Genomic DNA, 121,896 nt, shown 5'->3' on the forward strand with positions numbered 1-121,896 from the left:
ATTTTCAATCTCCTCTCCCGCTCGTTGCTTCGTACCATCGTACGTACACATATTCGTTGCTTCTTTCAAAAGGAAACAAAAAAACGCACACACACACACACAAAGCACCAAAATGCGCTTCGTTCAACCTTTCAACCGCCACTAAGTCGAGATGGATAGAGCGCGCGGGTATCAGCTTACCAGTTTGTCGGATATATAACATGGCGAGCGGTTGAACCCGCTCACCCGACCCTTCCATCGTCCTTCTCCTTCCGGGGTTCGCCGGATTCAAGTGGGGACCTGAAACGGAGCCTTTCGGAGCGTTGGTAGCGCAGCGTATTAAAATGCTTACACATTCACAAAACGTTTTATTACAATTTTAATAATGTTGTTAGGGGATGCCCCGATCCGTTCCCTGGACGCGCTCTCTGTCAAGGCATGGCGCACCATCCGACTAGCCGGTTTTGGAGCGACCCGATGGAGGGGCTGGATGACGGGACAATCCCACCCCGCTTAGCGGAAGGAGTGAGTGTCCTTTCAAAATAGATTTTGCTTTTCTTGTCCCTGTGCGCGCTCAGTTTCTTGCATTTTGTTGCCCCACCCGCCCGTCTTGCCTTGCGTGGGTGTTGTTGTGTACACGCTTATCTGGTTTCACTTTGTTTATCTTGTATTATATCCGTTTTTGGAGGAGATTCTGTTCCACTTCCTGCTTGATTTATCAATTTACGTCGGTGAGGCTTAGCAGGGGATGATTCTCGCTTGCGAAGTGCCCGGCAAAGCTATTAGGACGATACTGTACAGCAGATTGCATGCCTTCAGGCGTGTGGTTGGTTTAAAAGCGCCTTAATGTATGGAGCACGGTTTACAGGTATAACTTAAGCCGTCGCATCACAAGCTAAGATTATGTATGGCTTTGTAGTTAAAGTAATCACTGATCACTTATACCATCGCTAACAGGACACCCGTAGATGAAGCGATGGCTAGAGCATTAGTTAAAGTTTTTTTTTATAGTTTTTGTAGTAAAATTAAAAGTAAAATTAAAGTAAAAGAGCAAATAAATCAGTCGTCTTCTAACTCGCAACTGGGAGAATCAAATTTTAGATCAATTGTGTAGTTTTCCATTTTTATAAGGTGTATCAAACAAATGTTTTGAGGAGAAAACATTCAATTATCTTGTGTTGCGCTTGGCAGGCTGCACTTGCTTGAATTGTAGGCTTCAAATTAAAAAATATTAAAACAGCAAATTTTGTGTCAGTACGCTTATTTACGAAATCGTTGCAAACAGATTACAAGCCTAGGACAACAACAAAGTTATGCAGTTTAAGAGTTAGATTTCTCAGATTATTCGCTATAAAATTCAGAGTTGGAGTTGGCATCCGCGCTTTGGCATGTATGACGTTTTTTCCTGCTTTCACTCTGGCAGAGTACCCAAACATAATAGATACAATAGAACATCAATTACCCGGCGATTAGCGGAACTGTGCGCCTCAATTTGACACCTGTTCAATCGTGGCAAACATTTTCCGCGGTGATTAGGTTGGCAAAAGCTTTGTTTGTACAGTTATCTGATATTTCGTGTATTGTTAGGTAAATATGATTCAGATTCAAGAATCGAAATGAATCTTTGCAATAATTTAATCAATCTGAATCTCGGTTGGAAAGATTAATGCATTAAAAAAACATGAATCTTGATAGATCAAATAATCTATATGAATAATAAATACATTAAGATTCATAAATCTTCAGGAATTCATGAACCTTTAGAGATGTTTTCAATAGTTTTCATAGTTTCAGTGTTTTCATAGTTTTAAAAAAATACTGAATTTGACCCATCCCGCATATAGGGTTTCACACTTTATCTCAAGATCGCGGGACACTTTCCAGAATCTTTCTGAAACAATGCTAAGAGCGGGGTATGATGCTGCAATACGTTGATGATATCTGAATTCATTGCATGCAATGCTGAATTTGCGGTACATTACTCGAACTCCTTGGAGATTCACTTATCTTTTGAGATTCGCTTGGAATCACTATTAGCTGAAGATTCGTTTGAATGAACCTCAATGAAAGATTCATGAAACCCAACACTAGGCTAGAGATATTTTGGAACTTAGTTGTGATTTAATGAATTCAATTCAATTCTTGTTTATATCAGTTTGTCATATAACTATATAACAATTCCTAAACCTAACTAATTCCTAATTTACCTATCTCCTAAACGTAACAAAATCCTACGTTAGATGAAAAAAACAGAAGAAAACAAAAAACGCACAAGCTCGATTATACAGAACCAGAGATTAGAAGAAGTCAAGACTAAACACGATTTTAAACAAAATAGACTAGACCAGGGGTCTCCAAACTTTTCAATTCGCGGGCCGCATTGCTTCACAATCAATCTTGTTGAGGGCCATTTTGACGCTACCTTGATGATGATGATGATGATGGTCCCTCCACTTTCCCCTTCAAAGGTTCGAGAAGGACGAAATTATCTTAAAGATATTTAGGTATAAAAAATGAAAATAAAATTTCTACATAACACTCGAGTGGATGATTGAGTGTTTTCGACCCACTAATGAATCCGATAAGGTGCCGCTAAGTCCTATCATCTTACAATCAGTGGGTCTAAACCCCAAAGTCCACTATACGCGCGCGTGTCTCGAATCTTTGAAGACTCTCTTTTTTTTTTTTAATTTATTTTAAATTATCTTATTTTTTTTCATAAAAGCTATTAAACAAAAACAAATTAAAAAATACACCATCATCATCAAGTAGATAAATGCGGTTAAATACTTTTACATAATACAAACTAGCAAGCACTTCTAGAAGTATACATTCAACATTACACTATACTACTATACTAAAACACTTTAGAATACACACCTTTAGAATGAGTGGAAGTTTAAATCTCGTTTTAATAAGAAAATATTATTGAAATATATAAAATTTCTGCAGCTTTCTTTTATTGAATCTTGATTTTCATCTTTCAGAAGTAAAGAAAATAATCTGTTAGAAAAGAAAGCTATTTAATTTAACCTTAACCCAGTCCTCGCGGGCCGCATTAAAGGCGCTTGAGGGCCGCATGCGGCCCGCGGGCCGTAGTTTGGAGACCCCTGGACTAGACGAATTAGAAAGTAAAATTAAAGAAAAAAGAAGAAGTAGAATATGACGTATCGGAATAATTGGAAGAAGGAAAATAAGAATAGAAATAATAACAAGAAAACAGAACTGAGAAAATGAAGCTGTGGAAGAAGAATAAGAGAGGAAGACATGTGAAGTAGGGAAAAGAGACAGGATATATCACCCCCAGCGATATCGAGGCGAGCGCCGATTGGGCGAAAGAAGGAATTAAAGCGGCACGCGCTGCTAGGTCAGGAGGTTACTTGAACATGAAATGTCGAAGGTCAAGGACGTGTGATTTTCGAGCAAAAATAAAGAAGTGAACTAAATTCACCCATCTTCTTCCTTCGTGTACAACTAATTCTCACGGACATGTAAGCTGGGATGGGGAGTATCTATGCTGTTATTAGATGCGCGTATACACTGCAGCAGCTCATAGAAACCAAACGTTGTACGACGAGATACAAAGTTATGTGCGCTACCTTAAATTTCGCGATGGGGCGTATAGATCGATCTGCGCAAGGTGTGTTGGAGCATCGATAAGACCTTCTAGCATGCGTATAATTAATATAACGCTCGCTTGAGTGCAACTTCAATGGATCGAAGGCCTAACCAATTACATCGTGATTCGTCGTTAGACAAAGGAGTATTGGGGCCAGCCATTCGAAGCGAAAGCGAAGCTCGTGAATCGCTTTTGGATTTTTTACAAATTTTAAAATCCATCCGCATCGGTTTGGACCGACGACAACAGAAGCGTATTCGTGTGTGGATCTAATTAAAGAGCAAAATAGTGCTTGGAGGTAGAGTGAATTCTGAAAATCGCTGGTAAGTCTGGATATTAGCCCCATCGTTCTAGTAGCACTTCTAAATGTTCTAGTAGCGACAACCGATTCTAAATGTTCACTTAGTGATCATCCATAGGACACCAATATCTTGGACATCTACCTCGTCCACAAGACAGCACAGAATTAGAAAGCAAGTACTCTTGGCTATGATTGTGAGAGAAGGATTTTACAGAAATTGATCTTAATGTTTCGAAAATATTCTGCTAATAACGAATTGATGAGTATAAAGTTAAAGCCATGGAAGTTTAAGACTGTACCACGAGACCGATATTTGCGACCAAGCATCTGTTCCGGTTCCATGTTAATAGATAAACCGGTTGCCTTCCGGTCCCCAACTCCAAGCACAATCAACGTCAATCACTGTAATTGATTTAATTTGTTTCACTCATTTTATAAAATTAATGTTTATTTTTTTAAATAAAATTCAACATTGAGTAAAAATAAATCAAACAACATAAATTTGAAGCCTACAAGAATAACCCCAGACGAACATTTCCACAATTCGAGTCACCGGCAGATTATCAACTATCAGAAATGGCCCTTACAAAAAAACACGCCTAAAGTTAGGCAACGCGCATTACAAACTCTCTTCTTTAAGATTTACTTAAACTGATTATTTTAAACAGTTTTTTAGACCGTTTATAGTTCTTTGCTAAAATGAACCCCCTTTTCTGATACTTTACGTCTAAAGCCTCGCTTCTCTTCATGAATTTATCGCATTCATTGCAGCCTGACTTGTGTGTGGCAAAGGAAATATGAAACGATTCAGCACCCCTTCCCACAGCTCATCGACCGTCCCACGGAAATAAATGTTAAAAGCCTAGCCGACGAAAAACTGTGCACACTGTGCGTCTGTGGCAGCCGTACTGTAGCCGGCTCGTGCGGCCTTTGCTAGGCAAGAGCGCCCTCCCCACCCATCCCCCTGTTTCCCCCTCTCCCTTGAAAGGGAATAATAAACGCAAGATTAAGAAACACAGCCGCTGCTCGCTAAATATTCTTCGGTGTTTTAGCAAACGCAAAGCCTACCGCTGCACACTGTCTGCCCTTACCCTTGGGTCCGTCGGGTAACAGCTGGCAGATACCGACCAAACCGAACTCCCCTAGCTCCCCCCTGTACCTTCGCCATCAAAGCAAAACGTCACCCAGTGGTCATGTCTCATAATTTAAGTCGCATCGTGCCGGCGCACGACCGGGCGGTTACTTTTGAATAAATCATCATCAATCCGCCACATCCTCCAGCTGCTCCAACGAGCTGAGCCCTCTCGACCCGTGGCAAACCCTTTTTTAACGCCGGTTGGCAAATCCACCGGAACACAACAACACCACCAACAGAACCGACCGCTCACGCCCACTGACATGGGTTATGACAGGGCAAGGTCAGCCTCCTTCCCCTTCCCCCTGCTGGTGCTGGCCTGAAAGATTTATATCCCTTCAACTATTCCGATCTCATCTAATGTCTCAGTGTGTATGTGTGTACGTAAGGCGAAGGTTTTGAAGGCAAACCCCGTAAGGCCAAGCTTCGTTCCAAGAAACGGAAGAATGCTGAAGAATTGCCTTTCCCATTGCCCATTTTTTTCTGCAGAGTGTAACACAAATCCAAAGGAAAACGTGAAATGCCAGAGCCGAAGTAGGACAGTGGGGAAGTGGGTGAGGTAGATAATTCAATTCCGATTTGCATGATGGTTGTATCAACAATAGCTTCCCGCTGCAGCAAAATACACCTTTTGCCTCCCCTTGCTTGGCACGCAGCAATATTCCTTTACAGTTGGCGTGAATTAATTTTCCGGCCGTGACGCCAACAACTCAACAACTCAACAACAACAACAAAAACACACGAAGGGAAAGGATATTTGCTGCAAGCGAGCAAAAGCACCAAGCAGGCGACCGAAATCTGTCACAATTTGCCATCACCTTTCCCTGGGTGTCAGCTGTCTCGTGCGGCTGAAGCGGGCGGAATGGGAGAATATTCGAGCTCGTGAAAATGAAATTAGCCTACCCTCGAGCCCGCCAAGCTTTTTGAGGGAGTGAAATGCGAGGAAGCATTTTCCCTTCTCAAGAAAAACAGACTGTCCTCCCTTCCACCCGGTGGAACGGTGCCAATATGGTGCAGGCATATTGTGCCGTGCGGGCGAATAATTACCTTTCGGCAGGGAAAAGGCGGCTTTTTTGTGTGTCGATTTTTCCTTCCTTTTTTAAGGAACAAACAAACTCCTCACACACACACACGGGCGCGCGCGTCTCGCACGAATGCGGCGCTGGGTGTGAAAAAGGTGTGATAAAATCATAACGCGGCCCCACCGCCGCCTGGATGGCTCGCGTTGACACCTTTCTCGGTGTTTGGCGCGCTCATCACACCGGCCCGGGGAAAAACACGAAGAAAATGGAAACAATCCGTCATCTCCAGCGCCGCTCGCCTCCCCTTGTTCGTTTCCCACTGCTCGTCTCGTTCGTGAGAAAATTAGCGCCCTTTTTTTTGTTTTACCCCTCCACGACCGGTGCTGCCACACAAAATCCTTCTTTTCGCGTTTTACCCCTCCAAGCGTCAACCACAAGCTGGTCAGAGCAGCACCCTGTTTGATGCCTCCCCTCCCCAAGCGCGCACACGAGCGAGAAATGCAAAAATAAGGCTCACGGCTCGGGGTAACTGCTGCCGCTGCGGCGTACGATGTGATAATGATGTTACTTTTAATTTTGTTTATTTAATTCGTATTCAAGATACGGTACCACCGTCCCCGTTTTTTTTGCAGGGACGGGTGGCAGGGAGTGAAATGATTTTCCATTTTCATTACCGCTCTCCCACATCGCCCTTCCCTTGGCGTGTGCTCGCGAAAGGGAAGCGTCAACCCCTTGTGTTTTTATTATATATTTTTTACCACTCGTTACTCCCTTCCCCGTTGGTTGAGGGGTGGTATTGTTGGCTTTTCATCTTGCTCGCCGTCATTTTCCACCCAAACGAAACAAAAAATCAGAACTAAGGGGACAGAGAGAGAGAGAGGGCAGAAGGGAAAATAAAACGTGCTCCCTGCGCGTGCGACGACGAGGGGGTTGGCCGGATTTACGGCTATATTCATCCTTTTCGGTGGTTGGCGAAATTGGCAAACCGACGGGTTTGAACCGCGCCCGAAGTCAAGACTCAAAAATTAAACCCTTTCCCCTGCTCATCCGTTCTTTGGGCGGAATGGGGGGGGGGTGAGTGACGCGCACCACCCGCTCGAAATAGGATTAATTTTCGGTCCCCCCCCCCCCCCCAACCACCACCAACGCCGAGCACACGAAGCGCTGGCAGTGCTGCTGCTGCTGCTGCGTGACACTGATTTCCATTCCGGGATGGGCAGACCCCGGCCATAAGCCAGTTTGTTTTTGGCAATGGCGCGAGGTCACGACTGTGCTGCTGACTGCTTGCGTTGTACCATAAATTAAAGCGTGCTCTGTGTGCAACTGTGTGCGTGTGTGTATTTGTGTGTCACTTTTGCAGCCGTGTGCAACCGTCCCAATGATGAGAATGCAGCTTTTCACACAAAGGTTACAGCACTTGGTTTGCGTTGAAAATGCACTTTTGTGAAAAGGGTTGCCTAACTTAAGGCGCTTACTTCACTATACAGGGTTCACTGTACAGGGTTTACCTAGCCAATCCAGCATCGTAAAAGCGTTATCGGTCGCCGTAAATACTTATTCGGGCGACGTAAACCCTCAATTTGGCTCTGTTGTTCCTATTCTGGCTTTATAAAGTATGAATCGAGTATAGTAAACAACGAAAGCGGCCTACCCTGGATTTTCTATTTAAATCGCAGTAAAACAAAGCTTCTATTATACGGTTTAACTGATCTGTAATGATATTTAAAGTATGTAAGCTAAATGCCAATTCAAATGATACAACTTTGAGAGCAAAATTTGTACGACCATGAACGTTGTTACTACATTCTTTTGCGACAAAGAATTTTGCGACAAAGAATTTTGCGACCAAGAAGTTTGAGGTGCAAAATTCTTGGTCGCAAACATCTTGGTCGCAAAATTCTAGGTCGCAAACATCTTGGTCGCAAAATTCTTGGTCGCAAGGTTCTTGGTCGCAAAATTCTTGGTCGCAAAATTCTTGGTCGCAAGGTTCTTGGCAAAAGTTATGCGAATTGTTAATTAATTTTTACGTTCCTGTTTTCAGTTTAAAATAGGTTGTAGTATTTTTAATTAATTTTAAAATATCGATATACCTTTTAAAATTTCAAGACAAATTAAATTATACTTTTTCTACAAAAAACTATTCTTCATGAGCTAAAGTTTGCTCAAACTTGTCCGATCCAGAGGCGAATCGGCGTTTGTTGACGTATTTCTGAGACTGAAATAATATTCACTACAAACATGTGGCTTAGTTTGGCGTGTAGTTTTGTATGCAATGTTGACGTGATTTCAGCCGCCACCTGTCTGTCACCTGTTTCAGCAGTTCACCTGTGATCTGTATAAAAAAACTGTCCGGTATCGTAAACCATCAACCCGCCTATGGGGCCCTTCACGATTCTAGTCAGTTTTTTGTATGGAGTTTAACAGTTGGAGGTTGAAATCATGTAAACACTCCATACAAAACCACACAAAAAACTAGCCTGCAATTTTCAGTCTAGATTATTTTAGCCTTAAAGCTAGAATTAGATTCGAGTACCTGCTCGAAAACATGGTGTTGTTTACATTTACCCCAAGGTGCATTAAAGAGATCACGTGGTGGAATCTAGAATCAAAGTGTATGTAGTCCAGGGAGTCTCATAGTATGTTTTTCAATCCAAATTTGAATATCACTTTTTGACAGGATGGATGAAAATTTTTATTCAAACAAACTTTCTTGAGGCTTGACGAATACTCAAAACACTTTTAAAATCTTCATTCAGAAGCAGAAGCGATAAAAATCAGCCTTCTAAATTCATACCCCTTTGGATAAGCCCACCTGTACTCATTTAGATAGCTGCTCGAAAACTGCTATACAATGCAAACAGCTGACAGGCTGAAATTTCAGCCTACGAGCTTACAATGGAAAGGGCCCCTATATCAGAATGTCGTCATTACGTGAACTGCAACCCATTCTGCAGCACTTAGTCATCGATTGGCGCCCTACAGTATGCTATACGAATGACAATTTGTCTCTTTTAGTCCGCTAGCGCTAGCAGATATGTCTTGACTAACATCAACGACCTATAAGCGCACCGTACCGGACTAGCATCAAACAACGGTTATGACTGTAAGCTTTGCGACCCCTTCCCTCCCTTTCGCCCTCCTGTCCTGCCCTCTTCGACTGAAACGCAAATAAATATTTCGTTCAAGCATCGACAGACGCAACTAACAAAAACAAAACGAAACCCCCAAAAACACAAAACAAGAAACCCCGGAAGTGCAGCCAACCGGTGCGCCCAGTGTGCAGACCGCATCCGCCGCAAGGGCGAATTGTGGAAAGTGTGCGGAAAAGCACAAACAAACTACACTCCTCATACGGACGACGGGCAAGTCTTTGCACTTGTTCCTCTCCTCTTCAGGAGTGGGCTCTCTTCACATTCTTTTCCCCTTGAACTTGCTGTTGTTGTTGTTGTTTTCGAAGATATGATTCGCTTTTCCTTGATGAAATTGGAATCTCTCCCGCAAAAGAAAACTTACTCACACACACACACACACAGTGGGAACCTTGTTCCTCTTCCGCCCTTGCCCGTACTCGCACGCCGCCCAGCGCATCGGTGTGCTTGCCTTACATTTTTACACAATAAAGGATGCTTATCTCATCGCAAACGTGAGCGGAATACGGTTCAAGTGCGCCCCGAAAAACTCGCCACGGCGGGCACATTTTGTTTTAGCTCTCGTGGTGGCGTTCATCCCACACTCCCCCAGAAGAATAAGAAGACGAAACTTACAAAGGGTAGGATAGGTAGAAGGTGGCGGGAGTTAAACAACAGCAGCAATACACATACAGATTGCTGCCGCTTTCTACTGTCCTGGTACATCACTCTCTCTCTCTCCCTCATCGGTACATCCTTTTTCGGACTGGCGTGGTGCACAAAAACTTTCCCACATACCCCGCCACCGGTGGGGCAGGGGGGGGGGGACTAGGAAAGGCTTGCCGGCGTAAGAGTAACAAACGGGTGTGGGGAAGAAAGCAGACGGGTGTTTTTTTTTTTTCTTTGCTGGAATGAGGCGGGTGGAGAAACCGTTAGATGAACTAACAAGGTTCAAGTTGTCAGGAGCGATGGGTGGGAGGAAATAACATACGCCAGCAGTTCACTTACGCCATGTAAAGCTGAATGCAATCTTCTCGAGCCCCCAGAAGCAGCAGCAGCAACAGCAGCGGTAAAAAAAAAATGTTGCCCAATTTTTCGCGCCACAGCCCGACAGGACGGTGAGTGTAAGTGTCGAAAGCCAGACTACGATTTGTCAACGCTTCACACAGCCTTGAGGAAGGAGACGGTGCAACGCTAGAAGGGGATATGCGGCAGCACAGCTGGAAGATGTTTTGTTTTATTTGAAGCGATAGGCGTGAAGCGGACTAATTTAAACAGCTTATGAAGTAGTAGTTCGCCTTTTGTAAAAGACGCAATGGGAAACGATATTATAACCAGGAAATATGCGTACTTTTGTTTTAATGGCACTCTTTTTTATGATAAATATTACAAAATTTGAAAAACAACCTGAAAAAGGCCATATTGATGCTTTTTTGGACATAAAATTCTTTAAAAGCCACTTTTGTCTAGTGAATTGCATAATTTAAGGCGTTTTTTCCTGAAGCGCGAAAGTACAATCGAATCACCAAGGTTTTTTTGTTGTTGCAATAATTGCGAAGTCAACATACCGATAAGTTTTCAGTTCAGAATGATAAACCTGTTTTACACCTTTCAAGCACATTATTTTCATATATTGATGGGATATTTTTAAATATGTTTGAATTGTACTCGAATACTTCTCTAGACAAGTGTGACATTATAATTGCTCCAGTTGGACTTTTGATAATTTTTGTTTTATTGTAGTATATCAAACATATTTTTTAAATACACAATGAACATTCTAGAAATGATAACACACGTCATTGGTACAAAGTAGTTAAATAAATGGCTAATTTGTAGGCAAACATATACACTACAGCGAGTGATATTCGATCAGTTAAAATTGTTCACAAATAAGGAATTTGTGCATGCCTAGACGGTCTGTTTTTATACATTTTTCATTTTAAAGCATCCTGATCGTTGCAAAAAGATTGTTAAAAATCTAGCCTCAAGTAATCCAATGCATGCTTTTATACCAACATTTATATACTTCCAAAACATTTCAAAGCTTGTTTGTATGTCAAACTGTTTCATCTATATTATTTCAAGTATTTTGGTTCATTTTCCGACATTTTATGCGTTTAGATACACTTCAAAGGCAGAAGCTTCCCTAATGAAAAGTGCAAGTAATGAGTGTATCTACTTAGAATCTGGTGTTTACGTTTATCGCATCGGTAGTGTTGCCACAGTTGGTAATCATCAAGTTTGAACTAAATTTCATCCACGAAGAGAATATTATTACAGACTTTCTACATAGAAAAATACTTTACAAAAAATTAACACGATTTAAATCACAATAGGAATAGATTCCGTTGGTATTTACGCTATTGTATAAATCAATTTGTTGCACTGTAGGTAGGAGGCAGCAGTTTATATCAATTATCATTATACAGCCGACACATGTATCTGTTTAAAAGATTACCTACGTTGCCGCTTACGATTACGCGTTAATGGAGTGAAAAAATTTGGCATGTATTTTCAAGTGTAAACTATGGTTTTAGAATTTATCAAATTTGATTTTTTTTCTCAAAAACAATCAAATTACACGGTTTTTGTATTGTTTATGTGATGTTAAAAATGAAATTGTCAGAAATATGCTCATTAAAAAATACCTTCTAAAATTATCATGATTCCTTCAAGAATCCAAAAATTGATGGCTTGCAGACAATAATAGGTGCGTTAGAATCAAAAATGATGCGCACTGTCAAAAATGGTTGCTTTAGAGCCAACATTTGGTGGGAGCGACTGTAATTTAATACGTCAAAGTCACGTAGTTGTGTAAGCACACTTTCAATCTCAAATCAAACTGTGACATGTTGAAAATCGTGTGAAAGAACCGATAAATGACGATGTTGTATGAAAATCTGGTCAACTAGCACGACGTAACATCATGTCCGCTGTGGGTTCACTAGAATGGACCGTTCCACTGTTTCAAAAGCCTATGTAATAAGCCAGCATGGCCGCGAAGGACGTTACGCTAAATAGAAGAAGGTTAAACTATAAGACAGATGTAGAAAAATGCTGTCTATACATTGTAGTGACACCATTGAAACCTACGGGTGGTAGCTTATTAATTAGCCGCATATCCGGCTGCGTTCCAGAGTTTCTCAAGATTTGTTTTATTTGTTTCTGGTATTTGTTTGCGCTCGTCTGATGATGTATTCACCGCTTTTGTTTATTTGCATCATCCAACAATAAAAAATCTAAAAAAACCCAAAAATCTAAGAACAAGCTCAATAAAACGTGTAACAAATCTAAAGATAGGTAGGCAACTTCCAAAACTACTTGGGAAATAATCAAAAAACCATGAGAAACCCTATACTACATTTAATCAATAAGATTTTTAAAAAATACCACATTTTATCATGCAAATGGCATAACTGTCGGCGCTTTGCTTGTGAAATTGCACATTTTCTCACGTTGTTATGCATTATATTTTGTTATCTTTTTCTTATCCAAGGTTGCACTCCCCACACTGCTTGTACCTTCCAGTGAAAAAAAGCTCTATGTATACTTTTTTATGTCGAAAACTATTAAACGATTGCTTCGATTCAATCGCACCCATCTCTATTCTGTCAATCTCCCCTAACCCACTTGACAGTGTGCAGGCTACAGATTGCTCCAGCAACTCAAAGCCAAAAAAAGGGAGTAGGAAGCTTCCCCCTTTCTATAATGGAGTCACTTCACGGACTGAAGCGAAAGCCGTGGTTCGACTCCACTCGAGATGCTTTTAGTGAATTGAGTCCAATTAAGCGTCTCTGCGGCCGGCAGGATTCACCGACACACACGCCCCAAAACCTCGAGTGGCGCTTGTGCCGCCAGATGGGCCGGTTTTAGATAAAGCCTACGCGCACGGAAGCCCGGCCGCACGGAAGATTGATTACACTCCACGCCTCCGTTCAGGCGGAACCTGGTGGGCTTTTCCTTTTGCCTCACGCTCGCACGGACAAGTGCCACCCCTTCGCCGCACGCTTCAAACCGTTTCTTCGCCTCAACGTTGCCAAGGGATCAAAGGGCATTAGCGAAAAGCGAACCGCGAAAGAATATCTTGGAGTTGAAGGGAGAGGGAGCCGTTTTCACAACTGCAAACAGCAACACAAAAAATCGCTCTTCAAATTAACTTCCATCCATTCACACACAAACACACACACACACACACATTCACTCTCTTAAAAAGGATCAATTTAAAATCGGACCAGAATGGCACGCGGCATTACCTCACCTACTCTTCTTCTAGGGCGCGCCCGCAAGTGCACCGCCAACTCCGCAAGTGGAGTGGATCATTCCTCCAAAGTACGAGATATAAAGCGTGCCAAACCAGCCCGCTCCACACCGTGATGAAGTAAAAACAATCACTTAGCCGGGATAATCGGTACTCATCTGTTAAATTGGCGCGGCACAAGCGGGTGAAGCTTCTGCTAAGCTCGACCCCAGTCCCTGGTGAGGCACCAGTGAGCCAGATTTGCCCGACGACCTCTCCGTCAAGTCGTCCGCATATCCCACCGATTTGTTATGCTCTGAGTACAATTGAGGCGAGAAGCGGCAGGCGTTGTGTGTGTATGTGGCTCTCTTTCTGTATGCTCTGTAGATCCAAGGTTACAGCAAGACTTTTCCAAAAGCGATTTTTTTTTGCTTCTGGTTGTCTATGTTATTTTTGCTTGGAGGAGGGAGTCGCTCCTGCGGGACCGCTTCTCTTGACACGGGTGAGTCTGTGTTTACTCGAGATTTTTCCCTTGCGAGTAGGAACGTGAGAAGCAGGGAACAATAACACAGCCCCGGGGAATGTAATGACAGTCCAGGATTAGGTGCTCGGGATTGGGCTCCAAGAGCTAGGATCCGGGATGGTGGCGCAAGTTATCCTGCAACTGGAGATTACATTCTCTCACCAGTCGGTTCTGCTGCATAAGATGACATTCTAGCATCTTCGCCAATTACTCAACACCTCCCGAATTGAATGATCGGCACCGGAGCACCTCCAATCGATCGGAGACATTACCTACACGGCTCTTTGCCCACGACACTGCCGGATATTAAAGCTTTACAGCAAGCGCTTCACCGCGTGACGTTCGGCAGCTCAGGCCAAAGCATTCCTGAACCCATTCGGCCAAAAAGTAGCTCCAGCAGGCTCCAGCAGAAATAGAAGACCAACCCAATCATTGCTCCTCATAGTACGGGCGAGGCGCGCAAAGATATCTTTGCTCCCGCTAGCAGCCGAGAAGAACCGTGGCAATAATCCTGGCCGCGCGCCAACTTCAAAGCAGTTGCCACGGGTCTGGAAGGATGTAAAAATTAATTGCATTAATATTTCATGAAAGCAGCGCGGCACGCGGGCGTGCCTTTGGACATGGTACGGTGTTTTCGCTGCCGGTGTAGAACTATCCAATCTCTAGCCAAGGACCGCCTGGAACGCCGGGGCCAAGGTAGTCAGAGACAGAGGTTTGCTGCAAAGGAAGAGACAGGAAAAACTGAGTCTCCGATTCTAATTCTAAGCGCCGCCGGGCGCAATTTACAAACCAATCGACACGGCCGCGTGAGCATTGGAAATGGAGTGCTTGCGTGGAGTGATGTAATTTTGCACTCTGGCTTGTTGGTGATTTCTTTTTTTTTTCTAAGTTTGTTTTCAAAATCATCAAAAGTAATGAACCGAGATGGTTCCTCCCAGGTTTCCCAGGCCCTGCAGGGCCACCATACCTGGCCAAGATTGTTTCCTTCCGTCCATTTCTGCTGGAGTAGAAGGCGAGGGAGGAACTATTTTGGGGAAGAATTTCGCCCCGGAAGACGCTAGATTAGAAGCACAAAATGATGTCATTGGAGTTATTGGATATTGCGTGGACGAACGTGGCACATTGGAGAAGAACCCAATTACCGAAACACCAAATGCTGGCCTGTGGAACTTTTTTTTTTGCTTTTTGTTTTCCAAACAAGGTACCTAAGGCACAATTTTTCCGCCTGAACTATGGCGAAAATAATTAGCTGCTGAAGCAGGGCACTGGTTCCGTTCCGGCAAACTCTGGTTGTGTACATCCACAACGCACATACACAGTCTGATTAACTGCGATTAAAAGTTGTTCTGTCTGTCTGTGTTGATTTGTGAGCGGTTCGGTTTCAACAACTTACATCAATCTACCAGGACGACGCCCCAACTGGTGCCAACTTCAAAGGCAACAACATTCACCAACAACGCACGGCAGAGTCAGCCATATTGAGCCTTAATTACATCACTTCATCTTTCCAGCGCCTTGGATAATCGAGACAACTATCTTATTTATTCGAACTTCCGGGCTGGGATGGGGCGGTGGAAGGTCTGGTGCTTGGTGAGAACTCTGTGAACTCCCGGTGAGCTCCGACAGTGCCCTGCAGCTGCTGAAATGCTGAAGCGCAGCGCCAAAAATACCGAACACAAAACCGCAAGTTGCCGCACAGAGTTGCTCTACGTGCATGGGTGGCTTGGTTTTTTTTTCGCCCAAGACTCCCACACCGTGAACGCAAGCGTTGCAGCAGCAGCAGCAGCAGCCAGCCCTTCCTGTTCCAGGCGTTACAGGCCACCGGCTGGAATCATATTTACCCAGGAGCAGGTAATAAATGCGGCACCACGCAGGGGCCGGGGCAGACGAAGCCATTCGTCAGGAAAGTTCCTCCACCTGGGCCCTGGGCAAACAATCTTCAAACAGCGCAGCAGAATCTGACGCAGGCCACAGAGCGTGGTCCTGTGTCTGTCTCGACGATGGAGAAACCTTTTGGAGCAGCCGGCAGCAGACAGACAGGTGGTAGTGCCGTGCGAATTGTTTGTGGACGCTGTCTGGAGCTGTCCTGCCTGCAAAGGGGGGAAGAGCATAAGGGGTGATGGGGGGAGGGGGTAGTCTTTGAAATGAATTTTGAATTGAAATTTAATTTGTTGCCATAGCGCGCGAGCTGCCGGGAAAGGGCCACGGTGCACATGCAGGGGAGGGGGGGGCGGAGAGGGAAGCCCGTGCAAAAGATATCTCCTCTATTAGCGTGCCGGAGACGCGCAACGGAACCTGCTCGGAAAGGTAGGCACTCCAGCGCTCATTTCTTTCTTCGCTCGCAAAACCCACTACCAGCCGAAACTTGGGCCTGCCGCTGCAACCCGGCGCCAAAGCGCTCGACGGCATCTACAAGTCGACAAGTTTGGGCTGTGCTGTGGCTGCCACCCGTCCCGTGGTTGGGGCGCTGGTTGAGGCGATGGGGCGCAAAACTTCAATCATCATCACCCGGAACCACAGCACAACCATGACTTCTTGATCCACGGAAGGGTGTCTGTGTGCTCGCGAGCACATCTTCTCGGCGGAGTACGTGCGGATGACTGTGGTGAGAAGATAATCTGATCAACGAATTCCGTTGCATTTGTTCCGTTCAAACCGTTTCCGCCCTTGGCAAGCATGCTTAGAGAGAGAGATAGAGTGATAAGGAGAAGGAAAAAGAGATAGAGAGAGGAAGACTGCTGCCAAAATTAGCAGCTCTAGTTTTGCGTATAGTTTTGCGTGTTGCAAGTCGTACGAGTCTGGGGAAAAGTTTTTGGGCCAAACAGACTCCCTCCCTCCACACACATACACACACACACCCAGCGAGGCGAAATTTATATCAACTCTAATTACAGTTTGATTGGTGCCGATCCGTAACACACCACACCCCATCCCTCTTGCTGCGCACACCCACTTCCAAACCAAGGCAACCTGTTGATGAGCGAAACCTGCGTGCGTGTTGATGTCCGCCCCCCCCCCCCCCCCCATGTTCGAAACGACAGCAGAAAGCAAAACAAAAAACCAGGCCCTAAAATCGATTCAACCCGCCACACGCTCCGTGTATCGATTAGCGTAATTCAGAGATGTCAAACTGATGGCCCGCGATCGCTTGAGCCAAAATATATTGCGCATTTCTGCTTCTACAGTACATGTTAGCCATTTTCGGACATCTGAAATATGAAGAGATTTTCCACTTTGCAGATCACTCTGCCAATTGTCTGATCATCCATCGTCATAAAACCTACCTTCTATCTTTGCATGTAAGAACAAAGAAGATTAGAGTTGCAAAAACTGTTCGAGTTGTAGAAGAAAACCAAAACTGTGCATGTTGCTTAGATCGAGCAGTACCTGGCACTAAGTTTTTGGTTCATCATATGTGTTTTAAAGTAATGAAAATTATTTTTAACTCATAATAAATCCTTTCCGATGAATAATACAAAAAAGTTAATGAGGCCTTCACGATTCTAGTTAGTTTTTTGTATGGAGTTTGACAGTTGGAGGTTGAAATCATGTAAACACTCCATACAAAACCACACATAAAACTAGCCTGCAATTTTCAGTCTACATAATTCTAGCCTCAAAGCTAGAATTAGATTCGAATATCTGCTCGAAAAATGGCAAAACAAGGTGGTGTTCACATTTATCCCAAGGTGCATTAAAGAGATCTGGTGATGGAATCCAAAATCAAAGTGTATGTAGTCCAGGTGGTCTCATAGCATGTTTTTTTATAACCAAATTTAAATATCACTTTTTGACAGGATGGGTGAAAACTTTTGTTCAAACAAGCTTTCTGGAGGCTTGACGAATACTCAAAAAACTCTTACAATTTTAATTCAGAAACAGAAGCGATAAAAATCAGCCTTCTAAATTCATACAGCTTGGGATAAGCCCAGCTGTATATTATAACCACTTAGATAGCTGCTTTAAAACTGCTATACAATGCAAACAGCTGTCAGGCTGAAATTTCATCCTACGAACTTAAAACGGAAAGGGCCCCAATGACAGGAATGAACTGACACATACTGTAAGTGGTTATGGATCACTACTTTTTTCATGATTTTGAAACAATCAATCAGGGAGCCCAAAAGTGCAATTTCTGTAAGAAAGAGACTTTTAAAAGTTAATAACAACCCTGAACCAATCCGACCTAAAAATATACAACACATACTTTATGGCATATTGTTTTGGTATTAGGTATCAGGTTGAACCCTTCTTTATGCATGGTTGCAGCCAAGACCATTTTTTTTATTTTTTTATTTATTTTCATTGTTTACTATTTTTAATTACAATATAATGGAGCTCTAATTGATATTAGACCTTTGTGCCTTTTACACAATATACAGGATAAATTTAACAGTTTACACGTCATGATAGGATCATGTTTCAGCCATCGCATTAGAGTGGAGTTCTTCTGCAGGGAAACGTTTTTTGAAAAAAACCCTGGTCACATTAAGGACTTATAGTCTAAGAAAAAATAATAACGAAGGAGAATCTAGCCTTAGCCTTATCTACACTAATCTTTCCTCTATTACATAAATTTATAATCTACATACATTAATTACATTAATATAGGTTATTTACTGATCGCCACTGGCTGGACGTGCAATTGGTTTTATACTTTTCTAATAGTGGATCAGCATATTGTATTATTTTTATCATATTTGTTCTTAGGTGAATGTCATTATTACTATGCCAAAGTGGTAAATTAAGGATTTGTAGCGGGTTCACTGAGCTTAGTCTCGCGGCTGTTTCGTTACCAAAAGAAAGGCTTTATTATCACTTTCTTCTATTCTTATAAACTATCATAATCCTCTATCCTAATCTATAAACCTAACCGAGCTATAATAATTCCCAATTATTATGGGATCAAGGTTGCTACAGATTCGTTTAAGAAATTTGTTTTGGAACACTTGGATTTTCTTTAAGTGTGTAGCGGCACTTTTTCCCCAAACTGGGTATGCATATAATAATAAAGGCCGTAGGATTTCTTTATAAATCAAAAGCTTATCTTTTAAGTTTAATTTTGACTTCGTGGTAGTAAAGCAATATAGAGATAATGAGGGTTTTGTTGCAGAGAGTATTCTATTTTCAATACGTTTTTTGACTTGTTAACCTTTTAACCTTTTGTTGAGTGTAACCCCCAAATATTTGATTTCATTTTTCAATTCCACTTCATTATTATTAATGTATAGTTTTCTATCTGGCAATTTTGTTGGTTTAATTAATTCTTTATCTAAGATAGCTGGTAAGGAGTGAAAGTTGTTGAATTCATCGAGTGTTTTTTTTTACTGAGCGCTCCTGAGAGCTTTTTGTTTGTATTGTGGTATTGTTAGCGTTTTCAAACTGAGCTTTTAAGGCTTCACATTTCTCGGGGTTTGTTAGTAAGAAATTTCCATGTTCTTTGATGGGGGGGTATAGTTTTACTGTCTCCATTCATGATCCGAACAAATCTGCATAGCCTAGGATTATTACGTGCTTTGTTCATTTTTTCTAAGTTAGTAGACGAAGCATTGTTTCTGATCGGGGACATTTCCTCTTCAACTTGTTTTGCTAATGTTTTGTACACATTTTTTAAAGCATGGTTCCACCTATTTCTTTGCCATCGGCGTCTTAATTGGTTTCTTTGCTTCATTTTATTTAGTGTAGCCTCAGGGATTATTAATTTATATTGGTCTATTTTAGTTAGTGGTACAAATTTGCTATGTGCAGTGCTTATTAGTTTATAAAAATAGGCTACCACGAGATCAATTTGTTTTTCATTGTTAATTTTAGCTAAATCCCAGTTTGACAGCTGTATGTGTTGGGAAATGTATTTTTGATACCCTATCTAATTTGCTTTGGAGTAGTTTGGAATACTGTTGCCACATGGTTTAAAACTATTGGTAAAGAAAATTTCAAAGATCACAGGAAGATGGTTGGATGTAAATTCGGTTATTGTTCGTGGTGATGTTATCTGGTGTAAATTGTTTGTGAGAACGAGATCAATAGTGGATGGGTTTCGATTTTCATCACTGGGAAAGTATGTAGGGTTTTGTGGATGGTGAATCGAAAAATGTCCTCTTTGTAAAGTTTCAAAAAGGGTTTTCCCCATCCGATTTGCAGCTTGGCAATTCCATAGCCTGTGTCTAGCGTTGAAGTCGCCACAAAGGAAATAACTGTTTGGGATAGCACTCAATAGGTTAACGTCTGCTTTAAAACTCTCACAATCTCTGTTATCTTATTTTTCCTCTATCAGTTTGTAACTGTATGCCTATGGCTTCTAGTGATTTTAATTTGAATGAAGGAAGTAATTTATGGGTGATATTTTTACTGACTACTATAGCTACACCACGTTTTGTTGTAGTTTCTCTATCTAGTCTATGTATAATATAATTGCAATGTGAAAAACGCATATTACATTTGAGGAATGTTTCATTCAGAGCTGCTATTTGTATCTTATTTGAATCCATGAAATTTAAAAATTCATATTGTTTGCTGGGAATGCCATTGGCATTCCAATACATGATTTTTAAAGCCTTTTTATTTGCCATTGGAGAAACAATATTTAGCTGTTATCTGTACTATTACGGAAATTAAATATTTTTTGTTGCGACATTCGCTTAAATGTGTAAATACGTCTTCGACAATTTGGCCTATTTCTTCAAATTTTATGTCGAAATCTCCTGTAGAAGTGTTTTTCTTTGAATTGAACACATTTGAATAGTTAATCGGCACTTGGCTTGGCTTGGGCGGATTTCCTATTGAGGGGAAACTGTTTTCGTTGTACTTGAATTCTTTCACCTTAGGTGGCGCTTTATTTGCTTTAGTTGCGTTTACACGTGTAGGACAGCCTGAATAATTGGCTGTGTGGTGATCATTGGCCCGCTTGTAGATGTATAATATTCAAAAAAATACGCGATGATGATTCACTGCTCGAATATTTTTGAGTTCGCTAAAGGTTATTCAAACCTTCACAAAATGGAATAGATACATCATCTGATCGTCGAATTTGTTTCTACGAATCTGCAATTTTTTTATCGCCGTTGGTTTTACATGCACCTATTGCAGTGCTATTTGGATTTCTTCCAAAGGATAATCTGGGAGGCCAAAGATGACAATTTTTGTTTTGTCCAGTTCTTTCTTTTAATTCATTTTTTACTACTTCATTAACAATATTTTTTTCTAAATGCTCACAGTTTTTGTCTCGTTGTCTTTTGCACAATGTCATTCGGAATCTCGAGTCTGATTGCGTAAGCTTTATGGTCGCTGAAAGAGACACTAATAGTGTCTGCACTTCGCACGTTATTTTTTTTTATTTATTTTTTATATGTAATATCTTATCTATGCGTGAGGCTGAGTATAGTAGATATAGTATCTATGAGTATAGTAGGTATACTCTGTTGTGGTTTTTAATAGATCCCACCTATCATCCATTTTCAGATGCTGGATCGCGTTTTTCAGTACTGAGCTAAAATTTGAACTTCCAGTAGCGTCTTTGTCATGAATAATGCAGTTAAACTCACCATCGATAATAAGAAATTGATATAGTTTTTTTTAAAATAGTAAGTTAACGTGTACCGGAACAAAATTCTCTGCTTTGCTCTTGTTGTGTACCGGACAAAGCATATACATTTACTATTTTGAACTCATCGTTAATACACAATGACATCAAACTCGCTATCTATTCTCTTTTCTAAATCAGAGTATTTTAACCCACGTAGAGGTATAGCCGTTCCTCTCTTATGGTGAACAATGTAAGTGATTCTAATTCATAGATTATTCTGATACACTACTTGCATGGATACCATGTCTGCATCTATTCTGTTTATAAATGATTGTATGCTTTCTCGTTTGCTCGTATAGCAGTTTTCGAGCAGCTATCTCAGTGAGTAGAATATATAGGTGTGCTTATCCCAAGGAGTATGAATTTAGAAGGCTGATTTTTATTTTATTTGATTTAAAATTTGAAAATATCAGACGCCTATGGCTAAATCAAAATAATCGCCTACAAACGTTCTTTACTAATACGTTTCTTAGATGGAATAACATTTATTTTCCAATTTAGTATTTACTGTTGTGGCGTATTTGTTATTCCAATATGAAATGAAAAGATACTGCTGGTCCAATGAGTTTGACATCGCTGGCGTAATTAAAGCGTAACCGTCGATTGATGCGCGTGCCTGCCTGCCTTGCCACGGATGATGGCGTCTTGCGATCGGGAAAATTGTTACTTTTGGTCTCTTAGCTCTCCGTTTGGCCCGTCTGTCGTCCCAAATGTCGCGCGATCTAGCGCGGCATCAATCGCACCAGGTGACTGCCCAAACCCCAGTCGTAAAGCACGCATTATAAACGATTTGAGAGGTGTAGATTACGGGCTTCCGGAAGGCGGGCACGCCATCAAGTTGACATTAATGAAGCGTCCGGCTGCGGACGGCTTTGGTCCTGCGGGACACTCCTTCACGGGGCCGATTTTCTTACCTTGTCTGCAGCGATGGTGTGTGTGTGTGTGGGTGTGTTGCCAGGGAGGAGTGATTTGTCATCCGCAGGACACCGGCACACAGCATGCTTCCACGTGCAACATGAAAAACCCTCCCGAGCGGAAAGAATGCAATGTGGCGCAACGAACGAACTTTGGGCGGGCGCTCGCTCGCTCGCTCGGCGCAAACCTGTCACTTTGCTAAGCACTTAAAATAATAGCGAAAAATGAAAATAAATTGCACCTTTTTCGCCCCGCGGCGCACACGACGACGATGCGCCACTACACCGAGCAGCGATGCAGTAAATGTGCCCAGCAGCATGCCGCTAGTCCGTTAGTTTGTGTTTGTGCCTTTTCCACTAGTTTCGGGTTTCGAGAGGCTACCTGGATGGGGAGGAAACGCAGCACGGATATTTTCACGATGTATTTTGCCCATTTGGCTGGGTTGATTTTTCGCGTTTCACTTTTTTTTATCTTTTATTTGAAAAATGAGCAGGAAGGTGATAGAGAAGTTTTTGATTCTTCCTTTGTTTGTTTGTTGTTGCTTTTTTTTTGTCTGCGCCCTTCAATTGGCAAATGCCCCAGCAGTGCAGCACACGGAGACAAGTGGAGGCAAAAGACACTTTCGTTCGGCTGAACCAAATAAACATCTTCCGGTTGTGAGTGTGTGTGTGTGTTTGTTTTTTGTTCCTTTCTCTTCCCGAGCGAGTTTGAAGGGTTTGTGGTTGGAAGGTTTGCGAAACAATCGCAAACGGGGTGGAAAAATCTGGCTCCCGCGTGCACCACCCCTCCAGCACCCACCATCACTACTCCACCTGGTGAGCGGGTCGACCGTGGGGCCATTATTATCATTTAACAGCTGAAGTACGTCAAAGATGGCACTTCCCGAAAAAGGGCGGACGAGGCGAACAAAATGGGAAGCGTGTACTTGAAATGAACGAAAAATAAAATGAGGAAGAAAAGGGAGAGAGTGAGACGGTCAGAGTGTAAATTCTTACCTCCTGGCCCTTGCTCTCCTCCTTCCCCCCCCCCCCCTCCCTTCCAGCCATTTTTTTCCCCCAAGGGGCGAAGAAAAGTGCATCAAAATCTAATAAAACTTTGCCACTTTTTGGCGCGCGGCTTCCGGTCGAGTGTGTGTCTCTGCCTCTTTTGCTCTCCCTCTCTGTCTACCCTTTCTCTCGCACCTGCCCGGCAAGGAAGTGTCTTTGTTGAAGAATGAGGATGCCACATGGCACCACAAGCACAACCTCCGGAGTTTTTTTTCCTTCCATTTGGTCTTTTCCCCAACTTGGTTTGTCGTCACTTCCGATTTGTTTGTATGTGCGGCAGACGGCAGACGACAAACTCATCAATAGGTAGGTAGGAAGGTTTTGCCGACAAGTGTGTGACAGCACAATGGGCCCAATGAGCTACGATTTGACAGCCGGGACAGAGCCGCACAATAGTGAGGCCACCGCTAAGGTAAGACTTTAAACGAGCTGTTATTTATAGAAGGATTTGGTCGTGCTGGTAGAAATTTAAATGACAAGCACCGGTTTCACTCCGGGCATTCAAGAGTCGAGATGTTATGGCCACAACGGTGCGAGTGGAGTAACAAAACCGTCCCACCGTATTTCCGCATGGACCGGCGGGGGTATCTCTTGGAAACAGTGATTTTCTAATAAGAATACAGAGAACTTCCTCCTGGGGGCAGGCCTTCTGGAACTTTGCGTGATTGTGTGCGAATCTAAGGTTACAGGTCTAATGGATAGAGTTCTACCGATGATACCCAATGCGCTCCGTGGCAAGGGAACTATCCCCCCAACAGCTCTCTAATCTCTCCCGTGACTTGGACATCAATATTGATGTTGACGTTTGACTTGGAAGTTTTTGGGGAGTGACTTCAAGAATAATAATGTGCCAAACTGCTGCCAGCCCGATTGCCCGTGGGGATATCTGCTTGCGTCTCAATGTCCCACAGCTGGTAAATGAGTTAAATCGTGAGCGGTGAATCATCTCTGGTACTATCGGAGATTGTTGAGTGCTTCAATATCTCCCTCCAAACACTCTGGGGCAGCCTTTTGCGCTAAACATAGTCGTGCATTCGAAACTGATACCTCTCTGCAAAGCCTTTTAGGACATCTCAAAAGAATAGTCATCTTTATCGTACTAACTTCTTGGCTCAGATGCTGAGATGTTTGTCAGCAACAAATACTCCATAAACACAATACGCTGTACTTTGTTGTTGGGTCATATCTTTGACTTGCATCTAAACAATTGATTTGAGGCATTCAGAACTGGAGCCAACCAACAGTTTGTCATAATCTTCACCTTAAATCTTTCCAAAAAACCTTCCCCGTTTACCTTCCCGCAAAGAACACACTCTCCGAAAGCAGCCGCAAAAACTCCGCAAGATATCGACGGTGCCCTTCATCGAAGTAGGCCTGCATGTCCAAAACCGACCACGGCACCGAGTGACTCGGATTGACATCGAACCAATTGACTTGATTAAATTCCTGCACGCAAACCCACCCACCCACTCCCAGGACTCAAACCCAACTGTGTGTGAATCAGAGGTTCTGGGTGCTCCCTTGCTATAGGGTTGCGCGTGGGTGTGTGTTTGTTTCGTTTCTTTTTTCCGCCCCACTTATGTGAGGATGAGTGCGCTACCATTGTGTTTGGAATTGTGAGAAGAATTGTGCGGGGAAGGTGAGGTGCCGGTAACGGGGGTGAATTGTTGAAATGCCAACACGAGGGAATAGATAGCATACCGGACTCTGGGAGTGGATTGATTGAGATTGAATAATTGGTTCGATTTGCAGCCGAATTCCTGCCCAACGATCTATGCCGGGATTGGTTCAACAGAGCCTGAAGCAGGATATGGGAGCAGTCACCACAGCTCACGCATCTAACTGATATGTGGAAGTGTGTGTGTATGGGACTATGCTGTCGCGTACAAAGTGGTAATGTTCATATTAAACTCCCATTCGTGACTGAACGAGCTCCACCCCCCCTATGGTATGTGCCCATCACACCGCACCAACAAGTGTTACAACAACAAGCGTTTCGGGATTGTGTGCAATAAAGGGAGGCCACATTCCAGCATACTGGTGGCGCACACACACGCACAAAAAAATATTACTCTACCATAAAAAAGGCACTGCAAACGCATCAATCCTCCCAATCCACTGGCTGGTGTGAAATTGGTCCTATCCTTTTATATATTTCAATTGCAGATAAAACTCATCTCCGGGAGCGAGTGGCAATCAAAAAGGCGAAAGGTCAAGCTGTTTCGTATGCATAACATATTGCAGCTCCCCTGCCCTCATTCCTAGACCATCCACCAGCTTAGGGTACTTCAATTGTATTTCCACGAAAACATAACGACCCCCCTCTCGAAACCAGTGGTGACAATGTGGGTGCACAAACCCACCCAGTTTTGGTCCTTCGAACAGGTTCATCTTTGCCCATTACCTAACCCGGCATTTGATTGCCTACACACGTCAATGGGAGCAATTTGTCAACTGACTGTATTTTTTTTTCTTGCTCCCCATATCTCTCCATTTTATTATACTACACGCTGCCGCCACCGTCCCCTATCACTACCTACGCGGTTCCCTTATTCGTCAAGAGCACGTGCGGCGAAGGAAATCGGTGCGGAGTGGTATGGGGACAGGGGACACGGGTTGCATGCAACGACCGACCGTCCGACCGGCGTGTCGTGCCAGCACTGAAGTGCCCGCGCGACTGTGCACGTAACCGAAGGCACCAAACTGCTCGAATGTACCCTTCGGTTCGTTTGCTATAAAATCGATTTAGCGCTTTCCCCTCGTTACGCTGCCGACCGGCATTGTGCAGGGGAAGTTTCACGATGCTAGCGCGAACCAATCAGAATCCAACCGACCGAAGGGTTGGGAGGTTGGAGGCCCAAGCGTAAGATAGTTGAACCACTCTGGGCCACCGGACGGTACAGCTTGCCGTCCCGGTTTTGCTCGAAAGGATTCGTCTTGTTGGAGCCTGTCTAAAACCCGTGGAGCCGTACGCGATCCCATCGAGATCGGAACCAGAACCAGGGGCGGGTTAAAGGTACACACACACAGAGTGAGACACAGACACACATATATACACATCAGACAAAGACGAAGATGTAGGTCACTGCGCCTTGGCACCATTCGAGTAGGCTTTTCAAAAGTTATCGTCTCCATCTTGATTGCACTCACGAATTATTACCAACGAAAGGGCACTTGCGCGCGTGTGTGTATTTGTGTGCGTTTTTGTCCGTTATTAATGTTTTCCAATTAATTAAGGATCTCTAGAGCGGACCAACCACATGCTACAACATGAAATCCGTCAGAACGTGGAGAACTACAGACAACTGAAGAAACAGCAAACGCTGCTCTTCCGGGCCAAGCAATGCCGTTTTGAGATAAAAAGCTATTGGAGCAGCTAGCCCAGTCGGAGGACAGCCGCTTGTTTTACAGAGGATACGGAGCGGGTTTGCTCCTAAAGCCGCAATGTGCCGGGAAGCGGAAGGAAATCTCCTGAGCTCCTGAGATGAACGGGAGGTGTTTGAAAGGTGAAAGTGCTACTTCGAAGGACACCTGAATCGAGCAGAGGCAGGAGAGGCTGGCGAAAGTGATAGAACAAGGCAACCACCACAGCAGTAGCACAGCAGTAGCAACATCAACAGCATTGGTGTAGACGACGAGGTGCCCCCGCCGTCTCTGGATGAGATTGCCAGCACCATCAAGCAGCTTAACAGCAATAAGTCTGCTGGCAGCGATGGGCTGGCTGAGCGACCGGAGAGGCTTACCGTCGAAATGCACTAGTTAACCGTGAAAATCTGGGAGCAGGACGTACTACCGCAGGAGTAGAAGCTGGGTGTCATTCACTCAGTCTACAAAAATACAGGCTGGAACTCTCGAATTTTCGATTGCACTCCTCAATACTGCCAACAAGATCCTGTCCGAGATCTTGTTCTGAGCTGAGCTCCTGTCCGAGATCCTGACTTGAGCCACTTGCTAAAAATTTCGTCGGCAGCTACCAAGTTTTGTTTGTTGGAGGCAAATCCACCACCTACAAAATTTCTACTCTTCGGCAGATACTCCAGGAGTGCCGAAAGCGCTAGATTCCTACACATCACCTGTTCATCATCTTTAAGGCGGCCTACGACAACATAGACCGGAATAAGCTATGGAACATCATGCAGCGGTACCACTTTCCTGGGAAGTTGATCCGGCTGTTTGAAGCCACCACGAACATGGTGCAGTGCAAGGTGAGAGTATCGAAATCGATGTCGGAATCGTTCGTATCTCACAGAGATCTAGGCACTGGGGACCGACTCTCCTGTCTGCTCCTCAACATCGCACTGGAAAGTGTCATTCGAAGCGTGGGGCTAGACAGCGACATCCATGGCACGATCCTCTATCGATCTCTCCAATTTCTTGACTTGGCGAATGACATCGACATCATCGGCAGGACAGCAGCGAAGGTGTGTGAGGCGTTCACCCGACTCAAATGCGAAGCAGCAAGTATTGGATTGAGAATCAAGGCGACGCAGCCGAAGTACCTACTTGCCGGAAACTCATACCATCTGGGAAGCATTATATTAGTCGACGGCGACAACCTCGAGAGTTCTGCTATCTTGGGACGGTCGTTACTTCGGACAACGACATCAGCAACGAAATCCGGAGACGCATTGTGCAGGATAATCGATCATACTACGGCCTTCGCCGACTGCTTAGATCCAGAAGACGTCGAGACCCCACAAAACGTGAGAGATATCGCACATGGATTCGCATGGATGACCCTCTATGGATACGAATCTTGGACCATATGAGCGGAGGATGCAACCAAAGGAGCACGGAGCGTGGAGGAGAAGGATGAACCACGAGCTTGCTGAGCTGTACGGCGAACCGAGCATCCTGACGATGGCGAAGGCTGGTAGGATACGATAGCTAGGGACATGTTATGAGGATACCAGACTCATGTCCCACGAAGAAGGTGTTAGACAACGATCCCCAGTTCGGCATAAGTCGCAGGGGAGCCCAGCGAACTCGATGACTAGATCAGGTGAAGCGAGACCTGTCGGAGATCAGGTGTCTACATGGATGGGAAGCTGCAGCTAGGGACCGAACATCCTAGAGAATGACTGTTCACCGAGCCATGTCACATCGACGTGCTCTTTCGTGAGCAGGCCAACAAAAGAGAGAGAGAGAGAGAGAGAGAGAGAGAGAAAGAGAAAGAGAAAGAGAGAGAGAGAGCGGACCAAGCCGAACCAAAGATATCGAAATTCGTTGCTGTTAGTGTGACTTTTCGTGAATCAGGTCGAGTTTTTCGGTCAAGTCTTCTGCCACTACTGCTAGAGGTGGTTTGCTTTATTTCCTAAATACGATTGGCAATTGCACCAGGTAGGCCGGGGTTTCGAAAAAAAGAGATGACATATCAAGGCCACTGCCCTGTTCCGCATTCCTAACACCGCTCGCTTTTCCTTCTATTCGACCAGTTTGTATTTGAAGCTTCCTCTTTTTTTTTTTTTTGAAACCTCACCGGCAATGTACAATCGCTTTGCTCGATTGGAAAACGGCTCTAGTTTGATGTCCGTCCCGTGCATGCAACTTACAATAAAATCACCCTTTTCGAGGCTGTGTGGTTGGTCTGCTTGCTGCTTACTCGCTAAAACAAACACGTGTCTGCGCCTAATACTGTGCTGTTGGACGCTTTTCTTTTTTGCTCTCCCCTCCTCCCCTGTCGTTAAAACGCACTCAGTAAGTACTCGCTAGTACCTTTGTCCGATAGTAAGAGGTTTTCGGTAGAAACTTTGGATTCCGCACCTTCGCTCATTATTAAATCCTTCCGTGCCTAGGCCCTTACTCGGTTGTATTTTGCTACTAATTTTCATCCTACCCAGCTATATAGCGTACCCTAGTATCGCAGTCTTCGGAATTAAGATACGATCAAACGATGACCGGCACACTTGCGCCAAACATTCTTACTAATTACATTATTACACACGCACGCATTCATTCAAACACACACACACTCACACACACACTCTCCGCTTACATCCACGCACGCGCTCTATACGGTCGGGTTCGCCTCGACGATTTTCTTCGTGCGGCAGCGCTTCACCAGCAGCTCAATCGACCAGGCGGTCACGCACAGAAAGATGCAGAACGACTGCGAGTGGATGCAGATCGCGTAGCTGTCCGTCCAGTCGCGGATCGCACCGATCAGTGGCCCGAACGCGATCACAAACAGCGCCTTGCCGACCATGTGCCAGCCGAACGCGGCCGGCAGCTTCTCGAGCGATGAGTACTCCGACACGCATAGCGTAAAGTTGGCGAGGGCGACACCGCGGAAGAACCCGGTCACCGACAGCCAGATCATCACGTCCGTGTACGTGCGCTGGTGGGCAACAACTGGTATTGAGGGGGGGGAGGAATTAAAAGAAGAAACAAAAAAACGGAGAAAGAGTACTATTAACATCTAGTGAAGCGGGCATAACCGATCCCATGACACTTACTCGACCGGCTGATCGCGACGAACACGAGCGACACCATGAAGATGTAGCGTTTGCGCAGCTTCAACCGATCGCCTATCGGCGGCACGATGATACGGGCCGCAATGTCGGTCAGCGCCGACACGGACAGCACGAACGCGGTGTCGCTCTTGTCGAACCCGAGGCTGGCCATGAAGAACGGCGTCACCATCTTGAAGTTCATCTCCGCGACGTAGAAGATGGACAGGCCGAACAGGATGTTCAGGTAGATGCCGTCGCGCAGCAGCCCGACGTCCATCAGTGCGGTGAAGCGCTGCAGGAAGGACACCTTCGGCTTTACCATCTCCAGCCCGAGCTCCGACTTGACCGTTTCCAGCCGCTTGGTGCGGGACGGGACGCGAGCGAACGAGCCGACGTGCGTGTTGACCCGCCGTATGATCTGGTAGTCAACGTCCTCGGCGTCGGCGTCACCGGTCTGTCGGTCGAAAGGAACAGAAAGTTTCAAAATAGAGTTTGCTCGTTGCATCTTACGAGAAGATGATGACAGCTTTCAAGCACGAACCGAATCAATTGAATTTGAATCTCAAAATTTACGAATCTTTTAACTTTTGTAGAGATATTTACAGTGAAATCTCTCTAAGATGTAGTCTCTTCAAGATTAATTGTTTCTTTAAAATGAACTTTGCAACGGTTCCGTAATATTCCATACATTTTTATGTCTATTCAGGACTATTGGTGGGAGCTCAGAGTTTCCAGGATCGATTCCGGAAACTGAATCGGCTCCGGAATCGGAAACGACCTGAGAATGGCGATCTGCTCCGGTAACGGAATCAGAATTGACTCCAGAATTGGAATTAACTCTGGGATGAGAATAAGCTCTTGAATTGAAATAAAACGTTTCAGAAGCGAAATCAGTCCGGGAATCTCCATGAGAATGGATCGTTTACTAGTAAATTTTGATTCTTTACGGCTATCCATACGTAGCTTTATAGGATCCAAACGTTTCTTCTCATGAGGATGCCGAAACAGACTCCCCGCCGATTCTGATTTCGGAGCAAACTCCGATTCCGGAGCCAATTCCGGAACCGATTCTGATTCCGAGACCAATTCCGGAATCGATTCCGGTAACTGATTCCGGGCCTACTAACAGGACCTAATCGATTCTAGAAAACATTGGAGCAAGCCGGAGTCAATTCCGACGAAAAATTCATTTTTCCCATCACTATTTAGGACGCGATTTGGCGATATGCGATTTGGCAGCCGAAATTCTCTAAGATCATGGTCAATAGATGCCATGTCATTCCTGTGGTTTCTTGGATACCTTATAGCAACACCTTCATTAGGTTTCCTTAATCTCTTGCAGCTGACCGTTCCTTGAAGATTCACCTTAGAGAGATTTCACTGTATGATATCATTTGAGTCTAGAGGTTTAGAAATCATAGATGATTAATTTTTGATTCTGAAGAGTCACATCTGTATGAAATCATCATCAATCATCAACTCCATGTGCTTCATTATACCAATTATTTGATTCTGTAACTAACTCGTGATAAATTATTCATTCTTCACTATATGTTTCAAAGATTCAAATATCTTCGAAGACTGAGATTCTCTTTCTGATTGGTTCATTAGGTGACTTGATTTTGGAACCATGATACTGAATTCGAATTGTCCCAACGCTGCACATCATCTTCAATCATCTCCTACGCCCGTGTCCTACTTACATCCACGTGCACGTGCATGCAACTGCCGCTGCCGGTAAAGTCAAGCGTGGACAGCTGCGACACGACCGACTCGCGCCGCTTCCGCAGCGCCAGGCTCATGCTGGCGGTGGACGCAATCCGCGGGAAGGATGGACGCGTGCGCATCCCAACGCCACCCTGGTTCTGCACGCTAACCGACGACGTGATGCGGGGAAAGGTGGGCCGCTTGGGCAGTACGCCCGGTGTGCCCGGACCGGTACCGTTCGCTGGCGCTCCACCGGCCCCAGCAGTCACTCCACCGCCACCACCCGCTGTCACCGCCGGTGCCGTATCCGACTGCTTCCGTTCGCTGCCGACGCGGCGCGGAAACAGGAGCGATTTGATCTCCGGCAGCGAATCGTTATCGTCGTCCTCCTGCTCGAGTATGATGCCCATCGGTGGCGCCGCCTCGACCAGCTCGATGTCTACCTCCTCCTCCTTCAGGTGCCACTTGATCGGCTGCAGCAGCATCGCGCCGACGGTCGCGTGTAGGGCCAGCCCGCTCAGCACCAGCACCGCACCGCGGAACCCGTACAGTTCGAGCAGGATGCGGACGAGCTGCGGCATGATCAGCATGCCGAGCGCCGTCCCCGCCATCGAGAGGCCAACCGCTTGGCCGCGCTTTTTCGCAAAGTAATGGTTCAGTGCTACGAACGCGGCCGATGTTGCCAGCCCAACGCCCACACCTGCGAACAAAACAAAACCAAAAACCAACCAAAAAGACGCGTTAGTGTGAGTCCACAAAGCGAAGCGACCAGTTCGCACACTTACCATTGATCACGCTGTACGTGGCCAGGATGTGCGCCATGCTGGTGGCGGGTGACGTCAGGGCAAGCCCGATGCAGCACAGCAGCGAGCCGGCGACGGCCACCTTCCGGTAGGAGAACTCCTTCAGCAGCGGCCCCACGAACAGGCCGGAAAAGTTCATCATCACGTCGAGCATGCTGATGATGATGGCGGCACCGGTCGTGCCGACCTGCATGTCCTTCAGCAGATCACCGAACAGCAGCCCGAACGACGGCTCGATCGAGCGCGTTGCCAACTGCCGCGCGCGTTGCCAGCAACGCGCGGTTTCGCGGAACAAGCGGAACAGAAGCAACGCAACGAAAAGCGCAATCGGCCAAACGGAAGGTAACAGCAAACGAAATCCGAAAAAGAAGGAAAAGAAAAGATCGGAGGGAAGAAAATAGGAGAAAGGGGGGAGCAAAGATAAAACAAATGGAAACTTAAAAACAAATCAACGAGGGTAAATAATAATGTGAAGGATTTGTTTTTCCTGCGGTGGGCGGCCTAACGGACCACTCCGCAAGCGTTTTGATTGAGATGTTGTGGCGGTGTTGGAACGCTGTGTCTTGTGTTTGCTTGTGACTCCCAGGCTAGCTAACAAGCCGTGCTAATCAAGCGAGTAAGCACACGTGGGTTGGAGACGATCGATAACACATCTGCAACAACAACCGCGTCCGCCATCGCGGGCTATCAATTTGTTTGTCCGGGTACAGTTCAAATACGCACTCGCTGGCGCGCAATGTTGGGGGGATTGTTGAGAGATATATCCAAATCTCGCAAGTAGATGTTGGAGTGACATTTGCGGTACATTCTAACGTTCGGCCAATGTTTTGATGCTGTCCAGACATGCCTATGCTCCAAGGTTTTATCAGGTTCTTGTCATTTTTTTTCCACTCCGGAAATGACTTATAGATGTTAGGGGTCTTCGTTCTCCACAGTTTTTTTTGTGTTGGGTATACTCACGTTCACCATGCTCACGCCGAACGTTGCCATCCAACCCCAGCCCCCGTCCGGGGCGACCTTTTTGGCGGCCCTCAGCTTTTCCATCCCGTCTGTTTGCCGGCAACTTTTCTCTGAACTTTAGACTCTCCAATTCTTTATGTTTTTTTTTCTTGCTATTTCCGTTGATTCCTAAAAATAGAAGCATTAAAACAAATAACAATTAATAAGCATCGTGTTTGCTCATTTCATCACGACAAGGTTGGACGACAGCAAAACATCCCCACTGTGGGGTACTTGTGGAGATGGCAGGTCGACACTAGGCTATCTAATGACAACACGTTGCATACGGCGGTACCTTTCTTCTAACAAAACACACCATTGGACACCCTTAGGCACGGTCGTTTCTCAAGTTTTGCACGGTCATCTCTCATTTTTTTGTCTACCCTCTCGTACCTTTTCCCTCGAAATCTCCAAGTCACTGGCACCCGGTGCGGTGTAAGCACTCTGACTAGTGCCAACTCCCGATCGAGACTGTCGCGAGCGCCTCGCCTGGGAGCGTCGCAACTATTCACGAAGCGCAGTGCGGTGTCCCCTGGTCCCCACAGCACCAATGTTCTATTATTTATTTATGATCGTTTTTTCCTCTTCTTGCTCCTCCTCTTCCACCTGCTGCTCCTTCCTTCCTTCACTCCGGCACTGCTGCTGGCATTAAATCCAATGACGCACGCACCGAGCGAAACCCACAAAACCGCAAACTGATACTGCTGGCTTGTTAATAGCCCGCGCAATGAGGCCAGAATTGATCTTGATCGAGGTACCAGACGGGGAAAAAGGGGAAGATCTGCACCCGATCATCACCCAATAAACGCGCCGGTCGGTAACAGTACACCGTGGTGTCTGGGTTGCGCCGGCGAACCTACGGCCACCAGCGAACGATAATTGATCAAACAAGCAAGCGTATCATCCCGCAAACGATCAACAACTTCCCCGGCGACGTGATACTACGTTGCGCTAATGCTTGATAGCGCAGTAACCATCAACACAAATCACTCACTTCCCTTTATTTATTTTTCTTTTCTTCTGCTCGGCAGATAGCGACAAAATGGACAATCGATACGCGATAAAAACCAAACCCCGATGCTAAACATGCTGGCACGCACCGAATGTTAACTGGTAAATTGATTTGTGACCTCCAGTGAGGTTCCGCTTCAACAACCACAAAAAAAATGGAACCGATACAGACCGGCAGCTGGTGGCCGATGGTGGTTTGATTACGAGAATGTCTCGAGACACTATATACGTCTTGACGATAGCGGCGAAAACTTCCCGGGCCACAGATAAAACACAGCCTCCGAGCCGGCCCACTGCCAAGCGATTTTTGTAAACTTGCTCGATGAGTCAACAATTACCGGCCACCATCATCGCGCTACCCCAATTAGCGTGCCTGCTCTTAATACGCTGCTAATTGGGGACACACTGCCGCCGATCTACATCGGGGCCTGGAGCTGCGGATCATTATCGCGAAAGGTTACACGCGATGCTGACAGCAAACTACCTTCAGCTGGATCAGCAACTACCTTAAGAATTCTGAGAATTTGTTCGCGAATCACATGATCTCGTTTGGAGACTGCCGCGATCCAAGATGCGGTGCGCCGGCAGAAAGGCACCGAAATGCATCACACAAGCCCCTCGGCACAATCGAACGCATCAATCAACTCCTCCACGGGCCGGCCGGAGGAGGTCCAACCTTGAAGTCGATCAGATCAGAAAACCTCAACCTCGGTTCCGATCGATACGCGACAGTACAATCGAGCTGGCTGTCAGAGGCAGTGTCGCGTTGAGCGCGTGCCACCCTTGTGTGTACCGTTCTGGAGTGCTTATTTACCGTATCGGTAACACGTGACACAGACCCTAGCCGTACGCGTCCTCAACCGGACCTGAAGTGATGTCTTCATCCCGGATCTAATCTCTACTGTGCTGTCGCTGTAGACTCTGTTTTCAAGTTCATGTCCCGGATCGGGCAAGCGGGCCCGAAACTGTGCCCGCCCTACTTGTTCTGCGGCTGCCGACCTTGCCACCATGCGCCATGCGTGCGCAGCGTGATAAGTGTAGGACGTCTGGCACCAACTATTCCCCAACGACCACATCCACGGTCGTAAGAACCCTACATCAGCAATACTTTTACTACTACCCCACTTCTTCGCTCCGGCCGCTTATCAAGGCCTTAGGCAGAGTGGTCGCTGTGTGGATTTTTGTGGCACAGCCATTGGAGAGGGTAAAAGGGTGTTAAAGCCATCCCAAGCTGCTTGATAGGTCTGCCACACTGTCGATAGTGTCGCCGCACTCTGCAAAGATTATCGCATCGCGGCTTATCGTACTTTCAAAACTCCCTCCCCCGGCGTCAATCGGGAATGGAACTTCAGGAATCGGTCAAGGTTCTTCTCGAGCGATATCTCGGAGGGCCGTTGCGATACTGTGCGTGGGACCCCCGCAGTTTGCGAATTGATTGGCAAACTGCATATGCTGTTTTTTTTGGGTGAGCCAGTGAACTCTCGCTCTTTCTCTCTCGCTCTCTCTCTCTCTCTCTCTCTATCTTAACGGCAGGATGTGCGAAAGTGCTTATCGCTTGGATGTTCGCAAAGATCGCACGACAATGTGGGTCGCATTACTCACCGAACGGCAGCGCACACTCTAGGCGACAGGGTTGACGCACACGCGCTCAGCTGTAATAACACGCCGGGCAGGCCGGGCACGAGGGTTTGATGGACGAACGCAACTACGCAGACGGCGGTTGACTGTTGACTGGGCGGTTGATTTTGGTGCATTTGAGCGATGTCGGGTCGAAGGGGCTACACGGTGGACGGTGTGGAATAAATTGCTGAACCTCCAATGCACCGGTACCAACGGCTTGGGGGCAGTGTTACGTACGGTGCAGTCTTAATGCTTCTAATCAATCGGCAGCACGTGTTTGTTTTTCAAATCTAAGCGCGAGGAGAGAGAGAGAGAGAGAAAGAGAGAAGAAACCATTTGCACACATTAATTTCAGCATTGAAATTAGAAAAAATAAAACCCCTGTCAAGCAATGGCTACAAAGCTGCGCTAACGCTGCACAAAACTGCTGCCGTGACCGGAACGGAAAGAGAAAAGCATCCACCAGCAGCAGCAACAAAAAAATGTGCATCGATAAAATAAAAACAAATATCTTCCGCTGCGCGTGTCCGAGGCGCATTCGGCGCACGTGGAAGCAAACGCAGCGAAGCAAAAACGGCACACAAATACTATTTCTTCTCTTTTTTTTTCGTTCGCTGGAAGGGTCAGTTGGAGGAGAGACCGGGGCACGGCAACAAAATATGCTCCAACACACACACACACACACACACACACACACACACACACACACACACACACGCGAACCGCTTGTTTATTTTATGACAGCGCAGCGAAAAGCAAAAAAACACATTGCCAAACTTCAAATAGGCGCATTAAACCCCCCCCCCCCCCCCCCCCCAAACTCATATTGCAAAGAGAATTAACCATTTTTGCACCACGTTTGCAATCGACTCGATCTCATGCGTGTTCTCTGGTGCGTTCCATGGGAGCATACAACAGACGCACCATAAGAATGCATACGAAAAAAGTCTACCTCAGCGGGTGACATCCCATACCGTATGGCTGGAACGGCTCTTCTACACACCCTGGGAAGAGCCGAAAATAGCTGCAAGTGCGTCTTCGGCTGCGATGGGGGGACAGGAATACTTCACGCGATTTTGCTCTCCAGCGTCAATGTTGCATCAGCTGGCTGGTGGTGAAGATGTATTTCTGGACGTGCTGTTTTCAGTGTACCATGTGCCGGAGTAGGAGATAAAGAGTAAATAAACAACGCAACCTTATCCCCGGAACTTCCCGAAACGATGGCAATAAACGTGGAGTCGCGCAAAACCCACTCAATCGAATAGAACACGAGAATGGGTGTCTCAAAGGCGTGCTCAAAGACTTCTGGGTGTTACAGTTTTATAATCCCAGATCGCTCGTAACTGCTCGGAACTATCAAACCAGATGGGCCGTTGTAGTGGTTGTATTCTCGGGCTCAGAATATATTATCGTTCCAAAGTCCACCCCTTGCTCGGAACGGACGGCAAAACAGAAAACCCGCTGTCGCGAAGATTCAACCATGCCCGCAACAGGTGATGATCATCGGGTCCGCCCCTCTTCAACCAATTTCCCTTCTGAAGACAGATTTCGACTTTTTTTTTGCGATGCCGTTTTGATATCTAACCTCAATTTACGATACGCATACACGCTCGGTGTTCTAAATTTAAAAGCCACGGGGCAAATAGTGCGGCCGCTTGGCACACATGGGCACATCGGGCGATGCGAACCCGCCTTGCTTCGCCCACAACAGCGCGCTGTCCTGTCCGCACACACACACACACGCTGTGCACACTAGCCGCTTGCCAAGGAATGTGGAAGGTGAAGGGTGCACAGCAATCGATGAAGAGACGCCCGTTTCCGCCCGGCCCTTTGAGTTCGTGTGTATTGATGTTCGCTCCGCGCACGTGGCAGCAGTGCAGAATACACACAAGGGCAGTGGCCGTCGCGACCAGTGCGAGCCGGAGGTTGAAATATGTTGACGATTTGTTGGGGAATTAGAATGAATGAAAGATAAATATTGGAAGGGAGAAAGAGAGAGAGAGAGAGAGAGAGAGAGAGAGAGAGAGAGAGAGAGAGAAGAGATAACGCTCCAAAGTGTTGAGTGTGAAGATGATGTCGAATTCTGTTACCATCTATCACAAAAAACTGCTGACCGACGCTAATGTAGACGCCTGGTTAAAATAAGATGTACGCAAGGGACCCAAGTGGAGTAGAGGTTTTCCTCCATGGGAAGCGATGAACTTGGAGCAGCAGCCATGTGTCAAAGTGCGTTGACTCGTGATCGTGAAACGAGAACGATCGAGCCAGAGCAAACAGCCAAGAACGGTCTCGAAGGCGGAGAAGAGAGCACTCAAACAACCGAAACTAAGTCCTCCAATAGTAGTTTAAGGTACTAAACAACCAAGTCGTAAGGCTAGACCACTCCGATATGTGCATAGTGAGTCAATTGGTTCTAATTCTCGGTGCTGCGGAACGTAAAACAATCGCTTCCGGATCAAGAAATTGATTTCTTCCACATTTTCCGCCCCAAAGTTACGCGGGCTCCACGTAACTACCGGCAGAACGGAGAGTCCAGCTGATTTATGTTTCTTCTCACTTTCTTTCTACCCTCAGCAACTGCCTGACACACTCACACACACACACCTACACACTACTTCCGAAAACATATGCTTTTACCACCTTCTTCGTAGCCGCGTCGAGTGACGTTTTGACGGCGATAGTTTTCTACCCTTCGCACACGCGGCCGTGACACGCTTCGTCGGAGCGCAACCGGCGAATCCGCGAAACATGAACTCCGCACCCAGCACACACACACACACACACACTCACACGCACAATCCTTCCCAATGGCAGCAACAAGAAAAGAAAAACCGATACGAAATGAAACAAGCGTGTGCAGGGCAAGTCTCCTGTCGTTACAAGAAAACGCCACCACACACTATTGCCTAAGGAGCTACGAAGACAGCGGTAGACTCACCGAGCGTTGATGAGCACGGACAGGGCACGGCAAACGGATAAGCACTACACCCCCGACCATGCGGACGTTCGCTCACTCACTGGCGCGCGCCTGCCGACGATAAAACCGTTCGCGCGACAGTTGGCACGGTTTAGCGGCGGCACTGTACGAGCGCACCAGGCCTGTCAAACCACGCCCGGGTGAGTGAGAGATAAGGCAGTGGAGAACTAATGGCTGGGCAACGATCGCCTGAGAGCAACCCATTGGAACACGCGGACCGCCTGATGGCACACTTAATAGACGGAAATCGTGTTATTGTTTGGATAGCCCGTTTTGATGGTAATAGCATAAATAACCGTTTTCGGGCCTTCTTCTGATCTTCTGATTGTGAAAATTATTGTTTGCATATGTACAGCTATATTTATTTATTTATGTATTAATTTTTATTTTATTAATTGCTCGGCTACGTTGGGTTACAGCAATAGTGCTTACTGACTATAGTATACAATTATTCACGAAGGAGTTGGAAGGAGTTTATGGTACGGAAAAGGAGCGAAGACGGGATCGGTAGACAGGATAGGATATGTTGAAATCGAACAGATCAGAAGTACTATTAAAAGACGACATAGCTCTAACAAAAGGCTCATTGCGAGCAAAACGTGTACGACATATAGGTAACTGGAGACGAAAACGATAACGTAAGGTGCGACAAGGTGCATACAAATGTAAGCGCGACAGAAGTGAAGGAGTATCAATCGTATTGAGCAATATGCCAGCGACGAAAGAAGCCTGAGCGACCGAGAGGCGATGCTCCAACTTGGCAAGGCCTAATAGAGTGCATCTATCGTCATACGAAGGAAGCGGAATAGAGTGATGACCCAGCGACCTACGAAATACGATCCTTGTAAAACGTCTCTGGATCCTCTCAATCCTTTGGAGCAGAGATAGTTGGACAGGAGACCAGATGACACAGGCATATTCCAGTACGGAACGGACCCAACAACAATAAAGGGACTTAAGACAAAAGGGATCACGAATTTCAGTGGACATGCGACAAATATAACCAAGACTTTTGTTGGCCTTGTTGATGACATAGTCCGTGTGCTCCTTGAAAGAAAGACTCGGGGCAAAGAAGACGCCAAGATCCTTAGACAAGGACGCACGGGGAATAGGGGCATCACAGACACTATAAGCATGAGTTATACTTGTAGAAGATCGGAAGAAAGACAAGACGGAACATTTTTCAGGACACAGGACTAAACCGTTAGAAGCACACCATGTAGAGAATTTACAGAGCCAGGATTGAAGGACTAGACAATCAGCTGTAGAAGATACAGGAAGAAAAATGTTAACGTCATCCGCATATAGCAAGAAGCCGTTAGGAGGAAGGATCGAAGTACAGTCATTGAGGAAGAGAATGAACAGTAAGGGACTAAGGACACTACCTTGAGGGACACCCGAAGAACTAAGAAAGCATTCAGAGAAAGAGCCACAGATTTTAACTGCATAAGAACGATTCTCAAGATAGGAGTTGAACCACGGCAATATAGAGCCACCGAAACCTAGTTTTCGAAGCTTAGCAACAAGTAATGATAGAGGTATACTGTCAAATGCCGCTTTGAAATCGGTATAGATAGTGTCTACTTGCTTACCACTAGACAGATAGTGATATAGAGAAGACAAAAAACACATTAGGTGTTCTTCTGAAAAACGTGTTCTTTCTATCCGTTTGTACGTGTATTATGAGTAACTGTTCCATATGTTTAGCATCAAGAAAGAGAATGACACATTGATGCTGATAAGCTTTTTTAGTTTCATAACTCACATGTGGGTGATGTGGCCCATTGGGAAATATTACTATCACTTGAATGTCGGTGATGTGGTTGGTGATTTGGCGCGTCCATCTCAGTGGATGTTCTATATCAGATTAATAAAAAAACAAGCATATTTCAAAGCATATGGGGAAAAAACATCGACATTTTGCTTCACAGCTTTTAGATAATTGTATTGTAAAATTGATTATACTAACTTACACTTAAACAGACATCATCTGATTACAGTTGTACCTCACTTTAAAAAAAACCTCAATTTCATTCCTATTCAACCGTTGAATTTGTGCATTTAGTGTGTTTTTAGTTTAGTCCTAGCTAATATTCACCTTGTTGTCGGTACATATCGATTGCAAGAATAGAAGTAGCCTGTTTCTCCCACGATAGATTGAAAAAATCTATAAAAAAACAGTATCGTTTTCTGTCATTGCATCGTGGGCGAAGCGTGTATTTGAATTCTCATCATTTTTCTCTTAAAATTATCCGCAGTTTGACATGCCTGACCAAAGGCACACGAAAGAGACACAAACACAAAGAGATTAACGAAGCGAGCGAGCGAAATGTATCGGCACCCGGCAGAGCGCGCGTACCAACAGAGAAACAACACTGCTGCGAGCATTTAGCAGATAATCGAAAGGCATCTACCCCTGCTCAACCTGGAGCCCATAATAGTGCTCTCTGTCAGAAGTAGAACCGACCGTGCTAGCCTGCCATCCTGCTTTATCGCTCGCACACACACTGTGTCGGCCCGTATCGGTCTTGATTAGCTAATAATGGTTCGATGCGTTGCGTAGGTGTTAAGAGCTGAGCGCGTTTGTGTTTGCGAAAACAATAAAACCAGCGTTGATGGCTCGTCATAATTTCAGCTGACATTTCGAGCTGGCATAGGCGCACGGGGAAAGATGAAGCCCCGGACTGAAACCGTCATACACATTAGCGTAATCCCGCCTGAGGTTCACGCAAATAATTGCAGATAGATATTGATGATAGGTTATCTACGATATCGAAATGTTTAGAAACTCTTATCTTCCTGCAAAGCCCTGCTAGACAGCTGTGCTGGGCAACGCTCTGGGAACTCGACCCAGCGAAAGGCTGTAATGTAGGTCAACAAGATTCAGTTTAAAAACAACAACTGATCTACACTAACTAACGCTAACTTTATCGCTAACGATGGTACGGGTAGGCATTGCAAAGCCCCGTTTTCGGCACCATCATTCTCTTTGCTTTTGTCTAGCTACGACGCACAGTTTTTTGACAACCACGATAAGGGCCGAACTGCTGACGGATCGATAAATGCTGGCTGGTCAATAAAGTAAGCGACCCTTATCAAACCCTTTATCCCGAGACAAACGAAAGCGAGACGCGCTGATGGTTCCCAATCAGAAGAATGCAAAGATGCGATCAACGACGCGGAACAGGAACGGTGTGCAATTTTGCCGGCCACAGTCGACCGGGATACGTCCTCCGGTTGAGAGACGTCTTGCTAGGTCCTGGTAGAAGTGTGCCCTCGGGATCAGACCCGCCAAGTTGTAGATTTTTGCGTGCGTGTTGTTTAAAGCAAATTTTCAGCAAAAGTGTATATCTGGGAGAGTTTACAAAAGGTAGGTATTGTAAATGTAGGACCTCATTCCTCTGTAAATGTAGGACCTCAGCTATTGAACCAAAAGCTAGCTCGCTTGGATTAGGACCAAGAATACAACAATCAACACTCTGTAACAGTTTCGGGAACTGGTTTTCTACAACCAAACTATACATGGCAATGTCACGTTCTAAGCGGCTGATCGGGCAACGACTATTGATTCCACCGGCACGTATCAGTGGCGCGCCGGTTGACATTAACAACCGCACTTATTGCCATATTGTGAAGCGAGATGAATATGGAGAAGATATCGCAGGTGTGAAACAATATTGCCGAGAGGGGAAGTAAGGTGTAGCAGACAAAAGTCGTTGAGACTGCACGAGATGTGATTACAAACTACTAGCCGGCCTCCGATAGCGCTGTGGTCGCTAAACATGTGGAGCTAGAACTACTTAAATTCCGCCAATACCACTTGTTAATAGTGCTGATGCGACTCCCGGGCAGGGGTTTTGTTTTTATTGCTTCTCCTCAATCAAAGCTATCAAAGTAGCTTGCCGGTGCCTAACGTGACACATTGTCGGCACCGATTGTTATAGAACGGAACTCCCAGCGCGTGGGACAGGTTTAAGCTGGACAGGTAGTCATGTGTGGCAGTTACAAAGTGTGTGGGTGATGTGCTTGATAAGCCGGATTGGCTGGCACATCGGTAGCTGCGCTCTTTCCAACACACTTTCACTGCTCATGGCAGTGATCGAGTTGTCAGGAAGAGCGACCGTAAAGACCACACGCGCATCGGCTATGCATTGTAGTCGCCCGGCTACTCCATAGAGATAAGACATGGCAATTCACTTCCTATCAAACATCTCCTGCGCGGGTCGGAGCGAGTTGGGACGATAATTTAATCGATTGATAGAGAGTCCCTGCGCACACGAAACGACAGAAATTGTGTAATTAATAGTATCAATCGATTCCGCCATGATCTAGCGGCAGTGTCGGTAGGACACGGTATCACGTTTGTGCGGACAGTAAAAGTGCGCAGCCGTATCGTCCGACCACTACAGCAGACGTACATTGGACATTGCAAGACGAACCCGACATGAAGTCTGACAGGATACGGCAGCGTTCGGATGAGGATGAGGACCACGAGTACACGAATCAGATGACGATGCGTATCGGCGAGCTAAACAGTGCGCCAAAGCAGGCAGGTTTGCAGAAAAATGGCACCAGCAAACGGCCCAAGCTGCCCAAGAACCGGTCGCAGCTGGGCAGTGACTTTGTGCCGCCCGATGGTGGCTGGGGCTGGATGGTAGTACTGGCTGCCGGCTGTTCAAATGTAAGTATGGGGGAAGTAGCAGCTCCGCTATGTCTGCAAACTCTAGTTATGTGTTGCTTTCCCTCCTCCGAATCAGCTCTGTACCTTCCCGGTGTTGCAACAGTTCGGGCTACTGTTCCGCGACCGGATGACGGAACTATCCATCAGTGCGTCCGAAGTGACAACCATCATCAACACACACTCCGCACTAACATCGATCGTGGGGCTTGCAAATGGGCCCATGTTTCGTCGGTTCACCTACCGGCAGGTGGCGTTTGCCGGCGCCCTGCTAGTAGGCATTGCCGTCAGCCTGACCTCCCTGGCAGACAGCTTCCTCCTGTACATGGTCACGTTCGCGGTGCTGTACGGTGCGGGCGTGGGCATCAACACCTCCGCCAACTCGCTCGCCCTCAACACGTACTTCAAGCAGAAGCGACGCATCGCCACCGGATTCGCCTGGACACTGACCGGGCTCGGGCCGATCGTGGCGCCGCACATCGTCACACTGCTGCACCGCCACTTCACCATCAACGGTACGGTTCTGCTCTTCGGCGGGTTTGCCATGAATGCCGTCGCCTTCGCCCTGCTCTACCAGCCCGTCCAGTGGCACTCGAAATCCTCCCGCCAATCAAAGACCGACCCGGAGGATGGTAGAGTGCCGGCCACACCTGCCCCCAGCACACGCTGCAGTTACTGCCAGTCGGCCCAGGACCCGGAGGCCGTCCCGTTCAACACGCTGCCGTTCGAGCGGACGCCACTCGATCAGCTCGCGTACGATGCCGTCGTCGATACCGGCACGCCGATGCTGTCCCGCGCCAACGACGGTTGGTACTCGCGCAGCTCCCTCCGCTCCCTGTACAGCTCGCGGCACAGTCTCAACGCGTCCCGGTACCACTCCCAGCGTGCCTCCATCAATCTGGGCGACGCGAAAGCGTACATCACCCTCCCGGCCAAGGATACGATCGACGAGTGCCACACGGAGGACTGCCCCAACGTGCAGGCGGAGCATGAGCCACTGCGACGACCCACCGATCCAATGCTACAGCCGCTCAGCAAATCTCCGCCGGAAGGCAAAGCCCCCGGCCCAGTTCCGGAGGTCCCGCAGCTCACAAACGGCAGCACTGTCGCACAGGGCGAGAAGGATGTGCTGAAGCAGGCATCGAAAAGACTCGCCCAGCTGGTGGAGGGCTCGAAGCCGACCGGGTGTACCTGCTCGGCCGCACTCGAGGCACTGCTGGCGGACTCGCCGGTGCCGGAGCCGCCGCTCACCCTCGCCCAGCGCATCATCATCTTCTTCGATCTCGACCTGCTGCGCGACCACATCTACGTCAACATCATGATCGGCATCACGATCGCCAACTTTGCCGAGCTGAACTTCTCCATCCTGACACCCTTCGTGCTGGCGGACTTTGGCTGCACGCGGGACCAGATCGCGGTCGCCATGTCCGTGCTCGGCATGACCGACATCTGCTGCCGGTGTCTGGTGCCGCTGATCGCGGACCGCATCAAGTGGCAGAACCGCACCTTCTTTCTTGTCGGCGTGATCAACATGGCGCTGGGACGCGTGGGTACGTGTGTTAGACGCCGTGGCACTTAGGCTGGTTCAACATTGTTATAACATTTAATGGTTTGTGTTTCGCGCACAGTTTTAGCACACTTCCACAGCTACGGCGTGGTGTTGGCCATTGCTTGCTGGATCGGTTTCAACAAGGGTCTGCGGACGGTGTTTATGGCACTGGCCATACCGTCGCACGTCCCGCTGGATCGTCTGCCGGGAGCAACGGGGATACATCTGCTGTTTGCTGGGTTCTTTTACCTGTTTGTCGGTCCCATTGTCGGTGAGTATCTACAGCGAGTTTGTATTCTACGTCTATTCACTAGTGAGCTATTCCAAGGAAAAAAAAAACACACACACACTAGCACACATTTACACACACCTGTAACAATCCTGTCACTGCTGAGAGCGCGTATACTAGCACTCTACCGGTGCTTTGTTGTCTACTGTTGCCACGCAAAAACGCACGAGGGCGGTGCGTCAACCGGGCAAAAGTACTATGTGTTTGCCTGTGTGAAGCGATGCAGCTGGGCTTGGGATGCTATGATGCGGAGTGAGTTCAGTGAACGAGCCCGAAACAAAGGAAGCGACGCCGAAACTGTGAAGCCGGTTCGTATCCGATTGGTAGCGATCGATCGACAGTGAATGTCAAAGTTGAGTGAACGAATCGAGTGAAACAAGCGTGAGCGTAAGAGCGGAATAGAAGGAAATGCCCTACAGTGCAGCTCCCCACCCAGCATTGGGGCATTGTGCTTTGTGCGGGGAAAACTTATTTGCTGCGTCCGGGCGCATTGCATCACCAACACGCAATGAATTCTCCCCTTGTTTCTATTTCTTCTTTTGTGGCGATTTTATTTTTTGCACTGCCCTGCTCGTCGTGAATCATACGGCTGGCACTGTACCGGAACAGCTGGTTCGCATTTTAATGTGCTCATCTGTGCTGCTCGCTGCTCATCTCATTATCATCGTAATCGTGCTGCTGCCCCGTTGCGTGCGTGGTTGTTGGCGGGGCCGTGTAGCAGCAAAGCTCGGCCATGCGTACAGTGGGTGGTAATTCCTTAAGTGCGTTTTTCTTTAAAATGTTATGTTTTAATCAGCTATACCATTTTTTTTTATTTTTGAAATAGGACAAGAAGCCTTGCCAAAATGAATTTTCAATTGATCATTATCTCAGAGAGATATACATCTTAGAGACAATAAAGTATTGCTATGGAGTACCCAAAGCAGCTCCTTTGATCGCTAAATAGAGGAAAATCAAACTGGTGGCTGATGTTTCAGGGGTTTACAAGACTTTTTGCAATGTGTGCTGAATATTTTGTCGCTCACGAATCTTATGTTGACAGTTAGTACGTATTTGGACGGATCCAATGTTAATTTTCAGCCCAAGCTTAATTTCAACAGCGGTAGGTAGGTGCAGCTTTTGTTTTTCTCCATTATTGTTCACATTTTTACACATTTAATTCACAAAAACGGAAAGGGGAGGGCTTAAGCTTTACAATGATGTGTCGTTTGACCCATACCTCGTTTTATTCACTAAATAAGCAGCATTTGAGTCGGTATCGTTAAGTCCATTTCGTATCCTTCTGATGCTTTCTGTAGTCAGTTGTTACGTGAGACTGGGTGACTGGCCCTGCGCACACGTGGCCGTTTTATTTAGCGTCGGGTTGCCCCCCCGACGTTCAGGCACCCAGTTTCCCGGGATACCCACCCCCCTCCTGGTTCGCCATATGCCACCATCCTCCCAAGGGGTTGGATCTAGCCCGTGTACCCAAGCTAGGATATATGGAGGCACATGTTACCACTCTGCACGACGAGGACGTGTCGGAATAGGAGTTGGATGGGAGAGCCTATGTTATCCCTCGGAGGGCTTCGGATCCCATCCCATTACAGAGCAAAGCACTCCTGAGGCAGGCCAAGACCGCAAAGCGGTTGTAGCGCCGGATAAGTAAGTAAGTAAGCAGCATTTGAAAATTAATTCCCAAATTTTGGAGTGCATTTTCAAATGCTGATTATTTAGTGAATAAAACAAGTTTTGGGTCAAACGACACATAATTGTAAAGCCTAAGTCCTCCCCGTTCCGTTTTTGTGCATTAAATGTGTAAAAATGTGAACAATAATGCAGAAAACATGTGCAAACCTGTACATCCCCAGCGCTGTCAAAATTAAGCTTGGGCGAGTGAAAATTAACGTTGAATCCGTCCAAATATCTACTAGGTGTCAACGAAAGATTCGTGAGTGACAAAATATGCAGCACACATAGCAAATGACTTGTAACTAATATACGAGTTCAGTTCATCATCGCCATTCACAAAATTCTTCAGAATTCTTCATCAATTCCGTACTGCTATCATACATTTTGCGTTCGCGCGGCTTCGACCTATGCAGCTTTTCCGTATCATTCGCATACCAGAATCGCTTCTTATCCTCGCATGGTTTTTTGAAACCTTCTCTATCGTATAAGACTTGAAATTCAACATCACAAATCATACTAACCGCAAATTTCCAGTCAGGAATGGTACGATCATAACGTTCACTCGATCACCATCGTCGGTAACAATCAATATGATCGTTCCACTTCCGGTTGGCTCGATGGATCTCTGGTTTTCAACACATTCTTGTTGCTCGTGACATGTGAGATCACATCCAAAATCCAGATAACACCAGGTCGCTTCTCATGCTTTTCAAGCACACCTCTTTCAGATTTGCTTTACCAATTTCTTGTATTTTTTTTTTCGTCAAAAAATCGTTTCGATTTCCAACTATCAGTGGACAGTCAGGACCAAATTGTCCCTCTTCTTGACGAGGGTTGCAAACGCCACATTTCTTCATTATTGCCTTTCTAACATTAACAACTCAATCCTGTTTAACCGAGTAAATACAACTTAATTCATCTGTTAAAACTTAATTCAATAACTGCTTCAACTTCTGTGTCTCTACCTGTGGGTGAGTTACACTTTTAAATATACTTCGTGTTATAATTGCTAAATAGTGCCATTTTTACCTGATTGTTGTTCAATGAATTTTCTGGTTTTACTCGAATTACAAAGCTCTTCTACTATTTCACAGAATAGCTCGGAATAGCTTTAATCGGTATTGTTGCACAAGACAAAAACAGTCTAGTTAGTGTAGCCTGGCATATTAATGCATATACAAATGAGTAAATTAATGCACATAAGCTAAATGGCACCTCTAAAGTCAAAACCGAAACCGTCGTATCGACGAATCGTTCAGAACTAAACCATCTTCTTTGTACGATCCAAATTGACAAGAATTGTTATTAACTTGGTTATACAGTCCAATAAACAATTGTCAAGATGCTTAAAATAATGCCTGATTTGAAATGCGTAGTTGTCTACCACTTGTAAATACCTCAACCCATATTTTGTACACTATCCACATGATTTAAATAATTCTCGACTTCGATTGAATAGCTGTCAGATCCGGCATGGTTTGGTTTGCAACCCGTAATCGATTAAATCGATCGAAATTAAAAAAAAAAGCATAATTCTTGTATTGAAACATTCTTAAAACAAGTGTTGAAATAGAAATCACAATTCAATTTTACCAGAGTTATCTGAGTTAATTTACCTGTGCATTATACAGCAAATAAATGTGCTAAAAAAATGGCCCACGCTTACAATAATTTCGCCCACTGTAGCCGCCGGCGTTCAATCACCACGCACTAGCGCCCCGCCGCGCACACACTTTCACTTCCATCGAATTTTGCTAGTGTTAAGCGGGCCTCGCAGGGAAAATTCCTTGAACGTTTCCTGAAGGTACGCGGCGCGCGTCGTCCAGGAATTGATTTTCCTCCCGTGGTTGGCTAGGGGGTTTGAGAAACTCGACCCTCCACCTATTATTTTTGCTGGTGTGCGTTGCGTGGCAGTAGCAGTCGGAACGAGAACACGCAGCCCCGATTGGCCGATGGACGGTGCCGGAGGGAAAGCTCGGAGAGGAGAAATCGAAATTGCGAAAAAAAAGGTACCGCGAGGAACTCGTGAAAGAAGAAACACAAAGCCCTCGCAGACCAGCTGATTTCGATTCCGCTACTCAGCTACGGTAGGGTGGTGAAAGAGAAGCGGAGGGCCCTTTTAATTTTGGAACTTTTTTTGTGGACACAAACGCATCTCTCGGTTACAACTTTAAGTCTAATCACATCCTTCTTTATGATGGAAAGATACTTACACAAGCGCACATCCAGTTTGTGTCCAAAATTGTTGGGACGTTGACCACGACGAGTGTCTGTGTGTGTTGTTGTTTTATATATTATTTTTTTTATGAAAGTTGGTTTGATTGCAGATCGTGTATGATGATGGTGTAATGTCGGATATCCAGAAAAAGGGACACACACACAATATTTTCAACACAAAACATTAACAGATACACACACACACACTCACTCACTACCGCAGTATAACAGGGGTTGAAAATGCCGGAAACGTGGTTGGAGAGTTTCCCTTTCGCAACTAGCCGCGGTAACGCACACGACGCTCGCTGCCCGGTCGGAGGAACTTTTACGCTAAACAATGGCACCGCACCGGGAATATGGCGCGCGTGTGGTTCTGCAGAAAGCCTACATTTGCATACGTTTGACACATGCACACACGCACAGACACACTTGCGGGGAGAAAAGTGTATGGCCGCCGGTATGTAAACAAAAACAGAACGACGAGCCGCACCGTGTGTGGCTCTCCTTTTGTGTGTGTCTTCTTACAAGCGGCGATGTGCTTCCTTCAACCGAACACACACCAACACACACACACACTGGGAGTCACTAACTCGCGCACAGCGCGCTCCTAATGCAAACGGCTAACTGGCAACAGCTGCTGAAGTGAAACTGGTTTTCGGTTGTTTCTTTTTTTTTTTTTGTTTTCTTGCTAGGAGGTTTGCGCCCTTCGCTTAGGCCGCTGCGTGCGAATCTTTCGTTCTCGCCAGGCACTTCTTTACCATGCACCCTTTTTGCTCGCTTGCTCTACCGTACTCGCTCGCACTCGTTCTAACTCAGCAGTGCGTTGCGTCCCCCTCGTGCTATGGCGGTGTTGTGTGTGGTGGAATCTTTTACAAAACGATGCGCACAACACGCACACACACACACACCTGGAAAGACACGCACACACGTGTTCGCTCGATGTGTAAGATCAAGTGCGCCCTTCTACCTGAGGGCAAATCAATCGCATTAGGAGAACAAAGGGAGAAAGCGAAACCGACTGAGAGAGAGAGAGAGAGAGAGAGAGAGAGAGAGAGAGAGAGAGAGAGAGAGAGAGAGAGAGAGAGAGTTTTAGAATGATATAATATTATTATTTTGAGTAATAATTTTGAGAGAAAAATTTAAAATTTGATATTTGATTTGAATTTGATTTTTTTAGGTAGTGCGAATGTAACTATATCAAGCTTCAATTACTACAGAATAATTTCACTCTCTTTTCTGAAATGAAATACAGTAGCAATTTATAGTAAAGTACTCGTCACGGAAAAATGTTGTTCTTCAATTGTAGAACAATTGCGTATGCGAGCGAAACCCATCCGTATGGGAATCGATCCATGTCCGACCTTTTTGGAAGGCGGTGCGCATCTACCTGTTGGACCAAGGGGGTCCCCAAACTGTGGCTAGCGGGCCGCATAGGGGTATAATGCGACCCGGCATGATTTTATCAGGCTTCAATTATAGCAAGCTGAAGAAATTGTATATATTAATTTAGTATTTTCCTGAAAACGAGATTTTAACGTTCTCGAGAAGACGAGAAATGTTTAGCCATCTAGAAAATGTCGCTTGTATATCGCTTTTAATGTTGGAACTGTTAGAAACCATTATTAGAATTAAAATTAAGGTGAACTAGAACAAAGCATCACCCAAACCTTAAACAACTCCTTAGTTGATTACAGTCTTTCCCCAAGTTACGCGAATAATGCGTTCCGGACAAATTCGCGTAAGTCGAATATCACGTTTTACAGCCAAAATATACTTAATTAATAATTAATAATAATTTTTGATTGAATTTAGTTTATTTATGTAATTTATTACTTATTTAATGCAATTCGTGTAGAAAATAAGGTTATTTCTGTCTTTTTAGTGATATAAAGGCTTTGCAATAATTGCAAATTATTTTCCATTTGACAATTGATGAAGATTATTGTATTGATTAAACATATGAACTGTCAAAAATAAAAATTCGCGTAACTCGAATTCGCGTAACTCGGGGAAAGACTGTAATCGTCATCTAAATCAACTGTAATCAACTTCATGCTCTAGAGCAGGGATCTCCTAACATTTCAATTCGTGGGCCGTATTGCTTCGTAAATAACGTTGTTGAGGGCCGTTTTGACATTACTCTTGGTAATGAGAACATTTAATTTCTCGTTTTAATTTGAAAATGCTCAATGAATATTTTAAAATTCTGCATTTTTCTTTTATAGTAACTTAATTTTTGTCTTGGTCTTATCTTGAAATTTGATGAAAATTGTCAAACTACTATAATATTTACATTATTCTTTGCAACATCGCCGCGGGCCGCATTATAGGCTCTCGAGGGCTGCATGCGGCCCGCGGGCCGTAGTTTGGAGACACCTGCTCTAGAGCGTTATATATGTGTCCATCGTTTGTACTGGGTCGCTGGAACAATATAGAGTGATCCAGAAATATGGTCGTTAAAGATGCCTAGGTCTTAAAACTCTGCTGCCTGGAGCTAAGAAGTTAATGTGCCTTAGAATAGACGGGGCGTCAATAATCCCTGTTATTATCTTGTGAAGGAAAATACACTGTGCCGTCATTCTTCGGCGCTGGAAAGATCAGCTAGAAGGATCAGCTAGAAAACGGCCCTTAACAATATTATTTGCGAAGCAATGTAGCCCGTGAACTGAAATGTTTGGAGATCCCTGCCATAAACCATCAAGTTCAAGCCATACTACCGAATCGTTGAAAACAATTGCTCAATCATCTTGTTATGACATGCCGAGACATGTAATGAGATAACACAAAGAGCTGTTACGTTTTTTTCTGTTATTTAGGGTACATTATGAAGAGATTTCAAACTCCAAAACGAATACCTAGAATCCCTTCCAATCTCCTTGTACAGATTAGAACCAATCCTGGAGTAAGATTAGAGTGGCAGCAAGTAATGTACGATGGTACGCACTCGGCTATCAGACATGAACCAAACTCGCAACCCAAATGTGTTCTCATGTGCCACATAGCATCGCCAGTGAGCTGCAACTACTCTTCTAGGTTTGGCTATTGAAATCTTTTGAATTTTATGGAATTTAGGCATTATCTTTTTTATGCTAACATCTTATTAGTTCCTGAACTCGAGTTCCTGAGTTCTTCTCTAGAATTGAAGTTCCAAATTCTAATATTGCATCAACAAAAATCTGATTGAATCTCCCATTCTCCATCTCAGGATATGTGAGGGATACGACTAACTACGCCACGACGCTACACTTCCTCAATCTCGCCACCTACACGATGGCCATCTCCTGGGCACTGGAGATGTACTACTTTACACCCCGCCAGCAGCGCAGGGAGAAGGTCAAAGATGCGACCGGAAGGTGAGTTTCGCCAACTCAATCTTACAAACGCAAGCGTTAGAGCATGGTCGTTCCATACTAATAATTCCTAGACCGTACAAAATAAAGCAGAGGAAAGATAGTATCTTTGACTTTGACGAGGTTATTTATGCGTTGCAAGCAGTTGTGAATGCAAATATCGCCGTGAAAGAAAGCGTAGCGCAAGATATCACATTACGAAGAGAAGTATTTGCGTTGACCCTTGATAACTTGGTAGTCTTCTTGGTCTTATGCTTTGACTAGATTCCTCTAGAGGATCTTTTTCTTAGCCAATGGCTCCAATGTTATCTTTTACCTTGTTCTTTTGTAAAGCAAATGCAGGAGTACAATAGAACATTGAAGAATCGCGTCACAACTGCGGACAGATGAGTTGTTGAAATTCTGATTCTCCATAGAATTTACAAACGAGTTAACGATTTAAACACAGCTACAGGCAATATATCTTAAACGTATTCTGCTATTTTAAGGTATGCCATCGAAGTTCACGGGGAAGAAACTTTAGCACTGTCACCGCGAACTCCAGTTCCTAGATATTGGGGACCACTAGCTTCAACCGTTTCTCAAACCGGCGGCGCTTGCTCTCTCAATCTGATACGCTTTACATGTTTGTTTTTATTAAAACGTGATGTGCTTCACACCATAATTTTTCCCTCTCCCCTTCCCTCGCACTTTTCCCCTCTTTTGCCAAACCCGGGCCGGGCACGGTCCGACGCGCTTAGTAGCGGTAGTGTTCCGGTTTGTATGGGCCCTCGGCCGGCAGGTTCAGGTACTCGGCCTGCCGCGCGCTCAGCTTCGTCAGCTTCACGCCCAGCTTGTCCAGGTGCAGAGCGGCCACCTCCTCGTCCAGCTTCTTCGGCAGCACGTGCACGCCGATCGCGTACTGCTCCCGGTTCGTCCACAGCTCGATCTGTGCCAGCACCTGGTTGGTGAACGAGTTCGACATGACGAAGCTGGAGTGGCCCATCGCGCAGCCCAGATTCACCAGCCGGCCCTCCGCCAGCAGGATGATGTGGTTGCCGTTCGCCAGCCGGTACCGGTCGACCTGCGGCTTGATGTTCACCTTCTCGACCGCATTCTCCTGCAGCCAGGTCACGTTGATCTCGCAGTCAAAGTGCCCGATATTGCACACGATCGAGTCGTCCTTCATGTTGAGGAAGTGCTCGCCCATGATGATGTCGGTGCAGCCGGTCGTCGTGACGAAGATTTGCGCCTCCTTGCTTGCCTCCTCCATCGTCGTCACCTCGTAGCCTTCCATCGCCGCCTGCAGCGCGTTGATGGGATCGATTTCGGTGATTAGCACGCGCCCGCCGGAACCGCGCAGTGCCTGGGCGCAACCCTTGCCCACATCGCCGTACCCGGCGACCACGCACACCTTGCCCGCGATCATCACGTCCGTCGCCCGCTTGATGCCGTCCAGCAGCGACTCCCGGCAGCCGTACAGGTTGTCGAACTTGCTCTTCGTGACCGAATCGTTCACGTTGATCGCCGGCATGCCGAGGCGGCCCTCGCGGAACATCTTGTACAGGTTGTGGACGCCGGTCGTCGTTTCCTCGCTCAGCCCGCGGATCTCCTTCAGCAGCTCCGGGTGCTCGGCGTGCACCAGGTTGGTCAGGTCGCCGCCATCGTCCAGGATCATGTTCAGCGGCTTGCCGTCCGGGAAGATGAGCGTCTGCCGGATGCACCACATGTACTCCTCGTCCGTTTCGCCCTTCCACGCGTACACCGGCACGCCCGCCTTGGCCATCGCGGCGGCCGCATGGTCCTGCGTGCTGAAGATGTTACAGCTGCTCCATTGGACCTGGGAATGGAAGTGAAGTAGTTTATCAGGAATTGTAATCGATTTGGACTGAAATGATTAACAATTACTCGGAGATGGATTCGTTCTATTTCATACCCAGACCTGGGTGCCAAGCATTTTTAGTTAAAATTTTTTATGCCTATCAAATATAACAGCTATGTCCCCGGAGAAGTGTAATTGAATATAAACAAAATAAAAAAAATGAAAATAATGAATTTTAATAGATTTTTGTTTGCTTTCTTGTAGTATCCTCGTTTAATGTTTCGATTTCAATCATCAAAGCGGGAATATAACAATACCGTTCAAACATCCTAGGTTGTACATTTAGTTTTTTTTGTTTAATTTACCATCTATTGGATGGTTTGCAAATACACAATATTACTAACATTTGCATTTAAAAAATGGTTCTTTTTTCTGCTGGCTGTACAAAAAATAATTAAACAAGATCATTTATTTCCATGAACATCCTTTGAAAGGTGTACAAGCTTATTTGCAAAAAAATCAATCTACGACCTTGCGATTTGTCTATCTCCCGTTATCCGGAATTTTCACCATGTCGGACAAAGACATGCGTGTAGGCACGTTTTAAGATCTTCCTTAGATTTTTATCAATTCCTCCTCAATTTTCGCAACAACAATGTAGGAGTAGAGGAGTTTTTGCAGCATGTTGGTCCAGAAAATTTCATTAGGACACAGCCAGGGGATGTTGGACTAGTTCGCGGACTAAGGTGTCACATCGAAAATCCTCCGAAGTTTACCGGTGAAATGATCGCATTGAGTTTTGGCGTTATTGCTTGTCGCTGCGAAGCCAGTGGACGCGTTTTCTGCTTCCTAATATATTTGTTTACATGTTTCCCAGGAACTATTTCACTCTTTGACCGGTTGAATCGATCTACCGACCAAGCGAACACAGCAAAGTAGCCACTTGTCCCTAGGTCTTCATTTTCAGCATCCTTTGGAGCTGCTTGCAGCTCAGGGACGTTGGCCATTCGGAACTGGGCTTTCTTTCGATGCTCTGCTTGTTGTCTAGTAGTGCCAAGATGTTGTAGATGCCGTAAGAGGCTTATACGACATCCACAAACTGCCGCACGGAGTCCGTTTTAGACGCTACGGGGTGCCGTTCTTTGACAGCGCATTGTCTCCTGACTCATGCGATACTATCAGTGCTGCAAAATGTCGATTGATGCGACCATCACATACTTGGTGACATTTCGGGCAACCAACTCTTGACTTAGTTACTTGTCAGTAACTTAGTTGTGACATTTTCTGTCGGTGATCATCGCGCCAAAAAGATATACGGTGCTTGCGAGTGGTTTCAAGAAACATAGTGAGCATGTTTTATCGCTCGGTTTGACCCGACAGATAATCAAAACAGACAGAAGGAGAAAGCATGCTCATTTTGTTGCTTGAGCTCACACGCCAAGTATATTCCAACAATGTCGTGATTACTTACTTACTTACTTATCCGGCGCTTTGTGGTCTTAGCCTGCCTCAGGAGTGTCCGAAACCGCTCACGGTCTCGCGCCTTCGTCTGCCAGTCCGTTATCCCGGCCTTAATGGCGGACGCCTCCACGCCATCTTCCCACCTCAATTTGGGCCTACCACGCCTCCTCTGTCCTTGTGGACGGCCTAAAAAGACTTTACGGGCTGGGTCGTCCGTTTCCATGCGTACAACATGTCCAGCCCACCGGAGCCTGGCGAGCTTAATACGCTGTACGACAGTGAGGTCGCCGTACATCTCGTATAGCTCGTCATTATATCGGCTCCTCCAAAAAATGTCGTGATTATCGCGGACAAAAATGTCATGACCAAGAGAAAGACCAAGATACTCATGACAGTTTGCAGCACTGGATACTATTGTTGAAAGCGAAATTGTTATTTCGTTTGTTTGGGTGAAGATAAATCAATGAAAAATCGACAACTTTTGTCCATTTTTGTTTAATGCAACCGTTAGAATATATGTTTGCACAATATTCAGAATGTATGCTACAATATATTCACCAAAGGAATTGTGATTTCTTGTTTTACATTCTCGATTTTTGATATTTTTTAATATGCACGAATAAATTATTCAATAAAAAGGGATAAAATGATTATTAGTAAAAAAAAACAACTTCAAAATGTAATTTAGCTTTTTTTAATCATGATGCCTCAACTTGATCATAATATGCTTTACCTCAGATATTAAAAGGGGAGGGAGATATCTCAGACTGAAATATAATAATAAAACTTTTTTCAATGTAAACCATTTAGGATCAATCATAACTGGAAAGAAAATGTTAGCAAGAGCGCTAGAGGCTAGATAAGGTTACGCCCCTAGATTTTAGTTTCACAAGCCTTTGAGCATTAGATATTGCATTCGGTTTTTTTCTTCAAAATATGTGCATCTCAGGACAGTGAAGGAGAAAACGAACGTGATATATGAACAATTGTTTTCTCTTTAAAGGAAGAGTCTTCTAAGAACCTGTAAACGATTCGCAGAACCAACAGGCTGATCAAAAGAACAGGATTTACCATTTGTCCGTGGCTATTTCACAAGGTCTGTAATGGATTTTTTTAAATGTTGTACTAACACAATAACGATTCGATTGCTTAAATTCAAAATGAATCAATTATGTGTGAATGTTTTGCAAAAAGTAATATTCATAAAATAACTCTAAATATGAGCAACAAGGTGTTTCCGTTGATCAACCCATTCCAGCAGGAGAGTTTTAATCCAAAATCCAAATAACTGGCAACCCCATGAGCCTCTGGACCACCGACACGTTGCGCAACCGAGAGCGCGTGCGCGAACGAGAACGCACTTTAATACAGTGCCGCCCGGCAACCTCCCTCCGGCAACGCTACAAAACAAAACAAATCACCATGGGGTGACTAAATTTAGAATACAAAAACTTCCCGCAGATGCAGAAGAAGAAGAAGGAGAAGAAGCAAAAGCATCTAATCGCTACTAGCCAGCGCGCACGCGGCATTATCGCTTCTTGCGGCCGAACGTCACCGCCAGGCAACAGTGCGCCGGCAAGCGAGTCCGATCGCGAGCAGAAATTGTGTTTTTTTTTAAAGGCAATTTTTGACCAAACCAAAGAATCAGCCACCGGTATCACTTGTTTGTCTCACGATTTGAGGCGCAACCGCATGATGGGGCAGGTTCAGCGGGGTTATCAGTGACTTCCGCATCATCGGGGCCCAAACACAAGAGACGTCATATGCCTAGCCGGCCAACCAACAGGGGGATGGGGGGGAGTTGAGGCCGCTCGAACTTACCTCAGCGCCCAGCTCGATCAGCGTTTCGATGAGGACGGCCGTCTGGATGGTCATGTGCAGGCAGCCCGCTATCCGGGCACCCTTCAGGATCTTGAGCGGGCCGTACTTTTGGCGGCACGCCATCAGGCCCGGCATCTCATTCTCCGCCAGCACGATCTCCTTCCGCCCGAACTCGGCCAGTGAAATGTCGGCTGTTGTAGTTGTATTTTTTTGGGGGGGAAATAAAAATGAAAAAAATAATTAGTTATTAATTGTAGTTTGACAATTAATCTATTTCAACTGAAATACATGCATTTGTTTAATAGAAAAGCAAAACAAATTAAATTAAATCCTAAAAAAGGCTTTAGCTTTGATTTATACCATCCTTAGCACTGCCTTAGTTGTTAGGCGGTACGATTCTCTTCGCTCTAGGCTTCAACAACCATACCGGCTTTATACAGCACATGTAGACAGAGATATCGATTGCTTGTACAACAGCGTGAGCACGGTGGATAAACCCAGGCGGCATACGATAAGAACCTTTTGTTAGCCCCCCAATCAAACCGTGCTGTTCCCCGACACCGCCCCCACCAGACGGCAACACTCCGAGCACGTGGGTTCGCAACCAACACTTACCAACTTTGTACGCAGGTTTGGCCATCTTCTCCAATCGTTTGTGTTTGGTGCTGGATTGATCGGACACGCGTTTGATTGTAGATTGGTCGTTTGGCCTGCGCCTTCCGTTCCGTTGCTGCCCGTCGGACTGAACTGCTTTCACTGTGGCACGAGGAGCGCTAAGACTGCTGGCAGCTGCGTCGCGGTGTTGGCCGTTCGAAATCAACCGAGCGAGTAAGAACCTTCCTTCACGTGCCAGCGATAAAATTAACGCCGCATGGGGTTCCCTCCGGTTCTGCCGTTCCCTTCTACGACCGCCGGCAGTTCGTGTGTAGTGATGGGTTTTCGGAATCGCACCCATGGCTCCGAACCGCTTCCAAACATTGCTACTCTGGCGCCGATTACGGCTACATCAAACCGACGGCTCCGGGCAACTCTGAACGACTCCAAAGGCTCCGGCTGCGAACTAATGGCTCCAGACAGCCGCGGACGGCTTCCAGCAGCCTCCGATTTTTGGCGGAGTCATTCGGAAGCGATTCCGGATTTTTGTTTAGTTTACCCATCACTCTTGATACCTTTCCTTCACATTTCCGATTTTCGACACTGACAGCTGTCAGTTGTCGGCTGTCACTGTAACGTGTTCTTGGGGCGATTTACAGCCGGATGTTGAGGGGTCAGACTGCTCTAGAGCTGTTTTGCTTAGGCGACGCTCTGGCTGCCATCGCACCAGAGAAACAAACCCGACTCTGTTCAATAGGTGCTCTTTCATATGTTGTATGTCTTACTGGGTTTTCCGAGTGAATTTCCATATTCAATACAGGATGTCCCCTAGATACGCTATTAATAAGGACCGAGAAGAAACCGCGTATCTTAAATTTCTGCGTAAGTTGAATCAGGCAATTTTCAGCCAAGATAGAGCTATTTTTCTTGTAATTTGTCAGATAATGCATGGCTTAAACCACTTACTTTATTATTTAAAATGATTCTAGCTGATGACTACATTGTTGCACCTTTTTGAATGATTTTTCAGATTCGTCCAAAGGGATATTATTTTTCAATTTGCTTAAGGAACTGTCAAATTAAAAAAAAAAACCTAGGGTAACTGTACCAGTATTCGGCAGTGTACCTATTTTCGGCAGGGTAGCTAAAAACGTGAAATTCTGCACAAATGCAGTAAAAAATTTCACAAAATACAATTTTGCAGTGAAAGTGTACTTATTTGATATTCACATACGAAGTTTCACACCATTTCATTACGTATTTTCCAAAATATCAAATAAATTGTGCTTTTTTTCGGCAGCTTTGCTGTCAGCCAATCGTTCGGCAGGTTTTGTGATTAAGAGAATCAGAACAGTAAAACAATGAAAAAGTGGTGTATATTAAAGATTTTATGCTTATTTAATTTATTCTAACTTGTTCGGAATTTTAAAATCACAATAACAGGTTATTTTTCACTTTAAATGCTGCCGAAAATAGGTACACAGTAAATGTTCATTTTTGACAGCTCAATGTTGTGGGCTCCTGCCGAAACTCGTAACAATAACACACTTTGAATTTGGCTGAACATTCCTTTTAAAATTGATAAGAACACTACAATGCGTATTTCGACACATAATATGACCTTTCTTGTACCAAATATCACCAATTTTACGACAAACAATGCTCTAACTTAAGAGAAAAAAAAATTTGTAAGCCGTCGTATTTGTAAGACGTTTAAACGTCGCATCAAAATGGCTGTCAAAACGAGCCATAATAAGCCACATAAAATTAATAATTAAAGTGCTTTTTAACACCAATCTTAGGAAAGAAAGAGTGTTAAATTGCTTTAAACATTTTTTTGTACATATTCACATTGATACAAACATTTTCTGACCCGTATTCGCACTGCCGAAAATAGGAACAAACTGCCGAAAATAGGAGCAAAATCAATGTTTGCATTTTCACGAATATTTATGAAAAAGGGCTTTGAACCGGCAAATAAAAAATATTGTAACATACTATGATAGTTTATCAACCAGAATAACAACACTTTCAAGAAAAATAATGAAAAATATTGATGTGTGAGCAATTTTTGTGAAACTGCTGCACTAGCCTGCCGAAAACTGGTACAGTTACCCTACTTATCAGAGGACGCGTTTGTTGGGGACTGCCTGTAACATTTTGCTTTGCTTGCGAGATGTTTTTCAACAGATGTTAAATGTTTCATCACAAACAAGTTCTTTCACGTGATTATTAACACATCGCAGGCTAGTCTGATTTTGATAGTTCTTGATGTTGAAGTTATTGAAATGTTGATGATAGTTGATGTTGAAGAATTGAAATTTTATACACACGATACCAATTTTTTTCAGCAAACTCGACTGGAACATTTACTTCATCCTGGCGCATATAAACGCCATTATCCGGAGAAGATGTTTCATATTCAGCGCATATAAACGTTATTTCCCGGCTAAATTTCACTTTACAAGATTATTCAACAAACCGCCAACGGCGTTCATGCATTCAGTTAGGCCCGTGTCTGTGCTCCATCGCATGCGATTTTATCGCACGTGCTGTCAAACGCTTTTTCGTATAATATTGCGATTAATTGGATGATTTGAATAATATAACGATTATGAAAAATTAATTTGAGATTGTTCCTACAAAACACAACACATTTAGTTTGACAGATAAAATCGGATGCGGCGTCCGACGAAATCAAAAATTTTTGATTCCGTCGTACGACGAAATCGCACGTCCGACGTTGTCTGTCAAATCCCATATAAAATTTTGACAGGCCTTCCGATAAAATCCCATCCGATGGAGCACAGACACGGGCCTTAAGATTTAATTAAATCGTTGTATTTCAACTTTTGAAGAAAAACAAACAAAAACAACTCCGTACCGCTAAATTGTTCTTAAAAGATTGTTTTGACAAAACAGTGAAAGCTACTCGAATGGGTAAATTAATAGATGGCTGGCCTTTGCGTGTGAGTATTAATGCAAAAGGATACACCCTATCTCTCAAAATAGAAGAAGAAGAAGGTTCGAGACGATGTTTGTCTTATTTGTTCGATGGTGTCTGACGGCGCACCTCCATATAGTTCTATACGTTTAGGGCGGTGGCAACGCTCATCGGATGCGATTTTATCGGACGCGATTTATATGGAATTTGACAGATAACGTCGGACGTGCGATTTCGTCGTCCGACGTTATCGATGTGCGATTTCGTCGTCCGACGTTATCTGTCAAATCCCATATAATAATTTGACAGGCCGTCCGATAAACCGCCCTTACTGAAGTCTGATGTCTGGTTCGATAGCTACCAGAACGCCGCCTTAACCGTGCACATAAATTTGAGGCTGGAAATAGACGAACCGAGATCATCGCGGTACCGCGAAACACGCGTATGACTTGAGCTGTCAATTCTGTTATAAAATCTGACAGATAGGCGAGATAATCGCGGTTCGTGTATGGAACCATCCGAAGTCTGGTGACGATTGAATGAGCCAAGAAGAAATATTTTTTATCAGTTTGCGAATCAAATTATTTATTTCACATAGTTTATGCAAAATAAAATTCAAAACTCGTTACTCGAAACGAGTATTCACACAAATCTACCAGAAAAAGTAAAAATAATCGGTTTGCGCTACCGCGAAAATCTCAGCAATACCGAAGTTGGGTATCTCTGCGAAACAGCAGGCGCGATTGGAAGCGCGAAATATTTGACAGCTGAACTGTTCTACTACTGTTATAAACAAGGCGCAAATTTCACGGTACCGCGACGATCTCGGTTCGTCTATTTCTATCCTGACATTTTTTTTAAAGTGGTGAACATTAGCCCCGGGGGCAAATCGTGGCCCCAAAATCGAGGAACTCTGACAAACCCCCTCCCCCCCCTCCCTCTCCCTCCCCTTGCTCATCACGAACAGGGGGCCACGACTCTTTTTCACGCTTAGGGTCACCGATACTCAAAGCCGCCACTAGGTAAACCTAGCGCGAAATTCCGCTTGCTGAAAAATGTATGGATATGACAGTTCGGAAAAGTCGCCGTTGACACTTTGTACATGGGTGTGACCGCAGGTGGAATTCCGCGGCCGCCAAACTCCGGTCCGTGTATTTTTGGCCTAATACGAACGGCACACGATGCGTAAACTTTGGCGTAAACTGGATTTCAGCCATATAACCCTATAAACTTTTGACAGGAAGTTAACGCTTTCCCATACAAATCAAGCGCAAACTTTTTGAGACACCGTGTCCGATTTTATCTGTCAAACTAATTGTGTGGTGCTTTGTAAGAACAACCTCAACTTAATTTTTCTTAATCGTTACACTATTAAAATCATCCAAATAATCGCAATATGAATCGAAAAAGCGTTTGACAGCACGTGCGATAAAATGGCATGCGACGAAGCACAGACACGGCTCTAACACTGCTGCTAGATGACCAACTTTTGTATCGCGACAAAATTTCTGCGAACTGTTTGTTTCACGATAAAACGATCGAAGTTAGCCAAACTTTCGTGGTAAGGGCGGTGGCAACGCTCATCGGATGCGATTTTATCGGACGCGATTTATATGGGATTTGACAGATAACGTCGGACGTGCGATTTCGTCGTCCGACGTTATCTGTCAAATCCCATACAAAAATTTGACAGGCCGTCCGATAAAATCGCTTGCGAAAAAGCGTTGCCACCGCCCTAAAATATAGTTTGACAAACACTAACAGTTTGACAAACGGTTTGACAGACGGAAAGTGTTGCAAACATTTGTCACGGAAGATTTGTTGGGTCGTCTAGAAGCAGTGTAATATAACAAGAAGAAGAAGAGATATCACGTCGCACGACAAATCGCAACGATACCGTCGTCCGACTTTATCTGTCAAATCCCATATAAAATTTGAACAGGCCTTGCGATATAAAATCGCATACGAAAAAGCGTTGACACCAGCCTCACCAACCACAAGCCATTCTGCCGAGGTGTAGCCGCGTGCTGACAGTTTCTCAGACCACCCGTCCACTTCTCTCATCCCGCATTCGCACCACCGACCGCGTCAATCGATACGCTGCGCAGAGTGCTGTGCTGGTGGTGTGCTCGGCCGTTCGCAACGCAACGGGCACCATACATTCGACTCTAACCTCTCGTGGCGAACGGACGTGTGCGTACGCCCGGTTTCCCCGCATGCTCGCGGCTCAGTGAGTGGTGAAACAGTAGGCAGGTAGAGAGAGGGAGAAAGCACAGTGTGAGTGTGTGTGTGCGTGTGTGTGGTTGGCAAAAAGCGGGACCACGGTGAAGCGGACCGCCGTTCCCTTGGCCCTGCGCTAGCTGTGTGTGTGTGTGTGTGGCTTGGTGTGGTACGTATGCTAACGTGAGAAGCGCCGAGTAGATTATCCGCGACACTCTGTGTATGGTTTGCAAACAAAAAAAAAACAAAAGGGGGGTTTCACGGCGTGTTCCGTCCGTTCCGTGTGTGTGTTCTTGTCTCACCGAATGTGCAGTGTGTGTACGTGTGCCCATGGCTGATTGTGGCAGACCGGTGGCGTCTACTTGATGAGACCGATTGGGACTCCGAAAGAGAGAGAGAGAGAGAGAAGGAGAGGACGCTTTTCACTGAACACTGAACGGCGGCCACAGCCGAGTCCGAGAAAAGTCCGGCAAACAAAAGTCGCCTGTTTTCCACCAGCAGCAAGCTGCAGCAACGAAGAAGATCATCAAGCAACCACGAACCCGCACAGACAGTCGTTAAACGGAGCGCTCGGTGTTCCCCTGGCTGGATGGTGGTGTAGCAAAGGGGGGGGGGGGGGGGGGGGGGGTTCTCTTTCCAATTTGCAGCGGCCCAAACTAGAAAGAAAAACCTTCGTACAGTACTATAATTTGTAAACGAACGAGAACATAATTTTCTCCTTAGAGGGTCAGCGAAAGGTGAAAATACCGGTGTGTTGTGGTGGGCGGCTACGAAATGTGATCGATGAAAGTTAGTTTTCAAACCGTCATCAACCGACATTTCTTACACTCCACCAATGCTCTCGCTACCAAAACTATTCTCTTGCCTCTTGTTTTGGGCTCTTGGCAATGTGTTTTTGCTGGAAATATATCGCTTCCAATGAAAAACAAAGCCATTTTTTGTCGTAAATTTTCCAACTAAACACGAGGTGTTGTACCTTGCCTGCTCTGTTGCATCCACATCCTGTGAGGGGGCGGAGGCTACTAACTTTACCCCACCACACAAAGAGTTGCTGAAGAGTAGCCGAATTGGGTGGGGGATGAAGAGGGGGGGGGGGGGTCAGAGCTTTTATAAAAATGATCAGGAAAAATAGGGCCGGGCTGTTGGAGTTGGGAACCCACCCGTCCATGGGGAAGCATGGGCAGCGAGGTGGTTCCGTTCGCCGCGAAGCGAAAGAGAGTTTGAACTCTTTTTTTAACCGCTTTCTGTTCGTTCTGGGGAGCTGTCTCGGTGTGCTGTGGCTCTTGTATGTGTGTGTGTGTGTGTGTTAGCACCCTTTGTAGTTGGGGGGGGTTGAACTCCCCGCGTTCAGTTATAAGATTTAACGGTACCTTTTTCGGTTCGGTTGCACTTCTCATTTAATTCCCTCCTTCCCCTCGTCGGGGTGGTGGTGGTGAGAAAGAAATTCTTGCCCGTAAGAGGCTGCCCTGCTCACGAACTGGTAGGAAATGGTGTTTTTCTGCCACAATAAATTACATTTCTCTTCATCCTTCTCCCGAAATGAAATTGGGCAGGCTAGCAGGGAAAAGCCAATCCGCGGAAAAACGACCTAATTCTGGTGCGTCGTGTGTCTTCCAACATCATAAAAAAAAAGAAAAATGAAAACTCAACACAATAGTGCGTGCGCGCGCGTTAAACACGCATCTCCCTCGCACCGTGGTGTGTGTGTGTGTGTGTGCTGCGAGAAGGAAAAGGGACACGTTTTTCTTGCACCATTTCCAGAGTGAGTGTGAGTGCGTTCTAGCTTTACTTCCTTATTGTTGTTTTTTTTCATTTTGGATTTCAAATTGTGGTTTTTTGTTGTTGTTGCTAAATTGGCTTTGTTTTGCCTTTCCAAATGGATTCCGATTAGAAAATGTTTTGCCTTTTTTTCGAAGTATTTTCCCGTGCGTGAGCGTCGTCATTCTTTAGCCACACGCTGGTTTTTTTTTTTGCTTGGTCGAACGATAGCGAGAGAGGGGTGAGTTTGCGTGAGAAGCGCGTGAAGCAGGGGTGAGCGCGCAAGAGACGAATTGTAGTGGGATGCATTTTTTTTTTTCGTGTGTTGTTTGGTTTCAAATTTTCCAACCGAAAAGAAAGCTAGCCTGAAAAGGGGGTCCATGGCCATGGGGTAAAAAGGGAAAGGGGAGAATATCGCTGTGGTGGCATCGCGTGTGACGTTGCTAAAATAATTAACTGGGGGGAAAATGGGCTAACCTCTCTCCCGCTCAGCTCACTGCTCCTTCACTCACCTGCTTCGCTTCTCATTACCGTCCGTCCCCCGCCTAACAACTCCTCGCCCCAGCGTGGATGTATTTCCAAACGGTGCGGTGGACACGGGGGTGTACTGTGTAGGCTCCAACTCCAACGTCTTTGTCGGGGTGTGCGTGAGCTAACACAAACCGGCAGTTCCGTCCAACCCTGCTGCTGCTGCTGCTGCTGCTGCTGCTGCTACCTCATTTGTGTGTTACCCGTGTGTCTATGTGTGTGTGTGAGTGTGTCTGTACACAAGACTGCGCCCGACGCGCCCGTTCGCTGGTGGTAGTGTGGTGATGATGCGTTCGCATGTTTGGGCGCGCCGCACCCTTAAACAATAATTCCATCATCATCAACCGTTTGCACCTCCGCACCCACTCACACACACACGCACACACCTTTCCTGTCCTTTGGGCTGGTGAAAACAGGAAAAGCTTGTGATAAACATTTTCAACCTGTTCTGCTCCAAGCGGCACCGTTTTATTTTTCATTCTAATTTTCGAAATTCGAATTTTGATGTGGCGTTCGAGCAAACAATGGTTCTCTTCACACACACTCACACACACGTGTGTAGAAAAGGTAGACACGATCTTGTGGTTTGTGTGTGTGTATGCATGCGTACGTGATCTCACGCTTTCGATCAACCTTTGCTCCATATCCAGCGGTCGCCAACCTGCTGCGGCACTCTCGTGATTAATACGGTCGTAAAATGCTAAATATTGGCTTACAAGGCACTCATTTTAGACAGTGTGCATTAATTTTGGACTCTAACGCTCCTATTTTTGTCTACGAGTCAACCATTTTTTACTCTCGTTTTGATCGTGATAAACTTATGTTATTTTAGCAAATTTATGACAATTTGTAATTTTTCATTATAAAAACACAACAACAACCGTATCGGTTTTTTTTTTGTGTAAAAAGTAATGAGATTCAATAAATTCTCAAGACATTCTGCCTGATCGCGGTACTCGAACGGAAGATCAAAAGTGGAACGTGGAAAATTGAAGTTTATTATTATTATTATTATTTTTTCTTTCTTTTTTTTACATTTCAATGCATGTGAAAAAACTGCTTAACATCGATAACACTTTCATTGATTCCATTTTGTAAACATATAATAATATAAAATTTTGAGGTTCGATTCGAAGCATTCTGTTTCATTCGACTACCGATGCCAGAAAATGCATGTTCATTTCACTTTGTTCACTTCATTGAAATTAGCAAAATTGGCATATTAATTGTAATACTTGAAGCATAATTAAATATTTGATCAATTACATAGCAGTCAAAAATTTATACCTTAGAGGCACAAATGTATGCTGTAAATGCGAATATTGTGACACGGTGTGAAAAATGTTGATAACCTTAGAGACAAAAATTAGGTGAGTTAGCGTCAAAATTCGGCGACAACGCCTCTAACACAATTCATCATGATTTTGACCGTTCGGTACTTACAAGCGTGAGTTTCGATCAGTCACACAATCTTAGGTTATTTGTAGGGATGCAAAAAAAAAATCAAATATTCTGGTTTATTGTGATAAAAACCTAGTTCATTGTCTCGGAAATCTCATTGCGCGCAATCGCCTACTGATTATTTTGTTTTCCTAACACTATCGAAATTGGTGATGGAGAAAGATTGCACGATGCCATATTGCACGACACATACAATTTAAAAAAAAGAGAATTGTTGAAATTTCGCGATTTCAAACGTTTTTTTTTTTGTCGTTATTTAATTATTCACGGAACGGTAATAGATGTGGTCGTTGCCGCTTCAAATTATATTTTTTATCACAATCGATTCACAACACGTCAAGTGAAAAATCGGATTACAACATATAGAGAGCATATTTGCAATATCAAACCACCGCTCTTTTCTCAAAGCATTTGGTTTAATTAGATCACTGAAAATTGCTTTTTCTGGAAGCGACTGACAATTTCTGAATTCAATTCCTCTTTATAGCTTCCACGTGCTATGGATGGAAAAAGCAGACAGTTCACCCATTGGTTTCATTGCTTAGTTAGTTTTTTTTCTCCTATTTTCAAAACGATCATTTGACTTTTTTGCCCCTTGACGATGGTTGACGAACACTGGCGCCATGGAAACGATCGAGCCCTTGAGCCGAGTGAGTGAGCCCGCCGCCACCGGTGCCTTCTCCGGGTGAGCAGTGAGCTACGAGCGGTGAGCTGTCTGTATCATTTTAAGGCGTCGTCCCCGCGATCGCGAGATCACCGACGACGACGCGTGCGTTTCTTTCCCGTCTTCTTGCTCACGTGAATGGGGCGGTGCGTTTATGGCTGGCTGTGTGTGTGTGCGCGCGTATGCTCAGGTGTGTTTTTCTACGCGTCCTACACCCTTCTCCGGAGCGTTTGCATGTGGCTGTGTTGGTGCAGTTTTGTTCTTTGTACAACTCCTCATCACCTTTTTTTTTTTGGTGAGAAACCGTTTTGCCATCTTCCTTACTTGAATTTGTGGCGTAAGCGAGGAACCCTCCAGTGGTGACGTCATGTTTTTTTCTGCAAAGGGTTCCTCAAGTCCCCGAGGGGACAAACAAATTGTGTGAAAAAAAGGTTGCTTTTATTTTAAATTACTTCGAACGTAAACTGTCGCATATGAAGTAGAGTTACTTCTAACCCAAACTATATAAAGCCAACGTTGCACGCCACAAGAAGAAGCAGCAGGGAAAAGTGTGCGAAGCCTTCTCGCGCCGCTCATGTGTGCATGGTTCTGCATTTCTAAAACAATCTCCCCACCATGCATCCCCACGGTTTCCACGCTAATGTTCTATTGTTGTTCTGTTTTTCCTTCCTTTTCTCCCGGCGTGTGACGAATTGCTCGGAAATTGGTGAATCATAAATGTGTAGCGGTGTGTGGTGTGGGTGAAGTGAGCGACTTTGCCCCGTGTAGCACTGGAGGTAAAAGCCAAAAACCAACCAGCCGCAGCAGCCCAACAGGCAGTAGCAGCAGTGGAAGAAGTGTCTGGTTGGAAAGGAGTGTGTAGTCGTCCGGGTGGATTTTTGTGGTGCCTGGAAACTCGCTAACCGTTAGCAAAAGGAAGCATTGTGAGCGCCCGTGCGCGCTTGCGTGTGTATTGTGTTTTAATTGAAGTTAAAATTATAGCAAAAAAAAAAAAAAGAAAAACAACACCCATCATCAAACTCACCAATCAACTGTGCTAAAAAACGCAACGCCAACTGACTTCTATCAAAACGATTAAACATCACAGCAAAGAGAGTGCTGAGTGACGCGAAAGGGTTAAATCCGCGGTGGACATCTAATGCTGGTAAGTTGTTTTTATATATTACTTCTGTGTTATGTAGAATAATGTAACTCTTATCTAAAATTGGCAGACAGTGGTGCGCCGTCTATCCGGGTACCTTTTATCCGGCTGTCCGTTTATCCGTGCTGTTGAGAAATGACAGTTACAATACAAAGGTGACATTGCGTTATGAGGAGGATATTTGAAAAATCGGTTAAAAGAGCACATTGTCATAACAAAAGACACGATAATTCAAAGCAGATTTGAAATATTCTTATTACAAAAAACATGACGTTGATAAGAAATGGGTTATTTTTATCAAAAAATAGGAGAATTTTCCAAAAATAATCAGGAATTACTGATAAAATATATCATTTGACTCATTATCCCTGTTATTCGCATATCCCGGGCAAGGTCAAGCCGCGAGAAGCCCGGATAAACGGTGTTCCACTGTAACTATGTAACTATTAAACAAACTGACGGAAAAATAACGACATGCTCGCGACAACCAAGCGACTTGAGCCTCTTGCAAAGCAATTTAAACAATTGTATTATGTCTTCCAATGGAAGGAGAACGAATTTTCCGAAACATAAACATCATCACACACGATAGCATAATGTGTGACCATTGCAATGCCTTCGAATAGTGTGCTTTGTGGGGCGGTCTCTTGCGCCTTCTTTGCTTAGGGCACAAGTTTATCGATGAATGATTGACACACGGTCTGCGCTGTGCTGTGTGTGCGTGTGTGTTTATGATGTGTGGTTTTAACAATTCGTTCCATCATTTACTACCTCCCTCTCTGTCTCTAACTCTGTCTCTGTTTCTGCGCATTTGACCCCACAAGTTGCCCTTTTGTATTTAAAACGGACTGGAACACCGCGCGAAGGGCTTCGGAAAGTAACATGCTCTTGCTTTGATGTTTTATGTTTTTTTTTTTGGTCGCGCAATGTTTCGTACCGTTCCTAATCCCAAGCGGGTGTGGGACACGTAACATAATTTCATTTGTTTGAAAAGTTTAAAAACCTTATGTGGGATAAAACTCCTCTCAGCTTCAGTTATTGACATGAAAGGAGAAACCCGGGTGTTTGTCAAAATTTAGAAATAGTTTTAAATATACATACACACGCAAACGCACACAAACACTCCCACTTCCGATACCTTTTCTGTTGTCAATTAAGTGGAATGTTTTTTTTGTTCTTTTTCTCTTTACTCCTAACTGCACCTGCTTCCGGTGAGAAACGGTGAGAAACCCTCGAAGGAAAAATAAACACATAATGCATAACGGACTCCAATCGAGTGCAAGCACGTACGCACACACACACACACATGCCTACCATAAAACTGCATATACGGTGCAGTGCGGTGGCTGGGGGCAAAGAAGTTGTCCGCAGCAAGAAAGTTGTCACATTTTTCTTTTCTTTTTTTTTTAAATGCCGTTAACGAAAAGGGAGAACGAAAAGGGAATGTGGAAAGGAACGCCGCAAGAAAAGGTAAACCCACAATAAACCCATAAAAGCGGGGCGAACACGCTTCCACCCCTTTGCCATCCTATAACCTGTATGCCTGTAGGGGGAGAGCTTTTGCTGGTGCTTCTTGTGTGACTCGTCATGATGCCCCAGTCGTCAGTCGTCGATGTAGACTCCCCCCGAGGCTGGGCGAGCTTCTTACGCGTGTGTGTGTGTGGTTTCTGTTCCATTTGTACATTCTTGTTCGAAAGCAAAGGCGCCCATCAGCTTACAACCTTTTAACTAAGCCGTTTGTTCTTAGCTGCACCCCCAAGCAATGGTTGTGTGTGCGTTTATAGGGTGAAGCGCGCGACGCACAGTCAGCAATGCAATTAGTCATCCCGCGATGCGTGTCCTACCAGACACACACACAATCACACAATCACACACACACTCTCACGCCCACGGTTAAACATTGTTGCATTAATATTTAAGCCGCGCGCTCGCTCGCTCTGTCAGTGCGTTCCCATTCGAAATTACGTCATGATCGTCTTGCGTTGTCACGATTTTACAATGTTCATGTGTGTTGTTTGTGTGTTTGTCTGGGGGCGACATTTTTTCTTGCAATAATTGTAGATCAATTAATCTTGCATTTGCAATTTAATTTCCTCCGTACGATTAACGAGATTGTACCCAGTTGACCCCTCTTACAGGATGTTTTGTTGTGTGTGTGTGTTTTTTTTTTGTTTAATGCGGTCCACTTCCAGTACGGTTTTTTGATACGCGTTGAACAAAAAACGCGGGCCTGATCGACTGCTGCGATAGGGATCATCTTCTTCGTCTGAGTTTAAGTAGAGGACGGTACTAGTGATGTGTGCACTCTGGAGCGCACGCACGGCTCCGATCTGGCTCCGACTACTGTTAGTCCGATTCTGACTCCGGGAACATGGGAACCAGAAGCTCCGTCCGGTATAATGTGCTCGTGATCAGGGAGTTCATTTCGTTTTTTTTTGTATTTTACTTTGTACGTGCACTTCGAATACAGACTTCTGTTTCGAAGGTAGACTCTGGACGTCTCCGGACGATGCTGGACGACTCTGGACGACTCCAATTTTGAATGACTCCAATTCTGGATGATTTCGGACGACTCTGGACGACTCTGGAGAACTCTGGACGACTCTGGAGAACTCTGGACGTCTCTGGACGACTTCAGGTGATTCTGGACGACTTCGGACGATTTCGGACTACTCCGAATCTGGACGACTCTGGACGACTCTGGACGATTATAAGCGTCTCCGGATGACTCCGGACGAATCTGGACGACGCTGGACGACTCTGGAAGACTCCGGATGACTCCGGACGACTCTGTGCGACTTCGGACGACTCTGGATGACTCCGGACGGCTCTGGAGTCTCCGGACGACTCTGGAGTCTCTGGACGACGCTGCATAACTCTGGATGATTCCAGACGACTCCAGACGACTCCGGACGACTCCGGATGACTCCGATTCTGGACGACTCTGGAAGACTCTGGAGGACTCCGAACGTCTCTGGACGACGCTGGACGACTCTGGACGACTCCGTATGACCACGAAAGACTTCGGACGACTCCGGATGACTCCTGACGACTCTGGACGACTTTGGACGACTCTGGACGATTATGGGCGTCTCCGGGTGACTTCGGACGACTCCAAATGACCTCGGGCGACTCTGGGCGTTTCCGAACATCTTCTCACGATTCCAAAAGGCTTCAGATAATGCTGGGCAGACCTACCGCTTTCCGAAATTGTCAAAGTCGGATAGGAGTCGACTGCGGATTTTGGCCAACTATGCCCATCACTACACGGTACAAAGAAGTAGAGAGCAGTACTGTATTTCTACGACATGGAGTGACGAATTCGCGATAGGTTCTTTCCGTCGTTTAGTCCTTGAATGCTGCAATAAAAGAATCTTCTTTTGGTGTTGCACTTTCTCACTAACAAAGGCTCAGGCTCTACTACTGCTAGCCACAATGCAAGTCGAAAGGTCACTGCACCCATGAACCGTGGTTCGTCACTGTCGCTCGTAAGTAATTGTCTGCGCACTATTCGCCTAGCACCTTATTTATTATTATACTATCTCTCTCCGGAAGTCGAGTGTGGGGGGTTACGTGAAGATAAGAATTATCAGTTGTTTTTTTTTTTTTTTGCTCTTGCATCCAGAAAAAGGAGAGAAAGAGCAACAGTTTGCACTGTGTACTTGTCTGTTTGCTCGATTTAGGTCAGCTCAAGTGGCAATGACGGAATAATGAGTTTTTCTCTGAAGTGTGGCACTTTGTCTGCTATGCTATCCTGCGATCCTCTTTTAACCAGCATCCGAAGATTTGATTGCTTGTTATTGCAAAAGATAATCCCTTTCAAGAAAGGTTCTCTTGCGTGCACCCAAACGCGCCACACTTATCGTGCGCGGGGAAGAAGACCTTGGTGATGCGAGAAAGTGTTTTTCGGTCATAAATAGCATCAGCATTGTTGGCCCCACATCGCATCGCGCCTCAACGAGTGTGCAGGGATGGTTCTTCATTCATGGTTTTATTTTGTACGACCTTTCTCTTCCACCTCTGGGGGGTAGGGCGAGCTGCCGTTTGCACACTCGGACAACCGGGACAAACATAAATAGACGCAACCGGGTGACAAAGATCCTGTGTGTGTTGTGTGTTGGTTCATCCGCCGCCCGTGTGCATCCTATTTAGTGGGAAGCGCGATCGGTTTCTAGTTCAAGTTCGTGCCCAGTTTGCTGCTGCTGCTTGCCTGCAGCGCCGGGTGCAGTAGCCGCCAGCAGTGGCTGCTGGTTGACTCACACCCACGCACCAATCCACTTTGCTGGGAGTAAATCAGTGTGTAGTGGTGCTATTTTTAAAACCCCTTTCCCACCAAGTAATGGAACATCCAAGCTCCTCTCCAGTAACCTACTCTCTCTGGTGCAGCAAATGTGTGTTGCTTGCTGCAGAAATTCACTTGCAATTCACTTTCGCTAGAAGTTACGTTCGCCAACCACTATCCGCATTGCTTTGTGCAGGAGCGAGTGTGTAAAGGTGGTGCAGATGACATCACTTTTCCATCGCGATCGAAATTGAGGTCAAATCGAAAACGAGATGTGTTGTATCTGATGGTTGGGCGCGTAGAGATGTGTTCTACACATTACGCAAAAAAAAAAAGATGTTGAACTAATTTGGCCTTGCCGGTGTTCCTGTAATAGCCCCCTCTCCCTCCTCTGCTTTTTACGAATCGATGAAAATAAATTCCTCTGCCTGTTGTTTGTTTTCGTTTGTTGATCGCGAGCGCGCGTCGTCCTATGTTGTTGCGACAGCCGCACGAATTCGACTCTACTACACTGTTTGCCTACGGATGCCGGTGGAGAGGAGGATTTTGGACGGTGGAGGTTTAGAAGAGATGATCTTGATCATTGGGAACCGTTTTTTTTCTCGTTTGTTTGGATGAAAAGAACGGAAAGAGACACGAGGATGGGGGACGGCAAACAGGCAGCATCTATTTATAGGCAGTCCTCGGAGGCATACCTCACACGCTTGAACACTTCGATTTTTCATCACGCCGCATTATTTTTCTCTATGTGGTTTTATTAGCGTAAAATGTTTGCTAGGGAAGGCAGAGAGAGAGAGAAAGAGAGAGAGATAGAACATTTAATGAAAGTTTGGAAAGAAAACCTTTCTAAAAGGAGATAAATCTTGAATTCGATAGAGAGCATCTGCATCCATTGCCTGGGGTGCAGTTTAGGTCCGTTCCAGGTTTTCGAAATCTATAAGTGGTTCCAGTTTCTACACATCGCAACTCCTCCATATCCGTTCGTGATGAAGCATTTAATCAAAAAGCACATTGGATCCATTAATTCCTGCTTGCACCATCCGCCAAGATGGCAAAGTCAAAAATGCACTAGATACAAATTCACCACCTTCTCTCATGATCGATGTCGGATGGCTCCCCCGTCCACAAGAGCAGCATTGGCATCCAACAAATAGGTTTCCCCCCCCCCCCCCCCTCTCCCTTGTTGTTGGTGTTGACGAGCAAAGAAAACTTGACCTCTCAGGAAGCCTGGGAGGGGGGGGGGAGGTGACGACATCAGCTGCCAAGAAAAACCTCGTCGTCGTCGTCGGTGGTGGTCGGGCCGTGTGTTTTCCCCTCGAGGACATTTATCTCTTGCTCGGGCAAAAAAAAGGGTTTACTCACATTGGTGAGATAATTTCTCCTCCTCCAACTCTTCAAATACATATGCAAACACACACACACACACACACACACACATATACCGATCAGTGTCTATTTCAAGCTACAAACCTGCAAAGGAAGTGGTAGTAACCCCTGTGCATTGGATGTGCTTCTTCCATCTGTGTACGGCTGCTGCTGCGGGTGTGTGATATCATCCGACGATACACCGAAATGACTGTCTGTGTGTTTGGATATTCTCATCTACTGGTCATCCATTCACACCCGGACTGCGGGTGAGATAATCTCGGCGATGACGAACCTGGCAGTATTAAAATTTGCTCCTCATGATCTGTTTTTACGCTGCAGAGCACTGACGCCAGCAACCTTGGAGGACATGTTGTTGGGTCTCGCTGCAAATGAGTGATGTGTGTGCTCTAGCCAAAGTTCTATTACTAGAGATATTGTCTACAAGACAAATGGAGCTCTTTATAGGCTGAAGATGTCGAAGGTTCAGGAATTTTGGATATGCTTGGGTCCTGGACTTTGGAGGAAAAGAAACCCCAGCGAGAGGGAGTTGCCGTTGATCCCAACAAAATGAACACATCTAATGAGGTGCCGATAGTAGCAGACAGACACGCTACAGCAAGTCACTCAGCAAGCCAGGGAAGGCATTTCTGGAATTCCAAATGAAATTTTCATCCTAATTAAAATCGGATTGTGCTAAAATGCGCTCCCACACTTCCCCAACCAAATGGGCGCGGGTGTCATCGCTCGCCACCGTCTAGACAGTGCGAGAGTTGGTGGTCTCCTTAGTAGCCGTCCGGGTTACCCTCCTTTGTTTCCCACTTTTGCCTGCCAACTCTCTCTCTCTCTCGCTCTCTCTCGCTCTCTCTGACATCCGGTCGCTTCCGACGCTGGTTTTAATTACTTCCGGTGTGTTATCCGTTCGTGGCGTGGGTTCGTGTACTCTGCGTGGCTGTGTGCGAAGACGACCCCCCAGCAGTGCCCCACTTACCCGTGGTCCGTGTGCACTGCTCGGAAAGCCAAAGAAAGAAAAGCAAATAGGACGACCCACCGTGGCGAAAGGGTCGCAGTAGGGTGGGCGAGCTTCTTATTAAATCCTGTTACGACCAGGTCCATGTCGCTCCATATTATTTGCTGCGGACACTTTTTTTTTTTGACGCATTGGCAGGGTTAAGTTGAACGACCTGACATATCTTATTAGCGTTGGTTGCGTTTTTTTTTCACGCGCATACCACACATCCCAGGCTGTTCAGTCTCTGCGTACCGTTTGACCAGCGAGACTATCTTTTATGCAACCGTTCCTGAAGTTTGACATGTTTGGCTGACTTTGAATGGTCTTGCGAAGGATCATCCGCTGAAGTTCACTTCAGATTGTCGGGGTTTCGGCGAGGGATCTATCGGGCAGAACTTCCCTTCAGAAATGAGAAGTTCTTTTAAAAAGGTGTCAAAATCTTTACATCTGTTGGGCGTGGCATGTTCCAAGACTTACCCCGATGGTGTGCCATAAGATGACACGGAATGCACACGTGTCCCTTTTTTCCGGACCATATGCGATGTCAAGCAGCAACAACAACAAAAAAAGTACATCTCGTTCAAGGATTTCTTCAGCTGATATGAGTCAGCAAATTTCGAAAAGGAAGGAAGTACATTTGAAATAAAAGCGGAAGCGAGTACAGTCGTCCATTAGGCAGCAGAACGTCTGGGTGGGCATGACGAAATCGTTCCAATTTTTCCTGCTGTGCTGCGTTTTTTTTTCTTTCTCTCTCTCTCTCTCTCTCTCTCTCTCTCTCTCTCTCTCTCTCTCTCTCTCTCTTTCTCTTTGTGTCTTTATTTTATTTCGTGTTATACGTCATGCGGTCGCGCCCCGGTGTCTGTACCGATCGGACTGAAATAGAATTATGCTAATTATTATTCATAGCCCTCCCCCTTTTGCCCCTGCAGCAGTATAGAGGTTTCGTTGAGTTTTCCGTTCCGCTGCATTACGACGGGTTGCTTACGGTGAGGGGGGGGGGGGGGGGGTAGCATTTGGGCAGAGTGTGTCTTCTGGGCGCTTAACTGGCCGGAAATTGAGTCATTACACCTTGGGCGTCACTTCTATACCGGTGTGTTGTACAGCAACGGGATTCGGATTCGCATAGCTAATCCCGTGTGGACACGTCAGCGTTTTCCGTAAATCAATAAACACCAGCAAGGTGGAAATGTGGGGCACAGACGAAGAAATCAACCTTTGAGAACCGAACTAAACTGCTATTACGCCGAAGCTTTGCCCGTGGAACTCCCCGAAGAGCAGTTTTATCCCATTGCCCTATCATTATAACAGCGCAAAATCGAATATTCAATTCCCTCCTACCTACTCGCTCCGGGCCGAAATAGAGCCCGGAGGAACAGGAATCGACGTCAGGGATTTTGTTGTACTCGCACCGATGACGTCATTATGTGCTGCTCTTTGCAATCAAGAGTGGACGAGAAGAACGAGAACATCTCCTGATGTGCATCCTTTTCCCCAGCAAAATGGCACATACTCTCTCTCTCTCTCTACTCCCCTGAGGGGGGAGAAGTCGTCCTCATGAAGTCATCCGATCCCTCATCTTTGCCTTGTGATGCATAATGAATCACAGATTTGCAAGGGAATGATTGCGTGTGTTGGGTTCCCGGTAGATTTTGTTTCATTCTTAGCTGCGCTGAAGCTACGTCACAAAGCTCTGAAGATATTGGTAACATTGGGGGTGTGCACTGCAATATGCGACTACACTCAACAGCTGTAACCTCCCAATCTGTCACCGTTCTGTGTCAGTTGGTAATGGAGCGAACTGGCAACGAACCGACAAATTGAAGTGTCTAGGTTGGAGAGCACCAGAGGAAATTCCCAGAATTGACAACTGTTGTTTTCGTGTCGGAGACCTCCCGCAGTCACATTCAATCTTTAGTCTTCGAAGTCAGACACCGGATACGATCACTTTTTACGAACAGGAAGCGCTGTGACGACGGGTCAATTCCAACAATAAAAGAACTCTATCACATGCTGTCCCCTGGAGAAGACGCGCGCTATTCTCGAGATATCTCTCTTGGTGGGCAACCGCAAAACTGTCCGGAAACTTGGGAACCGCACCCCCGTTTGGTGTGGAGCTCCAGTGGAGTGCGGGAATGTGAGCAGGGTTGGTATGTTGGCTCCGAAACCGCAGACGCAGATTAACTTTGTCTTTTGAAAGACTGAATTGTCTGCCCCACTGCCGGTTTCTATCACTCTCTGCGGTTCCGTAACTGTGGAAGTGCAGCATAATGGGCGCTCTGTTTCACATGGTAAGTCGATTGAAGTGCAAAATCAGAACCTTGGGACAGTTCCTCAGACTATGATTGCACGTCATCACGTCATCGGCAGACATGTACGCACAATCCAGACATCGTTTCCTGTTCATGCGCTAGGATTACAGCGATATGTCTTCACTTTCTGTAAATGTTCAAAACTCCTGAAAAAGATAGCCAATGTCTGGTTCTTGGATGCGTATCCGGTCGTAAATATATCTGCACACCATCTGGAGAGACACACACTCCAACCTTCCCGATCAGCTCTCGTTGCTGCTGTGTACTTCCTCTGTCCAGCAACTAAAGGAGTGTGATTGTTTATTTTTTCGAAATAAATAAACGCAAAGTGTGTGTGTGTGTGTGTGTAACCCTCGGGTTGGAGAGATACCAAAATGATGTCATCCGTGACGCCCATCCATCCCGAAGGTCACATACATAGGCTCGAACACGAACAGTGAGCGTGTACAGGCTGCAAGAACTCCAAACCACAGCCAGTCCAGTTCGAACGAAAATAAAAGACTCTAGCGTGTGTTTTGTTCCCGTTATCGAATTATTCACATTGGCTGTGGATATACAATCCAGCACTGTTGGAATTGGAGCCCAGCAAAACCTACCCCATCAACTTCTCGGCTGCGTCTCAACGAGAAAGAAGTAGAGTAAGGGATTTAGCTTTACAATTTGATTTACTGACGAATGCTTGATTAGTGCTTTTATTGTTGTGTCCCCTTTTGCTCTCGACAATATAGCCACGGGCTGCAAGGGTATTAGTTTAGTTGGAGGTATCGCCTGGCCCCGCTCTCTTTCACCAGCGGTGGGCGTTGAAAGATTGATGATGACAGTTGGGTTTGGCTGTTGTTATTGCGTTTAAGGGATTCCGACGATGGCCTGGTGGTGGGGGTCAGAGTGTGGTCCCGATCTTAATTACCCCTAAACTAGCACGTCATCTGTGTCCAGCTGTACTAATGGACCGCTTGAATTAGGTGGGTGTATAATGCACACGCTGCCACAGGTTCAATTGGTCAGTGGTGATATAATTCATCTCCAAATGTGTTTACCAGAATGAACACTAAATACATGTTCGAGATATATCGTACAACAGTTTTATAATTTTCGATCATTATGTTGTACAACTCCCCCAGGCGCAATAAAAAAAAACTGCAAGTCTTCAGCGAAAAGGTCATTAAAATGTTCCTATTTAATGCCGGTCTCAAAACTTTGCTGATCGCAGAGCCTAATTTCTGGAACGTTCGGCGGACAATGCCGAAAACGAAGATACCTGAGGGACACTAAAATGTTAATGTTTCGTTCTTGCCAAACTCCGTCAGATACATCAACCTTTGGGGTTAATGCTTTTATCCGAAAACACAACTCTCCCTCCAATGCCATCCAGAGCCCCACTGCATGTGTGTGTGTGTGTATGTGGTGAGGGTCGTAAAGTGTCGATCGGTGTTAAAAGGTGTTAAATTCACCTTCGTTTTACAACACCACACACCACCCGTTGAGAGCGCGCGCGCGCGCTCGCTCGCTCTTGGGTGTGTGCTGCGCGTCATAGATGACGTGATCTTTTAGCGAGATGTCTCGAACTTCCTTTCCGGGCAACTTCAACCAGTCCCCGACATCGTACCCGGTGAACAACATCGAGATATATAGGAGGGGAGTTTCGTGAGACACTCACGGAGCTGGGGGGCAGCTTCACGCTCGAGTGATCTCTCGCTCGATGACATGGCTACTGCACACACAACACTGCACATTAGAGTGTGTGTGTGTGTGTGTGTGCAGAGCAGTCTGCGGCTGGAATGGGCGTTGGCCTCTCACGAGACGCGCGCGCACACAAGCGTTGTTGTTGAAGGCATGAAACCAAGGAGGACAGACTTCAAATATGTATGTCAAGCACCGGAGAAAGAACTGACGAAATAGAAAAGCCGAAACACGACCGACAACTTCAAGACGCGACTTACATCTCTCTATCTCCTCTGCATTTGATTCTGACAGAGCTCGATGACGAAATCTTTTAATCGCTTGTTCTCCTTTTACTTTTTTTTTATTTACTTCACAGAGCCAATCGATACGGATTCGATTGCGCTAGAGAGGAAGCGAAAGAAGAGTCCGCTGAAGATCCGAAGTGATCTTCCCGCTAGGGTTCTTCCCGACACAACAGACGACACGCAGAGAGTGTGTGGTGATTCTGGTGATCCGATCGTCCTCCCGGTGAGGACAGCAGCTCCTCATCCTCTCCGCTCTCCCCTCGAGAGCACCCCAACATGCGAACGACACACAGTAGTAGTGGGTCCGCCCCGGCGACCCAGCTGCTTCTGGCGGCCGCCGTCGTGCTGATGCTCAACGTCCTGACAGTGCACAGTTTAAGTAAGTCCACCATGAAGGTGGCAACGTCCACCAAACACTGCTCAGCCGGTACACTAATGGCTCACCCTTTTTCCCCCACTCCACCCCAATTGCAGTACACTCGCCACCGCGCATCATCAAGCAGCCGCCCCCGGACGAGATGCTGTTCCAGGTGGCGCAGCAGGGCGAAAGCGACAAACCCTTCCTGATCGAGTGCGAGGCGGAAGGTGAACCGACACCGAAGTAAGTAGTGCGACCTGAAACAACTCAACAACCGGAACAGCCAAGCAATCGATTCGTGTTTTTTAATCACGCACCGGGTTTGGGAGGTGGGGGCGCGCGCGAATCCCCTTCCCTCGTTATGATGGCGGGTGTCGTCCCTCACCAGGGGGCGCTTGAACAGTTCACTTTTAGTTCACTGGAACACAAACCCCCCAGCATACAACAATCCACCATACGGCAATAATGTAGTAGGGGCGTCGCCGTCGTGCTCCTCCGCTGATTGTTGTTCGGTGCTATGATAATCCCCAGGCGGTAGCAGAAGAGGAAGCCCGTTAATTCTACACCATCCCAGCGGCAAAGGGGAGGTCAGGAGAGAGACAGGGTGTATGTAGGACACGTGTCCGCAATCCTTTCGGAGATTTAATTCAATTTCATTCTGATTGAACCACGAGCAAATCTGATTTTGTGAAGATGGGGTGGAGGAGGTTAAGGCGTTAAGGGAATGAATGTTCCTTTCGTTCATCGGCTCATTTTTGTTTTCAAGAGTAATTTGGAGGTTAGAAGTGTTTTTGGAGCTGAAGTTAGCACACGTCAGAGTTAAAAAAAGTCTGAACTCGAAAAAAAAACACACACACACACACACACACATATACTGAGCGAAGTTTCTTGCGTGTACAGTTGTTTGTTTGTCCAGCCAGAGAAGTTTTGATGTGTTTTTCCCTGCCCAGGAGAAAACTCTTCTTCGACTGTTGTTATAACCATAAAAATACGATTATTTTAAAAATAACTTGATGCTTTGTGTGCGTGTGTTTGTGCACAGTTTTTTTTTTGGCAAGGAAATCAATTCCTGTGTTTTTATTTTTGGCACTGAACTTATGCCCGACGTGTGTCTGTGTGTGTGTGTGTGTGTGTTATTCCCTGCGTGGGGATGGTTGCCCTTTCTTCTGTCGTTGCCTCCAGGGATGGCAAGGGAAAATTCGATCGATCAAATTCGCCTGTCTGCGTTATTTGATTGTCTGTCTGTCTGCCTGTCGCGCTTCCCTGCGCTCTCTCTCTCTCTCTTCCCCAAAGGTGCAAGGTTTTGATTCGTCATTTCCTGTAAAAGCAGCCACAGTAGAAAAGCAAACCACTCCGGCGCCCCCCACTTCCCCATTTGGCTGCCGACTGTGTTCAATTTGGATCCTTAGTTTTTCCCATTTACTGTTAGCAAACAAACAAAAAAAACACCAAAATTGCATTCGATTCGATCCCGATCGATTCCCTGCTTTCCTGCTGGTTGCAAAGCAGGAAACCGTCTGTTATAATGGTTGTTAAATAGTATGTCGGTGGTGGAAATTGATGATGAAATGGCTTTTCCACCGGGTTCGATCGCGTCGTAAGTCCCTCTTTCTCTTCCCATCGGGAAACGGGACGATAAAATTTATTGATTAGTCTGTTTCTTTTTTTTATATATTGCTTTTTTTTTTGTTATGGGCATAATGTGTATGTGTGTTGAGTAGAGAAAAAAAACGTCACTCAAAAAAGGAATGTCATCCACACAAAAGCCGGGCCCAGTGGAGGAGGCAATCGAGTGTGTTATTTTTGTTTTAATCCAACCCCCAATGATGTCACATAACTGGTGCGATAATAATTTAAAATAAATCGCTCATTGCACTGGAGTGCAACAACGCCGTGTGCGATGAGTTTTTCAGCTTCGGCTACAGGCCCTCCCCCCTCCTTTGCCAGACAAAGAAAACTGCATTCTCTAAGCTCAGTGGGGCATGTTGTCTCGTATACGCGCGATGACTGAGAGATAAGTTTAACCACCCCCTCGGTTGGAGTCACAGTAGCTGCAACACACAGTACAGTGCTTGTTGGAGCAATTTGAACTGATCTTTCCTAGTAAAGGAGTTTTTTTTGTTGTCCTTTTTTTACTTCTCTATCTATTTGGAGTAATCAAGAATCTGAGATTTATTTACGGACGAACGGTTGTTAATGTTGGGTACGTTTGAAAATGAAAGGAGATGGATGATGCGCGATAGTTTGTTGTTTATGACACAGATTTTTGCAAATGTGTTAATCGTTATCTACCTAACCTTTTGCCTGCCTTCCTTTTTGCGAAGAACAATCATTATATATTGATTTCAACAAACGACTTTTCGGAGAAGTCAGTCACAGCCACAGTCTCGTTTCTTGGAATAATTGCGCCTTTGCTTTCCTGTTAATACGTGCTCTGCTTTACTGGGGGAGACGTTTTTATGAGTAATAGAGCGCCTGCAGCTCTATAGGTAAAGGGCACGTGCAGTTAAGGGAGCACAACATCAGCAACACAAATAGAACGAACCAGTTGAAAAAGCTTATACAATATCATCAGATAACGTTTTTGTGCGCCTTGGGAAAAGTACACCGCTGAATTCCAAGAGAATCGAACCCACGACACGATCTCTAAGTGGATCTCCCATCAGTGCGCTTACGGATGTTACTAGGCGAGAACCTTCCCTAGTGGTGCGTTTATTTTGAACCTGTTTTTCTCCCAACGCAACGCGCACCCACACAGCCATAAAACAAAATCATCAAATAATCACGTTTTGCCAATAAAAAATGGACACTTACTGCGGGTATGACTCCATCTCTGTAACCACCATACCGTTTGCCTCCCTTACTGAAGTATCCTGGCGCGTATACATTTTTAATCTGGGTTTTCTTTCCCGGGGTAAACTTATCAAGACATTACTTCCGGCTTTCGACTCTCCTTTTTTTTTTCGCCAGCGATTATGTTTGCACTAGAGAAATAATCGAATCTCAAAACTCCGTTCGGCAAAATGGAGCATCATGCCATGCGTCCCCCAGAACGAAACTCTCTCTTTCTCAGGTACGGACGACGTCGACGACACGCAACATGCGAATATCGATCCATTTTGTTTCGTGTGTTTCTTGATGCAAAAAAAAACGATACAAGAAACCAGGCTATAAAAGCAACATTAATTCTTCGTCCTCTTCCTTTCCTGTGGGGTTGTACCTAGCTGCTTGTACGGAATGTCCTTTCTGGTGCGTTGCTCCCCCTCCGCAACAGTAAGTAACCTTCAAAAAGGGTAGAAGGACGGGAGCTTTTTACAGCCGGGCCATCGCTTTAGGGATATCGTGGGCGAGATCTGGAAACAAAAGGCGAAGGTTGGGATGGAAAAGAACTTTATGAGACATTGTAACCTTCTGCGATCAAGGATTTGCCACCGTTCGGTTTGCTACCGTGTGTGGGTTCTTGCGGGTTTCTTGTAGATGTTTGTGTTTGCCCGGTTCGATTATAGATCAAACCTGCTTCTCTCCAATCGGGCGGGGGGGGGGGGGGGGTACCTTTTGGTAAGGATGTGCTCGTTCCATTTTTTGCTGAGCGTAATATTACTGCGTTATATTGTAGCGAACCAAAACATAAAAACGATGTTTGGTTGAGCGAAAACCTGCAGAAAATACACTGTAAATAAGACACGTATGTCTCGTCTTCTTTCTCTCGATTGTGTCACAGCGCGCGCTGGTCAAGCTGGGGCCGAGCGCTTGACAACTTTACCCATTTCCTTGGCCCAATCATATTACCTGCTGTTTCGGTAAATATTATCCTTTGCAGGGTTTCTGCCTTTCCTCTTCCTTTTGCTGTGGCTCTCTGCCACCATCACCATCAAGAAAACCAGGCAATCAAGTTGGAGGGGGGGGGGGGGGGAGTGGGCTAGACTATTTTGGCGACGACCAAGAATACCAGAGCATTTTTTGGGGAGAAAGCCAAAGAAAATGTTCCCCGTTTGCCTTGAAATGTGCTTGGTCCTCTGTCGGTCGTCGTCGTCTTCGTCGTCGTGGACACCCAATTCGAGCAACATTGTTGTGGAGCGGCCGTAAACTTGGCCTCCTCCTTCTCATTCGCTTTTCGCAGCGAGCCCCAAGGACATGGGCAGGAAATTCAGGATCTCTTTGTCGCTTTGTCCATCCTGTGCTCGCCCGGCTATGCGCTTTGAAGGCAAGGAGAGATAGAGAGCGAGAGCGAGAGAGAGAGAACGGTAACTAAAGCAATTTCAAAAAGGATATTCCGAAGTGGCGTATGTCTGGGGCTTCTCGAAGTGGAAATCCCATCATAGACACTACGGGGGTTGGTACCGAAAGGGGCGGCAAGATTTCATCCCCCCCCCCCCATCCCCCCTTCTTAAAGGGATGGCATGTGTTGCGTGTATATTGGTGTGCGCAGGTCCTGCCACGTTGCTGCTATTTCGCACTCTTTCTTTCACTTGCACACACACACACACACACACTCACAGCTTCTCTTTTGCGCGCTGATGGCGTGTACATACATCTCTCGGGCGCATTTTTTAGGGGGGGGGGGGGGGGGGGGAAGGTGCGATGGGTGGAAAATATGCGGCATTACAACACCGCGCCATCTAACCCACCTAAGTGTGTGTGTGTGTGTGTTTGTTTCTATGTTCTGATGGCAGGAAAATGCGGCAATACACAAAACACACAACCAACAAGCGAGATAGATATAGTGAGCTGTGACGCCGCGTGGTACCAGAAAGGGGGGCATCGGCGTGTGTGTGTGTGTGAGGTATGGTGAATATTATCGATCGATTTTTGCCAGCAAAGGAGGCTCTCGGTCTCGCAGACCATAAACCCGCACATACTGGCAGACTGGTTTTTCGACGTGCTTCTATATATATATATGTGTGTGTGTATGTCTATGTTGATAGATGAATTTGAAACGATATTTTGCTCACTCTTGTCGAGGACATGCCCGAGACATGGAACTCCGTTTTTTTATCACGACCAGGCAACCGGGAAAACCGCATAGAGCGCTAGCCTGACGGACGACGACGCGGTGGTTTGTGCTTTTGTGTGTGGTTCGTTCTTTTTTTTTTTGTGAACGAAACCTCTGGTGGTTCGCATTCTAGTCCTTTGTCAGCAGTATGGTGTTTTGTTTTCACATGTGTTGTTTTGCTTATGGGTTTGAATTTATGGAACGTAAGGGAATGTTTGTGGCATTTTTTTGGTTGGTAATATTACAACATATTCAGCATAAAGTGGAAGCCCTCTTATTATGCTTATGAATTTTTCGCATTATTGAGTAAAATTCTATATAATATAAGGAGTTCTAAGTAATCATATAAATATAAAATAAAAGTCGATGATGATTCACATGTTGCTAATTTTCCATGCGGGACAAAATGGGAAACGGTTTGGGGTGAAATTTGCCTTCCTTTCTTTAGATAAATCGTATCCCATTTTTTTGTATCCTTCTTGGAATATTAATTAAGACTTACTGTTGAACTGATAAAAACAGTCATCTTGTTGCAGCTAAATCTTACAGCGGTTTCCAAGTTACTTTCGGATGTACGCATTGTTTTTCGCCGCGTGCAAGAAGTTATTTCACATCACTCGGATATTTCATTTCCATCATCATGATGTTTAATATCTTCAGCAAGATTTTCAACACGACTCAAGCTGGATTGAGTTTACCAGTTCCTTGCTGCAGGGTTTTCCAAGTCAGTTTCGAATATAAACATTGTTCTTCACCGCATCCTAGTTGTTTTTCAACAGCCATATAGCCAACATATGGTCTCAAAAATGGTCAAAATATGGTCAAAATGAAATTTCAGTTTTAACACATCCAGCCGTACCGGCGAACTCGCTCGTTCCTGGGAACGTTCACCGCGACGCTCATTTTCACTCATTTCATAGCCCGCTAGATCAAAAATTAGAAAATCATATAGATTTTGTACTGCCCAACCTAGTGGTACAACCCTGTCCACTCATGAGCGACGAATGTTTCTCGTCGAACGAGTTCGCCGGTACGGCTGATCATTTTCAACATATGACAAAAAACTGTCAAACTCAATCCACCTTGAAATGTGTTGAAAATCATGCTGGAGAAATAAAAAAAAAAACAACATTATGATGGAAATGAAATATCAGCTTGATGTGGAACAACATTTCGCACGCGGTGAATAACAACGCTTGCATTCGAAATTGACTTGGAAAACCGTGTATGTGTTGAAAATAATGTGTTGAAAATGAAATTTCATTTTGAATCAAATACTTCATTTTTGACAGCTGATGAAAAACATCTCGGATGCGGTGAATAACAATGTTTACATTCGAAACTGATTTGAAAAACCCCTGTATTTTACTCGTCGAGAAATTTGACTCGATTGCTCATTGAAATGTGCTTGTTGCTTTGGAATTCTTTGCGGGAAATTAATCGAGACGCACAGTTGACAGTTCTTTTCGATGTGTTGAAAATCATGTGTGAGAGCTGAAACTTCATTGTAATTGCGAATACATTGTATGGCAGCTGCTGCAAATCATCGTATAAGGCGGTAAATAACGATGTACACATTCGAATATGGCTTGGAAAACCCTGTAATGTTCTATTTTAATTTAATTGCATTGAAGTATCTCTTTTTTGTCCTGTTGGTACCTAAAACAAGGTTTGAATGGTGTTTAATTTATGGATATAGTTTGATTTAAATGAGTACTTCTTTTCCAAGGCATAAACTTTTAAAAAATATTTTACTTCATAACTACTAAAACATTGATTTCGATTCATTTTTCGCTAGGGGTTTTTCCATATCGAGGAATTACGGGCTTGCATCATTCATCTGACATCGAAAGAACTCGTCGACGCTTTCGTGGTACTTCTACCATGTTTTAGCAACATGAAACTGCAGCGACAACTAGAATGTTTGAGTAATGTTCGATAATCGTCTGTAAATGCGCCTGGTGACACTCTGCAAACAACACGGAGTTGCTGCAGCGCTCCTTGCCATCTGCAAACAATGCAATTGCCAACGTCGCCGGTGACAAGATGGGCTTTTTACAACGGCGACGGCTGCTGCTAGCCGGTCTCGCCCGGCTAATGGGCGCGTCAAACGGAGGAGAAGGTTAATGTATCAATTACAAAACCATTGCCCCTACCAACCGTGTGTCCGTGCCGATCCCTGCTTTATGGCACCTCTACTCCCTCCCCTTCCCCGCCCTGTGACCGACCAACCCCCCGGGCGGCCGACGCAATAATGTCTCCCGCTTTGCATGCGCGGCTTTGCGTTTGTCTTCGCTGCTGCAGCTCCGCTCCGCCTGACACAGCTCCTAAGTGAGCGAGAGTGAAGAAAATGGGCAAGAGCAGAAAAACAAACTGAAGGCGCGTTCTTGCACACACACACACCCAAACTTGTGAAACCCGAACGGCCGGGGAAGCAAAGAAAAAAGGAGGTTATGTTTGTGTCCGACTCGTCTTTCTCGACACAGCCCCGCCCCGCCCCGGCCTGCTCGTCCTTAAGCGGCGCACGCAGTATCAGGTTACACGGAACCGTTTTTCTCTTCAGCCGCGCGGGGTGTCGGTTTGAGCTACTTTGTGGCAACCGCGGTACGAGGGGGAGCGGGGCGCGAACCCTATTTAAAGAGCGCGCGCCACACGACGACCGCAGGGGAAAGTGGTTTTAGAGGAATTAAGAGGGTGAAGAAAAAAAAAACATAACAGCCGACGCGTACATCTCCACACACACACACTACAGGGTCTTTGCTCCACTCACGCACGACACGCGGGTAGGGTGAAAATCGATGGCAAAACTAGGTTAAACGGGTGGGAGAAATGAGCAAGACGAGGCAGGCAAGGGGGAAAAGGCGAGGAGAAGGGTAAAGAAGAAGAACAGGAGCAGAGAGGGTGGTGATCACGTTCTTTTAGGCACGATCGGGACGAGTTCCATGTGTTTTGTTTTTGGCTTTTATTGGACGTTGCAAGAGCAGAGCACACACGCGCTCTTACAGGGTTGCTCAAGCCAGCTCAACATCGTAACACTATTTTTCGAACACGTTAAACGATTGTCAACATCGTACATACAATTTGAATCCGTAAACTCTTTTCAATTTGATTACACTAGGTTTTAGAGCAGTAAAATTCCAACTCGATTTTTTGTATTTTCCAGATTCGTATTGGGATTTTACGCGTTCTAAACTTAGTCTTACCAAATCGAAAAGAGTTTACTTATTCGAATTGTATATGCGATGTTGACAATCGTTTAACTTGGTCGAAAAATAGTGTTACGATGTTGAGTTGGCTTGAGCAACCCTGTATTATCTGCCTTTATAGCCTGGGTCGTTTTTGCTCCTGCTCTTAAATTCTCGTTTTGTCTTGTGTCTCTTTTTTACTTGCTTTTATGTGCTTGAAATGGTTGCATCTTGCATATTATCCTTGTTTTATGGTTTTCTCTCATTCATCTCGCAATCTTCCTGCTGTAAAGTTTTACAACACTTGTCAATATTTATTTATTTGCTTTTTTTATCAACTGCACGGATTCATGACTCTGTTCGTTTTTTTTTTTTTGCAATACTACCTGATTTATTGCGCCAGCCTCGTGTGTTCTACCGACAGCACGTAACCGCATACCTTGTTTACAGCTTGTTAATTGAGCTTTGCGCCGCTTCTGGCTGGACTTCTGAACTCATCAAACCAGCAGCGGACTTGATTGAGTCTATTTTTTTTTTTGTCTTTTATTTTTACCGACCTGACCGCTGATTGAAAGCTGGAATCAAAACAATGGGGGACACCTTTGAACTCGCTTGCCTCTTGCGTTGCCCCATGGAATTTCCAGTACCAATTGAGGTTCGACAGTGGCCAAATTGCATCACCGGCCGTCGTACAATCCAGAAGAGCATTGATTGAGATCGTCTAATATTAGGACACGGCTGGTGTGCTGTGGAATGCTGTTTATAAAGAGCGCTATTGTAATCACGGCCGCTTTCTTGGTCCCAAGCCAATAGGGCCAGGCACATGTCCAAAGCGTACGCTGGGCAAACGTTTTCCAATAAACAATCCGTTAATGTTAACAGCTCCCGGGTGTGCTATGTGTGTGTGTGTGTGTCTATATTTACCCATTAATACACACCGGATAGGCGAGGAAAAACGTCCAATAATGAGGGCCGGGAGACACGGATATTGATGGGAAAATATGACGGACATTAATACTTGCGGCACGCGCCCGCAACAAACCAACACCACCGTGATGATGATATGCGGGACAGTTGCAGGGGAGCGCAAATGAGTCCCTTTTGCGCGGTGCGGTTAATTCTAATTCCAAACCCAAACACAACTCCATCCTTCTTTCCCTCGCGTCCTTCAGTGGCGGGAGCACTTCAATGGCTTGCTCGCTTTCTCCTAATGGGTTTGCGCGTGGTCGCGCAAAACTCGTACGCCATTTGGGAAGCAATTAATTCCCTGCAAACTTTGCCGTGCTGCACACCGACAGTGTTGCGCGCCTGCAAATGAAATGAGATTGTTGCATCCCTAAATTGACCGGAACGGAAACAATTCCCGATTGGATTAGGATGGAAACAAACAGCTGTCTGTGTGTGTGTGTGTATGTGAGCGGGTTGCTTCCCTTATACACACGTACGGCGGAGGTACCTTGAGCCGGGTGTGTGTGTGTCCTGTGTACCGTAAGGATCAAGGACCCTGATGTTCGGTCGCGTGACGACAGCTCCCTGCTGAGGATTTTCTTCTGCCGAGAGTCGCGTCAGTTGGAAAACCATCTGCTCTACGTCCATCAGGCTCTTGTTGTGTTGTGTGTGCGCCTGACTGTACTCTAATTCTACCCGCACCCTGACAACCCAGAAACCCATAAAAACATTCCCAACACACACACACACACATCCCTTAATGGAAAAGGGTCAGCAAACGGGACCGGCAAAGCAGACCCGGGAAGGATAATTGGGCAGTCGTTAATAATTGTCGCCTCCGAAATCTCCGACTCACTCCAAACACACACACACACACACACCACCCGGGTCGTCGGTCGGGAGGATATATTTTAGAGACCACTTACCGGGTGTAATGTACACCGCCAGGCCGGGTGGGTCCGGTGTGATTTGGCCCGCGTGACGGCACGGTTTTGACCTCTTGCCATGGCGCCGCTACGGACAAACGCTTTAGCTCGCTGCCGTGTGTCCCACCGGGGTTACGACATACGCTGTATCCGTTACAGGGCAGTGCGGTGGCGGTCCTTTTCCCGTTTTCTACCCTTGCCTGCACGCGCGAATAATGCAACGCACAAAAGTTCGGCCAAAGGAGAACAGCAGCCAAACACAGCGGTGTGTGTGCAGCAACTTGCATGCAAACGGAACGCGGGAAAGGGGAATTTGTAACCCAAAACCACGGTCGGCCACCAGCAAGCGGAGCGAAATGATGGTAGCAGTGTTGGCAAAAAAAAAAGGTTAAGAGAGACAGAGGCGAGCTGTGTGCGGAGGTTTCATTTTTCCCATCAAGACACAGGCTTTTAAACGGAGCGTGGGTAGGGCTGGTAAATGTGCGTTGTGCATCTCAAATCGGATATGTGTGCACAACTAATGGAACCGTCAAATTCTGGTTTGAGGTTTTCACCTCCAAATTTTGGTAAATTTGAAGAATGTCAAACTCTGGATGTTTTCCTCGAGCTCGAGATGTTTTCCTGGAGGTTTTGGACGACATTTTGAACAATGATTAGCATGAAGGTGAATATCTGGAGAGGATAAATAGACTGCCGATGACTAGATTGCCTGTTCGTTCTTGACGTCTGCAGCGTATGAGGCACAAAATCTATTGGAGAAGTTGTCTAGAGCTCTACAGAAATTATTATTCCCGTTTCCGAAATCATCTTTACAGCGCTCCAATAGCCAGGATTTGGTATCTAACGGAGAAATGATCCTACCGAACTGGTCTGGTGCCAATAATCCTGTAGACAAAATCCTTTCGAGAAATTCTACGACAACGACTTCAGCGTGTGTGGCTAAAACTGTTGTGCAAAGAATTTCAAGTTGTTGGGGTGCATAGCGCGCATCATCTCCCTCCCGGGCGGAAAGCCAGGATTTTGTTTTTGACAGGATAACCGAATGTTTGGTGTGCGTGTGTGTGTGTGTGCTCTGTTAGACTGCAGCATACTTCCTTCCCGTTAAAACTGCACACGGTTCCGCTCCAGTGAAGCGCGCACATATCCTGGCGGCGTCCAAATCGGTCCTGGGGAAGGGAAAAGCACATATGGTTGTGAGAATTTATATTTATTTAAATGCACCTCACAAAGCGCTGCGCGGTGCTGCTTGTGCACCAGAACGGCACCGGTCGCCCGACAGCCCGACACATCCGGTGTTGGGAGCATATCCTTGTCTCTCCGGACAAGGAGACAACCATATGGCGGAGGAGTAACACACTCCTCGGTGCAAAACGAGAACACATATCCATTGTCGCTTTCCCCGGGTCTGCCTGCCCGGCAAGAGCGTGTTTATCCTGACAAATCGATGCGCCCAGACGGTTCCTCACGTTTCGATGATTGTTTGATGGGATTTTAATCGATGTTTTCGTCTCTCCCGAACTCACACACAACACATGAGGTATCTCTGGGACTTGCCCAAATGGCAACCTTCCTCCCACAACCCCGCCCGCCCCGGCCTGTAGTGTCGTCAATGTCGCCCGGAGGGCACTGTTTCGGGGAAGAGCGCGTGGAGCAACGGGCAGCGAGTGTTGCCATTTTGGCTTTATCGTGTGCGAATCGACCCTCCTTCGGAGCGGAAAACTATAAACCTCACTTTTCTTCTTGTAACCACGGGCTTAGGCAGTAGAGTGGTGTGTTTGTGGACTCCCTTTTCAAAATTAATTCACTCACTTAAGCCCCGGGCCCCGGTTAACGAAAGACCTCGACCGCGAGGAAGAAAGGGTCATTTTATTAACGTTCACAACCGGAACCGGCCACCTTACCCTGTCTCCTCTTTATCTCTCCCTTTTTCTCTCTCTCTTTAGCTCTCTTCCCGCTTAGTTGGAGGTTTTCGCTTTCTCGCACTTCATTCCCCGTTTCTGTGTTGTATTGCTGGGAGGGTCTCATAAAAATGAATGGTCCGGCGGCGTTCGCATAAATTTATGGTACCCCCAGATGCCCCCGATTAGGAGGAGAGGGAGGAATGGTGCTGGTGGTGATCAGCAGGGCGTAAGAAATGCCCCCGGAGCTGGTTGAAAGAAAGGTGCGCGAAGAGAAGAGGGAAAAGCGTTCATTAGTTAGGCTTCGCTTTAGGGCCCCGCACCAAACGGTGGTGGAAAAGGGGCAGCAGCGAGTTTAAGAGGTAGCTGCGGAACGAAGTATTGATTTCGACGAGAAGCTCCCGGGCGCGCCGTTAATCGCCTGCATGAAGTCGTCTTATGTAAGGCTTAATTTATATTCTTGAAAAGGGAAAACCTAGCGGTAACTTAAAAATATGTTCAAGAACCCTAAAAAGTGTACACGGTGGACTCCAGACAATGACAGCCGAAGTTGGTGTGTACAAATTCAAAATGGCAATCATCTCATGGGAGATGTGTAAGAGGGAGCGCTATCTCCAACAGTGAAAACATTGGGACACCCACGTCCTGAAATTCGGCCCCAGTAGTTAGGCACCAGCAAAGATTGTGAGATTCTCTAATAACCCTCGCTCGTGTTTTTGTCAATACAAGGGAAATGGAGACAATCCGAGGCAGTCTAGCCAATATTCCAAGCTATTTTGTTCGTTCCAATGTTCTCAATGTTCCTCCGGATGTTTCGCCATATTATGCCACACAGGCTATTTTATTGGCGTGCGCGTGTATGTGTGTGTGGGTTCAATTCCGATATGCAAACATTCTTGCAGATAGTTGGATATCAATATCCCCCCCCCCCCCCCCCACCTCGGGAGCAATATCACGAAAGCGTCGTGTTTCCCTTCTATGGAAGGAAATGGCACAAATCGCGTACGGCATCGCGCTCGCTCCACAACCCGTACGGGCTAGTTAGGGGCGTATGGCGACAGATTACGTAATTGTATATAATTTGAATATCTTATGAAGCGGCTTTTAGATGGAGAACATGACAGCGTGACAAAGGAGGAGTCTGAGTGGCCGGTCCCAAGTACGCGCTTCGATCGCTTCGGCTGTGCATACGGCATCGATGTAAAGTTCTTGGAATATTCTGGCATGACATCATTACTTCACTCCCCTTCTCTTTAGACATTCAATCATCACATTTCGAAAGATAGGAAGGGAGTACGTGGGGGGGGGGCCATCAAAGAACCGAAAAATCGGTCACTTCCAAACGTCGGAGCTCTCTTTTAACTATCCTGCTAAGTTTCTCCTCAATGTTATTTGTTTAACCTCCCGGGGGCATTGGGGGTTTGATCCCTCTCCGGTCTCCCAACCCTCCATTGCCTCCAGACCCAACGACGGACTCGTAACCGTTTGCTCCTTCTCGAAATCGATAAAACCCAACATTATGGTCCATCAAAAGACCCTCCCAAGCGTCTTCAGGGTGGTAAGACACAAACATTGGAGATGCGAAAAGCAGAGAACGGAAAGCAAAAACAATCTGATGATTCCCATCCCATTGCTGCTCTTTGCTCTTTGGTACGCTGAGGAACGGGCTAACTAACTATGACAGCACAGTTAAAGATTTCTCGCGTTGTCGTCTCCATCTCCTTACACACCAGTCCACTTACTTCAATAAGTCACCATTATTATGGAGCACTACTGCTAGAGAGGCTTTACATTCCCGTTGTTGTTGCACTCGAGCGACGACCACCTGTCAAACGACTCTTAGGTTTCATCATCTTCCTCACATTCCTAGCCTTCCTCCTCCTTTATAAACCTCTACAACTGCAACAAATAGATACTGACACGAACGCACACACACACAGGCGAGCAACTTTTTTTTCTCCTGTCGCTTGACTATTTGAGCGATGATGTCACTCTTTCGGTGATTCCGATGATAGCGGGGTAAACTGCAAGACACAATCGCCCATCATCCCCATGCTCATGTCATCTGCACGGTCAATTCGTGCAGATATAAATACACACCGATACGTGTGGAGAGAAAGAGAGTAGCAAGAGTAGAAGCAGGAGGAGATGGGTTGTGTGCACGCGCGTGTGTGTGTTTGTGTGGCGTGTATGCAATGCTCCAATGCTCTGATATGTAAATATATATTTATATATATCTATCGCTGATGACGCTATGCGAAGCCGCTCCTGATGGTGGTGGTGGTGCCGCATGTCTGTTGCAAGGTCGCGTTCAAACTCGCTATCTTCCACCACACACCGGCCACCATACGCCCTCTTCTAGTGGAGATATCCTGCAGCAGGGGTTGGTGCGCGCCGGTGAATGGTACACATGGTGATGCTACAGTCCCGGTCACGGCTCATTAAACCGGTCGTCTAGTTGGTTGGAATGGAATTCTGTTCTCATTACTGCCTGTCATACTATGTATGTCAGTATTACTCCTCGTCACACCTGCTCTCGTGCGCTCAGAGTACATAGGAGCAACTGTTTTTTTCTTCCTCAACTTCTACATCCAGGAAACAGTTGTTAGCGACCTTGTGCGCCATGAGGAACTGCTCAGATGTTATGGTTTAGCATCTACAGGATGTCTTCCGTTTTAGACGCTATATCTAACTCCTCCCGGTACACTGTTAGCTGTCATCCGCCGTAATGAGGCATCGCCTGGAATGCGCGTACTCTCCTTAGACTCTGCTAACAATTGTGGAGATTGTTGAGCATCGTGTCACTGCAAAATGTATTCCTCCCGCAGTGCCCAAAGGCCCTTTAAAGACACCGGGAAGTCATCCGGCTCGGTAAATAATGCAAATAATGTGTAATCCACGAGGTTTCGCCACTCGAGACACACACGCTTCCAGTGTCTTCGAAGTAGAGGAGGGCAACTTTGTGTTGGGATCTTCTCCGGCTATGGCCGCATGCTCTTGCGTTGGTACGACAATTGAGTTCAATTTATGCCGGACCGATGGATTCCAAAGATAGCTTCGCGCAGCATGAACTTTCGGGTTGAAAGTGTTTGTTGCGTGTGTGTGTGTGTGTATTTGTGTTGCTGTTGCTGCTCGCTTCCCCAGCATCTTTTGGACAGTTGTTAGTTGTTTAGGCATACGGCCAGGCAGACCTAATTTAATAATGGCGGCGCACGTATCCGGCCCAGCGGGGGAGAAAAGCGCGCAAGGCACATCATGACGTTTTGGTGGCCGTCTTCCTTCCTTTGGCCGTCCGAACATGATCGTTTTGATAGGCGTTAGCTACCACCCTAACCGCTCGTTGGCAAATTCCAACAAAATGTGAAAGACACAAACATGTTTGGAAGTTTTTATTTCTCCCGCCCCTTTCGCTTGGCACGAAAAATCGCTGAGCTCTGCTGTTTGTGTTTTTTTTCCTACCGAAAATTGTTTAGAGAGCAGAAAAAAATCAAATCCTCCCACCAAACCCTTTTCTAACCTTCATCTTTCGCTTCTTCCCCTCTCCTCCCGCACAGATACCGTTGGATCAAGAACGGCAAAAAGTTCGAATGGCAAACGTACGACGACCGGATGTCCCAGCAGCCGGGGCGTGGTACGCTGGTAATTACGTCACCGCGCGACGAAGATCTCGGCCAGTACCAGTGCTTCGCGGAGAACGAGCACGGTACCGCCACCTCCAACTCGGTGTTTGTGCGCAAGGCGGAGCTGAACTCGTTCAAGGACGGTTCGCCCCAGACGCTGCAGGCGGACGAGGGCAAACCGTTCAAGCTGGTCTGCCAGCCGCCGGACGGCTGGCCGAAGCCGAACGTCTACTGGATGATCCAGAACATGGACGGGGGCATCCGGAGCATCAACAACTCGCGCATGACGCTCGACCCGGAGGGCAACCTGTGGTTCTCGAACGTGACGCGCGACGACGAATCGAACGACTTCTTCTACGCCTGTGCCGCCTCGTCCGTGTTTCGCAGCGAGTACAAGATCGGCAACCGGGTGCTGCTGCAGGTGAAGCAGACGGGCATCTCGGCGGCCCAGAACCGGCACCCGCCCCAGCGCCAGTACGTGTCGCGCAAGAACGAGGTCGCGCTGAAGGGCAAGCAGATCGAGCTGTTCTGCATCTACGGCGGCACGCCGCTGCCCGAGACGGTGTGGACGAAGAACGGGCGGGCGATCGTGTGGAACGACAAGATCCAGCAGGACAACTACGGCAAGTCGCTCAAGATACGGCGCGTCTCGTCGGAGGATGCGGGCACGTACACGTGCGAGGTGTCGAACGGCGTCGGGCAGGCGGACTCGTACTCGATCAACCTGGCGGTGAACGCGGTGCCGTACTTTACGGTCGAGCCGGAGATCGTGAACGCGGCGGAGGGCGAGACGGCCGAGTTTAAGTGCGAGGCGGCCGGCAACCCGAAGCCGAACATCATGTGGATCCACAACGGCAAGCAGATCGACGTGAGCCAGGGCAATGCGCGCCGCATCGTCGGCTCGTCCAGCATCTACATAAGCAAGCTGCAGAAGAGCGACACGGGCAACTACGGCTGTAACGCGACCAACTCGCTCGGCTACGTGTACAAGGACGTGTACCTGAACGTGTTGGCGCTCGCGCCAGAAATTACCGATCCGCCCAAGCGCGAGTTCACCGTCGACCAGCGCAACGTGACGATGACGTGCCGGGTGTTCGGTGCGCCGAAGCCGCAGGTCAAGTGGCTGCGGAACGACCGCGAGCTGACCGGCGGCCGGTACCAGACGATGCCGAGCGGCGACCTGTTTATCCGCGACGTGAAGTTCGACGACGCGGGCGAGTACACGTGCCACGCGGTGAACAATCTCGGCAGCAAGTCGGCGTCCGGCGAGCTGATCGTGAAGGAGCGCACGGTCATTAACGATCCGCCGCAGGACTACGAGGCGGAGGCGGGCACGACCGTCACGTTCCGCTGTAACGCGATCGCCGACTCGTCGCTCGAGCTGACGATCGAGTGGCTGACCAAGGGCGAGATCATCGACTTCGAGAACCAGCCGCGCTTCATCCGCACCTCCGACAACTCGCTGATGATTTCGAAAACGATCGAGCTGGACACGGGCACCTACACCTGTCTGGCCCGCACCGACCTGGACGAGGTGATGGCGAACGCGACGCTCACCGTGATGGACCGGCCGAACCCGCCGACGCTGACGCGCGTCAACTGCAAGGGCAAGGTGGCCCAGATCGAGTGGATCTCGAACGGCGACAACCGGTCCCCGATCCTGAACTACATCATCGAGTACAACACCTCGTTCACGCCCGACACGTACGACGTGCTGTCGGACGACGTGCCCGGCACGGACTTCGCCTGGACGGTGAACACCACGCCCTGGAACAACTACACCTTCCGCGTGATTGCGGTGAACAAGGTCGGCCGGTCGCTGCCGTCCGGCCACAGCGACGTCTGCACGACCGAGTCGAGCGTGCCGTACAAAAATCCGGACAATCTCGAGGGCGAAGGCACGACGCCGACCAATCTCGTAATTAAGTGGCGTCCGCTCGCGCAAGTCGACCACAACGCGCCCGGCCTGCACTATCGCGTCTACTGGCGGCGGGACATACCCGGCGCGGAGTGGAACTCGGCGGACGTGCGTGACTGGCGCCAGTCGTCCTACACGGTCGAGGGTTTGCCGACGTTTACGCGCTACAGCGTGAAGGTGGTGGCGCTGAACGATCGCGGCGAGGCGAACTCGGGCCCGTGGGAAATCATGGCGTACAGCGGGGAGGATACGCCGCTCGATGCGCCGGCCAACTTTACGCTGATCCAGGTGACGGGACCGACTGCGGCCATCCTCAGCTGGAACCCGGTGACGCCCGAATCGCTGCGCGGCCACTTCAAGGGCTACAAGATCCAAACCTGGACCGAGGCGGACGGCGAGGAGAACCTGCGCGAGATACTGATCACCGCCGACTCGAAGCAGGCGCTCGTGACGGACTTCGTGCCGGACGCGACCAACTACGCCCGCATCCTCGCGTACAACGGCCGGTACAACGGGCCGGCCAGCACGACGCTGTCGTTCGACACGCCCGAGGGCGTGCCGAACACGATCCAGGCGCTCGAGGCGTACCCGCTCGGGTCGTCCGCGTTCCTGCTGCGCTGGAAGAAACCGCTGCAACCGAACGGCAAGCTCACCGGCTACCGGATCTACTACGAGGAGGTGAAGGGCACGACGGTGGGCCCGCGGATGGAGCGCGAACCGCACATCTCCGATCCGGCCGTGCTGGAGGCGAAGCTGGGCCGCCTGAAGCCGGCTGCCAAGTATCGTATTCACGTCGTCGCCACCACCAAGGCTGGCGAAGGTCAAGAGTAAGTGGGGATTGCACGTGTTGCTCGAAACACGCATTTTAATAAATTCTTCTATCGCATCGCTGCAGCTTCTACATCGAGCGGGCCACCTCGTCCGGTCTGGGTCTGCCACCGGACGTACCCAACTTCTACTGGGAAAACATCCGGTCGGAGAACGGGCTCGCCAACATCAAGGTGGTGTGGCAGCCGGCCCTCGGCGGCAAGGCTGGCTCGCACTTCTACGTCAAGTACCGCGTCAAGGACGAGTCGAGCTGGCAGACGACCGATCCGGAGCTGTATGAAAACTATCTGATCGTGCACGGCATCAACCCGGACCATCTGTACGAGTTCCGGGTCGTGTCGGTCGACGGCGAATATCAGACGGAATCGGCCACGCAGGAAGTCGACACCTACGGCATCCGTATGTACACTGAAGGGGCTTTCTAAGGAGCCTTACTCTTTTTTTTTTCATAATTTCAAATTCCACACCTTTCACCTTCCAGAGAGCTCCGTGAAGGTGCCGGGCGATAACATTGCGACGGCCGGCTGGTTCATCGGCATGATGCTGGCGATCGCGTTCCTCATACTGGTGCTGATCATCATCTGCATCGTGAAGCGCAACCGGGGCGGCAAATACGACGTGCACGATCGGGAGCTGGCCAACGGCCGCAACGACTACACCGAGGAGGGCGGCTTCCCGGAGTACTCGCAACCGTAAGTTGTGTGTGCGCGCGCAGGTGGCCACAGCAGTTCGTTTTCTCCCTTTGCATTGCTGTGCGGTGTGTGCCTTGCGCACACATAAACGCAGCCCGCAAAGAGGGGATACCTCTAACCATGATATTTAAGTCGTTCCCTATCCCCCAACAACAAAAAACCCTTTTGCGCTCTTCAAGCTAATTTTCCTGTTCTGTTTCCTTCTAATCCTATTTATACAAACAAACAAAATCCGTACGTACACAAGAGGAAGCCTCTTTTCTCGCGAAAAACTCCACTGCCCTTGATTTGCGTGTGCGACAGTAACGGGGGTCCAAAACCCTAAAATTGGGTCTTCTAGACCCTCGTATCTTGTGCGCCTCACGACATGGCAACTGTTGTTGCTACTGTTACCCTTGATTTGTTTTTGTAAACTGTACACTTTTCCTAATCTCTGTTTCCATTTTGCCTGGTGTGTTTTGCCGAATTTGTTGTTTTCTCTGCAGCGTTGCGTTTGGTTTTTGTTAACGTAACAAATTGGGAGTTTTTATTATTGTTATTGTATCTGACACCGTTTGTGCCTAACGCGCTGTGCTGCTTTTTTTCCTGTTTCTTCAATCGCAAGATCTCATCTCCCACATACAATTACCTTTTGTGTGTGTGTGTGTCTTTTTTTTACATCTTCCATGTTCAATTTTTGTCGCGTGTACTTTCCCGCTCGCTCTATGACGTACACGACAAAATATCTCTCCATTGCCCGTTTCGATCTGCTGCTCCAATTTTCACGCGCACGCTTCGTGTGTGTGTGTTTTTTTTCTGAATTTACTCTCTGTAGATTAGTAGCCAAACCTTCCTTTGCTGCCGCTCCCTTCTGGCTTCTGAAACTGCGCTGCGCCCTTTCAAATTTTCGCTCTGTTTGAAGTCACATTTGTATTTAAAGATCCTTTTCTAGGAACCTCCCTCTCTCTACCTAACTCTTTGTTCATTCATTTTTCGTGCGTGCATCTTCACTATCTATCAGTACGTACTCTCTCTCTCTCTCTCTCTCCTGCTGTAACACCCCTTGACCATCATTCCCTTCATGATCATCTCCTTCGCCAATCTGTTTTTCCTTCCTCACTTCTTAATTGAGTGAAACTTAACCAACAACAACAACAATCATCATCCTCCATTTTTCCGTCTAAACACTACTGCTGAGATGCCCTACGCATCTCTCTCTCTCTCTCACTCTGTGTGTGTGGAGCTTTTAACAGTGTCTGGAAGCTGTGTCTGTTAATGTATGGTTAAGTTCTCTCTAAAGCGCTTCCCTCCCTTCGCCCTTTTTTCTCCTATGCAAGGAGAAGCACGGGAGGGAAGCAACACGAAGGTGACGGTTTGTTGTGGTTCCTGGTACTTGAAGGTAAATTTTGCATTAACCTCTAGGTGTTTGGGTTTTCAGCGTTTTCGGAAGATTGCGTACCGTCGGCGGTAGGCGCGATTGTTGGCAACATTTGTACAGAGCAAACGCTTGTTAACTCACTCACACAAACCTCGCCCCCCCCCCCCTCCTCCACACAAACACACACGATCCATTGGGACCGGTGCTGCAAAATTTCACTGTCAATGTCATAAACAAAATTTGACTTAAACCATCTCCATCTCAGCGTCACCTACTCAATTGTGATAATCAGAGGTGATACTCAAAACGATTGGTGTGACCAATCGTGACATTTCTGCGACCATCGCTTAGTCAGTCACTATGTCATGACTTTTTTTTTACTGTGATAAGTTTTGGAAAACGGCACTGACATAATCATGACAAATTTCGGCTGAAACCAAATCATGTCAGCGTCACGAGCTCTACTGTGATGATCAGAAGTGAGACTCAAACAGTTGGTGCGACCATCACATGCTTCGTGACATTTCGTGCAACAAACTCTTGGTGAGTCACTTCGACATTTTCTGTCGGTGATCATCACAATATTCATGAGAGATATGCGGTAGGTGCGAGTGGTTCCAAGAAACAAAATGAGTATGTTTTCTCGCTCTGTTTGACCAGACAGACAATCAAACCAGACAAAGCGAGAAACAATGCTCATTTTATTGCTTGGAACCACCTGCCTATTCCAAGAATGTTGTGATTACCATTGGGAGAAAATATCATGACCAAGTGAGTAACCAAGAGTTGGGTGCTAAACAAAATGTCATCAAAATGTATGTTCAGTGAGCATCAGCAACGAGCATCAAGCTACCACGGATATCTTCATCGTTTTCGTTGGTGCACATGTTCTCGTGATGATCATGACATTTTGCAGCACTGATTATGGCACATTTTGCTGGAAGATGTAACAGTTGTGAGCATTTGTCGCTTCACACAATCAGAAACATTGGTTCCCTTTTGGTACAAGCACACCGCACAGTGCTGCAAATTGGATAAACTTTATGAGGAATTATTCAAAACAATCGTTTGAGCATAAAATTTGGTTTCGTTCATATTGAAACAAAAAAGTGCTGTTACTCACCACACCACCCCACACACGTGCATTACATCTTCCAAATGCATTTGCGTGCACAATTGTATAAGTACACTAACCCCATTCCAGCACACGATTTCAGCGCCTCCGTTCCGTGCGTGTTTTCACACCAAAAGCCGCCTCGACAGCATCTTTTATCTTCAGGCCAATTCCCTTTCATCCCTAACTGCATCTCATCTGCATCTGCACTGGTTCCATCTTTACACCCCACCCTCTTTCTAACTAATCGTTCTCTCTATCTTTCCTGTGTAGGCATTTATTATATACGCTATATAAATACTCTTTAACATCCTCCTAGTGTTTAAGCATCTGTTAGATAAATAACACATTTGTACATGTACTTACTTTCCAAAACCGCCCTATGCTATTGTTTTTAACTGTATAACCGTTGGAGATCTTTCCTATTCTAATTCTACTTCTACTTGGTCTACCTCACCCTAGCTCATATAAAAACCATCCATCCCGCACCCTCTGCCTGCCCCTGTCATACCTTTATATTCCTTCCATTTAAGCGTAACCTCTCATACACTGCTAATGAAATCGGTATTATATATTTAGAACTATTTCTTGTAGCCCTCTTACTACCCAAAAACATTTCTCTCACATTCGTGCATCTCCCCCTTCATGCTTAAAGCTCATCCATAGGGATGCACACACAGATATAATTGCACAAGTTGTATCTTCTTGGTGTATCTTCCAATATTTGGCCGTAACGTCATCGCATCCTAACATATCCCTAACTTCTTGGACGTTTAACGTATTTCTTCATCATAAAATTAAATACCTACTCGGTTACTGTTTCCAACACACTCGGTGCCTGCCGTAACCTGCATAAGTATGTAGATTCAGAAGTATTGTTGAATGCTCAACTAGGTGTTAAGGCCTTAGTATAGAAACCGGGGTAGTATTTACTAAAAACCTTCCGTTAATCGAACAACATGTTTCACGGCTTCCGATTCGAAAACGATGCACACCAACAACAAAACAAAATACTACAAAATAGACACTGGAATCACACAGTTCCTGTTGATAACTATAGTTAATACTAGCATTTTACTTTTAATAAGGCAAAAAGATGATAAAAAACGATCGAAGAAATACGTTTGAAAGTTCTCGAATGTGTAAATATTCAACTTGTTTTTTTTTTCGTTTCCCTGCGATGAGTACTTGGGCTCCTCCCGGGGTGTGTAAATATCAGCTTTAGAAAAAAACCGGACGCACTCTGTTTCCGGTTAAAATCGTATCCCGTTTTGTATCCATAACTTCCTAACACATCCTCATCCCACATTGTGTTAATAAAATCTCACATTCGACTCTATTGGGACGAAGTGTTGTCGGCTGTGCAGAAAAGTCGAAACCTACCTACCGCAAACTTCCCATTCACCCACAACTGACAATCTCTTGGTAGCACCGCCCACCACCTAATGCCCATTTTTTCCGATTCACTTTGAAAACTTGTTTTCATTCTTGTCTTCCTTGTTTGTCCATTAAAATTAAAAAAAAAAAACCAGTATGATGAGTTCAAAAGGATTGACATCATTTCCCTCCCCCCCCCCTCCTCTCCCAACAACGGAAAACATAGTCAAAGTTCGCTTTAAGCGAAAACATGTCGTGTTTGTTCGTTGCTGGGTATCTTCGAAGTTGTTGGGAGCTAATTATCAGGCTTTTTGCCCAACCATCATTCCTCCCTCGACCCCTCTTATCCCCCTCCGATCCCTCCACATAATAAAACCACCCAAAATCCCCTTAGCCCCCCCGATACCCACAACATTACATACTAAAAACAATAGCCACGGACGGTAGCCGTCCACTGCTTTGATACCAAATGGAGTGTAGTGTTTTACGTGATTACAGTTTGGACAATAAAAGCCAGGGCCGACAATCGCTGAACTCGCAAAAAGTAGGACCGGAAAGTGATACAGATTCCATGGCGGAATACGGTGAAGGTGATACAGGTAATGTTTGTGTTGTGTTATGCTACTACCACTGCCCTGCCCCAGCCACCAAACAAACCCCATCCTCTTTTCTTCCTTTTTCTTTTTTCTCCTCTCTCTCTCCCTCTCTGCTCATAATACATATATTCTTCTTACCCATCACTCTTTGCTACGATGTGTGTGTTCTATATTGAATTTCCTTCCTGCCATCATCAGCACCACAGGCCATCACTCGCTCTGTGTGTCCTTTTACTTTCATATTCTATTTCTTCATCCTACTGTGCCAATCACATCAACCAACATTCCATACACCCATCCACCCACCCACCCGTCCAACCGACCTGTCGGATGGGGTTCACACATCACCGCCCGCCCATCCGCGCACACTCTTGTTGTCGCCGCTCACAGTCACACCTATAACTCATCCCATGTTTTTTTCTCTTTCTCTTTCTTCATCTCTCTCTCTATCATTTATTCGTGCCATCCATTCTCTTTATCTCTCTCACTCTCACTCTCTCTGTACATCTAATTGCGTCATGCATCAGTTATTAGTACCTTGGGTTAGTAACAAAACATTCTACATTCATCATTTACCTCGATTATTATTACACACACCACCACACCCCACCCATTATATATATGATAGATTTATTAGCTGTGTGTGGTGGGAGGAGTGGTTCATTTTATTCCCACACATTTCTTTGTGCATCCCAATATTTTTTTGGTTTTCGTTCTATTCATTCACCATACAAAAGTTTTTAGTCCTTTTTAGTCCTCACACTTACTGTTTGTTGTTGATTTGATCATCTCTTTAGTTTGTTCTCTCTATTTTTATATTACATTTCTCTTATTTTTTATCTCTTTCTCTCTTATACTTTTCTATTTAGTCTCCTATTCTAGGTGCTTTTGCGATTTATCTCATTTATATTCTATTTAGTTGCATTACTTTAACAATCCTACGGTTGAGGTTACAGGAATGGGTTTACATCCCAGTTTTGCTAGCTTTAGATTTAGAATATTTAGTTTAACTTATTGTAACACACCCCAGTTGCCCCTTCCTTGATGAAAGTCTCTATAAAAATTAGTTCTAAATATCCCCCCCTTCCCTTGTCTCGATAATTATAAATCAATGAAATGTGTCAACTATGTTTCCTTTGCGCGCGCAAAAAAATGAAGAAAACAGCGAGCTTTTGCAACTCTCCGCGTCGCGCTTGTTTGCTTTTTCCCGCGCCACAAACGGCTCATCCTCGCACTGAGCTGACCCAAAGGTGTCTTTTAAATATTGCGCCCCCTCCCACTTCTCCCGCTGTACGTTTTCCCCTTGCCTCCTGTGCCTTATGCGCATTTTAATCGGTTGTTTGTGCTGTTGCTTTGTTTTATTTGATTTTGAAGAGTTTTTGTTTTTGTGTCCTTCGAGTTTTGGTTTTGTCTTGCTTTCTTTTTCTGTGTGTTGATTATGTTTTGCACACAACCGCTACTCTTGCTTCATTAATCGCCCGTTCAATCCCACCAACCTGTGTTTGCTTCGAACTTTTTCAAGTTTTTTTTTCTTCTTCTCCGTTTTATCCTTTCCCTGTTTGCACCTCAGTAATGAAATGTTGTTTTTTTTTCTCAATGTTATGTGCAATTTCATTAAAACATTTTTAAGCTTGCTTGTTTTTCTCGCTCTGTGTTATTTTAGTTTAAAAAAAAAGTTAGACAAACAAGTTGCACATAATTTTAACATATATACCCACACAGCAACTATATATATATATACATACAATAGTGTACAGATTTATTTTATCACACGTTTTCACCACCGGTTTTGTGTCTTCCCCGAAGCTAGAAACCGTATCAAAAGTTATCGTTTCTCGTTTGTGTATCATATTTTAATTGCTTTATATATATTTATTTAATTTTGATTTTCCGTTTTCTTTCATTTCCATTTCTTTTCCCGCAATTATGTTTTCCTCACCCTTCTTCTACTCGGCTACGCGTCGTGCCGCCTGTGTGTGTGTGTGTGGGTGCTGCAGAAGGTATGAATGAGGACGGTTCCTTCATTGGACAGTACGGCCGGAAGGGTGGCAAAAACGCGGATAGCAATTCGCAGGCGTTCGCAACACTAGTTTAGTGAGGGATGCGTGTGTGTGTTTTTTTAGGAAAAAAAATCGTTGTAGAGCTACATCACTTCTTCTTTTTTTGTCCAAACCGCCTTTCTAGCGTGTATACGTACGCGCTTACCTTTCCCCCTTTTTTTACCCGCGCAACAGTAGCGTACAGATTGTAGAGTAAATGTGGATTGGAAACGAAAGCCGAATTCATGTTAGCGTTACGAAAGAAGAATGTATTAGGATTAAAAAAAAAAGGTAACAGGAACGGCGAGAGTTGGGAAAAGGGGGAGTATGATTAAGGGACAGTTACAGGTCAAAAGCCCCGTTCAAAAAGGCTAATTTGAAAATTTTGTACCGAAATGATGATGTTCTCCAACATCGATTCTCTGTAATTATGGATTGAGTTTCAAAGCTCACTAAAACAAACTTATAAAATCCACAACCGCTGCTCTCCTTTCCCACCTCTCCCCACACATCAACTCTCCCTCCAACTGCGTCGAACTAGTTTTTTTGCGCAATAAAAAAAGAAATAAGAAAGCCACTACACTAGCTAGTAAGCAATCGAAGCGATGAAAAATGGCCTCAATAAAAACGGGCTGGGGTAGAATATTGGTGTGTTAGTCCGGGAACCGCACGATGATACCCCTTTTTTATCTCTCCGGCCACCTCTCGGCCGGCGGATGGGAAGGAAAACCCGTTGTTTTTTATTTTAAGTTTAGGTGTACACACACACATCAATCGCGCACGTGAGATGATGCGTTTGTGTTAGGATGTAGTTTTAAATGTCAGTCGCGCTCGGCGGGGTGAAGAAAAAAACATTGTGAAAACTAGTGAGCAAAATCAAAAGTGAAATCATCACACAACATAATTATGTGTTTGTTTGTTTGTTTGTTTTTTTCTTCTCGTAATAGTGAGCGCAATATTGTTGTAAAAACCCACCCCGAATAGAGTTTTGAACATAGATTACTATAGAGATCACACACACACAAAAAATGCTGGTAGAAAGTGAACAAATTTTTACATTTAATTGAAATAGGACCAGCCGGGTGGGCCGGTAGGATGTTAGTAAGGTTAGCATAGTGCAACGAATCGAAATAATTCACGGAACATCACAGCAAGCACACAAACAACTCTCTAGAGAGAGCGTACGTTTTGCGTCGCTAAAATTCTTTAATCTGTAGAATGTTGTTCACAAGCGTACAAGATAGAACGTCCAAGAAAAGAGGAGGGGGGTATGGGAGCGAACTACTGCGAATTTGCTGTCCTTGATCCGCCACCGCCACCCCAAACATACATCTACACCTTCTCCCGGGGTGTTGAGCGGGTTCCGTGAACGAAAATAAATTGCAGAAATCATTACAAACGCAACGACTCCATCACGACCAGCACGCACGACGCCACCTTCTCAACCATCGAAAACACAACACCGCCGGGCAATCAGAACCGTAAAAAGAAGAAGCCGTAGAAGGTGCCCAAGTTATCAGTGTTCCGTTTTTGCTGGTTTTTGTTTCACGGATTATGTTTTCTTTTCGGTTATCCGGAGCGACCACCCTCAAGCTCTCTCCCCTCTCCAAAACGCTTCCGCGTTGCACTGAGCGCACGCAATTTTGTGTAGGTATTTATGGTTTCCACTTTTAGTTTGTAGTACGAATGTTTTATGCTTTATTTTTATTTTTCAATACGCTCTCACACACACACACCTCCTGTATAAGGGGTTCTTTTTGATGCGAATAGTTGACACACACACACATACACACATACACACACACACACACACACACACACACACACACACACACACACACACACACACACACACTTCTAGTGTTTGTGTTCTCTACCACCTTGCCCGATTTGACCTTACTAATTGCTTTCCCGATTTTCTTCTCCCCTTCCCCGCCTGGCGACCCACAGGTGGCCAGTTCACCGAGGATGGCTCCTTCATTGGCCAGTACGTGCCGGGCAAGCCGCCCGTTAGCGCCCAGTCGACGCCGCAGAATCCATCGCTCCAGGGCGCCAACGCAGGCATGGCAACGTACGTCTAAAAAGTGTGTGTGCTCGTGTGCAACCACACACACACACATACACACGCGCGCGTCGCAAGATCATCTTTCGCCTGGGCAGAGAGCAGCCTCGACTATTGTGTTTGAAAACGACAGCAGCAGCAACAGCAGCACAACACACGCGCTTGCAGCACACTTCGAAGCCACTCACTCGCGAGGAGAAACTATTTGAAAATATTAGGAAATACTTAATAGATACAGCGAGAGAGGGAGAGAGAGGGCGAGCGAATGCTAGAAGGAGGGATTAATTTGCAAGACACTGCCCGCGCCTCTGATGAAAACGTTAAGAATTTAATCGGCTTTGAGATAGAGTAAAACTTCCCTCCATCTCTCTCGCTCTCTCTCTCGCTCTCTTTTAAAGTAATTCCGTTTATGGTTTTCGTTTCTCGGCAACAGATGAGTGAATAGTGAAATCACAAGACACAAAAGAAACAACACACAGCCGTTCGTGTGTGTGTGTGTGTGTGTCCGTGGAAGTGGTTAGAGAAAAGCGCTTTTCAAACAGAAAGCTGTTGACGATTGCTAGCAAAAGTATTAAACAACGTAGCGGCGGGAGAAGGATACGGGAAAAGCTTGTCGCGCCAAATCCCATTGTCAGTGAATGATCATCGAACCATATAGAGAGCGTGGCGGAAAGGAACAGTAGAGCAAGAGGAGGGGTGTGTTGTGGCTTTTGATTTTCTAATCATTTTGCTTTTTTTTTCCTTTTTATCATGAATACCATCTGGTTTAAGAATCTCAACGTGACACACAGATTGAGCAATCGCTCGTATTTGAGGCCTCTGCCCCGTGTGTGTGGGAGCCGCCCCGTTAGCCTAATGACTCTGTGCATTAGCGATCGCATACACATATACAGAAAATCTCGATACAGAAAACCGCGCCTCACTTTTTTTCATCAAAGACTAGAAACTGAATCTCATTAATATGTTTTTTTTTTTTTAATTTCGAAACACGAACTCCGCGCACAATGAAAATCTCGTTCGTTTGCAAAACATTTGCTTTCCAAAACACGTTAAAACGCGAAAGAAGATGCAGGGCAAGGTGTGTGTGTGTGACGTTGCTGTGTTAGGAGTTTTTGCGCGAGGGGGTTCAGTTCAACACAATCTTGAAACTTTGTTACGTCCAAATTGTAATCTTACGTGTAAATCTTACACTCACGCTCTCCACGATTTTACGATTTAACGCTACGTGTTGTTGTTGGTATAGGTTGCGAAAACCAAACTCTGAGACGCCTTTTTTTTGTAGGAAAAGCAAAACACGAACTCTCTCTCTCTCTTATTTTGCTATGAATATTGTTATCGTCGCCCTAAGTGTTAGTGCAGCTTCAGTTGAAAAATAGTGAAACCCAACGGAGGAAACAACGAAACTCTAGATTTGTGCTGCTATAACTACTAAGTGTCAGGTTGTTGTTATATCTTTACGTGTACTTTCTCTCAACCCCCCCCCCCCCCCCCGTTTTTCGCTTGTTTTGTAAACTTTTCGTGGTGTAAACCCCCGGTCCGAGCGAAGTGTGTCGCTTTGTGGATGATGGTGCCGCTGCCACGGAAAACAGCCCGTGCCTGTGGTCTTTGAGGCCTCCAAACACAGGGCTGTTGTGCTCTGGGGAGGGCGGAAGCGTCCAATACAAGTGAAATGAATCTCTTCTAACAGCCCACAGAAGGAACAAAAACGGCAACAAAAAAGCTACCGTACAATATATAACAAAGTAACGAACGAACGAACCACTTGGCGTCGTGCTAGCATAACGTGTGTCGGTTTTTATCTAAGAACTTGCGCGAAAAGTAATCGAGAAAAACAATATTTGTTCTTTCACTTCCCATTACAAACACTCTCCCACGCAACAGCACCACACACCCGTTGTGCGAAAGCGCGAAGCAGAAAATCTTTATCTTTAACATAATTTATAAATAAAACATTACTAGGAACTGTATTTGTTTGTTTTTTTTTTATTTCGTTGCTGTTGCGTTTCTTTTTCCCATTTTTCTATTTATTTTGTTCATCTTTTAGGTACTCTTTTTTTGCGGTTGTGTTTTTGAAAAGGTAACGGTTTTATTTTATTTATTTTTTGTGTACATTTCTTTTAATTTTGCCCTTTTTCATTTTCATTTTAGCTAACCAATTTTGTCTCGCCTCTCGATGTGTCGGTGCGATCGTTTTTGCGCGCTTCTACTGATTGGGGGGGGGGGGGGGGGGGGGGGGGAAACAGAAACTAAACACGAAACAATATAAAACGTAGTTGAAACATGTTCCATGCGGTGTCCCCTACAGATACGCGTTTGAGCTATGCATTGCAACAACAGCAAAACACACACACACACTTAAACACACACTCACACAGGGTCCTTAGTGCAAATATTGAAACAGAGCAGTGAACACATTCGAAAAAAAACAGGAGCACGGGAATGCTGCCGTAAAATAAACGAGATGGGGCTTAAAAACTCGTGTACCACACAACAGCCCCACCGGGAGGAAACAGGTGTGAAGGATAATCCTTGCTTTAACGCACACACACACACATTCACGCATACCTGTCGGCTATAATGAATCGCTCGAGCTTTGATTTGTCTTTAAAAATGCTACTCGCAGAACGACGAAACGCGCCACGAAAGGGTTTCTAGGCAATGAATGCAGAGAAGGATGGGAGATATGTGGGCTGCTGGTAAACGAACGCACAAAATGCGCACAAATGATGTGTGTGTGTGTGTCTGTATGTATATGGTGGGAAAATAATATTATGTGTAGTAGAGCTAAACCCCTGTTTCCGTCTTTGCTTTCTGTTAGCCAATCTATTATTTCCCCAATATTCATTTACATACAATCACACACACACACATACACACAAGCGCATGCACCTTGAAAAGATAGAGCATGCTCCTCCATCCTATGCTGTGCTGCCCCATATTTACCATCATGCGAATAGAAACAGTGTGGCCGCGAGATAAGGTTAGGGAAGAAGGGATATTGTAATTACTATTTAAGAGGTTATTGCTATTTATGGACGCGCGGCTAGTGCTTTTTATTCGAGAACTTGTTTTTCGGGGAGTTTTTTTTTGTTTTGTTCTATGTTCCAGATACAGGAAGGGCATGGGGAAATATTGATTGGAAACAACAGCGAGAGGCGAAAAAAAAAAACAACACGAACTAAAGGAACATTTGCTTATGTTGTTGAGTACGAAGCTAAGCACATACACATTTTAAATTACTTTAGTAGCAAATGGTGTTCACACGGATATTTATATATATATATATTAGTAGAAGTAAGGGCGAGAAGATCAGCTGGTAAGAAATGATAAGAATTTAAAAGTAAGAAAACAAAACAAAAAAGAAACCAGGTGGAATTGTGTTGCAATGCACAACATTTTATTGTACCTTCTCTGTCCTCTGTGAGCTTGATTTTTGGTGCAATTGATTATGCTATTTTTATATAGGCACTTACGCTTTTCGCTGTAATTTGTAAATGGCGCCTTCCCTATGGGGGAGAGGGGCGCTCTTAGTGTAGTTGCTTATCGCTGTAGGTGTTGGTGTTTTTGTTTTCCTTTCTGTTTCGATTAAATTAAAAGCTAGAAATGGAAATGAAAAATCGAATGGAAACACTCGCTCTTGAAATGAAGGTTAGGGAAGAAGAACTACCAAGCGGGGAAAAGAGAGAAAAACATGCCGAAAGTGAAATAAAAATGCGTCAAACCCGGAAAAAGGAAAAGAAAGAAAACACAACAAGAATAGGGAAAACTTTTAGCATTTACACACGGGGGATAGTAAGGCTTTTCACACAAGGCTCGCGGTTGTTGAAGCAAACAAAAAAAAGGAAAAAAAGAAAGCCAAACATGACTGAGCAAAGGGAGAGAGAGAGAGAGAGAGAAAGCGGTAGAGATTTGAGTGTGATCTTATTTGAGGCAAATGATGAAAAGCTTTCACACAGTTTTGGGGGCCACTTTCGAAGGTTACGGTTTGGGTTTGCGCTTTTGCCAATGCTTTGATTGTGCAACAGCAGCGCTACCGCACCACCACCCTGCTCCCCATCCTCCCCCTACCAGCACTGCCGCCAATTGGTCGCATCGGATTTTGAGTTTGCTTCCTTCCGTTGCATCATACAGGATTTTCCAAGCCAGAGTTTGGTTGTCGATCTGACATTTCATTTTCATCGTAATATTTTTTTTAATTTCTTCAGCATGATTCTCAACACTTCAACCGGCCGCTGCGATAATACGGGGTTTTCCAAGTCACTTTCAAATGAGCACATAATTATTCACCACATCCAAGCAGTTTTTCAACAGCTGTCAAATGGTGTACTTGCTTCAAAATGAAATTTCAGTTTTTACACATGATTTTCAACACATCACAAAAAACCGTAAAACTCAATTCAGCTTGAGGCGTGTTGAAAATCAAGCTGATGAAATTAAAAATTATTTGGATGGAAATTAAATGTTAGATTGATGCGGATTAACATCTTGCACGTGGTGAATAACAGTGTTTACATTTGAAAGTGACTTGGAAAACCCTGTATTTTCACAGGAGTTTGAAGCCGGATCGCATCACCCGTTGGCAGTTGAAGTGTTGAAAATCATGCTGAAGAAATAAAAAAATATGATGGAAATGAACTGTCAGATCGATGTGGAATCACATTTTGCACGTGGTGAATAACAATGTTTACATTCGAAGCTGACTTGGAAAACCCTGTAAATGAAAAACAACACGACAAAAACACAACTTTTAACACAACGCAGAACAGGGTTAATAGTAGGTTGGGTGTGGGAGAATGGGGTGGTGTAAACAACAAAAAACATGATTAGTAGTGTAGCATTCTTAACGATGGGTTTGGGGTAGGGGGTTATGAAACAAACCAGCAACAACAAAAAAAAACCAATATGTTTAGTATTATACCGCGCAAGTGCTTTTTATATATTATTGTAAATGCAAATCAGACGAAAAGAAGAAAAAGAAACGAAATGAAAACAAAAAAAAAACATGGTGATGAGTGGAGGGAGCATGTGAGTGCGTGCGTGTGTGCGTGCGGGAGATTAGAGAGAAGGTGTGGGGTAGGGTAAGGGGTAGGCTCGCGAAGAGATAAAAAAAAATCGCGCACACACACGCACGCGCACGCACACAGCTTATACTAGGTTCTATAAAGATATACATATACATCTATGAATATATAGTGTCGATGAAATTGTAGTCTAACGTATTCTAATTTTCCTTCCCTTTTCCTCCCTTCCTTCCTCCCCAGACCCCCCCCCCCCCCCCTCTATTTCCCCCAATGTCCCGGAGGATAAGCTCCAGCCACCCACCCACCCCGCATGCACAAAACAGCAACCAACACCGTATTTGTAAGCGCTTGCCCAGCATCTCTGGCAGCAGGGAGGCAACTACTTCTCTCCACTCTCTCGATGTGTGTGCTTGTTGGCGTCTGGTGTGTTTCTTTCGCTGTGGTGCACGTGGACGCGGCTACTACTAGCTGTGTCGCTAAAACAAATTAAAAAGATGTAAACCATACACTTGAAGATGCACTCCCGATGGAGGTGCGATGCTCTCATACTCTCTCTCTCTCTCTCTAACATATGTATGCTAAATGGTTCTTCTCTAAAAATTAATGTTACACACCTTTACTTTCTCCACCACTTGCCGTCGGAATCTAATGAGTCAAAAGAATTGCGAAGAGTCAAGAAAAAAATAGGTTAAAACACATGTGCTTTCGCCCGCTCGAGAGGGATGTTCTGATGATGATGGGATGATTCTGTCCACACACACACAGAACCTTATTCTCTTTTACATATTGCATATAAAAAAGAAATGCGAAAATGCGAAGCAGCCAATACATATGAGAGCCCCTTGACATAACAATCATTAGAGAGCATATTTCAAATGAACACACACACACACTCACATAACCATAATTCATTCATAGCATTTAAAAAAAATATATAGGAAAAAATACACTGCCGTTTTCGGTATGCTACTACTACTCCACGTGTCCTAAGCAACGGACCAAACAAAATATAAAAAAAGAATATTCATTTTCCACAACCCTTTACTGATACACAAATATTAAAGAAGAAAACAATGTGAAAGTAAGATAGGAAAGAGAGAGAGAGAGAAGAAATAGAGCAGAGGAGGAACTCCGAAAGCAAGTGGAGCACATATTTTGATATGAAAGTTAACCAAACCAACAAGCGAATGCTATCAATGCTACACCACTCTTAAAGCGCACTAAAAATCGCATAACTTCACACACACACACACCATTCGCCAATCAATTAGCTAAAAAAAAAAAAAAACAAAGGAAATCTTAATCACAAAAAGAAAACGGGGAAATCCTTATTTTACATGTGCATCGTGTGTACGGCTGGTGGGAGAGTATTATCCTTGTAAGATGTGCGCGTGTATAAATCAATTAGAACACGAGAAGAACACGGTGTTGTTATGTGTGATGATAATGATGATGATGAGGATGGATAAGACAACGCAAAATTCGACATAGATTAAAAATCTCACAATTAAGTTGCAGAAGAATGCGCACATGTGCACAGACAAAAAGCAAGAGAGAGAGAGAGAGAGAGAGAGAGAGAGAGAGAAAAAAAAAGAAAGAGCATGACTGGGTGTAGTAAACCGCAAGCTTTTGCCTAAAAAAAGAACTAACAAACAAAAATACAGAAATAAATGTTGGCATAAGCTAAAGTGCACAGAAACCAAAGAGAGAGAGAGAGAGAGAGAGAGAGAGAGAGAGAGAGAGAGAGAGAGAGAGAGAGAGAAAAAGAGAGAGAGAGAGAGAGAGAGAGAACAGCAAATAAGACGGGTGTCTGGCTTCACGGTTCCACATTTGAATCCTGGATTAATTCTTTCTTTCAGTTCATTGTCCTTACAATTATTACATCAATTAAACTAACCACAATGCAACACGGTGTCAGATACGTAGGGAAAATAGTTTAGCATCGGGCAATAGAGATATGTAGCAAACGTATACTAATTGACTTAGCTGGCAGAGCAACAATTCATCAACCGAACAGATCAAACGCTGTATAGAGCGAACAGAGAGGACAGATCAGTAGGGACAGATTTACTAAAAAAAAAAATATTTTTCTAGCACAACTCATACTCAAAAAAAAAATAGCAAAAGAAAACAGCTCCTCTTAGTATCAAGCTCGCTCACAAAACTCACATATATTACACACTGTACCGGGTAAAGGGTGCTGAAACGGATCAACAGGACGAATGCCGTCTAGAGGGCCGTAGTCGGCCGGAGGAAGAATCAGAGAACAAATGGCTTAAACTAACATTTATTCGACCGGAAGATCTATTTGTGTTTTCCTTTTCTTTTTATGATTCTTTTTTTCTCATTTTTCATTTCTGGAACGAACCGTATGGTGGTGGAGTGCTAAGCGGGATAGTGGATTGAAATGGCCGGCCCGGCCCATCCATACAGAGAAGAGAAGGAAAGATAGCGAGAGATAAAGATAAAGGGAGGTCAATAAAAATGCATCGTCTTGTCCCGAGTATAAGAGCGTGAGGTACGCCAATAATAAAAAAAAAACATGGGCGTTAGTGTCCTTTCACTACATCATGATGACACGGGTCTACTAAAGGGTCTTCTGCTGTGAAAACTGCATAACCGCCAACCAAAGAGATACTAAGATATATACAGCATCATCAGTAATTTAATGTACGTTTAAGTTTGCAAGAGCTCTTCGTCAACACATGATAATCTCAGAAGTAAGAAATTTCCAATAAATACTGCCTACACTCTCGTTCTTTTCGCAAAGTTGCGGTACAAGAACCACAGTTTTTTGGAGCGTATGGAAAGATTTTTGCAGATTTCATGGAAAGATTTTACAGAGTCCCTGGATTTATGAAGTCGATTGCATAGCAATCTGGGATCAGAAGTAACTAGCGGGAACTAGTCTTATTGGTTATTAGGGCCAATAGAATTAGGTCAAAGATTCTGTACGCACAAGTACGCTGTTGCTTGTTTCTTCTCTGCTTCAACGCTATTATTCCTGCGCCAGGGGCCAATCCTTCGCGTGGCCTGCCGGAGAAGCTAGGAAGTCGTAGCAGTGACTAGTTGCTTATTCCATAGCAGGATAGGCAGTCCTTCATATAGCATTTCATCCATTCGAGGCTTGAACGGCATATGAGGGGCATATTGAGAATGCAACTTTGTCTTTGATTTTTGGTATTCTCATCTTCTTCTTCTTCTGTTGGCTCAACAACCGTTGTCGGTAAAGGCCTGTCTGTACCACTTAGGGGGTTGGCTTTCAGTGACTAATGGATTATCCCTCCCCCCCATAGCAGGATAGTCAGTCCTACGTATGGCGGTATGGTCTATTTGAGGCTTGAACCCATGACGTGCATGTTGTGAAGTCGTACGAGTTGACGTACGACCAAAATTTTGTTGACCAAAAAATCAGTCAGGCTTTTTGTAGCTTTTAGATTGTTTTTTTTTCTTTATGGAGGGCTTTTAATTCCCCCGTCGTTAGAGCTTAATCTGCGACTGACCTTTTTGTTGTATATTTTTGTTTATTCAGAAGTAATGGTCGCAGAAAACGCCGTACTGCTTAAAATGAATGACAAATATTTTTGAATTTATTATTCAATTTATTTATATCAATTTGAAATTAACTAAGTTGCATAACATTTCAAAAATAATTTTGATTCAATTAAGTGGTATTCGGCCTTTTGTCTTCAAATCACCTTCTGCTAGCTGTTTTGAGATAACAACCTGCGCGGCCATGACGGTTTGCATATTCTGTTGGATCAAAACCCCGTTATAACTGCTCTGCTAGATGCAAGGAGTGGACGGATTCAATCCTCTATTTCCAGTGAGTGTTACCTAAACCGCCATACTCTGATATTGCGCATTCACCCAAAAAAAAATCATTGTTTCTGTATTTATGAGTACAACGACCTAAAATCCTCTCACAACTAATGCGACTACTGGATCAAGATCCACCCGGCGCAACTTGCCAACGGTCGAACTGAATTTAAATCCGCACCAATTCGCGTCATTCCTGTGCTGCCAGAACTGTCAAAAGCACAATCCGTTTATACCCTGCCCGCCGAATGCTTCGCCCCGTACAGCTAGCCCAGCACAGGGTGGGCAAAACTCGCCAAAGTGTCGCTGTAAACATGCCCGTGCACACACGCACACATGCACGCGCGCGCAGCAACAACACAAACACACAATCGCCCCGTATTTGCCACCCCTTCGTGTACGGCTGCGTGTAGAAAAAGAAAGAAAAAAAAGAAGAAGAAGGAAAAAACTAGGTAGTCATATGATGCGTTTTTGCCCCGCCACACGGTCACGGATTTGCAGGCAGCACAGCAAAGAGCAGAAACGTCACACAGAGCGGCCAGCAGCAACAACGAGCGCAAGTGCTTTTCCACTCCATTTCCTGCTGCCAAGTAGTGGGTGAAGTCGTTCGTCCGTCGTCCGTCGTCGTCGTGGTCCTGGTCCGTTTTGCTATCGGGGAGTAGAGACAAAAAACTCCCAGCAAAGTTGTGTGAGCGCGCGCGTGTGTGTGTGTGTTAGTGAGGGAAAGAAAAAGGGCAGCGCGCAACCTTCCCGCAATCAAAAGCAGAGGAGCCAGAACTTCGATCAATTCGTTCACATAGGCGTAAAGTTTAAACCACCATCATGCCCGGATACATGTTCAACATCGACGGTGGCTACCTGGAGGGTCTGTGCCGCGGGTTCAAGTGCGGCATCCTCAAGCAGGCCGACTACCTCAACCTGGTCCAGTGCGAAACGCTCGAGGGTGAGTCATTGCAACCTTTTCCCATCCTTGAGCGAGGGACGAAAAGAAAAGAAAAGAAAAAAAACATCCTTTCAGCATGTCTCGCACGAAATTGCCGAGGACAGGAACGGCAGGTTGGTGGGTTTTGCAGAAGGGGGGGGGGAGGGATGAGCGGACCCAACGATGACGGGCAGCGATCCCGTGACTGCAAAGAAAACATACGCTCGAAGGCGAATCTCGTGATATGCCACTTGCGTTGTTTGTGTCTGTGTACGCGTGTATGCGTCTCTGCGAGTGTGTGTTTGTGCGTGTATGTCGGAGGGGGGTGTAAAGGCGGTCATATGACCAGCCTTCAGCAGCACACTGGAACCACCCCGCATGATGCGATGATTATAAGGGGCAAATGGGAAGAATTGGCGAAATAGTGTAATGTAATGTAAGCAGCCATTACATGATTTGATTAGCTTTTACAAAAATTTTCCACGTATCGCACATCGCACTCATCTCGTGTCTCTTTTTTTTTTTTTTTTTGACCATACCAATCACCAGATCTGAAGCTGCACCTGCAGGGTACGGACTATGGGCAGTTCCTCGCGAACGAACCGTCCCCGCTGGCCGTGTCCGTGATCGACGACAAGCTGCGCGAGAAGCTGGTGATCGAGTTCCAGCACATGCGCAACCATGCGGTCGAGCCGCTGTCCACCTTCCTGGACTACATCACGTACAGCTACATGATCGACAACATCATCCTGCTGATCACGGGCACGCTGCACCAGCGCCCGATCTCGGAGCTCATCCCGAAGTGCCACCCGCTCGGCAGCTTCGAGCAGATGGAGGCGATCCACGTCGCGGCCACACCGGCCGAGCTGTACAATGCGGTGCTGGTCGATACGCCGCTCGCCCCGTTCTTCGTCGACTGCATCTCCGAGCAGGATCTGGACGAGATGAACATCGAGATCATCCGTAACACGCTGTACAAGGCGTACCTGGAGGCGTTCTACGACTTCTGCAAGAACATTGGCGGCACCACGGCGGACGTGATGTGCGAGATTCTGGCGGTAAGTTTTTTTTTTGCGGGAAAACTGCAGCTAATGAGAAGCTGCACGTACCCGTTAGCATTTGATCAAGGTCAGATTTGTACGGGTCCCGTGATGAAAGCGGTTAAATGCACGGCTTAACATCAAATCCTTCATGACCATGAGCCACACTCCAGTAGAGCAAACAAAATGGAACTCGCTGTAGCATGTGATAATTTAACCAATTTGAGGCCCAAAATCCTTGCATTTAAAATTAAACTTCTTTCTGTCAAAGTTGTTTTGTTTGGCAAGTATAGAACGAGCAGAACAAAGGTTTTTCTTGTTCCATATTTTCAAAGTCTGGAATTGAAGAAACCCTATTTACGCTTCTGTTACTGTTTCTCATGGCTGACTTAGATTACAATAAGCATCTAAGTTGAAATACCAAAAACAACATGCGGTTACATGACGATGGTAAATGTTTCAACCAACCTTTGAAGTAGTTTTGGAAAACTCTCAAACTTCTTATGCAACTTGGAACCAGTGCTGCAAAATGTCATGTGAATCACGTGATAGTCACCACCGCAAACAATGAACCTATCCGTGGTAGCTTGATGCTCATTGCTGATACTCACTGAAAGTGCGTCATGACGTGCCGAACACGAATTGCGAGTGCTTGAGTCAACTGCGATACTCTGACTGACAAGCTGAGCTTAATGCCGGCGCAAGCATAATCATGATTTTTTCAGGCTGTGAACAGAGTTGCCAAATGCCACCGTTTCAGTCATCAACACTAATGACTGGAACGAAGCTCAAATCAGTTCACGTACACAACTGAGATGATCAGCGGTGAGACTCAAACAGTTGGAGGGCCAATCACATGCTTGGTGACATTTTGTTTAGCACCCAACTCTTGATCAATCACTTGGTCATGACATTACATGACATTTGTGAGCATCATCAGTTACATTTTGCAGCACTGCCTGGAACCTTCTTTCATGCATTGAATTGTATTTGTAAAAAAAAATAATGTAAAATTCTTGTGTGCTTCTAAACCCCATTCGAACAGTTCGAGGCGGACCGGCGCGCCATCATCATCACGATCAACTCGTTCGGCACGGAGCTGTCGAAGGACGACCGGGCCAAGCTGTACCCGCGCTGCGGCCGGATGAACCCGGACGGGCTGGCGGCGCTCGCGCGCGCCGACGACTACGAGCAGGTGAAGGCGGTCGCCGAGTACTACGCGGAGTACGCGGCCCTGTTCGACGGGTCCGGCAACAACCCGGGCGACAAGACGCTCGAGGACAAGTTCTACGAGCACGAGGTGAAGCTGAACATGTACGGCTTCATGCAGCAGTTCCACTTCGGCGTGTTCTACTCCTACCTGAAGCTGAAGGAGCAGGAGTGCCGCAACATCGTCTGGATTGCGGAGTGCGTCGCTCAGAAGCACCGGGCCAAGATCGATAACTACATTCCCATCTTCTAAGCTGGATGCACCAACTACCAACACCACCACCCACACACACACATACACGCAAACACGCAAACACTTAAGAAAGGAAGATCCGCAGCAGCAGCAGCAATCCGGCACGAGAAAGCACAAACCTTGCCCCCTTTCCATCCTATCCCCCTTGCATCACCGGGAAGGGGGAGGGACGAGGATGAGCAGCCAAGCTCTCCTTCCTCGATCAACCTGCGTGTACACTGGAAGGTTTTGCGTTACTACGTCCGTTGGTGTCTGCACGTGCTCGCTCCCCAAAGCATGCGGCAAGCACAACGTGGCGTCGATCTATTTACGAAGCGTTTAATTTTGTATCCGTTTTTCGCCCCTTTCCCCCCCCCCCCCTCCCCCTTCTATCGGTGCCTAACTCTCCCGCCCACCGTAAGTGTACAGAATTGTTTTTGCTAAAGTTTGTTTTTTTCCCCGCCCTTCTTTTTCCGTGTGGGTGTTTGGTCCACACACTGCACACACCTGGCAGCGGGTGACGAAACAACAACAAAAAAACCGGCCGTGTGTTTTGTATGTGTGTGCTTTGTTTTCCTGTTATATTTGTGGCAATATTTAATTTGTGTAAGAATGTTTTGTTATGTTTTAGCTAAATCGTGAGCTACCTGCCCCACTCCTAACCCTCCACCCTTAAGCCCCATTTTCGCTGTGTGTTCTATGTGTAGGAAAATATTCAGTGTACAGAGTAAATTCAAACAAACAGTGTAACAGATGTGTATTGCTGAAGAAGAAGGGGGTGGTGAATTAATGTGAAAAATCACAGGACAGACACACATATACACCTGGACACAGTCAAGGACATGAATGCTGCATTCCGCACGCAAGCGCCACCTTCCCCACGTTAAAAAAAAAACACTTTAATAATTGGAGTCGGCGGAGTCAGCTGGTAATAATCGTGCTGGTAGAAGTAAGAAGTAATAAAACAAACAAACATACGTTGTAGTTATCCCCGTACAAAAAAGGGCTCTCGCGCCGTGTTATGCATTTTTTTTTGTTTTGTTTCCAGAAGAAAATTATTGTTAACACTTCTAGAGAAAAAGGGGAACCGAAAATAGATAGATAATTTGCTTTACAAAGGGGGAAAACAAGGTACAGTGGGTGAAATGGATTGTTGCGTTATCTTGCCAGAGTACCCGCATGTACGTACGTAATAAGTCCCCATCCCCGTCTCACGTGACGCGGTTTTGAGTGCATCGATCTTTGTGCTCTGCCAGTCTCCCATCATTACGCAAATTATTTTTCTTTACAGGGTATGCTGAAGCATTTTATTAATCAGCTGTAACTGAAGTAAGTAGCTTTTCTGCCGGTTTGCTTCAACTTTTCAGACACACAGGATGTCCTCGAAATACGCTTTTACAGGGTTTTCCAAGAGTTCCAATAGTGGTGGGACACTTTATTTACTCTTTCTTAACCATGGTCATGGTCTCTCTATCTTTTGTATGGGAAGTTATTGTATTTCGCATTAAAAAACTTCAACGTATGGGATACCCGGGTATGCCAGGTCGTAGAGATAAGGGGTATCAAATTAAATATTTTTTAAAAATATTTCGAAATTTATT

General features: G+C 45.7%; 5 protein-coding genes across 20 annotated transcripts; 3 read left to right on the top strand and 2 right to left on the bottom strand.

Moving 5' to 3' along the window:
- Positions 1 to 28,765: 28,765 nt before the first annotated feature.
- On the bottom strand, positions 28,766 to 50,531 carry LOC120960947 (uncharacterized). 6 transcript variants are annotated; one of them, XM_040384440.2, is made up of 7 exons: positions 49,460 to 50,531; positions 36,065 to 36,372; positions 33,413 to 33,580; positions 32,435 to 32,705; positions 31,646 to 32,349; positions 29,946 to 30,396; positions 28,766 to 29,841 (listed from the first exon to the last, which is right to left on the bottom strand). In XM_040384440.2, the coding sequence occupies exons 3-7, from the start codon at positions 33,494 to 33,496 to the stop codon at positions 29,501 to 29,503; spliced, it is 1,851 nt and encodes a 616-aa protein (XP_040240374.2). In that variant the 5' UTR covers positions 33,497 to 33,580; positions 36,065 to 36,372; positions 49,460 to 50,531; the 3' UTR covers positions 28,766 to 29,500. The 6 variants fall into 6 exon arrangements, with proteins under 6 accessions (XP_040240374.2, XP_040240373.2, XP_040240379.2 ...); XM_040384439.2 differs by lacking the exon at positions 49,460 to 50,531 and adding an exon at positions 39,021 to 39,125; XM_040384445.2 differs by lacking the exon at positions 36,065 to 36,372.
- Positions 42,235 to 52,926, top strand: LOC120960945 (uncharacterized). The gene is made up of 5 exons (XM_040384438.2): positions 42,235 to 42,429; positions 43,392 to 43,740; positions 43,817 to 45,287; positions 45,366 to 45,557; positions 52,669 to 52,926. Exons 2-5 carry the CDS (start codon positions 43,504 to 43,506, stop codon positions 52,818 to 52,820), a joined length of 2,052 nt encoding a protein of 683 aa, XP_040240372.2. The 5' UTR covers positions 42,235 to 42,429; positions 43,392 to 43,503; the 3' UTR covers positions 52,821 to 52,926.
- A 500-nt stretch (positions 52,927 to 53,426) lies between these two features.
- LOC120960948 (adenosylhomocysteinase) lies at positions 53,427 to 58,791 on the bottom strand. Its single transcript, XM_040384446.2, has 3 exons — positions 58,512 to 58,791; positions 57,897 to 58,087; positions 53,427 to 54,632 (listed from the first exon to the last, which is right to left on the bottom strand). The coding sequence occupies exons 1-3, from the start codon at positions 58,534 to 58,536 to the stop codon at positions 53,550 to 53,552; spliced, it is 1,299 nt and encodes a 432-aa protein (XP_040240380.1). The 5' UTR covers positions 58,537 to 58,791; the 3' UTR covers positions 53,427 to 53,549.
- A 4,745-nt stretch (positions 58,792 to 63,536) lies between these two features.
- LOC120958624 (neuroglian) lies at positions 63,537 to 110,019 on the top strand. 11 transcript variants are annotated; one of them, XM_040381603.2, is made up of 9 exons: positions 63,537 to 63,823; positions 68,791 to 69,209; positions 80,213 to 80,520; positions 80,616 to 80,742; positions 96,004 to 98,814; positions 98,883 to 99,214; positions 99,297 to 99,507; positions 103,836 to 103,954; positions 105,952 to 107,271. In XM_040381603.2, exons 3-9 carry the CDS (start codon positions 80,418 to 80,420, stop codon positions 106,044 to 106,046), a joined length of 3,798 nt encoding a protein of 1,265 aa, XP_040237537.1. In that variant the 5' UTR covers positions 63,537 to 63,823; positions 68,791 to 69,209; positions 80,213 to 80,417; the 3' UTR covers positions 106,047 to 107,271. The 11 variants fall into 11 exon arrangements, with proteins under 11 accessions (XP_040237537.1, XP_040237554.1, XP_040237487.1 ...); XM_040381620.2 differs by having other exon boundaries at positions 103,854 to 103,954; XM_040381553.2 differs by lacking the exon at positions 105,952 to 107,271 and adding an exon at positions 107,941 to 110,019 and having other exon boundaries at positions 63,538 to 63,823.
- A 7,281-nt stretch (positions 110,020 to 117,300) lies between these two features.
- LOC120950638 (V-type proton ATPase subunit d) lies at positions 117,301 to 120,802 on the top strand. Its single transcript, XM_040368848.2, has 3 exons — positions 117,301 to 117,835; positions 118,364 to 118,872; positions 119,900 to 120,802. Exons 1-3 carry the CDS (start codon positions 117,715 to 117,717, stop codon positions 120,314 to 120,316), a joined length of 1,047 nt encoding a protein of 348 aa, XP_040224782.1. The 5' UTR covers positions 117,301 to 117,714; the 3' UTR covers positions 120,317 to 120,802.
- The last annotated feature ends 1,094 nt before the right edge of the window (positions 120,803 to 121,896 follow it).

The sequence above is a fragment of the Anopheles coluzzii genome, chromosome X (assembly GCF_943734685.1).
Source record: "Anopheles coluzzii chromosome X, AcolN3, whole genome shotgun sequence".
In the NCBI taxonomy this organism is placed as follows: Eukaryota; Metazoa; Arthropoda; class Insecta; order Diptera; family Culicidae; genus Anopheles; species Anopheles coluzzii.

What these genes read in the sequence shown, in the direction of transcription:
- LOC120960948 (XM_040384446.2), bottom strand. Translation starts at nt 58,536, where the DNA reads ATGGCCAAACCTGCGTACAAAGTTG. An exon ending in CAAACCTGCGTACAAAGTTG is followed by an intron (nt 58,088 to 58,511) that starts GTAAGTGTTGGT and finishes CAACTACAACAG; the next exon opens with CCGACATTTCACTGGCCGAG. An exon ending in TGATCGAGCTGGGCGCTGAG is followed by an intron (nt 54,633 to 57,896) that starts GTAAGTTCGAGC and finishes TTCCATTCCCAG; the next exon opens with GTCCAATGGAGCAGCTGTAA.
- LOC120960945 (XM_040384438.2), top strand. Translation starts at nt 43,504, where the DNA reads ATGAAGTCTGACAGGATACGGCAGCGTTCGGATGAGGATGAGGACCAC. An exon ending in TGGCTGCCGGCTGTTCAAAT is followed by an intron (nt 43,741 to 43,816) that starts GTAAGTATGGGG and finishes CCTCCGAATCAG; the next exon opens with CTCTGTACCTTCCCGGTGTT. An exon ending in GTTTGTCGGTCCCATTGTCG is followed by an intron (nt 45,558 to 52,668) that starts GTGAGTATCTAC and finishes TCTCCATCTCAG; the next exon opens with GATATGTGAGGGATACGACT.
- LOC120950638 (XM_040368848.2), top strand. Translation starts at nt 117,715, where the DNA reads ATGCCCGGATACATGTTCAACATCGACGGTGGCTACCTGGAGGGTCTG. An exon ending in CCAGTGCGAAACGCTCGAGG is followed by an intron (nt 117,836 to 118,363) that starts GTGAGTCATTGC and finishes ACCAATCACCAG; the next exon opens with ATCTGAAGCTGCACCTGCAG. An exon ending in TGATGTGCGAGATTCTGGCG is followed by an intron (nt 118,873 to 119,899) that starts GTAAGTTTTTTT and finishes CCATTCGAACAG; the next exon opens with TTCGAGGCGGACCGGCGCGC.
- LOC120958624 (XM_040381553.2), top strand. Translation starts at nt 80,418, where the DNA reads ATGCGAACGACACACAGTAGTAGTGGGTCCGCCCCGGCGACCCAGCTG. An exon ending in AGTCGACACCTACGGCATCC is followed by an intron (nt 99,215 to 99,296) that starts GTATGTACACTG and finishes TTCACCTTCCAG; the next exon opens with AGAGCTCCGTGAAGGTGCCG. An exon ending in TTCCCGGAGTACTCGCAACC is followed by an intron (nt 99,508 to 103,835) that starts GTAAGTTGTGTG and finishes AATGGAGTGTAG; the next exon opens with TGTTTTACGTGATTACAGTT.
- LOC120960947 (XM_040384445.2), bottom strand. Translation starts at nt 33,496, where the DNA reads ATGGAAAAGCTGAGGGCCGCCAAAAAGGTCGCCCCGGACGGGGGCTGG. An exon ending in CACGTACAGCGTGATCAATG is followed by an intron (nt 32,350 to 32,434) that starts GTAAGTGTGCGA and finishes TTTTGTTCGCAG; the next exon opens with GTGTGGGCGTTGGGCTGGCA. An exon ending in CGTCGCGATCAGCCGGTCGA is followed by an intron (nt 29,842 to 29,945) that starts GTAAGTGTCATG and finishes CCTCAATACCAG; the next exon opens with TTGTTGCCCACCAGCGCACG.